The sequence below is a fragment of the Lynx canadensis genome, chromosome B2 (genome assembly GCF_007474595.2).
Source record: "Lynx canadensis isolate LIC74 chromosome B2, mLynCan4.pri.v2, whole genome shotgun sequence".
NCBI classification, from domain to species: Eukaryota; Metazoa; Chordata; class Mammalia; order Carnivora; family Felidae; genus Lynx; species Lynx canadensis.
In genome coordinates, this window is record NC_044307.1 from 95,254,019 (window position 1) to 95,366,971 (window position 112,953).

The 112,953-nt window shown below is 35.6% G+C and overlaps 1 protein-coding gene across 1 annotated transcript; it reads left to right on the forward strand.

Moving 5' to 3' along the window:
* Positions 1-1,063: 1,063 nt before the first annotated feature.
* LIN28B (lin-28 homolog B) lies at positions 1,064-110,197 on the forward strand. Its single transcript, XM_030314595.1, has 4 exons — positions 1,064-1,073; positions 1,896-2,083; positions 54,960-55,144; positions 109,828-110,197. Exons 1-4 carry the CDS (start codon positions 1,064-1,066, stop codon positions 110,195-110,197), a joined length of 753 nt encoding a protein of 250 aa, XP_030170455.1.
* Positions 110,198-112,953: the final 2,756 nt, after the last annotated feature.

Here is a 112,953-nt window from a genome sequence, read left to right on the forward strand (position 1 = left end):
CCCCCCCCCCCCCCCTTCTCTGGCTCTGCTGCTGCCTGTGCTGGCGCTCCCCTCCCCCTCCCTGCCCTACGTCGTCTTGCTCTTGGGGAACAATCGCCACTGATTGAGGTTCACTCTATGTTAGGCTGGAAAACTGGGCTGTTATTTAGGAAGTCATTAATCACATCTCCTCCCCCGGAAAGAGATGGCGGAGAAACCTGTGAAGTACAATTCCCCGTTCAAAATGTTCCGAAATGATGAACCAAAACATAAATTGAGTACATGAAAGTGCTAGCGATTTTTCCAGTAAGATCTAATTTTAAATCTAAAAAAATTTCGGGGCACGGTCAGGGAAATGTGTGCTTTGGTCTTATTGTAGGTGTATGTTACTATTATCTCAAGTTTCATGGAGATGTAATTAGGTTTAATTAGGTCCTTTGTAAATTACACATTTTCCTGTCAGAATTGAGTTAAATATGAATTTCTTTGCCCCAAGCAGGTTGACTGTTACGGAGCAGCTGACTTAGGGGAGAAAAAGCGTAACATTGGTTGCTTTATTTAGAGGGCTTTTTTCCCCCTAAATGAGATTATTTAGACAGGCTTGTGTGTAAGGCACGCGTGTGCACATATATGACCATGCCGTTTTTTCTAAATCGACGATTCACAAGGACCCTCCATTGTGTCTAAGTAAAAGCACGAAATCAGCATTCTGATTTATCGCAAAGAAGCGTCCCAAATTGTCTTTAAGATAACATGTTTGAGTTTTTCATGTTCATTCATAAATTATTTTGATGTCAGCATAGATGAAATGGCGATTGGTTATCTCTTCCTCTTGCCAGCCCCTTAAGGATCCGAGGTGAAATTAGTAGCAAGAAAGCATGTAATTGACAAAGTCACGTGGCTCAGGGGGCCAGAAACTGGAGAGAGAAGAGAAAAAAATCAAAAGAGGGAAAGCACATTAGACCATGCGAGCTAAATTTGTGATCGCACAAAATCAAGATGTTAGATTGATTCAGAAGATCACTCCGTTCCAAAGGGAAAGTTTTCATCTCACGAGTTTGGAGCAGAGGGCCCGTGGGGCAACATGGCCGAAGGTTAATTTTCTTTTCTATTGTTTTACTGTGATTTTCTCTCTTCCTTTCTCTCCCCGCCTCCCCCTTTCCCACCCTTCTTTGCCCGTCCTCCCTTCCCCTTTTACCCCAATACTGGGCATTACCCCCACTCCCCATCGCGCAATGGGGCTTTCTGCAACCTATTGTTATAGATCTCCAAAAATGTTTTGTACCGCCCACACTGATTCACAACTTGAAAAGCTTTCAGGGGGCTATTGTTTGAATTGTTTGAGTGTGATTAAGCGCAGTTTCAGTTAGTGAGCCCGAGAAAACTTTTATACACCTGCCCCCTCCCCCATTCCACCCCAACTTTAATTGAAAGTTATTGGGGGGAGGGGAATGCACATTGCAAATAACCCTGGATTCACTGCCGCTGCATGTGTATTAACTAGCTCTAACCATCTTCACGATTTCTCTTTTCTCCTCGTGCCCGCCGGAGAGAATAGTTACGCCGAAATTTTCTTTTTGTAAATGGGACGAGTGTTAAGTCAGCAATATGCAAGTATCGCATGCTGTAACCGTAATATGTGGCCGAAAAAAATGGAGTTAAATGAAAAAGTACACGTATGTACAGAAAAGTGGAAGTTGATGTGATCGATAGAGCAGTGTGGCTCCCTCCTCCCCCGCTTCCCCTTTTAACCCTTTCATTTTAAATATTTTCTGTAGAAGAAAAGAATCAACCTTTATTGGAGTTTCTTTCTGTTTCCTTCCCCCACCCCCCACCCCCAAGCAGTTTTTTTCTCTTTCAGCGAACAGTTTGGGAATACAGACTAACTGACTTTTTTTTTGTCCTGTTCTACTCAGGCGGGGCAGGCAAAGGTGGTGGTGAAGGGCCCGGGAAGCTGCCGGAGCAGGCAGAGGAGGAATCCCAGGTTTTGCACGGAACTGGCCACTGTAAGTGGTTCAATGTGCGAATGGGATTTGGATTCATCTCCATGATAAACCGAGAGGGAAGCCCCTTGGATATTCCAGTCGATGTGTTTGTGCACCAAGTAAGCCAAACTTTTTCCCCCTCTTCTCCTTTTACCATGTGCAGGATTTGGTCAGTAGTTTTGTCAGTGGTCATACGCTGAAAGACAAAATCTTCCTTGCAGTCAGGAGTTAATCCGGTATGTGTATGGTCCCCTTACTGGGTATCTTTTCCTAAACAGAAAATGAAATCTTTGAAATTTCACCGCTTGGCTGCTGGTTGACTTTATTAGCAAGTTCTCCTCTTCATTCGACAGCGAAATTGCTGTAGTGTAGCTTCCGGTGTTATCGGTTACAATATACTTCGTCGTCTGTGCCTAGTGAATGAATGGGGAAATGAATGAAGAAACAGGGATCACTTAAGTTTAAAAAAGCAAACAAACATACTTTTGCTATTGTAGGACACCTTTTAGACACCTTTAGTCACACCAGATTCCCCTGTTATATTTCTGCCTCCCTGGTAGTCATTTGTAGGTTTAAATAAAAATAATTTGATTTCACAGTAAAATAAGATAGAACACTATTGGTCTACCATGGATTTGATGAAATGCCCAAGGATAGGTTGGTTGGTAGTCAGACATTTAGAAATGTGCTCCCTTTTAGGGCATAGGTCCAAGGAGACTGTCTCTTTAAGAAACTGAACTCAAAAAAGCATGTGGCCAGCTGTGGCTCTAGCTTGTGTGTCTAAAATGTGCTAGTCTGCCACTTTGGGTAAATTTCCACCATTGCTTATATTGTGTTGTAATTTTTTTAAGATGCTTAAATACCAAACAGAATGTCATTGCTTATCATTTTCAAAAATTTACCCAGAAACAAGTAAATTAATACCTCTTCCATTTTTACTCCTCTCTATTGCTTAATCTCATCATAGTAAAAAAATATATATTTATAATTTGCAGGTTTGATTATTGCATTGAAAGAAGTTAATTCTCTGTAATGAATTCTTAGGAGTAAAGGGATTTAAGACCAAAGAGGTTTGTTTTGGCTTGACATTTAAGTATTAAAAATTGAATGAATGGCATTCAGTACCACAGGTTGCCTGACAGATACATGGAGAAAATAGTATACTTGCATGAAAATTATATATTTTATTTGATACTGTATTGCCCCTTCCTGGTAATGTTTACAGCCTCCTTTATCCCCAAGGAATATCATCTTAAAATTAAGTATATAAACAGTAGAAACATATGAAACCATTCTGTTTTGATCTGTTGTCCTGTGGTGGTTGGTAGCTTCCTGACCTTGCTGTGTGGTGTATGTTTTCCTTTCCTAAAGGCCTGGCCATCATTATTGGCTGTTTACATGTGGAAGGATCAGCATAATCTGTGAATTGAAACAGGGTTTAAATATGTAAATAGTAGTCCATAGACAAGCTACTGGATTTTATGCCTCCTACTTTGTATTGTAAAATGAACCTACATTTTCAGCTTTTTCCCTCCCTAGACTGAATGACTTGAAATCATTGACAAATTCATTTTCTCTCAGGCTCTGGCTTTCCCCACTTTGAACCTTCTTTAGGTTGTTAAATTGTTCTTTACGATCTCATACATTTGTTTTATAGATGAATGAAAAAAAATAGCCCTTTTCTTCTTTGATCACACCTTGTTATAATTTGGTTTTCTATGTTTTCCTTTTAATACTTTCAAATGCTAGACATTTTATTAACCAATATTAATGTTGAGAACCACAAGACATCTAAATTTAAGGTATTTAATGATTACATGTTGGTAAACATATGTATGTCCACTGAATTATGAAATACCCTATTGCGGGAAAAGTTTTATTTATAGATTGTAAACAGTTTCTAGAGTACAGCTATAGATTATTAACATTCAGTTGCTTTAATCCTCTGTTACAAGTCATGTATTTACTCAAAAACGTATTAAAATGGGGAGATAAAATGTATTTTTCAGAAGGATATATCTAGATACATTCTTGGGAAGAAGTATGTAAAAAAGTTGATAAAACTTAAGTATTAGCATTTTTGTGATGTAAAAAAAGAGCAGTGATATTCTTTAAATTTGAAATTAGAAAGTGATACTTTAGGGAGTTTTTTTGATGGCTACAGTATTCGTTTTTTGAAATATGTTTCACTTTTTTACTAGGGAAAATTATTGCTTTATTTTTTTCTTCTTGATTTTAGGCTTTGGGAGGAATTTCTGTCTTCTATTGGGACTTACACAAATTGCATATAAATCATATGAATAATTGTTCTGAAAAAGGCAGAATCCTACAGATTGTAGCCAGGCAATTTCAAGTAACAATTAGATGGTCATAAATGATCTGTGCAGGTATCTTGTCAGCATCACTTACACAATCAGGTTGCAATTCAGGACCATTTTACAACAGTTTTTAAAATACTTTTAAAATCATTCTTTTATTGCCATTTTTACTGTACGAGAATTTTTGAAAGCATACCATATTAATGTATCATTCAAATTAATTTTTTCCCTGTAATGTCTATGTGCTATTTTATTATGAAAGAATAAGCATTGTAGATAATTAGGAATTTTAAATGTTTAACTGTACAATATCATTATTTTAAATACATGCAATTTCTTTTTGAGTATTCAGAAGTACACGTGTCATTGGATTTTTTTAAGTATTATGAAACATTTTTAATAGTATATATTTGGGGAAATAAAAAAATAATTTTAGTTTAATATAATATTTAAAAATTTATGCCAAGGCTCCCAGGATTTTTTTCTCTTGAAAAGATATTAACTACAGATACTTCAATAATAAATAAATATATAAAAAACATACAATTAAATAGGACTAGCAAAAAAAATCCTGACTGCAAAGAACTGCACATCAAAAACAATTTAGTTGCTATGAAATGAAGAGAAGATATGCATATATATTGTTCAGTTGCTATGAAATGAAGATATGCATGTGTAGTTTTAAAATAGAGCTGTACATTCTTAGTTACATAATTCTACTTAAAGTATGTTTGCAAGAATACAGTCAAACTTTCTTCTAGTCTCTGTAATGTCACCAACTTCTCAAAAATAAACATATGACTTAGCTAATGTACCTTCCCTGTCCTTAATTGTTGATAAATGCAGTGAGGACTCTGCTGTTTGAGGATGGTGTGTGACCATTGGTGGTTTAAAATGTCAGTCTTATTTGACTTCCTAATATTGTGATTTAAATGGTCATATGATTATGGATTGGCAATAATTATATGTATTCTGACACATTAATATGGAAACCTGATAGTGTTTAATAATATTTGTAAAAACTTACAAGAATGTGTAAATATTTTGTGAATTTCCTTAGAGTTTATTGCTTTCGAGTTGTTCCTTAAAATATTTAATATTTAAAATTTGACAGTTTTCATGATGACTTATTTGTAACTAGGGTATATTTGTAGGAATTTCTTACTTTAGAATCCAGTGCAAAACACAGAGATTAGTCTTTCAATTGAAGTAAGAATATGCATACATGGTTAATACAGATTTGTAAGTCTAGGTTACTAGTAAGGTGATGTCATCAGTGTACAATTAGTGTGTAAGTGTTAATAATTAATAACCTCTATTAGTTTATTATTAACAGTTAAAAAAATTGCATCCACAGTTAGATTGTGGGATAACATGTTTAAATTACTTGGAAAGTTCTCTTGTAACTTTTTGAAATGTTATAATGTTTGATAGGACTTAAATACTTGATAATATTTTAGATAAGTTACATGGTAATTAAAATGAGATCCTTTTGGAGAGGGGCAGTGTTACCCAGTAACTACCTGTTGATGTTTATTATAATTTACGTTTTCTTTACATAAATTTTGATACTTATTTCCAAATAAATATTCTGTCTCTCAATGAGATAAACTTTATTTTGTTCAGGGGAGGGATAGAATCCGTTCTCCTTACTGCCCTCTCTTCAGCTCACTTGCATAATATTTTCTTTGTTTGTTAGTTATATATTTGGAATTCTTTGCCATCAATTATGGTATACAGAATTTTTAACATAAATGTATTTCATCTATTTCACTACTTATGTAAGAATTTCTTCTCAAAGGGAGTAATTTCAAAATGACTAATTCACCTACCATTACTTGATAGGCTTAAATACTTATTAATAATTTGGTTGGAATTCTTAATTTACCTTTCAAATATGTTGATATTTTCATCTTATGCTCTTTATTTCTGGTTTGTAGTTTGATCTTAATGGAAAACACAATTGTCTATATTACGGCGATTTTATATATTTTATGTTCCTTTTATTACTTTGTTCAGAAAACATCTCAAAGTAATGGAAACAGAAGAAATAAGAATAATTACTGTAACAGATAAATTTAAAGCATCTTTATTAATAGTATAGGTTATAAAAACATTTGGAGATTAACAGTTTTTAAATATATGAACATTTGAAATATATGCAGTTCAGTTGATGTAGAATAGAGTTCATGTCTCAGTGATTAATTAATTATACAATTTATGAAAACATTTACTCCAGTGTGTTCATGTTTAAGGATTTTTCGTAGTATTTCATCACCAACTTATTAGTCATCTTTGTTTTTATCGTAGTTTGGCATGAAAACATTTTTCACATGTAGGATAGATGTGATTATTATTATTCTTGGGACTCTTGAAAATGTCAGTTTCAAAAATTATTTAGACAAAGTAAAATCTTGGAAATTAAAAGAATATCATATAACAGAGCTCATTTGTTAGCGAGTTATGTATAATTTCATATTTGAAAATGGTTCCTAATGCTATCAGGTTTTCAAGATGATTTGCCCAGTTGACCAATTTGGAAGAATCCCAAATGAAATAAAGCTATTTAATCATAAAATCATATTTGAAGTCATTTAAATCCAAATTTTATGACTTTTATTGTCTTTACAGATATTGGATACTTCTGATTTTCAAATGCTGGTCCATTTTCAAGACCCTTTTTTGTTTACTTCTAAAAAGATACTTTTATTCTAATTCAGTTTAAACATGAAGTATGAATTGGGCACATTTAAGACAGTCTTCATGTTAAATAGTATTGGTGAATATCAACTATACTTCAATAAAAATGAATAAAGATCATTGTTGTAAGTCTTAGATATTTTCCTCATTTTTGATTCTTCTTTTTTAAAAGACTTCACAAAAAATGAAGGCAATAAATCAAAGGATTGTTTTTTAAACAAATACGTAAGAGAGAAACAACTTACAAGTATGTGGCATGACAACTTTAACCTAACTTTAACTGATCTTAGAATGCTTGGTTTTCATAAAAAGTGAACAACTTCTTTTTTGCCTGCATTCAACATGGTAGATAAAAAGTGAGTTTATTGTTGTAAATTTTGTTGTTTTGGGGCAGCAAGGAACCCTTATTATTTAAATTTGCCAGAATTCTTTCTGTTCAGAAATTACATAGATATTGCAGATGGTTTTTTTGTTTATCTTAACTGAGTAGTTCTTTTGGTATTGTGATTAACCTAAAAGTTTGGAGTTAAAAATATGGTGTGCTGTGTTTTTATTTCTAATCCAAGTATAACCTAAGCAAATAAAGTGAGGATATTTCTGATTAATTAAACTGGAAATGTATTACTTTAAGGTATGATATTCTTTGGGCTTGATTTGGAACTACATGTGAAATAAAATACTTTCTTATTATCAATTCTTTATATCTTGAGATATTTCTCGGGGCGCCTGGGTGGCGCAGTCGGTTAAGCGTCCGACTTCAGCCAGGTCACGATCTCGCGGTCCGTGAGTTCGAGCCCCGCGTCAGGCTCTGGGCCGATGGCTCAGAGCCTGGAGCCTGTTTCCGATTCTGTGTCTCCCTCTCTCTCTGCTCCTCCCCCGTTCATGCTCTGTCTCTCTCTGTCCCAAAAATAAATAAACTTTAAAAAAAAAAAAAAAAAAAAAACAAAAAAAAAACCAAAGAGATATTTCTCACTGAATTTTAAGTAACAAGAAATTCAGTATATAGTTCAGTATATAGTTATTATAGGTTATGGCATTGTAACATAAACAGTCCATAGAAACATAAATGGTTTACATTTTTCTCTAAAATAATTTGATTATAACATCTTCTGATACTGAAAAGTTCACAGTAATATATTTAAGAAAATACATTGCAGATCAGTAAGATACATTTAAAAATTGTCTTTTAATGAGTACTTCTATTAAAAGAGTAACAAAAATATTTGTTATATTGCATTTTGATACATCAAGATTAATCTTACTTTCCATCTAGCAACAAATTGGAAAATTATCTGAAGATTACAGCCTCCTGCCCAGTGTCTAAATATTTGACTGTTTGGAGATGCTGTCTAACATAAGACTCATAGATTTAGTCTTATCTTTCTTTCCACAATCAGTGGCAAATTGGAGTAATTAATACCTGACTTTTCAGGATGTTGTGAAGCATAGAGATACTGTCATATAATTTGCCTGGCAAGTGTGTTTAACAAACTAAAATGTAAACAAGTCCTTGTCACAACAAAATCACAGATAGGTTATTTTCAGTGGCATATATTCATAGTAGATAATTAAATTGGTACCTTCTTTTATGTGCTCTCTTTAAAATTGGGCAAAATGTGTTGTATAATGTTAATAGCTTAATCTCCGTTGCAGTGAACTACAAAGCATTTTATTATAATTTTATGGCCTAAAATATTGTGTAATATTGTTGAAAATACCAGGATATAAATTGAGATGTGGGAATGACTTGGTTACATAGATTGTTTTAATAGTTTTATCATGAGATTTTACCTGAGTATTTAGTTGTATATATCCAGTTGTGTATTCTTCAGTGTAAGCTGAGGGAAAAAATACTGTTTTAAGTAGACCTGCTGCAATAATTTAATACTTTTTGCTCTAATACTAATTATTTAGTCTTTGTGAGGTACTATACAGTGGCAGAGCTTCTAGTCAAAAAGATCACTGTTGAAATCCCAGTTTATTGTTTGTAGGGAAAGTGAGTAACCTTGTCAGTGTCTCAGAATCCTGTAAAGGGAGGGGACAAAACGGTGACCACTTTAGTATAGGGTTATTATGAGGATTAAATGTTATTACACATGTAGAGCATTTAACACTGAGCCTGGCAGAGAGTAAAGGCTCAGTGATGTTTGTTGTACATAGTTAGCATTACTAAGAAGAGGTAGTGTGGTAGAGTAAGGGATAAAGCATCAGAAATGAAGGTTTAGATCTGGCTCTGCCACTTGGTGGTTTTCTTACTTCTGACTAGTCACTTCCTCTGAGCTTCAGTGTTCCCATGGGTGAAATGTGTTCAATAATATTTTTTCTCCCTATTTTTGTGGGTTAGGGTAAGGGTTCATTGAGGTAGTACACATGAAAATAATTTAAGAATTGTAACAATACCGGGTTTTCGTTTTAATCTTTATTTTGAGCACTGCATTTTTATTTATACCCTCATCATAAAAATTATCAGAATTTTTGAAAGATAATAAGCTCATGTCATTTATTTTATTTTTTTGCCTTGTCTGCTTATTGAAGTATAATATATAGAATAAAATTCACCAAATTTAAGTATACAGTTAGATGAGTTTTGACAAATTATGTAACCACCACCACAGTCATTTCATCACCCCAAAAAGTTCCCTTGTGTCCATTTGTAGTCACCCTGGAAGACAAGAGGTTCAGTTATTCTATATGATTATTGATAGGTCATAGTAACTGGTTAACTCACCTGGCTCTTTTTGTTACCTTAGACCTAAGCTACAATTCAGTTATCAAATACAGTCTGAACTTATCTTAATTATGCAAATTACCTTTTTACTAGTAGTTTCTGTGTTTGTGAAAGTGAGATTAATTAGTATGCATTTCACTGATCTTCAGTCTTAATTTCATTTATCCTTATGGTACTTTTTTATGCAGCTTAAACTCATTGTTTACCTAAAGAGCATAATTAGGTTTATTGATACTCATATTTCTTTTCAGAAATTTAATGAATTTATATCTCAACTGAGTAAACATTCTTAGAGGCGTAAATTGACAAGATGGTTTATTGTATAAAAGTACGGACTTGTAAGAAAATGGTTACTCTAGAAAGTTCCTGGCTCGATATCTATTCAACTATTTTGTTATTGATCACATAGTAGGTGTAAAGCACTTTTGGATGATAGATTTGAGAGTTCTGCTCTCCAGGGACACCTGGGTGGCTCCGTCAGTTAAGCTTCCAACTCTTGATTTTGGTTCAGGTCATGACCTCACAGTTTCTAGAGTTGGAGCCCCACGCTGGGGCTCTGCACTGACAGTGTGGATCTTCCTTGGGACTCTGACTCTCCCTCTCTCTCTGCCCTCCCCATGCTCACACTGTCTCTGTCTCTTAAAATAAATAAATAAGCTTAAAAAAAAAAAGAGTTCTGCTCTCCAGTTTGCTATATATTCTTTTTATTTTCTTCTTCGCAAAATCTTTAATATGATCTTTCCAATTCTCATTCTTTTTATATGAGGTACAAAAGCAGTGGATCATTTTTTTCCATGGACTATTCACTTTCTTTTTATAAATCTAGTTACACAATGTCTGTCCATTTAATTTGGGGGAAAACTCTGATAAAACAATAAATGTTACTTTTCAGATTTTGAGCTAAATACAGCGATTTTCATCAGTCTTAAAATACATAGTTTTCAGATTTCATATGTAAAAACTCTTTATCAATGCTTAGAATCATTTTATTGTGCTTTTAATAATACACTTAACTTTTACCAGCTGCTTTACCCTTTTGTTATAACAGTCTACTTTTTTTTTTTTAAAAAGCCCACTTTCATTTATTACTTTGTTAATCTTAAAGTTGTCATTTATTTCAAAGTCTTTTAAGTGTAATTTGCTAATAACCTTAAGATTTTTATTAAGTTTTATTGTGCTATGTATGTAAAATTCAAATTAATTTTACTCTGGCCACGATTTCTTCATGACTGTTTATTTCCTTAAGCTTTGTAAACAGTTGCGTAGGCCATTAATGATAGTAGCTAGAATGTTCCCAGATACTATATGCTTAAATTCTGTTATCTTAACATTTTCTTCATTCAGTTGAATTCTTTATCCTTAGTTCAGTCTGTAACAGAAGTCTGACAACACAGGTTGTATCTATTGCTTTAAATACTTACTGAATCAGTGATATATTGTGGAGCTTGGAATGAATTCTATCAACTGTTTTTCCAAAGTAGGATTTTAATAATACATCGATTTGCTTATAGTATGGAAACGCTTATACTTGGAGACTAATTCCACCTTCAACAACATCCTTAAATAGATTAAATGATATTAGAAACACATACCTAACACAGTTCTATGTAAGCCATACATTTACAAAGATAAATGAATAAATTTTTTTCAACTTTAACAAGTGAAAAAAAAACCTTCTCTTTTTAGGACTGGTTGAACTATGAGTCAGAAATTTAATCAGAGTATTGAGTTCATTTATTTAACTCTCTAATTAAAATTTTTAGTTGAATACTAAATCTAAGGACAGTTGGACTTGCACGTTTGTCCCTTTCACTGCTTCCTCCCCCATGCCATTGAAGGATTTTGAATGGTGAGGAATTTGCGCCCTTTGGCTCAGGTTGCAGACCCACTTGATCAAGCCAGAGAAGCTGGGGTCAGAACTATTCATTGCTTATCTTTTCCTTGGGCCACTTGTAAATCCTGCCTTTCTGCTCTGTAAAAAATCTCTTTCTATCAGACTTATAATAAAGCCTGGAGTATAAAAATGGGCATAATAGTTGATGCTTGATTGTGACTCTACGTGGGTTGATTTCACTAATTTAGAAGTTTTTCACTGCATTGCAGCTTATTTGGTGTGTATAATGTTATTTAAATATATGTTCTTTCATAAGATATTGTAAAAGCACGCCGTCAGGAACGAGTGTGATGATATGATATTCCATCAGGTTGAGATTTTATGCCTTTGAAATGTAGTGATTGTCTTTAAGTAAATTGAATTAGTTAATTTCAATCAGATCTATAAAAAAAAATCCCAAAATATTTATTTTGTTTTCATGTGCCTAATTTCTAGCATTTATACTGACATTTAAAATTTGCTCAAATCAACTATAGTACAAGTTTGTTAACTTTATCAATAATGGTGTGAAGACTTTAAATATAGAGTCAGGTTTAAACAAACACAAAACACTTTGTTCTTATCTCAGCATCCCTTAAAAGTATACAGCTCTAGTTCAGGACCTCAGGACCACCCATCACCCTGGACATTGGATACTCCTATTTATTCAAGAAGCTTGGGAAGTATCTGTGTGCCAGTGGGGGGATGGTGTGTGTATCTGTGTAGGGAATCACAGTTAGGTGATTTTACCCCAACAAAAGCAGCAACATTGTTTATAAACGGAATTATGTCCCTGTAGAATTTTCTAGTTGTGGAAACTAAGTTACATTAAGTGCCTGTTATTTTCTGTAGGCTTTGGTTGCAATTTTCACATTTTTGATGCTTTCAGAAGGTTAAAGTGGGCCCCCATTAAGATTAACCTCAATCCATTACAGCTTTTTGGCTTGCAGGCCCCACCCATTGGCCTTGGATAGCTAATACCAAGCTTTTGTTTCTTCCTGTAGAAAGGAAAGGAAAGAAAACTGTTCTTTCTCTTTCATTGTGTAAGTCATGTGACTTCCCTTTTGGTTAGTTACAGATAGGATGGAAGTGAATCTCAAAATGAATAAGATATCAAAAGTTGTATGTTTGTATGAAATATTTGTTGAAATATTATTGAATTCATGTGTTTTATGCATTAAAATATTTGTTTTTGAACAGCTATACCTCATTTGACATTCATGCTGCTGGTTTTTTTAGGAAGCCAAAAGAAGATATTAAATAGATTTTTAAAATAATACTCATCTTTTTATCTACATTGTGGTAGTTTCTTAGTGTACTTATTTTTCTGTTATCTTTTGGCATCATTTGGGGTTTCTGAATTGTAGCTTATCCTCAGAACTCACAGTGTAAAGAAAACAGGGGTGGTGTTTGGGATGATTTATCAAGGAAAAATTGCTGGTAGGAAAAGAAGAAAGAAATGTGTTATAGGACTGCATGTAAATGTAAGAAGAAATGAATTGGATATATTTTCTCTTGTTCCTCTTCCATTTAATCTCTTGCTAATAATAAGCAGAATAGCTGGCTGTTTGGGAGAAAATGCTATCGAGCTCTTAGGCTATTAATATCAATAGACAAATGTTTTACTATGAAGTTAGATAATATGAGGATAAATGTTGATATTTAGTTCTAATTTGATGATTTAGTCATGATGTTATGATTTAGTATGAAACATTAAAGTTAATCTTTAAAGTTATTTTTGTTTGTCCTTAAACTTAAATATTTAAATTATCTTTTAGTAAATAGTATAGGTGCCACCAAATAATAAGTAAAATGTTGGAGACAATGGTAGTTTTAAAAGAGTATCATCTCAAAGATTTTTAAAATATAGTGTTATTTGGCACATATTTCTAAGCACGTTAATACTTTTAAAAGACTTTTGAGAAGAATACTATTTTAAAATCTAGGATGCGTTTTTTTTTTAAATATTTTATTTCAATAAAATGTTCCAGGCTGTCCTTCCATAAAAAAAGCATTGTTTCTTACATTTTTATAGTGTCATAGATCTTAAAGGACAATGATATTTAATCCAATGATTCTGTTATCAATCCAGGATGACTTGGTTAATTAGATTTGAAAATATGAAAAATTTGTAGAGATATAGAAAATCCTCTTAAGTTTCTATTAATAATGGTAGGTTATCAGCTTTTCAATAACAGGGATCTGGTATGAAGTCTGTAATTAATGTGTTGGTCCATGCTTTAGTGACATTAAAATTTATAGCAAGTGATTTATTTTGCATGTGCTTTGCAATTGAATATTTCAGTTTCTGTCTAATTAATTCATGTAAATATTTATTGACATTTTATTTAACGTTTCAACTGTCACTACAATTTTGCTTTGGGGAAAAGTTTAGGGTGCCTTTCTATCTGTGATCGTCCCTCATTTACATTCGGGTAGCAAGCTATTCATAAAACACCAAGGCTATTATTAAGTATTTAAATCTAGTAATGATATTTATTGTTGAAATAATCCATTTAGTGTCTTAGTGACACTGTAAGTTTAAAATAAAAAATAAACAAAACCCATGTTTAAAAAATTGCTACTGGGTTTTTTTGTGTGTGTGTACTACATGCTTCCCCCTCCCCAAACAAAATTTGGTATTAGAAGGCAAAAAGTTGAGCATTTTCCTTTTATAACTTTCTGGGTTTTTTTCTGCAATAATTTTTTTTTAACTTGTGCAGAGAAAAGTAACTTTTAAAATGATTTTATATGGCGTTAAGTGACTTCATGTTTGTTCAAAATAAAGCTCATTTGTGGGATTAATGCCATTTGGGGTATTGTTACTTGTTTTCATGTGGGTTACTGTGACTATATGATTCTGGATTTTCTTTCTCTGAAAATAAACTTCATAGGGCCAAGTAAATATGGGCATTTGTTTCAGTACATATTCTTTATCTTAGTGTTGGGTATTTATTTTTGGAAAGACATTTTGATTTTTTTCAATGTTAACAAATAATGTTTGGGAAATTGTCTTGTTAGGTATTGACCACTTTTCCATCCTTTCTGCCTTCACTTTTAAAAGTATCTGGTCACTATTAAACCATTAATCTGTATAAAAGTAATTCAGAATTTCTCGTGATATTTAGTGTTTGATATATATTCAATTACCCAAATTTACAGAATCCAAATGATTTTTGGAAAATCTCATAAAACATAGGAAAATGTTTTCAGAGTGAGATTTTAGTACAATAGAATTCATTATTTTGACTTATTTTTAAAAATTTTAGCTATAAATTGAGAAAAGAAATTACTGAAATTATTAAAGCACTGTGTTGTTCCCAAATTATTCTCTGCCCTAACACATCATTTAATCTGCCACTAGGAATTATGAAGGCCCTAAGTGGACTCTCTTTAGTCTCCTTCTTCCCTTGTTTTTCCCCCCTCCCCCTCCTCTCGCCTATTCGGGAAGGAAGCCTGAGGCCCTAGCTCTTAGAGATACCAGGAAAAAGCAATCACTCAGCACAAAGTGTCTGTCTTTAGCAGAAGTATCATCCCTTGGAGAGGAGAATGGTTGAGAAAAGGTTAATTATAGATAATAAGAGGTTTTTCAAATTTATTCCAAGTCAATTTAAAATTTGGTTTTGGTACAGATGGATATTACTGTAGTTACTCAAAAGGAAGTCTACTTTGTCTGTTTAAGGCATTAGCAAAGTGTAACCTAGTCCTTCACTTTTCTGTCTTTACTTAGCCTTGGTTAAATCCTTTATACTTTATCCAGTGGCTATTGCCAGTAATTTTCCTAACACTGAGGAGGATGAGTTATAAACAAACGCAATGGATGGTTAGGCAATATTAACATTTCTAAACAGTTAATGATATTTGTAGTATTTTCCTAAATTTCCAAAGAAAGTGTACATGAAATGTTTTACTCTACGTCACATGTCATCTGAAGATAATATTTTTTGTGTGTAACATACTTTTGCCTAGAGGAAGACTTTTGAATCCACAAACTGAATCATAAAATAGGCTAACAGTGAAAATAAATTGATACTGATAGATCTAGAAGTGTTGTAATTATTTATTTCCTTAGGTTGTTCACAAAACTCTTTTTTTCCCAAGAGGAGTAAAAAATGCAGTCAGTGGGGTAAACACTATAAACTGTAAGATTGCTGAAGGGCCCAAGTTTCTTCCATTGTACTATAGGTATTTCTGCTAGCACATCTCCATCTTACAGGGTAATCCCTTACTTAGCTCCACGTGCATTTAAGTCTCTTCTCCTTGTTGACCCTGGTTTGAAAAACTTAAGCAGAATGGTAATGGAATCTCACAATTAGCCTAATGAGGATTTTAGAAGTCATACTTTAGGGAGGCCTGGCTGACTCAATCAGAGGAGCCTGCAACTCTGAATTTCGGGGCCATGAGTTCGAGCCCCGCATTGGGTGTAGACATTGCTGAAATAAATAAGTACTTAAAAAAAAAAAACAACTCATAATTTGTATCAATAGACAATAAAAGTAAATATTACATAATACATAGTTTTTAAGGAATGAACCAAAGATAATTTGAAAATTTTAAATATTATGTACTTAAAGTGCAAATACAAAAATATAATAGCAAGTTATTTAAGGTAATATAAAAATGGTAACTTTAAGCAATCTTTTGGATAGAATAACTTTAAAAATACAGTTAGAATGTACTTACGTATTTCTTTCTATTGGTCCAACTCTTCTCCAGATAAACAGACATTTATGTTTGTTTTGTTTTGTTTTTTAGCTGCTTGATATTACTGATAAATTCCCACCACCATATGCCTGGGGATACACTACACCATTTGCCACCATTTGATCCTATGTCCCAGTCATCCAAAACCACTGGTCTGCACCAGTGCTCCCCTCAACCCAGGCTTCTGTTCTGTCAACACAAGAATACTGTAGCAATGCTGGTAATCATACCTCAGTAACAATGGCACAGAATGGTAACAGTAGTTATCATGTAACTTTTATAGAGTGCTTGCATGTGCCAAGTACTGTACTAAGCATTTTGTATCCATTAAATTTTGACTCTGAAAAAAGAGTTACTATTGTCTCATTTTTACAGATGAAGAAATGATCTTAGAATGGCAGATAGCCTAATTTCATGCAGTTGAACCAGCAGTATGATTCCTAGAGCAGTGCTCTTAAATCTCTGGGTTCCAACAACATTTTGTGTCTGCTTTTTATATTAGTGTGCTTTTTTTTTTTTTAAGTTTATTCATTTTTTGAAAGAGCTAGAGCAAGCAGGAGAGGGCAGAGAGAGAGAGAAAGAGAGAGAGAGAGAGAGAGAGAGACAGAAAATCCCAAGCAGGCTCCACGCCATCAGCACAGAGCCCAATGTGGAGCTCAAACTCATGAACTGTGAGATCATGACCTCAGCCAGTGTGTGATCAGGCAGTTGTCCTTCCCCAGTCAGAGTTGTTTGTGAATTTCTTTAAAGTCCTCATTCTCTGAAGCTTCATTGGCTGTTTGTTTTCCGAATAAACTTTAGACTTTTTAGCCAGGCCTCCAAGGTCTTCATGATCTGATTGATTCTACTTACAAATTTTTCTTATCATACTTCTTATTTAAATTGTCTGATTTGCCAGTTAGAATCTGTCACTGTAAACATACCCTGCATTTCTTTATCTTTTCCTCTTTGCACAGATAATACTGTCTTTTCCCTAAATTCCTCCTGCATTTGCTTTCGGAAAGCCTGACCATCTTTCAGATTCCAGCCCCAGATTCAGGTCCTTCTGTCCTGAGGCCTTTCCTTATTCTAGCTAGTGTTGCTGAGTTGCTTATAAACTCCAAAACTCTTTATAAATAATGGGGTCACTTGCACTGATGATCTTCTGTTATATATTCTCCTACTAAATTGTAAGTTCTAAGTGTTCTAAGTGGAATTGTTTTACCAAATTTTGTATTCCCTACAATACATAGGTGCATGCTTTTCATATAATTATTACTCAAAAAATTTTCTTGAGTAATGAAAACACATTACATTAGGGACATCTTCCTCCCGTCTTCCATTGTATAAGAAGATATGGTTTATTAAAAAAAAAAAAAGTGGTTCGGCTTATAGGGAGCTAGCTGAATTCATATTGTCCGAAAGAGATATGCAAGCTCACCTCATTTGAAAGAAAACCTAGTGTTCAATTTATTGTCAGTTTGCTTTTTATGTCACTTACATGTTGGTTCTACGCTGAGTTATATATGGTAAATGCAGAACACTTTTGGGTTTCTCCATTCCAGCCTTTAGCAGAAAAGATGGTGGCTTCTGTGCTATATTTATTACCATAGTTTATTGCTAAGTCTATAAAGTGTGTGCAGTTTATTGGAGGGGAAGGACTGGCCTAATTCTCTTCTTAAGTCCAGAGAACACTGACTTGGATATTCAATAAGTGTTTTAAGTGGCAATATCATTAGGGAGATGAAATGATGTGAAATGCGAATCGTGGAGACCTTGGAGTGACATAGACCTGGGTTTGAATCCCAGCTCCCGTTCTGGCCAGCTGTTTGAATTTTGTCACATTACCTTACCTCAGATTTCCTATCTATAAAAATCAGGTAGCAATACTAATTTTATAGCATTGCAAGGCTCTGAGTTAATGTATTCTGAGTGTCTAGTCTCATGCCTGAAAGGAGAATAATGGGTATCCTGACTGTTCTCTTTTTGTCTTTGTTTCTTACCTTTTTATTTGTTGGTGTGTTTTTTTAATTTATAAAATTGTGTGTATGTGTATATATGTGTGTATATGTATATACACACATATATATACATATATACGTGTGTATATGTATATACACACATATATATACATATATACATATATATCTATATACATATATATATACACACACGTATATGTATATATATATTCTGATATAATGCAGAAAAGGATATCTGGTATAAAGGGATGGCAGGGCCCAAACTTAGCAAATAAATGAGACTAACCACACACTATGAAACTTAATGGAGAAAAGTATAGTTATCTATATCTTAGTTAATAACAGAAGTAAAAAGTATAATGAATGCAAGTCAGTTCCTCAAGTGCAGGATGGGGCTAATCTCTCTTGCTATCTGCTTGTGTGAAAAAGATCTATGGTTTTTGTTGTGGAAACGGTTGGTTGCATAGCCAGCAGCAGTTCCTTCCTTTCTTCTGATCAGAACCCTGAATCTTTTGTTCACGTATTCACCTCTATCTTTCTGTGTCCCTGGGAAAGACGACTCCATTCTAAGGTAGCTCTTATCAGTCTAAGCACTTGGCATTCTCCTCTGAACTGTTTCAAGTCCAGGAGCAGAGATGAGACCTAACTTGGCTTCTTCAGTAAGGAGAGGAGCAGTTACTTACATTTTACAATTAAAAGACTTACTGTTCTTTTATTTCTATGACTCTACCTTCTCTCTGCCTCTGTTCTTTTCCCTTGTATGGAACTTGCACCGGTTACATTTCCTTTTATAGGTACTGAGTTCCGATGTGGAGGACATGCCTCTCACCCTTTCCCATCTCCCACTTTCCACCAAATTGGGTTACTCAGATATGAGAAGTTGGTGTCATTTCTAACTCATGATTCTTCTTTATCCTTCATGTCCAATCAGTAATTTTTAAAATAATCTTAAAATACCACACAACTTCCTGTCATCTATATTTGAGATCTCGATCAGAGTCTTGATAAGGCTGCTCCTGTGTTCCTACCTAGAAGAACATGGACCTGAACGTTAGGCAAATCAGATAAAGAAGCATTGGCATTAAAGGCAGGCATCTGAAATGACTTGATGTTAGGATCTTCCACTGGTGAGCTTCTGCAGGTAGATCAGCCCTCAAAGGGAATCTAGTGGTAGGCAGTCTAATCAAGACTTAGCTCCATCAGTTTATTCAACAAAATTGTTGAATACCTCATATGTGAGCTACAGCAGTGAGCAAACCAAAATGAAAATACCTGCCCTGACACCAGCTCCCACTCCCCCCTCTCTTTTCTATCTTCTATCTCACTGTAAAAAATAGGAACACAGACTAACCACATCAGGTACAAAATCCAGCATCTTCAACTTTTAAAAAATCTCACGGTAATATTTAGACTCTGGAAATCAATTTCAGGAAAACTGGAACATAAGGAAAAAAGTAAAAGAATGTGTTTTGTTTGGGGGGGGAAGAGAAAAGAAAATCCATGAGATAAGTCTAAGTCTGAATTCTAGAACATTCTAAAAATTATACTCTGGGGTACAAATAGTGGTATTTTTGAGGAGATACAGAGGTTAATGATCCATAGCAGGATTTCTGAACCTCGGCACATTGGGTCAGGTTGGACCTTTTGGGCCAGATAATTCTTTGCTGTGAGGGGCTACCCTATGCTCTGTAGGACAGGTAGCAATATCCTTGACTTCAACCCACTAGATCCCAGCAGCACACTTCCCCAGTAGCGACAACCAGAAATGTGTACAACACTGCTGCATGGCCCCTGGAGGGCAAAATTACCCCATTTAACGACCTCTAATTTAACAACTTTGTTAAGTGCTTTATCAAATATATAGTGCTTCATAATTAATATCTTACCATCTTTTCTTAAACAGAAATATAGTCCAAAATTATTTTAGAAAGCCTGGACGTTTGGGATGGAAATTACCACCAAGTTCATATTTAAGTAACATAATGGACTAAAAGCTAATTTTGAAACATTTTAACCTTTTAAGTTTTAGAATGTTAATGTATTGCATTGTTCTGATTATAGATGTAATACATATTGAGCATAGGAAATTTAGAAAAAGAAGAATATAAAGACAGTAATAAAAGTCACTTATTTCTGCTTGACTTTTAGTTTTTTAACTTTAATTCTTTTTTACTCTTTTTTCTCCTTTTTGTACCTTAAATTCTAGTTTTGAATCATTTACTTTTTTATGCTCTTTGTCTAAAAGTTTTTTTCAAAAAGGGAAAATAATTTTCAATTCCCTTTGTCAAATTATTGCCAGTTATAAATTAGAGGAGTTTAAAACTAATAATAGGAAAAATAGGGATTTACAAATTAATTTGGAAATTGAGAAAAGAAAGTATAAACCTATAACACTATGCATTTGAGTGACAGATTCTAAATAATATTTATTGATGAAGTGTAAATTTTTGGAAATAAGAGTAAACCTAACAACTTACATTATTTCTTACTTTAATCCACTCATAATTTCACAAATCTGAATATGTGATTTTAAAAATTTTTTTTTTTTTTTTTCAACGTTTATTTATTTTTGGGACAGAGAGAGACAGAGCATGAATGGGGGAGGGGCAGAGAGAGAGGGAGACACAGAATCGGAAACAGGCTCCAGGCTCTGAGCCATCAGCCCAGAGCCCGACGCGGGGCTCGAACTCACGGACCGCGAGATCGTGACCTGGCTGAAGTCGGACGCTTAACCGACTGCGCCACCCAGGCGCCCCTAAAAATTTTTTTAAATTTAAATCCTTTGGAAAGTTTTGTCATTTGGGAAAAGTTAGGGAAAACAATAACAATGACATTAATATGTTTTTCTTTTTTTTCTTCATTAAAAAAATATTTATTTATGAGCGAGCGAGCAAGAGAGGCAGAGCGCAAGCAGGGGACAGGCAGAGAGAGAGGGAGATACATAATCTGAAACAGGCTCCAAGCTCTGAGCTGTCAGCACAGAGCCCGACCTGGGGCTTGAACTCATGAACCATGAGATCATGACCTGAGCTGAAATTGGATGCTTAACTGACTGAGCCACCCAGGCACCCTTGTTTTTATTTTCTTGTGCAAAATATAGAAAGGATTGGTAGGTGTTTTTATTTTGTTTAACATTTTAGGTCATCATTAAATCTTCAGCTAGTTTTTCAGTTTTATAGGCAAATTAATATTTTTTTTTACCTGATATGGAATTTAGTTCTGCTAACTATATTTAGAGATGATCTTTACTTCTAAAATATATTACTTAAAATTACTTATAGTTGTATTAAATGTAATAAGATGCCATGAAATAATTGTTACTATAATTTATAGATTTATGCAAGTTTTGATCAATCTGTATGTATAAGCAGAGCATATCAACTGTCTTGTCTGTGCCATTTGCAGTTGAGAGAAGGTGAAGTTTTATTTCTTTCAAAAAGGAAGATGTTTGGCCACACAGCAAGGAGGAAAAGCATTCTGGGCAGGGAAAATGCAGGTGTTAAATGGGAGAAACAGCCCTTTGAGTTTAAAAATTTCATATGGCAGGAGTTCCCAGGAGTCCCCCTCAACCTTAAATTCCCAAATTGGTTTCAGAGATTCACAAATGTATATATTCCTTTTTATGCACAGGTCATATGCTGACCTAAATTTAAGTGGCAAGTATGCTTTAGGTGCTGTCTTTCATTATAGAAAATAAAAAACCTTTCTTAAAGGAAAAATTTTCATTTAATACGAAAGGAAACAGCCTTTATAACCCCTTTAAATGTTTTCTCAAGAGTGATTGACTCATTATCTGGTCATCCACGTACTTACCAGTTGTCACCCATGTGTGTTCTCTCTACACAGAAATTTCCCCTCTGTACTCAAGACTGCACTAACCTTTTGTATCATGTCCACTTAAACTGTTGACCATCCTACTCATTTTCTCAACACAACCACAACGAACAGACATCCCTAATCTGATATTCATTGTAGTCCTGCCATATATTAAAAGGTATACCTGTTGCTATCATTTTCTGTTACATATTCTATGTTACAGATTTTCTCTTGTCTCCTGGGTGCTTAGACCATTCTTAAGATAATACTAATTAGAATTGAGGTTGGACACCACAAGAGGTTCTGAAACATCTTATTTTAGCTAGCAAAAATACAGCATCACAAAGGATGCAGACATATCCTTCCACACTATAAACTCACCTCTGCCTGTTTCCTTTGTGTTATTTTTTATCTTTTCTAAAACACTGCTATTTTTAAGATCTTGCACTCATTTTGCTCCTCTTTCCACCGTATGTGTGTGTATTTTTTTTCTTCTCTTTTTCAACTTCCACCCCCACTCTCTCTTCCCAGTGTAAAGAGCTTCTGTAGGAAATTGACAATCAGTGTCTTTCTGCTTCAGAGTCTTTAACAAGTGGAGCTGGCTGTTAAGAGAAATTGACCAGGTTCCTGTGATCCTTTTCCGTTTCTCTGATTAATCCATTTTTTTTTTACCGGAGAAGCTGCTTTTAACAAAAGAAAAAGAGCTTGAAATTTCAATCGTTTGCCCATTGCTGCCTAGCTTACCTATGCTCTTCTTTCTCTGTCACTTTGTTTTTGTTATAAACTCTTAATTCTTGGCTTTCAGTTACCTCATTTGTAATGGACAATGAAGAGCTAATTTCACATAGTTCATATATCCTCAATAATCCCTACTAATTCCAATATGTGCACAATTTAATTTATAAAGCTGGTTCCTATTCAAAAGATAGTAACTACAAATCTTACGAGTGCATTTCTTTCCTAGCTCTTGTTGACTTTCCTACAAAAACCAATGCCAAGCAATTCCAAAATGCTTAAAAGGAAATCATGCTATCATGGAATGAAATACAGTGAAATCCAGAAAAAACAGGGAGAGTGACTATAATGCTCTTTTAATAGGGATATTTCTTTAAGCATGTCAAGTACTGTTATATTAAGAAACAGAATTAAAAGAATGTGTCTTCAAGTCATGGACAAGTTTGAGCAGCCAAGTTAGCCTGAAAATAAGGTTATAAGATCTAAAGAGAAAATTAACAAAGTGGACAAAATGTATTTGGAATATCCCCTTAGGTATTATGTGAAGGTGTTTGCACATAGTGATACTAGATAATAGGATTATCATAGGAAGGAGTTAATTTGAATGGCCTTAGGTTCAGTGGTGAGATTGAATGATGGCTAATGCCCCAAAGCATATTTTGCAAATAAGTTGTTCGATGGTGTATTAGTAAGTGTTCCTTGAACAGAAAAAAAAAAAGTCCTTCAGTAAGTTTGAAACATTCTTGGTTATACGAATACAGCCTGTTTCTTCATTTAAGATATGATTTTCAATGCCTTATTATACAGTAGTATGCCATCAGTCTCATGGGACGTGGTTCCATGGGGACAAGCGCTGAGAAACTCTTGGCTGATGGCCAGCAATCTGTGTATTGATCAATATTAACATCTTTACTCTTTAGCTCATAATTTATTATTATGTTAAAAGAGATTAAAGATCTTTTAAACATCTGCTAAACATTTTTAGTAATATATTTTTATTTTATAAAACCAAAGACAAATAATATTCAAGACATCTAGTAAAGCAGGAGGTGGGTGGTTGTGGTTCATCATCATATAAAAAATAACAGATGAGTTATATCAGGGAAGTATTTAGAAAACATCAACCACGCATCTGGGCAATTTAGAGGAAGCGGAAGATAGCTCAAAATTGGTAAAGGAATGGTGGTTGTGGTGGTATTGGGAAGCTGAAATTTGGCCAGGGTAGATTCTGTGTCAGATGGAAAAGAAAAAAATTAGTGATACACAGTAACCTTTTAGGGGGCAGCTTCTGGGAATAGCCTCTCGCCTCTGGTATGTGGCTGGGGTTTTTTTGTTGTTTGTTTTTGTTTTCTTGTTTTTTCTTGTTTTTTGTTTTTGTTGTTTTTGAGTAGCAGCCAAGTTTGCTTGAAGGTAGCTTATCCCAGTTACCCAGCAGGACAATGTCAAGTGTAATTTCCTGGCAAATGTTGGAGGCCTAGAGTGGTGGTTCCAAGCTTTTTTTTTTTATTTTTTATTTATTTATTTTTTTTATTTTTAAAATTTCTGATCTGCTGCAGATATTTTCCTCAGGTTACATACTTGTTGTGGTCCAGTAACGAATAGCTTACGGACAGTACTGCTCTTTTGACCACACCAACACCGTTATTAGATTATCACCACTTTTACCCTGCTCTCAACTTGAAAATGTCACACTGCTTACAACTACCTAAAATTCTTCCTACTGAGGATGTAGTCTTTTATTCTACAAGTAGAGAAAAAAATTATTTAAAAGTATAAATGCTGTTTCTGTATCAGTGATTGTAATTTTGGTAATTTGTGGACCAGCAAACATTTCAAAAAATGTGGATGATTTGGTAAATGTTTAGTGATTAGCTTTCTAAAAATCATCCTGTGTGTGTTATGCATTTTACTAACATAAAGGATTTAGATAACAATTTATGAATGATAACACATATACAATGTTCTTTATTATAAATTCCATGCAGTCACTTGTTTCTCATAGAATGCTTTTATTATTTTTCCAGAACTCTTATGTGTGTAGCCAAACTCTGATTGCAATTGATGAACAAGTGTAGTTTTTATATGAATGTTAAAGGAGTAACAACACACAAGTTAAACGACAAAGGTGTATGTCAGAACTATCATAAGCGACTTCTTTGCTGAATTGTATTACAGTTTTTGAACACCGTAAGAGATCGCCTCAGTTTTTATGATATTTACAATGAAACAGCTATAGACCTAATACACTGTTACATTTTATCTGCATTTATTAACAGTTGCTTCATCACTTTCCTAAGTATCTAGACAGTCAATGAAATAAAAAATAAATCTCTGGTTTGTAGCGTTTGCCGATTTCCGTGGTGTAACTACTTACACCGTGGCTAGTTTCAAGCTATCAGTGTGATGTCAGTGAGTGTGAAGTTAGGAAGAAATGTACACTGACGCACCATTATGGAGTAATTCCACTGTGCAGATTGAATAAATGTAAATAACCTCAGGGTAATATAAAATGTGGCAAAATATTTAGGAAGTAATGAGTTTTCAGTTTGTTATTATTTTCATATAATTGTATATTTTTACAATTTAAATTTTTTAATGTTTATTTTTGAGAGAGTGCAAGCAGGGAGGGGCAGAGAGAGAGGGGGAGGGAGGATCTCAAGTGGGCACTACACAGACAACAGCAAGCCCAACACCGGGCTTGAACTCACAGTGAGAGCACCACCTGAGCCAAAGTCAGATACTCAACCAACGGAGCCCCCCAGGTGCCCCTACAACTTAATATTTAATGGCTGTTTTTAACAGCTATCTCCTGGAATTCTTAACAAATTTAACAGTCTGTTCTCTTGGGCTGGTACAAGCCAGCCTCAGCACACTGCTGTCTTGCCCGTTTTGCCATGGAAGGACATTTGTTTGTAATTACTAATCATCTGTGTTATCTATTTAAAGAACAGACTCTTTTTTTAAGTTTATTTATTTTGTGAGAGAGAGAGAGAGAGAGGAGGAGGAGGGCGAGAGCACAAACAGGGGAGGGGTAGAGAGGGACATAGAGAGGGAATCCCAAGCAGGCTTCTTGCTGTCAGCGCAGAACCCAAAGTGAGGCTCCATCTTGTGAACCATGAGATCATGACCTGAGCTGAAATCAAGGGTCAGACACTTAACCAACTGACCCATTCAGGTGCCCCAATGGGATGTCATCTATCTCTGAATAAAAAAACCCCTAAGGAAGACAACTTACAAGCAATACCATTGTTCTTATTTTTTACATTTCTGTAATGTAGTGTTTTATAAAATGTCATTTGAGTTCCTACATATCGGTTTGGACACCACTATCCTCTGAGTAGTGTAGTAACATGCAAATGAAACTAATTTTCATTTAGTGAATAAGTACCAGTGATCACTAGGATACTTTTGTGTTTTGTAGAAATAGTAGGTTAGCGTTAGTCTTGAGGACTTTATTTTTATTTTTAAATTTTTTAACGTTCATTTATTTTTGAGAGAAAGAGACAGAGCATGAGGAGAAGAGGGACAGAGAGAGAGGGAGACACAGAATCAGAAGCAGGCTCCAGGCTCTGAGCTGTCAGCACCACGCCCAATGCAGGGTTTCAACCCACAAACTGCAAGATCATGACCTGAGCTGAAGTTGGTCACTCAACCGACTTCAGAGCCACCCAGGCGCCCCTGTATTTAATTCTTAAATCCAAGTAGTAATTAGTAAAATAAACTAAAGAGACAACTTATTTTGAACATTACCTAAATGTTGGTTAAGAAGATAAGTGCAAAGATACCTAAACATTACTAAAAATGAAATACCTAATACAAATGTACAAATGTAAAGCCTTGTGCCAGAGCAGTCCAACTAATGTTTACTCAAGAAGAGGGAGTTTCATCAAGGTAGAGGGAAAAGCTTGAAGCTCATAGTAAATAAAAATTCTTTATTGAAAAACCTGGCTTATGAAGGAAACAGTTAAACAAAAATTTATGGCAAAATTGACTGCGTCCTTGATAATGCAAATATGAACAAAAATGTATGAAAATCGGCCTATGGTTGAATTATGGTATGGCCATTCAATGGAACCACTCATCTGATACTTACTGGACATCTACTTTGTGCCAGACATTTTGCTTAGCGCTAAATAGAATAATAGCCATAAAAAGTCCTTTGAAGCATAACTAATGACATCATTATGGGATGTTAAGTGCTATAAAACTTAATTTATTAAATATGATACTAGTTTTGTTACTGATACGGTAAGTTTTAATTTTTTCTGTTTTTTTCTTAATCATGATTAGAAAAAAGCTGAACACCTTCCTTTCTTAGCTACTCCCAATATTTACACTGTTGATCTATAAAACATTGCTGAGTTAATTTCACAGTGTTACATGTATGTTATGACTTGACATGTATTTATAAATTATATTGACAATATTTTTAATATGTTAAACTGCTGTAGGTTATAATGGTGTAATCTATAGCATAGAATATTTTTCTGATGCTCAGGTTACATGATACTATGTTTTTTCTAAATTATTCAGAGAACAACTCTTTGAAAAAAAAATGAAAAGAGGAAAATGTCCTTTTATTCAGAAGTGAGAGCAAAATTACATAGTGTGGTTGTTTTGGAGAGAGTAAAGGCCTGTTATTTAGGTGGAAGAAGGGGAGGGCACAGGAAAGGCACGTCACACTTAGCAAGTGTCTAATAAGGGTCAGATACTGTATGACACAAGTTTGTTATTCTGTTTCACTTCATCTTTATGTTCATCTGGATTAGATATTATTTCATTTTAAAATGACAGGATTGGGGGCATCTGGGTGGCTCAGTCGTTGGGCATCCAACTTCGGCTCAGGTCATCATCTAACAGTTCATGAGTTTGAGCCCCACGTCAGGCTCTGTGCTGACAGCTCAGAGTCTGGAGCCTGCTTCGGATTGTGCGTCTCCCTCTCTCTCTGTGCCTCCCCCTCTCACACTGTCTCTCAAAAATAAATATTTTTAAAAAATTAAAATGAGAAGATTGAAGCTCAGAAGGTTAAATAAATTTGACCAAAGTCAGAACTAGTAATTGCCAGAGCTCATATTCTCATCTGTGATAGCAGAGCCTTTCCAATTGAATTTTTAGTGGGTGAAGGGAAGTTTAATTGTATGCTTTTAATAGTTGTATACTTTCAATGGTAGTACTTAAAAGGTCTTTTTTATAACCAAAGTACCTACCCACCCAACATCTGAGGTTGATATAATAGTGGGAGTAGAAAAGGAAAAGAACTTTACAAAATAACATAGACTTATAATCAAAGAAGATCAACAACTCATTAAGGTGCTAAAACTAGATGTTTTAGAGTATGCATTGTGTTGTTTCTACAAAGAAATATTTAGTACTATGCTGTCCAGTATGGTAACTACTCATAAAGTATAGCTCTTTAAATTAATTAAAATTGAAAATGTAGTTTCTCTGCTACAATAGACAGAGACACAGAATCTGAAGGAGGCTCCAGGCTCCAAGCTGTCAGCACAGAGCCCGACGTGGGGCTCTAACCCACGAACCCTGAGATAACGACCTGAGCTGAAGCCAGACGCTTAACCGACTGAGCCACCCAGGCACCCCTGAATATGCTGTATTCTATTATTAATTAATTTTTCTTTCTTTTTTTTTCAAATGTTTATTTTTGAGAGAGAGCATGAGCGGGGGAGGGGCAAAGAGAGAGGAAACAGGATCTGAAGTGCACTCTGGGCTGACAGCAAAGAGCCTGATGTGGGGCTCAAACTCATAAACCGAGAGATCATGACTGAGCCGAAGTTGGATGTTGAACGAACTGAGCCACCCAGGTGCCCCAGTCAAGTGATTTTTCAATGTGTTTGCTATTGTAAACAATGTTGCACTGACTTCTCTTACAAGACTTTAAAGTACACGTATGCAAGAGTTTTTCTAGAGGACATAAGCTAGAAATAGAATTTTTGAGTCAGAAGACATGTACTTTGAACTTTAAGAAATGCTAAGTTATTTTCTACACTGGTTATATCAGTTTGTATGTACTGTGAGATTATAAAGGCGTGTTTTTTTGTTTTGTTTTTAAAGCTTTAACATATTTTCTTCCAGTTTAAGTCCCTGATTTTATGTGTTTACATTAGCATTATGAAGACTACTTTTACTATTGAGTAAGTAGTCATTGTTTAAGTTGTTTATATCAGGATTTAAAAGGTAGGATCTTAAATCTTATGTCTTGTGAGCATTAGCATAAATAGCAATTCTGAAAGCAATAAACTGATCAGTTTGAAAAGTTACTCTTTCTTGTAGGATTTTACAAAGAAGTTTTTGTCATTAAAAACTATACCAGTGCTTAATAGAACACTTTTTGTTTTTAACCATACTTTTAGGTGAAGATTGGTGGCAAAATAAAATTTTTCTTTTGCTGTGAATTAGCAAATCAGTTATTTAACTTGTTTACTTAGTTCTGTTTTGTGCCAGGCATAGTGTTAGTTACTTTGGGTACAGAGTTGTATTAAGTCATGGGCTGTGTCTTCAAGGACCTTGCAGCTCAGAACAGGAGAAAAAAATTAAATACAGAAGTATATTAAAATGATGTAGATGCTGTTAGGAAAGCTTGTACATTGGCATCAGGAGAATATGCTTGACTTGTCAAAGTGTTAGAAATATTTTATATGAGGTGAATATTAAGCTGAGCCTAATGAGAGAAGAGTGTTTGTCAGACATCTAGAGGAAGTGATTCTCAACAGAGGGGGCATTATACCCAAAGCCTGGCTTTTTTTAAGACACTTCAGATCATTGAGTGTGACTGAAGGGTGAGGTGGGGGAGAGGCTGAAGGTTTGGCCTTGAACATAGTGATGATGGGGAGCCACTGAAGAATTTTAATGGATTTTAAGTCATTGAAGGATTTAAAGCAGGGAACTAACTTGAGCAGATTTTTACTCTAGATGGTTTCTGCTGCAGTGTTATATTGAGGATGGATTTGACACAGGTAAAAGAACAGCAGTTCTGGAGAGGTGAGGAGGGTCTTCGCTAAGATAATAATACTAGATATAAACTGGAAGATAAGAGATGTTAAGAAAAACATCAGAAATGTTCAAAACTTAGTAAACTGTTAGTTGTGGAAGGTGAGAGGAGGAAGTATGTGAATTGCTACTAGATTTCTAACCTGGGTGCTTGAGTGGTTGGGAGAGACACAAGGATGGAAGTTATAGCAAGAGAAGGACTGTTGAATTTTGGGGGGCAAGATACTGAGTTTTGTTTTAGAAAGGGGGAACGTGAGGGCCCTGTGACCATCCAGTTCGATATTCATGTGAGTTTTAGAAGAGAAGTCTGGATTATAGTTATAGACTTAGATAGAAGTCATCAGATGTACGTGGTTGTGAAAGTGAGGTTGGAGAGCATCATAAAGAAGGAAATAAGGGGGCACCTGGGTGGCTCAGTCAGTTAAGTGTCCTACTTCAGCTCAGGTCATGATCTCATGATTCATGGGTTCAAGCCCCACATCGGGCTCTGTGCTGACAGCTCAGAGCCTGGAGCCTGCTTCAGATTCTGTTTCCCTCTTTCTCTGCCCCTCCCCTGCTCGCACTCTGTCTTTCAAAATAAATAAACATTAAAAAAATATCAGGGTGCCTGGGTGGCTCAGTTGGTTAAGACTCTGACTTCGGCTCAGGTAATTATCTCACAGTTTGTGAGTTCGAGCCCCGCGTTGGGCTCTGTGCTGACAACTCAGAGCCTGGAGCCTGCTTCAGATTCTCTGTCTCTCTCACTCTCTGTCTCTGCCCCTCCCCTGCTCACACTCTTGTCTCACCCTCTCTCTCAAAAATAAAAATAAAACATTAAAAAAAATGTTAAAAAAAGAAGGAAATAAGTGTTGAAAAAGATCCAGGAACAGAATTTGGAAACTACTAGTAAATAAAAGGAATTAGTGACAATCTGCAGCCTTCTTTATAGTGATAAAAAGATATAAATATTTGGATCCACAAGGAACTTACCATTTTTTTATTATTGAAGTAGTTTTGACAAAAGTGTTTTATTAGTTTCAGTTGTACAATAAAATGATTCAAAAATGTTATACATTATTCAATGCTCATCACAATGACTGTACTCTTAAGGAACTTACCTTTTTTATGAAATTAAGGAGTAAATGTATATATACTTGTGATGGAAAAATTAACTTACTAACATTAAGTTATTAAGTTAATTAACAAGGTAAATGCATGAAATGTAATATTAACTGTAGGAGTATATGCTTAAGCTGAAAATAGCTTGGTGTTAGATCATAAAAAGAGACTTTTTAGATACGTGTTTTGAGGGGCGCCTGGGTAGCTCGGTCGGTTCAGCATCTAACTCTTGATCTCAGCTCAGGTCATGATCTCGAGGTTTGTTGGTTTGAGCCCCATGTTGGGCTCTGGGCTGGTAGCACAAAGCCTGCTTGGGATTTTGTCTCTCTCTCTCTTTCTCTAAATAAATTAATATACCTTTAAAAAAAGATATGTGTTTTGAATAAGATTGAAATAAAAATGAAACCACTGTAAGAGCTAATAGTATTATTAATAATAAACATATGTACAAAATGGCATCAGGAACATACCTGAACCAAACAAAATTGGGTTTATTAACTTTTGGCACTGGGGACATGGCACATGTGGAACCTTGAAGCATCTCAGTTAGGAAGGTGCTAACTGAGAAGGTGTTAGGACTTCCAGGACTTGGGTTTATGTTAAATGATTTGGGGAAGGTCACAAAAGCAGGGGTTTGCGCTATCAAAAAGCAGGAGTAATTCTGTGATTGGGTATCTTAATAATTCTTATCTACAAGGCAGGAAGAACATAGTGGGGCTAAAACTAGAATTGGTAAGGAAGTAGACGTATTAGCCAGAAAAGGGGAGTGTTTGACCATTTCTTGGTTTGGGCAGTGCTGTTTTTGTCTCTGTTCAGATAAAGTCAGAGTGGCCTTGTATGATGTTGGGTTCTCCGAAATTGTTTATGTTCCAAATGTGTTATGTTATGAACACCCTGGCATAGCTCTGAGTGCCAAGTCAACTCCCAGCAACACAATACCTGACTGATAGTGAGGGACCAACCCCTGGTTGTCAGGAGCTACTTTTTGCTTTTCGTAGTCTGTAACAGCAGTAAGAGAATTCAGCGAAGCCTTCGTGGCAGAGACAACTGTTGGGTGTTGTTAGGAAGTGACCTAGTAAGTTTGTAGTTGGGATACAATAAGGAAGGTAATTAAGGGAGCTTGGGAAGGGTGGAAACGTAAGGAGAGACAAACCTGGTGAATGGTCTCCACATGATCAACTTTGCATATAGTTTAGGTAGATTCCTGACCCAGATTATGGTATGATGAAATTAGTGTTTGTAGACAATACCATCTCCTTTTAAAATTATTAAATATCTAAAAATGATTTTTTTAATTCTTAAATTTTTTTTAAATTTTAATTAAGCTCAGCGCCTAACTTGGGTCTCAAACTCCTGACCATAAGATTAAAATTCATGTGTTCTGCCACCTGAACCATCCAGCCACCTCTCTAAAAATGATTTTATTGTATTTTATTTTTAATGATTATTTATTTATTTTGAGAGAGAGAAAGAGCTCGAGCAGGGGAGGGGAAGAGGGAGAGGGTGAGAGAGAATCCCAAGTAGGCTCTGCACTGTCAGCACAGAGCCTAATGCGGGGCTGGAACCCACACACCAGGAGATCATGACCTGAGCCGAAACCAAGAGTAGATGCTTGACTGACCGAGCCACTCAGGCACCCCGAAAAATAACTTTAATGAACATTTTAACTTGCCTATAACTCAGAATAACTATTTTCCTTAAAAGTACTTGTCCATATACTTTTTACATTGTTATAATTACCTTTTTTTATATTCTGAACTTAAAAAAATATTTTCTTAATATACCATCAGACACTTTAGTCTGTGTTTTTACCTTGTTTGAAGAGGATCATTTCAATGGTTGTCTTTGAGGCCATCCGTTTTCTCAGAAAGGGAAAAGCAGTAATACATATAGGAAATAACAGACATTTGGGAGAAAAAGTTAACAAGCATCTGTTACTGATGAAATGGAGTAAAGGAAGAGAAGAATAAAAAATTTTGAATCCCTGAAACTGACAAAATCAAACTATATCTATATGCATAGGTTCTCAGTTGGATGATGTATTATAATAAAATAACAAAAGTTTGTAACGCCCACCAACACTATTTCTACAAGATATCCTGAAAGTTGCAAAATATACCTGATTGTTGAAATGATAAGGTATTTTTAGGTTGAAAGTTTTGACATGTGTTGACAGTGCTAGAAAATGAGGCATGCCTGGCTGGCTCAGTCAGTAGAGCATGCAACTCTTGATCTTGGGGTTGTAATTTTGAGCCCCATGTTGGGTGTAGAGATTACTTAAAAAGAAAATCTTAGAAGAGTTAAAAAAAAAAAAAAAAGAAGAGAATGAGGGTAGAATTTGCTAGTGGTAAGATGTTCATGCTCATACGGAAATCAGAATTTATAATGTGGATACGGCTGGCTTCACATCCTCTAAAAATTAGTCTGAATTAGAGAAGGCTGATACTTCTGGGTTTAAGATGCCTGGCATCCCCATTAGTGCTGGTGTTGCATCAGAAGGACCACTAGCCTTTCATCCTTAATTTATTCCCTTGTGCCTATTTGATAAGGTTGTCTTCTTTAAATGCTTTTGAAAATACTGTCTTATTTATACACCATAATAAACTAAGAAGAGAAAGGTTCTATTATTGGAGAAGCCTGATGGTTGAAAGATTTTTTAAACCTTTTATACTGTAAAATTTAAGTATCTTTATTATCCACTGAATTTGTTTAACCACATATAGAATAGTTTTAGATATAATTTATAATATAAGTCAAATCATACTATAGCAGAATATTAAAATTAATATAACTAATTCATAGCCTGTGATTTTAAGAAATGTTTCATGTTATAAAACTCCATAAAAAAAAAAAAAACACCTAGAAATGCTTGAAGTTCATTGCAGTGGACTTTAAACTAGCATATAATTGAAATCCTAAGAGTACTTTTCAGTCTTAAAGCATAAAGTGCAGCTAAAAAAGAGATGTAAAATTCATCAACATTTTATCATTTTATTTAGATTTTTCGATGTTAAATTTTAACCGGGAACATAATTAATAATGAACATAAACCTAAATAATTTATCTTAAGATGCTTTACTTTTTCTAAATTTATTGTGAGCATAATAGCTTAATTAACTTAAAATATAGATAATAATAAAGTTATTATTTGTGACTTAAAAATTTTTGACCTTCACCATTTACATTTAACTGCTTTTCTCTCTCCAGACTTACACCAGCTGTGTCATGTATCAACTACATGTATAAAAAATTAATTTGTTCTTGCTTGTTCATTTCCTCTTAGAATCCAATATCATTAATCATTACTGATGTTGACACTTAAAGTCAATTTTATATATAGATTACCTATTACTTATAAAAGTAATGATGGTTATTTAATGAGTGAAATCTTTTATTCCAAATATATTTTAATTTTATGAAGTACAGTTTATTTACTACACATCAGAGTTTCAGATATTTAAGTAAAGTGAGTATAGTATGTATTAATTAAATATGTACAGATCTTTTCATATTAACTATTTGTATCATTAATCAGGCTTAAATCACTTATAAAAACTTGTTAGGAAATTGGAAGGCATAGTGCAAAGTAAGAAAATTATTTAAAATGCATAGACAAAAGGTTAATGTCCTTGCAGCATAAAGAAGTCTTGTGAATTAGTAAGAAAAACAAGCATCTTTGTTGAAAATGGGCAAAGGACAGGAACATAGAAATTCACAAAAGTATAAATACAGAAATTAAAGAAATAGAACTTTAAAGCAGTTTAAAGCAAATTATTATTAATATTATTTTAATAATAATACCTGATGTTGTGGAAGTTGCAGAGAAATAGTCTCCGCTGGCAGAGATATATACTGATACAAGTTTCTACAGTATAATTTGGCAATACACGTCAACAGTATAATTTGGCAATACACGTCAAAAGCCTGTAAATAGAGATGGATACACACAAAGAGTTTTATCATAGCACTTTTTGTAAAACCAAACAATTGGAAACAACTAAATGTTTATCATTAAGTGATTAGTTAAATTATAAACATCCATGTAGTGTTGCCAATTTTTTTTAAGTGATGTTTTTAAACTTAGATTGTTAAACTGTATTCAGAAGTACCCTTGATTTCCTTGGAATTTCTTTGAGGACCACTGGGAGAGGAGGAGGCTGAGCATAGCTCCATTCTGCTCAACCAGAGCAGCTTTGTATCATTTTTTTAATATAGAAGTTTCCAATGAGAGTTTGCCTGGAGAAAAGGGTAGGAGGTGGTACAGTTGGCTGCTAAAAACATAGCCTTAACGTGTTCGGTACAATGGCAAACAGTGCAATGGCAGTTATCTTGCCAAATGAAAAATAGTAGAGTATAAAATAAGGGGTATAGTTGGGTCCCAATGTTTAAGAAAAATTATATCTCCATCATCTATGCATATGAGAAAAATGGAAGTTTATGATAATAATTGCAACAAAATTGTAAAAAAAATAGCAACAGTGATAGTTTTCAGGTGATTTTTACCCTCGGTTTTGTTTTGTTTTTTCTTTATTTTTATTTTAGAACAAGATTATGAGGAGCAGGGGAAAGGGACAGAGGGAGAGAGAGAAAGAGAGAGAGAGAATCCTAAGCAGGTTCTCCTCCTAAGCAGGCCCCCCACTCAAGGTGGAGCCCAACTTGGGGCTCAATTCCACAACCCTGGGATCTTGACCTGAGCCAAAATCAAGAGTCGACCGCTCAAAGGATTGAGGCAGCCAGGCGCCTCTGCTTTGTTTTGTTTTTTAACTTCCTGTATTTCTTTTTTTTTTTTTATGTTTATTTTGAGAAAGAGAGAGTGTGTGCAAGTGTACGTGAGCAAGGGAGAGGCAAAGAGAGAGAGGGAGAAAGAGAGAATACCAAACAGGCTCTGCACTGTCAGCACAGAGCCTGACACAGGGCTCCGTCTCACAAACCATGAGATCATAACCTGAGCCCAAACCAAGAGTCAGACATTTAAGCAGCTGAACCACCCCAGTGCCCCTCATTTTCTTTTTAAAACATATTTGCAACAAGTAGTTGTTATTATAAGTTAAATTGTGATTCAGGATCCCAGGGTGGGGATCATCAGGTACCCTGGGAGAAGGGTGGAGGACAAGGAGAGGTGGGGTAGAGCCAGTTCACACCTTCCTAGCAAGTGTGCCTTCTGCTGAGAGGTCATCCTAGGCTGACACCTAGAATATGGGGCAGAGGGACTTGCATACATGGTGGTACCATTCACACGTGGAGACATCACCCCCTTTAGCAACCATTGTATTTTCACAGTGGTGGAAGTCCACAAAGTTCTGCCAGCAGTTCCTGGTCTGGTTCTGGTTGGGGAGGCACCTGTCTAAAAGGGTCAGTCCAGTACTTCTTGATGTCTTCTGCCATGGTGCTGACTCCTGGAGACACCACTGAAACAGCTCACAGCTCAATATCTACCCTCTGTTTTGCTTATTTGTATTTCATAAAATGTACAGGTGCTGTGTGTGATGAGGTAGGAGAAAAGCAATAGTCACTACTTATAAATATTTTTATTTTATTTTTTAAAGTTTATTTTGAGAGAGAAAAAGCATGAGTGAGAAAGGGATTGAGAGAGAGAGAGAGAGAGCAAGATAGGGAGAGAGAGAGAGAGAGAGAGAGAGAGAGAGAGAGAGAGAGAGAATCCCAAGCAGGCTCCATGCTACCAGCACAGAGCCCCATGTGGGGCTCAGACTCCAAACCGTGAGATCATGACCTGAGTTGAAGTCAGACGCTTAACCAACTGAGCCACCCAGGCGCCCCATAAATACTTTTAAAATGCTATCACATTTACATGCAAAGTCCCCTTTTAATGTTGGTGTGGTCTAAGATTTACTACATGCCAACTGCCGTTCTAAGCAGTTGACGTACATTAACTCATCTGATTATTATAACAACCCTATTTAGGTATTATTAATATATACGGAGAGCTTAGATAATGTGACCAAAGTCATGTTGCTGATTCAGTCTACCTTGATGTATGTATCACCTCTTGTTTTCAAAGAATTCCATCTTATTAAACCCCAGCTCATATTACTAATTCCCATAGATTTCAGAAATAGTTTATAAGTGGTAGATGTAACAACATACGTAGGTATATTGACATGTTTGTATATATTTTGCATTTTGTTAGTATTTCCAATTTTTTTTTTATCTCATCTTATTAGTAGCCTTTGACTTGCTGTTACTTCACTCATTGCCACCATCATATGCAGACAGGAAACAAGAGGATCTTGTAAGTTGATCAGATGCTCATCCTTATTAAAACATTTTAGAAACCTGTCTGTGGTAGCCCTGGTCCTGAGTTACTGTGTTTGTTTTTAAGCAAGCTGAGCCCCACGCACATATGATTATGTATAGTATCTACGTGCTCTGCCTCTGGAAAACATATAAGTCATTTGCCCTTGGAACATACACAAATCACAGGTTTTTATACTTGAGGATGGTGTTTCTTTTGGTATTATTTCCTGGTCCAGACTTCCCACTGTCAGCAAGATTTATGCTTGACTTATTTATGGTAGTAACTGATGTGTTGAGCTATCCACATATTCTCTTATCTGTGACCCTGTGGGCCTTCACAGAGGTAGGTGGAAAAGCTGGGAGGAAACTGAGTGCATTTAGAAACCAATAATCCCTATATATGTGCTTTTTTTCAACAGCAGATAGTTCATTTACAAAAAATATTGGTTAGGTTTGATCAGTGTCAGAAAAAAATTTTTCAGGATTCTAAGAGAAAAGGGACATGTGAAAGAGAAAGGAAGAATTATTAACAAGGGCAATGAAATATGCTGAACAAATGGATGGAGAATACAGGAGAAAATAAGTATAAGGAAGTATACTAATGAAAATATAGAAATTAAAACAGCATTACTGAAAGATGATGGCCTAATGACCTAATTAGGGAAATACTATAATATCCCTATGAATAAAATTATCCCCTTTCCACATTTTTGATATTAAAATAATCCATATCCCTAACTGGAAGACAGTTTTTTAGACAAGTATTTAAATATTAGAATATCTATATATAGCACATAAATCCATATGTTGTCATAAATTAATGAAACCCTTTCCTAAAACTACATGTGTTTCTTTTCTTTTTGGTTATTTGGTACAATTTGTAGTAATGTAAAAATTATTATTTTTTATAATAATAGGTGTAGGTGGGACTTTGCCTTACATGTATCCAGTGATTTATCCAGTGAAACAATTAGAGCTGAGTTGTGGAACTTGTTTCATGCCTGGAAAGATCCCCTGAGGCTTTGTGACCCCTCTGTGATCATTGGAGCAGGCTGGGCACTTGAAGAGATTCTCTGATTTTTTTTTTTAGAGGACAAGGGTTTGTTCATTCTTTGCCCAACCTTGCACTAGCCATGAAGGTTTTCTCCCCTGGCATATAATATCCTGCTCTCTGATACATAGATTGGAAGATGAAGGTGGTCATGGAGTTAAAAAAAACATTTCAAAATAATGTGATATGTCGGAGTCATTACTCTATGCTAGTTATTTTACATTAATATGACTGAACGGTAGAGAGATGTAATCTATTTCCACACCTTCTTTGCAAAGTACTTCTCAGATCTTTATGATATAACTCTAAGACTGTGTATCCAAGGTGGTAGTCACTAGCCTGTGTGGCTATTGAAATTTAAATTAATAAAAATTAAATAAAATATTTGGTTCCTCAGTTGCACTAACAGTAATGTAAGTGCTCATTATTTGCGTGTGGCTACTTAGTAGCTACCATTGTAGACAGTTCAAATGTAGAACATTTCTATCATTGCATAAAATTCTATTGTTCTGTACTCCTCTAGAGGAGATGTATATGTCTTTTGAGGAGGTCATTGATGTTTTATCCATGTCTTTTAAAGTGTAAGTTTATTGAAGAGAAAGAACTGTGTTTTTTTTCAAGTTGGTCAGAGGTTGTTCTTACAACTTTGACAATACGTTACAATGACAGTAGATGTGCAAGTTAGCTAACTTTACTATGAGGAAAGCTTCATTCAGGTTAATCAGTAATAGAGATTTACTGTCTTAATCTGTAAAATACTTTTAAGTTGGGCTTCTGGGAAATAGCATTATGTAGTGAAAAAGAACACTCACTTTCAATATAAGAAACATGATCTTGTGCCAGCTTTGCCACTAACTAGTTGTTAGACTATTTTCCCTCCCAGACTTATTTATTTTATAACTGGAAATATATTTTACAACTGCAGATTTTATAACTGGAAATTTATAACTGGAAATATTTTTTTTTTTTAATTAAGTGAGGTCTGTGCCCAGTGTGGGGCTTGAACTCATGACCCCCAAATCAAGAGTTGCGTGTTCTACCGACTGAGCCATCCAGATGCCCCTGGAAATACCTTTTGATCCCCTTCATTCATTTCACCCATCCCTACCCCTGCCTTTGGGAACTATTAGTCTGTTCTCTGTATCTGTGAGCTTAGAGTTTTGTTTGTTTTTTAAGATTCCATAGATAAGTGAGATTATATTTGTCTTTTATTATCTGACTTCTTTTACTTAGCATAATGCCCTCAGGGTCCATCCATGTTGTTGCAAATGGCAAAATTTCATTCTTTTTTTATAGTTCAGTAATACTCCATTGTGTGTGTACACATTTTCTTTAAACATGCATTTGTCAGTGAACTCTTAGTTTATTTCCATATCTTGGCTGTTGTAAATAATGTTGCAGTAAACATGAGGGTGCATATATATTTTCAGATTAGTGTTTTCATTTTTTTTCTGATAAATACCCAGAAGTAGAATTTCTGGATCATATGGTAGATGTATTTTAAAATTTTTGAGGTACCTCCATACTATTTTCCATAGTGGTTGTAACTATTTACATTCTCCCTAACAGTGTGTAAGGGTTCCCTTTTTTCCACATCCTCACCAAAACTTGTTATCTCTTATCTTTTTGATACAGCCATTCTGACAGATGTGAGGTGATACCTCATTGTTGTATTGATTTGCATTTCCCTGATGATAGGTGATGTTGAGCACCTTTTCATGTATCTGTTGGCCATCTGTATATCTTCTTGGAAAAATGTCTATTCAGGTCCTCTGTCCATTTTTTAATCAGATTGTTTTTTGCAGTTGAGTTGTGTGAATTCTTTGTATACTTTGGATATTAGCCCCTTACCAGATACATGATTTGTAAATGTTTCCTCCCATTCAGTAGATTGCCATTTCATTTTGTTGAAATGGCTTTTTGTTTGTTGTTTGTTTGCTTGTGTTTTTTTTTTTTTTTTTTTTTTTTTTTGCTTTGCAGAAGCTTTTTATTTTTTAAAACTTTTTTTTTTTTTTTTCAACGTTTATTTATTTTTGGGACAGAGAGAGACAGAGCATGAACGGGCGAGGGGCAGAGAGAGGGAGACACAGAATCGGAAACAGGCTCCAGGCTCCGAGCCATCAGCCCAGAGCCCGACGCGGGGCTCGAACTCACGGACCGCGAGATCGTGACCTGGCTGAAGTCGGACGCTTAACCGACTGCGCCACCCAGGTGCCCCCAGAAGCTTTTTAGTTTGATGTAGTCTCATTTGTTTATTTTTACTTTGGTGGTCTTAAGACTTTGGGCATTTAATTATCCAAAGTTTATTTGGGATTCAATTTCTTCATCTCTAAGTTGCAGATTTAAATAAAATATTTTTAAAAGTCTCTTGTTGTAATAGTTAATTATGAGTACTTTGTTTTCTCAGATACAACTTTTATAAAAGACCTATGGTTTTGAATGGAAGAGATAAAGAAAAGGAAAAAAAAAAGCGTGATGAAGCTGCTAAGAGAGTCCTGCCCTTATTCAGAATTATTTTAAGACAGAGCATTTAGCTGTAGATATCACTAAACCGCTACCCAGGAATATGAGAAAGATTCTGTTGGTCTTAAGTTGTAATAGCCTGTCATAAATATTGCTTTCATCATGTTCATTCCTTCTGCATAAAAACCATGATTAGCTTTGGAGTCACACAGATCTGAATTTAGATAACATTTCTCCGATCACTAGTTGGGTGGCATTGAGTGAGTTATGTAACCTGTCTGCCACAGTTTCCTATTGGATGGATGAAATGATGTGTTATCGTGATCTTTTAAGAGCTTGCAGCCAATTCAGAGGGATAAACACCTTATTACAGTCATGGTGGGAAAATTTATTATAGACATATACCACGTATCATAAAAACAGAAAAGGACATTATTTAACTGAGACCTGGCCATGGTAGAGAAGGTAGAGAAGAGAGTAGTAGAAGGGTGTTCTAGGGGGAGTAGTATGCTCAGAGACCACCTAGTATTTGAGGTCTACAGCTAAAGCACAGAGAAGGAGTAGAAGAGGATGGTAAGAATTAAGCTTGGGAATATAGGCAAGGCCAGCAAATGAAGGATTCAGAGTTTAAACTTCATGCTGAGCACTGTGGGATCACATTGAAACTTTGAAACCTGTATTTATGAGAAGGGTAATATGAACATATGGGGAGAGAAGGAGCAAATCTGCTTTCAGATGTTCACTCTAGTGGGAATGTGGAGAATTGATTAAAAGCAAAGAGACCCATAGGAAGCTATTTTTTTCCAGTTTAGGTGAGAAACGATGAAGAATTGTATTAGGAAAACGGAAGGAAGGGAACAGATTCTATACGTGTTAAGGAAGTAAAGTCAGTATTAATTGCTTACGGGTTGATGTGGGTTTGAGGAAGATGGAGGTTTCTGTCTTACGTAACAGAATGGATGATGGTGACTTTTCATTGGGTAAGGAATACATTAGGAAGAACTGACTAGTGAGATAATATACTGTATTTAAGGGGCTACACCCCTAACCCAAACTGCCTGGTTTTAAGTCCTGGCTTTCCCATTTACTAGCTTTGTGGCCATGGGTGTGTTACTTAGTCTCTTGTGTTTTCATTTCTTTTATTAGCTTCGTTAAAAAATTGCTATTGAAGTATAGCTGACATGCATTGTTGTATTTCAAGTGTACAACATAGTGATTCAACAGTTTTTTTAAAATTTTTTTTCATGTTTATTTATTTTTGACAGAGACAGAGCATGAGCAGGGGAGGGGCAGAGAGAGAGGGAGACACAGAATCTGAAGCGGGCTCCAGGCTCCGAGCTGTCAGCACAGAGCCTGACGCGGGGCTCAAACTCACAGACCAAGAGATCATGACCTGAGCCGAAGTTGGATGCTCAACCGACTGAGCCACCCAGGCGCCCCTCAACAATTTTTTTAATGTTTACTTATTTTGAGAGAGAGAGAGAGAGAGAGAGAAAAAGTACAAGTGGGGGAGGGGCAGAGAGAGAGGGAGAAAGAGAGAATCCCAAGCAGGCTGCACATTCTGCACAGAGCCCAGCACAACGCTCTATCTCACAACCCTGGGATCATAACCTGAGCCAAAATCAAGAGTCCGACGCTTAACCAAATAAGCCACCCAGGTGCCCTGTGTTTTGACAATTCCATACATAATTCAGTGCTCACCACGGTAAATATAGTCACCATACAACATTATTATAATATTATTGACTGTATTCTCTGTGCTGTACTTTTCATCTCTGTGACTTATTTATTGAATAACTAGAAGTTGGTATCTTTAACCCCCTTCACCTACTTCATTAGTTTCACTTACACATGAGTTAATGGGTGTAAAGTGCTTAGAATAACTTCTGGCATGTAAGCACTGTATGTGTTTACTGTTAGTAGTAGAAGATATGGCTTAGTTCGCTTTTAGACATAATGAAGAAGAGTTGTATATGAAAATATGTAGGATGCAGTTAGATATATGAGACTAGAGCCCAGTAGAGAAGTCTGGGCTGGAGATAACATAAGGGAAGTTATATAAGTAGTAGTTGAAACTAAGGGAATATAGAAAATATCCCAGGGAAAACAGGTGCAGTGAAAAGGCCAAAATGGGACATTACGGAACATCAATAATTTAAAAAATAAGGAAGACAAGCTTATGGATGTAACTGAGTGGGGAGTGAATAGAGGCATAAAGAAGAATATTAGGCTTAGGGTCCCAGATGCCAAGAGCAGTGTGGGAGTGTTTAATGTCAAGTGTTATAAAGCTGATAAATATGATAAGATTGAAGAGTCCACTGGATTTGCACCAAAGAAGGTCAAAGGGTGACCTTAGAACACTTCTTTAAAATTTGGTATGAAGGTCACTTTACCAAGGACTAAGGAATAAATGGATCAGGAGGCAATAGAAATAGTGAGTTTAGATCGCTCTCTCTCTCTCTCTTTCTTTGATTCTGTTTTTTAAGTTTAGTTTTATTAAAGTAATAGTATAAAAAAACCAAATAGTTCCATAAGGCTTAGAAGGAAAAAAAGAAAGGAAACCTGTGCCCCTTTCTTCCTATCTCTTTCTTTTTTATATTTGGAAGCCAAAATAAAATTGTCTAGCTTTTTTTTATAGTATTTACTGCTGCATTTCATAAACTACTAGGTATTTGCCCAAAGAATACAAAAATACTAATTCAAAGGCATACACGTACCCTGATGTTTATAGTAATATTATCTACAACAGCCAAACAATGGAAACAACCCAAGTGTCCATCGACTAATGAATGTGTAAAGAGGATATGGTTTATATATACAGTGTAATATTACTGAGCTGTAAAAAAGAATGAGATCTTGCCATTTGCAACAACATGGATGGAGCAAGAGTATTATGATAAGTGAAATAAGTCAGTCAGAAAGACAGATACTGTATGATTTCATTCATGTGTAGAATTTAAACAAAGCAAATGGGAAAAGGGAAAAAAGAGAGAAAGAGGCAAACCAAGAAACAGATTCTTAACTAATAGAGAACAAATGGATGATTATCAGGGGGGAGGTTGGTGGGGGGGGAGTTAAATAGGTGATGGGGATTAAGGAGTATATCTATTGTGATGAGCACAGGGTGATGTATGGAAGTCTTCAATTACTATAGTATTCCCCTGAAACCAATATAACACTGTATGGAATTAAAATAAAAAACTTTAAGGGCACCTGGGTGGCTCAGTCAGTTAGGTGTCTAACTCTTGATTTTGGCTCAGATCATGATCTCACAGTTCCTGGAATCAAGCCCCGAGTCGGGCTGCGTGGGTTTCTCTCTCTCCTTCCCTTTCTGCCCCTCCCTTACTCATTCCCGCTGTCTCTCTTGCTCTCTCTTTCAAAATAAAATTTAAAAAACTTTAAAAACTAAAAAAAAAAAGATAAAAATTTGTATCTTTTACATCACCTCTTTCCTTTTTTAAATTTAAATTTTAGTTGACATACAGTACAATATTGGTTTCAGGAGTAGAATTCAGTGATTCAATCACTTACATACAACACCCAGTGCTCACAAGTGCCCTCCTTAGTACCCATCACCCATCTAGCCCATCTCCCACCCACCTCCCTCCGTCAATCCATAGTTTGCTTTCTTTTTTTTATTATTACTTAATTTTTTTTAATGTTTGTTTATTTTTGAGAAGGACAGAGACAGGTTAGGGACAGACAAAGAGGGAGACACAGAATCTGAAGCAGGCTCCAGGCTCTGAGCTGTCAGCACAAAGCCCAACGTAGGGCTCAAACTTTTGAGCTGTGAGATGATGACCTGAGCTGACATCAGATGCTCAACCGACTGAGCCACCCAGGCACCTCTAGTTTGCTTTCTATCAAGAGTCTCTTGTGGTTTGTTTCCCCCTCTCTCTTCTCTTATTCTTAAAAAGAAAGTTCACAATTTTTGGTTAAATTAATATTTGATACTTTATTGTAGCTACATATATGTTTACAGAGGAATGACAGTATATTGTGATTTCTTTAATTTTTTTTTAAAACAGCTTTTATAGTTGATAATTGCCTTTTATTTCTTTATTTTTGCTTAATTTTCTATGTACATATTATTAACATGTCTCCAGAATTTCAGCAGAACTGGAAGGTTCCTCAGTAGCTTCAAACATCCCAGAACATCTGCCAAATTCTTTTTTTTTTTTCTTCTTCCCCTTGATGGATCTCTCCTAGAGCTTACCACGGTCTTGGTCTAGTGTAAACTTCTGTTGTTCTGTACAGGCCTGCTGGAGAACTATTGTACCCATGCATTCCTTTACTCTCATCTTGGGAATTTTCTTTCCTTCTTTACTATTTCTGGATCTCATATCTTCATCTTTCTTGGTTCTCCCTGTTTTGATGGAGTACTTTCTTAAATGCTTCTTATAAATGCTTCTTAAGAAAAGGGGTACTAAGGAGGTAAAGTTTTCAAGACTCTGGGATAGTTTGGCTAGATATAGAATTCATATAGAAATGCTTTTTCAGGGGCGCCTGGGTGGCTCAGTCAGTTAGGTGTCCGACTTCGGCTCAGGTCATGATCTCCAGTTCGTGGGTTTGAGCCCCGCGTTGGGCTCTGTGCTCACAGCTTGGAGCCTGGACCCTGCTTTGGGTTCTGTGTCTCCCTCTTTCTCTGTGCCTGCCCTGCTCACACTCTGTCTCTCTCTCAAAAATAAATATTAAAAAAAAAAAAACTGAAAGAAAAAAGAAATGCTTTTTCATCAGATTTGAAAATATTTTTTTCTATTATCTTCCAGTGTTCATTGTTCCTGTTGAAAAGTCAGATTCTGTCTTGATTCTTACTTCTTTTTATAAGAGTCCGCCTGTTTTTCTTTCTCCTCAGAAGCTTTTAGGTAGGTCCCTTTCCCCCACCAAACTTCAGTTGTTCTGAGGCTTTACAGTGATGTGTGATGGTTTTTAAAGTAATTTTTTAAATGAGTTGATCTTTTCAATGTGAAAATTTGTGTCCTCTTCTTGGAACTGTTCTCAATAAAGATAGTCTTCTCCTTTCTTAATTATTTCTTTCTTTAACTCCTACTAGTGGATGCTGTATTTTATTTTAAGCCTTCCACTTTTATTATTACCATTTTTGCCTTTGTGCTCTTTTTGGAATTTGCAATCAATTTTCTAACACTCCTATTGAATTTTTTCTAATACTGTATTCAATTTTGAAGAGCTCTTTCTTGTTTTCAGGAGAATCCAAGGTGGTTTTATGGATGCAGTATAATCTTTTATGTATTGGAGGATGTTAATTGCAGTTTCTAATGATTTCTTCTCTCTACATCATCTTATTTCCTCAAAGCTCTTTTTTGTTTGCTTGTTTTGGCTCTTTTCTTCAGTGTGTAAGTTTCTGGTGATTTTTGGCTGCCCATTTTTAAGAGAGACTGAGATGTTTTGTTATGTGACAGTTTTACTAAATAGGGTTTGCCATCCAACATAATTTTCCTTCCACATACCAACCTGTAAGAAAATGCCAGATATTTTAAGCGTTGGGTATGGCCACAACTCACTTCTAGATTCTTTTTGTCTGTTCCACCCAGGACATTTTAGGTTCTGTTTTGGCAAAAACAATCTGAAATTTTCAGCAGCATACACAGGGAAAGTTTTCTCTCTCTCAGACTACGTGTACAATGTGGTCCACAGTGCCTTCTGCTCATGATCCTCATATCGGGACTCAGACAAATGGAGGCTCCCTTATGAAACTTGCTTGAAGAATTGTTGAGGCAGGAAAAGAGAATAGGGCAGATTGTGTACTATCTCTAAAAGCTTCTACAAAAAAGTGTCCATGCCATTGATACTCACATTTTCATTTGCCAAAGCAAGTCACGTGGCAATGCCTAATTTAAAATGCAGAGTAAAGTGCAGGCCTACCATTTGCCTTGGAGGAGAGGGAAACCAGAATATTTGTAGCATCTGTAATGGTGACCACAGTGGCATTCCACTTATGCGTGTTCTATAATTCCTTTATCCTCTTGCTATTTTATAATATTTGTATCTTCCAAGAATGAGATGTCTAAGTGCCCTTACAGCTACAACACCTATGGCTGTATGACCTGAACACTGCCACTCACCCCTCACAAGTTGTTGAAAATTGCTATGTTCGATAAACATAGTGAAAATAAAAACAATATTCCATAAAAGATGGGAGCTGGTTTTATCCATACAAAAAGGCTCAATAGCTTGACAGAATTCTAAGACATTTTTGTTTCTGTGTTGAATCACTGGCAATATTTAAAAAGTACTTGCATACTTGAATTTATAAATGTCTAATTGGGAGGTTTTAGATGGCCAGATACCTCAGCTCTCTTAAATGGTATTCTTGGTTGAAAATGAACATGCATATTTTTAAATATATCTTAAAAGTTTTTTTAAGTTATTCTATGTTGTCATTAAAAAAATACTGCAAAAAGTGAGTACCCTTTTGTCAGATAAAATTTCAGTTACACTTACAGGTGCCTGGGTGGCTCAGTTGGTTAAGTGGTCAACTCTTGATTTGGGCTCAGGTCTTGATTTCACGGTTGTGAGATGGGGCCACATGTTGGGTTCCACACTTAGCATGGAGCCCGCTTGGGATTCTCTCTGTCTCTCTCTGTCTCTCTCTCTCTCTCTCTCTCTCTCTCTGTGTCTCTTTCTGTGTGTCTGTCTCTCTCTCCCTCTCCCGTTCATGTGCTCTCTCTCAAATAAAATAAAATAATTCAGTTTCATTTATTTTATTTTGTGCTTTATGTTCATTAGTTTTAGTTTTATTGTTGACATTAATTTTGTAAGCCTAATAACACTATAAAAACTGTGTTGCTAAATCTAAACTTTTTCTCTATCCATATCTCTTTTCTTTCATATTCAATTTAGTAGGTTAATTTAGTTTAACTTTTTAGAGTTTATTTATTTTGAGAGAACAAGCAAGTGGGGGAGTGGCAGGGAGAGAGGGAGAGAGAGAATCCCAAGCAGGCTCTGTGCTGTGAGCACAGAGCTGGATGCAGGGCTAGAATTGATGAACTACGAGATCCATGACCTTAGTCGAACTCAGACCTTCACTGACTGAGCCACCCAGGCAACCCTAGTAGGTTAATTTTAAATGATATAATTTTGGGGCGCCTGGGTGGCTCAGTCGGTTAAGTGTCCGACTTCGGCTCAGGTCACGATCTCATGGTCCGTGGGTTCGAGCCCCGCGTCGGACTCTGGGCTGATGATGGCCCAGAGCCTGGAGCCTGCTTCCGATTCTGTGTCTCCCTCTCTCTCTGACCCTCCCCCGTTCATGCTCTGCCTCTCTCTGTCTCAAAAATAAAAATAAAAATAAATATATAAATAAATAAATAAATAAATGATATAATTTTATATTCCTACCCACTAAGTAAATTTTTTTTTTAAATTTTTTTTTTCAACGTTTTTATTTATTTTTGGGACAGAGAGAGACAGAGCATGAACGGGGGAGGGGCAGAGAGAGAGGGAGACACAGAATCGGAAACAGGCTCCAGGCTCTGAGCCATCAGCCCAGAGCCCGACGCGGGGCTCGAACTCACGGACCGCGAGATCGTGACCTGGCTGAAGTCGGACGCTTAACCGACTGCGCCACCCAGGCGCCCCACTAAGTAAATTTTAATTCTTTGTATTTGAAAATGACATTGACTCATGTCAGCAATCATGCAGATACCTTGCTTAATTTCATTATTTGAAATACATGAATGTTTGAAACATTTTTTAAAAATTTATTTATTTGTTTTGCGGGGGGGGCAGAAAGAGAAGGAGAGAGAGAAAATCCCAAACAAGCTCCACGCTGTCAGTGCAGAACCCACTGGGGGGCTTGAACTCACAGAACTGTGGGACCATGACCTGAGCCAAAACCAGGAGTCAGGCGCTTAGCCGACCTAGCCACCCACGAGCCCCTGAAACATTTTTATTTTCAAAAAGAACCACAACAGGAAGTAATGCCATAGTATTTGCTTGCTCTTGTATGATGATTTTATGCAGAAGTTTTGGGCTACATAGTAGAAACAAGTGAAGAATTCATTATTGTTAGTATAATGGAACTTGTTTTACCCTGAATTTAATGACTCAGCACATTGTCTAAGCTGTCCTGCTTTTAGTCAAGAAATGGAAAAGTCTAGGGGCGCCTAGGTGGCTCAGTCAGTTAAGCGGCTGAGGTCATCATCTTGTGGTCTGTGAGTTCGAGCCCCATGTCGGGCTCTTTGCTGACAGCTCAGAGTCTGGAGCCTGCTTTGAATTCTGTATCTCCCTCTCTGTCTCTGCCCCTCACCTGCTCATGCTCTGTCTCTCTGTCTCTCTCTCAAAAATAAATAAACATTGAAAAAAATTTAAAAAAATAAAATAAGTGAATGGAAAACTCTAGCTTTAGAGGTAGTTGTTTTCATTTCATACATCTACTGATAATTCAGTGAATGATTCTCAAAGTATTATAACAAAGCATATTATGTGTTCACTTGTTATTAAAGAACTGATAATTATATTATGTGCCTGGGTCTTGCCACATTTGTGTATGTCACATGTGCCCTAGTAGTAATTGCCCTTGTTTGATTTTTTTTTTGTAAGTGGCCATGAGCAAGCCTGAATCTTTAATGAAAGAGCAATACAGAACTGTAGTATTGTACTGTAAATCGAAAGCACAGATTTTAATACACACACTGAAAGATACCTGTAGAAATTTCTGAAACCTGCACATCCACACGTAGGGTAACATGTTAGGGTTTCTGCTGACTTACTTTGCAGTATAATATACGTGTTTTATATTACAGATTTTAAGGTACTTTAAAAATATTCTTAAAATAGAAATTTGTATAAGTTACAGAATCCTTGAAGCATTCTCTCAACTCCAGAGTTCTTTAAATTTGTAAAAAAAAAAAAAAATCTAGTTTAAACGTCACTCTTTTGTAGGGCTTCAGATGGGGGCAAGCAGCTTTAGTTGTGGAAAGCTGAGTTTTTGGTGATTTTTTTTTTCATTGGATAAAATCAAAAAGATAAGCTTGGAATCTTTATTATATGTGCGGTATGAGAGGTTCCTAATGTTTTGCTCATTTCTAAAAGGGAAAGTGGGCACACTTCCCATTAGTTCATGTTCCCTGGACTTATCCCCATCACCAATCATTACAACAAAGGTGAATATCATTCTGTTCTCAAAGCTAAATCAGCCCCAAGCAGAAGGTAGAAATTGCCTGGGAGGAAAGGATCAAGTATAACTCTTCAGAAAATACTCTTAAAAGGAGAGCAGGATCTGAATATCAATTGTTGCTTTAGTTTCATGATCTCTGCTCCCATATGTTGTTCTCTAAATCACCTGCCTGCTGCCTAATTCAAGCATCGTCCCAGCAGTCCAGAGTATACAGTCTGAAATTAATTCTGCAGATTCTCTTTGTAGATGAATATAAGAACTTTATTCATTTTTCTTAATTCCATTAATGTTCATTTATTACTTCTTATTCAACTCTCTGTCTTTCTGTCTGCTCCTCCACCATTCACCTTTTCCCTCCTTTCCAATTATATAAGTAATATAAAATGTCTGATTGTAAGTCACTAGCACATTTAATTTTTTGAGATTTGTTGGTAATGTCCAATATAGTGCCATATACACATTGGTCTTTACTAGATAGATACTTTTATAAATAATGATAACTTCAATTTCAGTTTATTACTTTTTTAAAAAATGTAAGTATGCCAAGATATCTCTTACCCATAGTGTCTCTCTGCCAAAGATATATTTTTACAATATTTTTAAATGAAAAATTTGAAACATGCAAAGAAGTTGATAGAATTTTAACAGTGAACACCATTATATTCAATATCTAGATTGTATAATAATTTTCCTATGCTTGTTTTTTCACATTACTTTGCCCGGTTCTCTCTCTGTGGATCCATTAATCCAGTTTTTTTGATGCATTTCAAAAGAAGTTACAGATATCAATACACTCCCTCCTTAAATCCTTCAGCATGCATATCATTAACTAGAATTCAATATCTTTTTTTGAGGTAAAATTGATAGATGATGAAATGCACCAATTGTAAGTGCACCTTTCAGTAACTTTAACAACGTCTCCACTTTTGTAATCTGAAGCACTCTCAAGACCTTGAATATTATCATTCCAGTAAGATTCCTGCATGTCTCGCCTCAGTCTACACACCTACCCCCACGCAACAACTATTCTAATGTTTTCGGGCCATAGGTTAGATTGGTGTGTTCTAGAAATTCAAACAAATGGAATACACGGTCTGTACTCTTTTTGTATAAAGCTGCTTTCACTCAGTATTGTTGGAAGACAATTTTCCCTAATTCTCTCAGATTGCTGCATGTCTTGTGAGTGAGGCAATGGCTCTCCTTTGTTCTGGGCTACCTTTTCAAGGATGTTTGTATAGCAAACAACCCTGGAACACAGAGATAGTGTTTCCTTGCAGAGTAAAGGGCAAGCATACTTACTGCCCATTATGAAAAATTCAGCTTCCCTAAGGTCAGTGTTCCTCTCTTGTAATGCAACACACTGTGTGTAGGTTTCATTTGATCTTATTCCTATCACCCTGTGGGAATAAGGGCTTGTGGAACCAGCACAAAAAATGCTGATTACCTGTTTCTACTACTGCTCTGAATAATAAACATCCTTTGTCTCTGAGTTTGTAGTACTGTGCTTTCTACCAAAGTCCAGAGGATACTGACTCCAATGCAAATTTGTGGATTTTTTTCTCATACCACCAAACAATTCTCCGATACCAGCTAAGTATTCTACAATTCCACTCATTTCTGACACTATCTGCCTGGAATTATTATCAGATCCCACAGGTTAAGTACAGATCCCACAGGCTTAGTACAAGACTGCTCCCCATCACCCCGTTTCAGACATTACTTGTAAGTCCCACCTTGTCACATGTGCTTCTGACCTAATGGCTATAGATTCGAGGTTCCAACAACCTTCTCCATGGGTTTGAGTAATTTGCTAGAGCTACACACAGAACACAGAGAAACATTTTGTTTATTAGGTCACTGCTTTATTATAAAAGGATATAACCTAGGAACAGCCAGGTGGAAGAGATGCATAAGGCAAGATATGTGGGAAGGGCACAGAGCTCCCATGCCCTTCTAGGCACATGATTCTGCAGTATCTCCACATGTTTACCAACTTAGAAGCTCTCCAAACCTCACCTTTTTGGTTTTTATGGAAGTTTCATTACAAAACCTACATTGACTTACAAAACTTACATTGAAGATTGGCAATTAAACTCAATCTCTAGGGGTGCGTCAGTGGCTCAGTCGGTTAAGTGTCTGACTCTGGCTCAGGTTGTGATCTCGCGGTTCATGAGTTTGAGCCCCGCGTTGGCCTCTGTGCTGACAGCTCAGGGTCTGGAGCCTACTTTGGATTCTGTCTCCCTCCTCTTGGAGCTGGGGTTGGGGTGGGGGTTGAGACCCATTATCAACATCCTCTGGTAGAGTGGTATATTTGTTGCAATCGATGAACCGATAATCCATCATAATTACCCCAAAGTCCTTTGTTTATATTATGGTTCACTCTTGGTGTTCTGTGGGTTTGGTCAAATGTGTAATGACCTCTATCCATTGTTATGGTATCAGGTGGACTATTTTCACTGCCCTAAAATTCCTATGTGTTCTACCTATTTCTCTCTCTTCACCCTCTGCTCCACCCAATCCCTGGAAACCACTGATCTCTTTACTATCTCCATAGTTTTAACTTTTATACAAAGTCATATAATCGGAATCATACAATACATAGTATAACTAGAGGTAAGATTATGGATGGTCTCAGTCTACAGTCTGGGAGAGGTATTGTAGAATTTTGAGACAGGAGACTAGTAGGCTAAGATTTATTCTGAGAGAATATGTAGATATGGAAGATGTTATGGAGTAAGGAGGAGACTTGATGCTGAAATGCCAATGAAGAAACAATTACAATTACCCAGGTAGGAGATAGTCAATTATTTGTCTATTATTATGAGTCTAAATTGCCTTATATACTAATTTTGGGAAGGAGTAATGTAAGATAGAGTTAAAAAAGTTATTCTTTAAGAATAAGAATACCATGAAGAATAGCCAGAACTTAGTGGTCTACTAGAGTAGAATTTTACTGTAAATTTGGAGAAACAATTCACTTATAAATGGTACCTATCAAAAATTGTAATAATAGAAGGTGAAATACACCCACATACTAAAAACTGTGAGGAAATAAGCGATAGAATTTATATTACATCAACAAAACATGAGCATACAATAGCTCTAGTTAAAACTGCTGTCCCTTTATTCTCTTAATTGCTATAGTTGACCTGTGTATGCTCCACTTCATCTGATTTGATAATCTGGACTTTCTTGACTGGGGAGTGAAAAAGGAAATGAAATCAAAAGAACTATTTATAATTAGTGAGGAGAAAGCTGGGGGGGGGGAGGGAAGATTTGAAAATACTAAATAAAGCTTTAAAAACAGTAAATTTTTTTTTGTTACTTTAAGGAGTGTAGGCAGTTGTGAGTTTTCCCCCTTAACTTCTGCATGACATCAGACAGCAATAAAGGTGATGCCAAATTGCAGACTTCCACATGAAGGAATTTGAAGCATCAGATGACTGGTTAAAAACCGTGTTTTCATGTGTCCTATCACTTTCACCATGAATAGTCTCCCTTTGCCTTGAATTTTGAAGTGTTGTTTTTATTTGTTCCATGTAATTGTTTGGTTGTATGTAATTATTCAGCTGCCTTTAGAGTCATGGACTCAGGGGGGGTAAAGACTTTCTGGTCCGGTATTTCAGGGGGGGTAAAGACTTTCTGGTCTGGTATTTCCCTAAGTGTGCTTGTCAACTGTAGGCATAAAGAAACGGCTCTGAGATCAATTCAATCAGGAAATTGCTGGGTTAAATAAACACAGTCAAACAAAATTTTTATTTAGGGAGTGGAGAGGAGGGGTATGGAATCTCGGAAACTTTAATATATGCTAATGTGATTCATCTAAGGAGAAACAAGGTAGAGCATTTTACAAACTTATTTGACCACAAAATCCTTTTTTCATGGTGTCTTTTTTGGAACCATTCGTTGTTCCTTAGAATACACGTGGGGAAACTCAAATCCCTTAAATTTACGGATAAACAGAAAAGAGATGAAATGGCTCTTTCAAAGCAGTGTAGCTGTTTACTTAAAGAAATGGACTTGACCCAAGGGCTCCCATCATATTTAGTTTTGCTTCCTTTTGCCCCCAAATTCATAAAAGTCTTTGAAAACTACATGATATTCCAAATTAGACCCATAAAATACACACAAAAGCATTTGAAAACATAAAACTAATGATTTAATTATTTTTAGTTATTTTGAATTGGCACATTGACTTTGATGAAAAGAGATCGAAAAAGCCAATTAATATTTGTAACCAAGGTTACACTTTTGCAATCGGGAAACTTTTTCCCCTCCACAAAAATCCACTATATTTCAAACTGTAAAAATCTATTTCCTTTCAAATTATAAAAAACAAAAACGTACAATAATGTGTATACCAACAAGCTTTCCCACTTTCCGAAAAAAAGAACTGAAGAAAAGAACCTCTTCTCTATATAAACATGTATGTTTTAAAAACTTCTTTACGTAGGTGGTATTATGGTATTCTTTTGTAACTGGAAGCCTGTTCCTCCCACTGCCCTTCACCCATTTCCCCCCAGCCATCAGTTCTATGTATTTATGAATCTGTTTCTGCTTTATTTGTTTGGTTTTTTAGACTGCACATATAAGTGAAATTATACAGTTTTGTCTTTTCTGTCTGACTTACTTCACTTAGGATAATACCCTCTAGGTCCATCCATGTTGCAGATGGTGAGACATTTAGATCTTTTCATGGCTCAATAATATTATATAGCTACACTCTAATCTGTAAAATTGGTTTCCCATTGGTGGACATTAGGGTAGTTGTAATTTTTTTTTAACAGACAGTGCTGCAGTGAATTTTGATATAGGTCTTCTTCTTTTGTTTTTGAACCTTTGTGTGTGAGTATGTCTGTAGGAGAGTCCTTGAAGTGGAATTGCTGGGTCAAAGAATATGCACATTAAAATTTTTGTAAGTATCACCAAATTGCCTTAAAAAATGGTCTTAGTTTATCTCCCATTGCCAGCATTGCAACAGGAAACCTTAAAATGGTGTAACTTTTATTGAACTTAAAAAAAGATTTCATACTTTGTAATGGCTAATAGTGAATATCTTGCTCTGTGAATTTGAAAATCATAGAGAAAATTTATAAAACATTGATAATCATGATCTCTCTTTCTCTCTGTCTCCCTCCCCTGCTCTTTACAGAGCAAATTATTCATGGAAGGATTTAGAAGCCTAAAAGAAGGAGAACCAGTGGAATTCACATTTAAAAAATCTTCCAAAGGCCTTGAATCAATACGGGTAACTGGACCTGGTGGGAGCCCTTGTTTAGGAAGCGAAAGAAGACCCAAAGGGAAGACACTACAAAAAAGAAAACCAAAGGGAGATAGGTAATCATTTTACTTTGTTAGTTTATGAGTTTATTGTATTTGGAAAAAAATTCTGAAAATTTATTTGTGTTTTCTATGTTATTGGGCTTTATATATTCTAACCAAAGTAAATAAAATGCTATTATTGTGTAGTTGAATAAACTCTATCAGGAATATAGGCTACCTTGCAATTTGAACTCTCTGTGTGCACTATTTCCACCAGACTGTTCTGAGATCACAAAGGAGGAGTCAAGGTTCCCAACAGATAGTGTTGTCCCTTGGTACATCGTAACACCTCATCTGTTTTCTCAAAGGAAAATACATTTATTGTTTCATCTGTTTTTAAGAGATAACTCATACATAAAAAATATAAAAAAATTGTAAAGAAACAGGAAAAAAGTCATTTGAAATCCTAACCAGAGGTGGGAATCATAATATATATGCAGTATTTTTGAAACTTGCATTTTTTAAATCACTTAATAGTATATCATGTAGCATTTCCTATCAGTCATAAATACCTGCATAAATTCCCACTGTGTGAATGTACCAGAATTTATTTATTTATTATTATTTATGTATTTATTTTTAATGTTGGTTTGTTTTTGAGAGAGAGAGAGAGAGAGAGAGAGAGAGAGAGAGAGAGTGGGGGAGGGGCAAAGAGAAAGGGGGACACAGAATTCAAAGCAGGCTCCAGGCTCCTTGCTGTTAGCACAGAGCCTGACGCAGGGCTCGAACCCACAAACTGTGAGATCATGACCTTAGCCGAAGTCAGATGCTTAACCAAGTGAGCCACCCAGGCACCCCATAATTTATTTATTTTTTGAATGTACCAGAATTTATAAGCATCTGACTTCAGCTTAGGTCATGATCTCACAGCAGGTGAGTTCGAGCCCCACATTGGACTCTGTGCTGACAGATCAGAGCCTGGAGCCTGTTTCCAATTCCGTGTCTCCTCTGTCTGCCCCTCTCCTGCTTGCACTCTGTCTCTGTCTCTCAAAAATAAATATACATTAAAAAAATTAAAAGAAATGAATGTACCAGAGTTTAAACAAGGCTAATAAACTAATTTGTTAAATTTAAGCTGTTTTGAATGCTTTGACCTCATCAGTAGCATTACAGTGGGAATCCTTATATGTACATTTTTGAAAAATTGTCTGATTATATCCTTAGGATAAATACCTAATAGTGAAAAAATTGGATCAAAAACAGTGCATTTGAAAATTTTTGATATCTAGGGGTGCCTGGGTGGCTTAGTTGGTTGAGTGTCTCTTGATTTCGGCTCAGGTCATGACCTCATGGTTTGTGAGAATTTGTCCCAAGTTGGCTCTGTGCTGACAGCAGGGAGCCTGTTTGGGATTCTCTCTTTCCCTCTCTTGCTTGTACTCTCTCTCTTTCCCTCCCCCACTCGTGTGTGCTCTCTCTCTCAAAATAAATAAATAAACATTAAAGATTTTTTTTATTATCTATTTCCAGGTTGCTCTCTAGAAATGATTAGGGCCAACATACAACCCCTTCAAAAATGAGACTGCCCGGGGTGCCTGGGTGGCTCAGTCAGTTATGCGTCTGACTCTTGATATCAGCTCAGGTCATGGTCATGGTTCATGGGATGGAGCCCTGTGTCAGGCTCTGCACTGACAGTGTAGAGCCTGCTTGGGATTCTCTCTTTCACCCTTTCTCTACCACTTGCCCACACTTGTGCTCTCTCTCTCTCTCAAAATAAATAAATAAACATTTAAAAAAATGAGACTACTCATTGAATGATGTCATTTTATTTTATGTTAAGATTTTATTTTATTTTATTTTTTTTAATTTTTTTTTCTACGTTTATTTATTTTTGGGACAGAGAGAGACAGAGCATGAACGGGGGAGGGGCAGAGAGAGAGGGAGACACAGAATCGGAAACAGGCTCCAGGCTCCGAGCCATCATCCCAGAGCCTGACGCGGGGCTCGAACTCCCGGACCGCGAGATCGTGACCTGGCTGAAGTCGGACGCTTAACCGACTGCGCCACCCAGGCGCCCCAAGATTTTATTATTTTTGAAGTAAACTCTACACACAATGTGGGCTCAAACTCCCAACCCTGAGATAAAGAGTCACATGCCTTACCAATTGAGCCAGCCAGGTGCCCCTGAATGATGTCATTTAAAAAATATTTTCCAATGGTTTAGGTTAAGAGGTAACAGCTCATTTTTTTTCTTTGCATCCTTTGATTATATTAGAGGTTAAATATATTTTTATTTTTTCAGTTTTTACTTCTATGAATTATATGTTTCGTGTCCTTTTCTCATGTTCCTATTGAGGTGTTTATTTGCTCTTATTGATTTGTAAGTTCGCTTTTTAGGAAAGAACTCAATTTTCTTCTTTCCTACTATGATAAACCCAGTTCTTCCCTACTATGTTTTTCTCTTGTGTGTCTCCTTTACTTTCACACGGCATTCCATTTCTGACACCAAGTGTGTGGCGATTTTACCCCCACACCAAACAGTTCTCCACAACACCAGCTGGGTGTCCTACAGTTTAACTCAATTCTGACACATCTACCAGGAGATAGAGTCAGATCCCAGGTTAAGGGCTAAGTCCCACAAGAGTATATCCCTCCACACACTTCAGATGTCATTCCAAGAAGTGGGTCTGGAGGTTACCCACAACTTCTGTTTGGCTATGAATCAGAGGTTCTCACAACTCCCTCCTCAGGTTTGATTAATTTGCTAGAGTGGCTCACAGATCTGAGGGAAACACTTACATTTACCAGTTTATTAAAGGATATGATAAAGGATACAGAATAACAGCCAGATGAAGAAAACATAGATTGAGGTCTGGGAGGTCCCGAGTACAGGAGCTTCTGTCTAGGTGGAGTTGGGGTGCATCACCCTTCCGTTGTGAATGTGTTGGTCCATCTGGAAGCTCTCTGAACTCCTCACTACTGGGATTTTATGGAGAATTCCTCACATAGGCATGATTAATCATTAACTTCATTTTCAGCCTTTCTCCCTTCTTAAGAGAATGGAGAGCAGGGCTGAAAAATCCAAGCTTCCAAACATGGTTTGGTCTTTCTGGTGACCAGCTCTCATCCAGAAGCCACCCAGAGTTGCCTCATTAGAATAAAATACACCCCGGTCACCCAAGGAAATTATAAGAGTTTTAGGAGTCCCGTGTCAGGAACAGGGGTCAAAGACTCCTGTTAAAATAAGAGATGGTCCTATGTTAGAACAAGGAGATGTTAGAACAAGAGATGATTCTAGTGGTCTTCTCACTTAGGAAATGATAAACATTTTAAGAGATCCTGCTAGGAACCAGCGGCAGAGACCAATATGTATTTTCAATTTTCTCACATTCTCTTTGTATATTTGTGATGTTAACCGTTTTTGCAAACAGATAAATATCTTTTCAGCTTGTGAAATATAATTTAGATTTAATTATAGTAACTTTTAAAAACAGTTTTAAAGTTTTGGATTTGTATACAGACAAGTCTGTCACTGTGCCCTTGATGCTGTCCAACTTGATTGCTATTTGCCTTTACAAATTACAAAATTAATAATATACTATATCTATCTGTATTTTCTTTTTTCTATCTATATTATATAATTTTTATTAACTTATCTTTTACATTTAAGTATTTCTTCTTTTTGTGTGTAATTTGTTTTTGAAGCGGACTATTAGGATCTAGCTTTCCTTTTCTCTAAGTTCATAGCTAGTTATCTCAATAGCACTTATTATCGTGTGTCCATATTTTACCCTGGTTTGAAAAGCCATCAGTAAGAGAATAAATTCAGTTTTCATCTGCATTTTTAGGAGCTTATTTTTTATATATATAAAAAAAAGTCCATGAAAATGTGTATACTAGTACACTTACCTGTTAAAGTAGTTTTTCTGCCCCTGAAGAGAGAGATAGTATATATATACACACATACAAGTCAAGTAAAGAAAAATAAAACAAAGTCCTTTATTTTTCCATGTCTTCTTTGCATTTATTTTTTATTTTTTAAATGTTTATTTTTGAGAGTGAGAGAGAGAGAGAGAGAGAGAGAGAGAGAGGGAGACACAGAACCCCAAGCAGGCTCCATACCCTGAGCTGTCAGCACAGAGCCTGACACAGGGCTCGAACCCATGAACCGTGAGATGATGACCTAAGCCAAAGTCGGATGCTTAACCAACTGAGCCACCCAGGCACCCCTTATCATGTCTTTTACATAAAAAGTTTAACTATAGTTCTGGAATGTGCTAGATTGGACTCAGGAAGAGAGGGAGAGTAGTAGAGGTCAAGACTAGAGAAGGAAGATAGCAGGAGATTCCTGTAAGACTGTCAACCATTGTAAGGACTTTGATTTGAAGGAAAATGGGAAGTCATTGGAAAACTTCAAGTTGAAAAGTAACATGAGCTGATTTATCTCCTTAAAAGTGTCATTCTGGCAGTTGTGATGACAGCACAAATTGGAGGGGCAAGGATGGAAGCTGTGAGATCACTAAGGAGGCAGTTCCATTTATGCAGAAAAGACATAATGGTGGTTCAGATTGGGGTGGTAGTAGTAGAGGTGGGGACAAAAACCCTGACATTGTGAACGTACAGACAGACAACAGGATTCACTGTGGTTCAGAGGTGGACCGTGAGACAAAGTAAAACATTCGGGATGACTCCAAGATTTGTTTGGCCTAAGCAACCAGAAGGATGGAGGGACCATTTATTTACCAAGAGGGAGAAGACTAGGGAAGGAGCACGAAATCAGAAGTATGATCTCAGATATATTTAGTTAGAGATTTATTGTAGACATCCAAGTGGAAATCATACATTAAGCAGGTAGATGCATGAGTTTGGAGTTCCAGGGCTAGAGATAAAAACTTGGCAATATTCAGCAAATCGACAATATTTGCAGCCTTAAGACTGAATGAGATCACCATCAGAGTGAGCCCTAGGGCACTCCAGCATTTAGGGATCAGGAATTGTAGGAGGAATAGCAAAGGGCACTAAGTTAGAAGGAGGGAAATAGGAAGAAAACCAAGAGAGGGTTTTATCTCAGAAGTCAGGGAAAGAGGTATTTCAAAAAATCCAGTGTGTGAAATGGTGCTGACATGAAATGATTAAGATGTCCACCCAGACTTTTTCTTTTTGTGATTAATCAGCAATTTGTGGTGAGATACTTTTAGGCCATGTAAATATCCCATTCTTTATCAAACTTGCCATTTTTCATTTATTATTTCAATATGGATCATGAATTTCTGGGGTTTTTTTTCAATAAATTGTGTTATGTATTTTAATGCTCAAATTTCCCAGATTCTCTCACTAGGAGCCCCTTCCAGCTGGTTTCTGTGTCCTTTTGACACATCCTATCATTTTTTGAGTATTTCTTACTTATTGGCATAAAATACTTTCAACTCCTAGCCTACAGAGTATTTAAAATAATGGTATTAAATAATTGCTTTGGTTTCCTAAAGTACTAGAAAGCCAGAATTCCAGTTAATTTCTATTTTTTTTTAAGTATTTTGAGAGAGAAATCGTGAGTTCCGGAGGGACAGAGAGAGAGGGAGAGAGAGAGGGAGAGAGAGAGAATCCCAAGCAGTCACCACACTGTGAGTGCAGAGCCGGATGTGGGGCTCAAACTCATGAACCATGAGATCATGACCTGAGCTGAAGTCGGTCGCTTAACCGAAAGAGCCACCCAGGTGTCCCCAGTAAATTTCTATTTTAAAAAGTAAGCATTGGTATATTTCTGGGTTTTTTGTTTGGTTGAAGAGTTGTTTTTATTTTATTTTTAAGATTGTGATATAGTAAAATTAACTTTTTTCTTTTGATGTATACTTCTGTGAATTTTCACACGTGTTCATGTAGCTACCATCATAGTCTGGATTCACAACATTTCCTCATCCTCAGAATTTCCCTTTGTCTTTTTTAACTGTGTCTTTTGTAGTCACTCCTCCACCTAAAACTCTTGGCAACCACTGACCTATTCTCTGTCACTATAGTTTTGCCTTTTCATGAATAGAAGTGGAATTGTACCTCCCCTCCCCCAGTTTGAGATATAATTGACATACAACATTGTATTAGCTTAAGGTGTTCAATATAATGATTTCATATATGTAAATGATTACCACACTAAGTTTAAATTAATACCCATCACTTCACATAATTAGAATTTTTTTCTTGGTGATAAGATTTTCAACATTACTCTTAGCAACTTTCAAATACATGATACGTGTTATTAACTTTAGACCATGTGCTGTACATGAAACCTTAGAACTTATTTGTCTTACAACTAGAAGTCTGTACCTTTTGATCACTTTAACTTATTCCCCCCAGCTCCCAACCCCCACCTCTGGCAACCACCAATCTCTCTGTTTCTGTATGTTTGGTTTCTTTAGATTCTAAGATAAGTAAGATGATATGGTATTTATCTTTCTCTAGCTGACTTATTTCACCTAGCAAATGCTTTCAGGATCCATTCAAGTTGTCCCAAATGACTGGATTTCCATCTTTTTATGGCTGATTAATATTTGTGTGTGTGTATCTCACAGTTTCATTATCTATTCGTCAGTAGATTCTTAGGTTGTTTCTGTGTCTCTGCTATTTATTGTAAATAATGCTGCAGAGTACATGGTGGGGGGTAGATATCTCTTCAAGATAATGATTTAATTTCCTTTGGATATACACCCAGATGTGGAATTGCTGGATCATATGGTAATTCTATTTTTAAATTTTTGAGAAATCTCCATATTGTTTTCCATTTTACCTGAAATGATTTACATTCCCACCAACAGTGGGACAGTTGGGTGCAGAGAACCAGGAGGAAGAAGATAGCAATGTAAACTTCCCAAATACTTAAAAAGCTGTTCAAAAGGAACTGTGATAAATATAGGACAACACAATGCAAGTGAAAATAAGGAGCAGCAGTGATAAGGGTCTGCTGTAGATGTGGTCTCCCTTCCCTTCTGTCAACAGTGCACAAGCATTCCCTTTTCTCCACATCTTCACCAATGCGTGTTATTTCTTGTCTTTTTATTTTTTTTTATTTTTTTTTTTTAAATTTTTTTTTTTTTCAACGTTTATTTATTTTTGGGACAGAGAGAGACAGAGCATGAATGGGGGAGGGGCAGAGAGAGAGGGAGATACAGAATCGGAAACAGGCTCCAGGCTCCGAGCCATCAGCCCAGAGCCCGACGCGGGGCTCGAACTCACGGACCGCGAGATCGTGACCTGGCTGAAGTCGGACGCTTAACCGACTGCGCCACCCAGGCGCCCCTCTTGTCTTTTTATAATAGCCATTCTAACAGATGTGAAGTGATATCTTACTGTGCTTTTGATTTGAATTTCCCTGATGTTTAGTGATGTTGAGCACCTTTTCATGTACCTGTTGTCCATCATATAGTTTTCTTTGGAAAAATATCTATTCAGTTCCTCTGCCTATTTTTAATCAGACTATTTGTTTGCTAATGAGTTGTATGAGTTCTTTATATACTTTGAATATTAACCCTTCATCAGATACATGATTTGCAAATATTTTCTCCCATTCTATAGGTTGTCTTTTCATTTTGTTAATGGTTTCTTTTGCTGTGTAGAAGTGTTTAATTTTGATTTAGTTTCATTTGTTTGTTTTGCTCTTTTGGTCAAACCCAAAAAATCATTGCCAAGACTGATGTCAGGAAGCTCACACCTTATGTTTTCTTTGAAGAGTTTTGTGCTTTCAGGTCTCCCATTCAAGTGTTGAATCTATTTTGAGTTAGTTTTTACATATGGTGTAAGATAGTGGTCCAGTTTTGTTTTTTTTTTTTGCATGTAACTGCCCAGTTTTCCCAACACCATTTACTGAAGAGACTGTCCTTTCTCATTGTATATATTCTTGGCTCCTTTGTCATAATTTTCCATATACATGTGGGTTGATTTCTGATCTTTCTGTTCTGTTTCATTGACCTATGGGTCTGTTTTGATGCTAGTACCATATTGTTTGATTACTACTCTTTGTTAATACAGTTTGAAATCAGAGAGTGTGATGCCATCAGCTTTGTTATTCCTTCAGGTTGCTTTGGCTCTTCAGTGTCTTTTGTGGTTCCATTCAAATTTTAGGTTAGTATGTACTATGCCAGTGAAAAATGCCATTGGAATTTGATAGGGATTCCACTGAATCTGTAGATCACTTTGAGTGGTATGAACGTTTTAACAATATTAATTCTTCCGGTCCGTGAGCACAGAAAGCTTTTCATTTATTTGTGTTTCCTCACATTTTTCCATTAATTTCTTGTAGTTTCAGTGTATAGATCCTTCACCTTCCTGGTTAAGGTATTTCATTATCACCTCCTAAATATTTTATTCTTTTTGATGCAATGTAAATGAGACTGTTTTCTTAATTTCTCTTTCTGATAGTTTACTGTTAGTGTATAAGAACCCAACTGATATTTGTATATTGATTTTGTATTTTGCAACTCTACTGAATTCATTTATTAGTGGTAACTATGTTTTGGTAGGATCTTTTTAGGCTGAATTGTATGTGTGTGTGTGTGTGCATATCATGTCATCTACAAATGGAGATACTTCTTCCTTTCCAATTTGAAAGCCTTTTAGTTATTTTTTTCTTGTGTAACTGCTTTGGTTAGGGCTTCTATTACTATGTTGAATAAAAGTGGCAAGAGTGGGCATCCTTGTATTAGTTCTGATCTCAGAGGAAAAACTTCCACCTTTTCACCATTCTATAATTAATGCTAAGCTGTGGGTTTGTCATTTGTGGCCCTTATTATATTGGTGTGTTTCCTCTATACCCACTTTATTGAAAGTTCACATTATGAATGGATGTTGAATTGTGTCACATGTTTCTTCTGCATCTATTCAGATGGTCATATGATGTTTGTCCTCCATTTTGTTAATGTGATATATTTATTGATTTGTGGATTTGAACATCCTTGTAATTCTGGAATAAATCCCAGTTGAAGTGAATATGATCCTTTTAATGTATTGTTGAATTCAGTTTTTTAATATTTTGTTGAGGACTTTGCATTTATGTTCGTCAAGGATATTGACCTATAATTTTCTTACAGGATTCTTGTCTAGTTTCAGTATCAGGGTAATGCTGGCCTGATAAAATGAGTTTAGAAGTATTTCCTTCTCTTCTGTATTTTAAGTGTTTGAGATGGATTGGTATTAAGTCTTCTTTAATTGTTTGGTACAATTACCAGTGAAACTATGTAGTCCTCAACTTTTCTTTGTTAGGAGATTTTGTGTTACTCTTTAGTAGTAATTCGTGTACTCAGATTTTCTGTTTCTTCATAATTCAGTCTTGGTAGGCTGTGTGTTTCTAGGAATTCATCCATTTCTTCTAGGTTGTCCAATATGTTGATGTATAATTGTTCATAGTAGTCTTTTTTGAGCCTTTGTATTTCTGCAGTTATAACTGCAGTTATCAGTTATAATGTCTCCTCTTTAATTTGTAATTTCGTTTATTTGAGCCCTCTCTTTTTTCCATAGTAAGTCTAGCTAAAGGTTTTTCTGTTTTATCTTTCCAAAGAACTGGCTTTTGGTTTCACTGATCTTTCTGTTGTCTTTTTGGTTTCTATTTCATTTATTTACACTCTGATCTAAGAAACTGCCCAATTTTTTTTTTTTTTTCAGAGTGGTTGTACTCTTTGGAATTCCCACCAACGATAATATGAATAATAAAAGAGTTCCAACTACTCTACATCTTTGTCAGCATTTAGTATTGTCAGAATTAAAAAATTTAACCATTCTAAAAGATGCATAGCAACATCTTATCATGGTTTTAACTTTCATTTCCCTAAATACTACTGATACTGACATTTTTAAATATTTTTGTGTCTCTTTATATCTTCTTTGGTGAAGTGACTGTTCATACCTTTTGCCCATTTTTACTGGATTCTTTTCTTGTTGCATTTTGAGAGCTCTTTGTATAAATTGTGGATACTAGTCCTTTGTCAGATATATAACTCACAGATTTTTTTTTTCTGAGTTTTTGGCTTATTTTTCCAATGTCTTAAATATCTGTCACAGAGCTAAAGTTTTACATTTTGATAATAACAGTTATAATCTTTTATTTTATGTCATGTTTATTTGGTGTTATGTTTAAGAAATTATTGCATAATCCTAGGTCACAAAGATTTTTTTCTCCATGTTTTTTTCTTGTAGTTTTATATAGTTTAATGTTTTATATTTACATATCAATCTATGTAGAATTAATTTTTGTATGGGGTTGAGGTTTAGACCCAGGCTCATTTTTTGTGTATGAATAATATGAATTGTTCAAACACCATCTGTTCAGAAAAATATCTTTTTTCTCCTGGAATGTTTTTAAATTAAATTACAAAGTTTAATCTAATTTCTGTCCTTTCAGGTTGAAAAATTACAACTCTATAAAGTTTTTATTACATGGATTTAATATATTTAACAAATTCAAAATTGGGTTCCATCACTCAAAAGAAAGTATTTGTTCAATTTTAATATATATATATATATTGGGGCGCCTGGGTGGCGCAGTCGGTTAAGCGTCCGACTTCAGCCAGGTCACGATCTCGCGGTCCGGGAGTTCGAGCCCCGCATCAGGCTCTGGGCTGATGGCTCAGAGCCTGGAGCCTGTTTCCGATTCTGTGTCTCCCTCTCTCTCTGCCCCTCCCCCGTTCATGCTCTGTCTCTCTCTGTCCCAAAAATAAATAAACGTTGAAAAAAAAATTAAAAAAAAAAAAAAAATATATATATATATATATATATATATATATGATAGAACCATATTTGTGAGGATTTATGTCTTTGTGGCAAGAAATATAAAATAATTTTAAGGATTTTGTCTTAATTTTACATACTGTTTATAAAAGAAAGTGGGATTTTTTTTTCATTCTGTCTTAAAATTCTGCTGAATTTAGCATACAGTTACCAGTGTTCAGTTCAGTAGCAGTGTGTTATCTTGTCTTATTTTAAGTCCTCCACATTTAAATGTTTTTTAAAAAATTCACATGAAATAATTTCTGATTTATTTTTGCTGTTTATTTTTTAGTGTATATTATCAAAAGAGGAGAGATTTAATGACCCCTAAAAAGCTCTCTTTAGAATGAAATGAAGGTGGTTAATATAAAATTTTAAAACTCCATTTTTCTTCTCAAAATCTGGTAACTCTTTATTTTTTATAAGACCACAATTTACTTTGAAGTAAAAGAAGTAACTTCTAACAGAATGAAATTGTGGGGGAAGATAATAGAAGGATTATTTTATTTACCACTGTTTGTTTTTAGTATTTATATGGAATAATCAGCTCAAACTATAATATGCAATTAAATATTTCATGTGATAAAATTTTAGTTTATATTAACAAATGATTAGTGTATTAGTAAATTACAAATATTAGTAAAAATGATGTGGACTGAAACAGATAGTCTGGAAATCTTTTTATAAAGTTGAAATGATCTTAGTCACTTATATAATTAAGGAATAAAAATACATTTAAGTTTTAAAAACATTTGAAGTGCATATACATACATGGTAGATATATATATTGGATGTATACATATAGCTTCATTTTTTTATTGTTTATGGTTTCTGTTTTTACCTCCTTTTTCATTCTAAGTTTTTTCTAGGGTAGTGACTATTTTCTTTGTTCTCCTTAACCTTCCACATCTTTGACCCAGCCACACAGTCCAAGAAGTGCTGTTCATAATAATGCAGTTCTTTTCAACAATGTTGACCTGAAATTTTTAAAATAACAGAAAATAATGCCAATGTTCTATTGTTTTCATTCCACTTCAAGCAATATTTTATATGCATCACTGCATTGACACTTGATTAAGCTTTTTTATTTTCTACATGAGTTGAAGTTTTAATATATTTTGTTTAGAAAGAAGGTTAATTGTTATGATGTTCAGTATTACTGCTTTTGGCACGGAAGTGTGGGAAATTCCTTTCATTTGATCATATTAAAAAGACTTGTTAACTTATCATTTTTAAGATGCTCTTCATGTAGACTTAAAAACTGATTATGAAATTTGACATTCTTTATAGTCCAGTATTAGAATGGCACATTATGATGCATTTACCATTTATGGTCAGAAAGACCAAGTGAATATAAACAGAAACTCATTATATATGTCTAATTTATTCTCAGCTTGGAAGAGCTAACTTGCTTTAAAAAAATAATAAAAGTGAAAATGTATGATAGTAAAGTTATTTTTACAGGGCCAGAATTTTTTGGTTTTAAATTCCTTAAATTTGCGAAAAGGTTTTGGAAACCATAAGATTTTTTTTTTTACTCTACTGAGGCTTTTCTCATTGAAGGACTGTATATTTTCATTTGTTTATTAAAAAGAAAAAATATTTAATGCCCTCATTCACCTTTAGAGCAAGTCAGCTCAAAACTAACCCTCTTCTACCCTTCCCCCATCCACCTCAGCAGTATAATGTCTTCCTCTCATTATCTTTGTGGTATAACTTAAAGTTTTTCAGGTACTTTATAGTTAGGAATTATAGTGCTGTGTTTTTATTCATTTGGAAATCTACATACCTAGCATCCCTGAAAATAATAAATCTGCTTAAGTTTATGATGCCATTTTATTAAGGGTATCTGTTTTGCATTAAAAGTTCTTCAGTGATTTTTTTCATACTTATTATATCCCAGAATTTGCTCCCAAAAGAAAAAGGAAAATGCCCTTTAGATGGCTGGAGATGTTTGAAAACTATAAATCAACAAATTCCAATAAATAACTGTTTCACCCTGATACTTGTGTGATTAGATTTAGGAATTTGCTGTTTAGTAGGTTCCTATTGTGGAAGAGAAATCTCTCAGGCATGAATTGATAGTCCAGATCCTTTGAGGTCTGTCTATTCTGACCTATGACCCCTATTCTTACAAGGTCAACATCTGAGGGCAGGAGATTAAGGCAGTTTAAAGACTGGAATGGTAAATGGAATGGAAAAATTAGCCAGCACATTTTGGGTGCAAAACATCAAAGTCATCAAATAGTTTGCTTATTTTAAACCTGGCTTATGGGCGTAACAAGCTAATTTTACTGTTTTTTGTTGGAATCAGAAAATTTTAATAGCCATAATTGAAGATTCTATTTATACAATAAATTTAACTGTATAGTACAAATTAAGTTCACGCTTTACCTATCTCAAAATATCTGAAAATACAAAAATAATTTGTCAGTTTCAATACATTTTAGTCTTGTGTCTGTCCAGTTTGGATACTTAATTAAATTCAAATTGTAATAACGTTTACTTTAGTTTTTACTCTGAAATAATTTTAGTTTATCACCAATGTTGAATAAAATACATGTGCACCTATGTTGGCTAATAATTTCAAAGTGACTGAGGATTTAATTGTGATTTATACTATTGACTTTTAAGAAAAATCTATTTTTAAAAGGTAAAGGTAGAAAATAGAAGAAAGTAAATTGATTACACAGAAACAGTTTCTCCTTTGTCTTTCTTAGACTTTGCTCTTTTATATTTCACTTTTCCCTCTTAAATGTTTCTTTAATTGTATGTGTTTCACTGTAATTTCAAAATGTAGACTTTAAATTTTAGTTCCTATGTTTTGGTCCCTTGTAAGAAATTCTCCATCACCCTTTATTTCACGTTTTTTTTGTATCCTGGACAGCTGTGGATTTGTATCTTCTGCTTCCTACTAATGACTAGCAAGGGCTGGAGCTGAATAACTGAACTATTGCATCGAAGTTGCCATTGGTAAAACCAATGGAATACCTGAGTTTCCTTAATTCTTTAGCATTTTTTATTCTACCCCAAATTTTCTTATTGTAGACTTAATTTTAGGTTGGTTTCTCAAGTCCTTTCTTCTTGTGATCATTTTGCCAGAGATCTCTTAATGAGGCAATTATAGTTGTTTCCTTCATTCACATTATCTTAGCAGATGCTCTCCCTGCTGTGACCTCTGTTCAGACTGGGCAGACAATATGCCATTCTCATCACCCTGCACAAGACATTGTGTGGGGCTGAGCTTCATTTGGTGCTGCATAGGTCTCCCAAGATGTCTGATGAGAATGGTCAGAATCTAAGTGGCAGATAATCACAATTTTAGGTCGATTTTCTGATTGCTGTTTTATTTTCAGCAAAATGAACAGTAAATGATGCAGAAAAGGGTATTCATTCCAGAAGCAACTTAAACAATATTTCAAGTAGGAATTGTGGGTTTAACAAGTAACTTTATATAACTTTGCTCCTTTAGACTGTGGTCTTGGTGAAGTGAGATCAAATATTCATAGTATGGTTTCAATACAAAGAGTTACAAGAATTGCCTAATATTTCAAAATTTGGAGGTCCTTTCAAAAAAGGAAATTAATTTAGCCTTTACTACTAACTGTATATTTTTAATGAACATATGACATTGTTCAGAATAACACTTTTAAACTTAAAACATAAGTCCTCATGTTTATATCTGCTATGGTGTCCACTCTGTTTCTGTGTGAACCCGATAAGGACTAATTAAGATGAAGACTAATCAACAAAAAAATTTCCATCCTTTACACTTGCTAAATCCCTCTACTTGAAATACTAGTGTTAAGCCTCAAGCCTAAGTAACAATCCAGGTAATTACAAAATTGTTAGCAGCCTTGAGCTAGCTTTTCTTTATTCTCCATTAATAAGGAAGTATAAGTCAAATTTCGTTCTGCTAAGTTTGAAGAGCAAGGTTCTTTCAAATTTATACTGGAATTTTAATTGTTTGAAATTTGGTTGAGATAAACAGATCAAGAGTTATAACTTGAATTGTATTCATACTCCAATGAGATTTTCTTTTGTTGGTGTAAATAGGATTACCTTATTTATATAATAATTTATAATATGTACATTTTAATCTGCTTGCACTTATCAGTAAAAAGTAGTAATTTAGTAAGTCAGGTTCTAATTTAGAAAAATCAGATTCATAATTGGTTTTATATAGTATAGTAATACTTTTAATAGATACATTTTCACATGATGAAGGACCATTTTTAAAGTGTAAGGCCTTTGGATATAAGCAGAGAATAAATATTAAATTTAGAAAATGTTTTGTAAAGGTAAAAAGCTCTTGTGATCATCTTCTCTTAAAAGAAAATCTCAATTCAAATAACCCAGAATTTTGGCCTCTAAAATTTTTCTTTAAATTTAGTCTTGTCTATTGTATGATTATTTTACATGTGAATTAATAAGGAACAAAATCAAGTGTTTTCCTTCCTTTTGGGAAAGAAAGAGTTATTTGTTGACTCTTAGAGGCGATAGAAAATGTTCAGAATCCCTAGAAATGCTAAAAAGTTTATTTAGCCCTTCCATGAAGGCTACAGATATTATTTATAATTTTTATAATTATTTTTAAAACTCTCAGTTTTTCAAGGATCACATATTAAGGACAACTGTTTCCTAGCTCTACTCATGAATTGGGAAAGCAGGATATGGTCACAGAGGAGCCTAATTGCTGAATGCCAAATTTGAACCTGGTCTCTTTAAATTTGAACCTGGGCCTGCCTCCTCATTAGCCATTCTACATGGTCACAAATAAAAACTTATATGGATAGCAGTTTTTTAACAGGACCATTGTATGAAACTGCTATTAAGTCACTTCCTGCTTTTTCCTATTCGGCTGACTCAGGACTATATTCCCTGATTTGAGCATTTGCTTTTAGTCCCCTCAGTTTTAGTAGCCCGTTTAGAGTCCCCTCTTGGGTTTATTATTGAAAGTACTGGAGGTACTACCAATGCAATAAGAAAAGGAAACAAAACTGAAAATCTAAGGATTGAAAAAGAAGAAATGAAATGCTTTGTTATATATAACAGGGTTTTATATCCATAATTATCTACAGATAAGTTAGTGGAATAGTTGGAATAAATGAATAGTTGGAATAAACAAATTTGACAATATTGCTAGTTACAAGTTCAGTACAAGAAAACTGAACTAAGAACAACTGAATATCAAGAATGCAAAAACAATTCTGTACCCCAGAAATTTCCTATAATTCCAAAAAAGGTTTATTTTACAACTGGAACATTAACCATATTATACTATACTAAGGAATAAATCTAACACAATATGGCAGACTTCTATGAAGAAAATGATAAACTTATACTGAGAGATGTAAAAGCAGACCCAAATAAATGGACAAAGGTATTTTGTTAATGAATGGAAAGGCTCAACATTTTAAAGAAGGTAATTCACCATAAAGTAATCTACAAATTCAATGTAATTCCATTCAGAATTCCAATAAGCTTGATTCAAAAACTGATTTGGAAGTTGATAGGGCCAATATAACCACATAGTTTTGTAGATGAGAACCAAAGTGTGAGGGCTCTTTCTACCAGATATCAGTGTTTGTTATATAACAGCCAGGTTAAGTATATGGTAATTAAGTGAAGCAGTGGCCCAGTGAAAGACAAAGAGACCTTTGATATATGGCAGAGATGGCATTTCAGATCTTAGAAAATAATAAAAGTATTAGAAATGGTGCTGGGATTGTATCAGTCCATAGAGAAAAAGTAAAAATGGACCCCTACCTCATACCATGTTTAAAGACCTAAAAGTATAAAACAAAACTTTACAACTTTATTAGAAGGAAATGTAGGAGAATATCATTGTGACCTTGGGTTTGGAAAAAAAAAAATGTACAGAAAGCACAGACCATAAGAGAAGATTAAATTAACTATTTCAGAATTTAAAACTTATACCTGGCAAAGGTTTCATTCAGGAAGATAGAACTCTGAGTCTTATGGAAATTGGGGATTTAGATCTTAAACAAGTATGGGAGTTGCTAGGGAAGGGAAGAGTGAGTCCGTCGATGAGAGAAATAGTCATAGTCACTAACCACTCTTCACAAACCCTGGAGTAGACCGACAAATCAGACCTTGTAGATCTTACTGTATAAAATCTTCTATCTTTGTTAATTTGCTTCTATTTTCTAAAGTTGAGTTTTAGCCTATTTTCAGTCTTAGTTCTTATAAATAATGGTTTTAGACCTTTTCCTTTAAGAAAAACTTAACCGTGTTGTTGCACAGGTTTTGGTATAAATTTCTAATTATTTTCATTATTTTCTAGTTAATTTAAACTTCCAGTTTAAATTTTCACTTTGCTTCAAGGGTTATTGTTTTTCATCTGACTGGAGATAATAGTGGTTACTAATCTTTCAGGTGTAAGTAATATGAACCAACTCATAATGGCTTAAGGCAATTATTCTCCAGCGTGGTCCCTGGAGCAGTGTCAGCATCACAGGGAATCTTGTTCAGAATGCAAATTCTTAGGCCTCATCCAGACTTATCCCAGGACAGGGATCCCAGCAATTTTGTTTTTTTGTTTTGTTTTGTTTTGTTTTGTTTTGTACAAACCCACCAGATAATTTTGTTGGACTCTGAAGTTTGAGAACCACTGGCTTAAGGAGGAGAAAAGGAAATTTACTGACTCACTAATTTGTAATTCCAGGAATTAGAATAGTTACAGATATATCTAGATTTTAGTGCTCAATCCAAGTGCCAAGGGGGATAGAATTGCGAGCAATTCTAACAAAGGTTTAGGATTGATTTTATTGATCTAAACTAGAATGGAACTCTCTGATTTGCTAGGCTTGAGTCATTTGCCCACCCCTTGAGCTGAGGGGTGAGGTGAACCCTATCCAAATGACAAAGGTTAAAAATAGGTGAAAGAATACTTTTGAAAGAAAATCAAGGTGTTATTATGAAAAAGAGAGATTGGATGAGGTCAGGCAAAGACCATTTTTGTTCATAAAACAGTGCTACACCAAAAGAGCCAGTATGCAAACTCTGTTTTCCAGCAACATAAGGAACTTGTGACATAATGTAAATCAACTTGTTCCTTCGCTGAGAAAGTCTTGCTACAAAAACAATGTCACCTGTACTAAATAGTCATTTCGGTATCTTCCATTACTTGTTTACATGTTTCTTCTTTTTTTTTAAGTTTATTTATTTTCAGAGAATGAGAGAGAGCACGAATGGGGGAGGGACAGAGAGTGAGAATCCAAAACAGACTTTGTGCTGACAGCAGAGAGCCCAATATGGGGCTCAAATCCACAAACCGTGAGATCAGGACCAGAACCGAAGTCAGATGCTTAACTGACTGAGCCACCCTGGTGCCCCTGTGTGTTTCTTCTTTACTTGCCTCCTTTTCTCCTTCTGGAACTCCTGTTATTCAAGTGTGCTTCGAAATTGATCTTTGTTCCCTCTATCAGCAGCTCCCATCTCCCCCGTAAGATTGTTCTTCTTGAACTTTCAGAATATCGAGTTCTCAGGTGTGACTATCTCCCGTCACTGTTTTTTCTATTCAGGTTTAAAATTTGAAATCCTGTTTTTAGTTCTAGAGAGCTTTTTTGTTTCCTGTTCTAATCTAATTGGTTTATGTTAAAATTCTCTTCAGAGAATATCAGTGGGAGCCACATTTTCCAAAAGTGCATCTTTCTTCCTTAAGTTACATTGTCCTTATGAGTTACTGGTGTGTGTGTGTGTGTGTGTGTGTGTGTGTGTGTGTGTGTGTTTCTCTCCAATCATGGTTTTTCTTCACTTAGCAAGAATACAGACCTGGATTTTAGTGTTTCTTGGGCAGAGGCAAATCTCTGAACTGTGGAAGGTATAGTTTCTGCTCTTCTGAGCTGGCAGTAAACGAACTTATCAAACCATGACCCTTCTGCTAAGGGAGATAGGAGGATGGAGGGATGGATGGCCAAGGAAAGAATCTCTCTGTATCTTCCTCTGTTCCCTGAAGAATATATTTCATTTACCAAAGGAACAAAAAAATGAAAGGACTTAAGGATAAAGCTTAATAAGAGATATACACTACCGAAATGGAGAAAACGAAAACTATACATTGTTGATATAAAAGAAAAGTTAAGTAAATCTAAATACATGTATGAAGTCTGTTCTGAGGTATGTTATCTGTGTGTGTGTTTGAAAATGGGATTTCTGTTACTTTCATAATCTTATTTTAAATAGGATTGATTTTATATAGTTTTTTAAGTAGCCACCTTACTAACTTCTTTTGTTAATTTTAATTTTTAATGCATTTATGGTTTCCAAGGTGTAAAATATTTTCACCTACAAATAATTTTACTTCATGTATGATAATTTTAGGCATATCCAATTTTATTGTTATTTTCATTTAGTGAGTTCTTTCATTTTGTTTCTGCCTTTGTTTCTTACACTTCTGGTGATCTTACAAATATTGATCTATATGGGTTTTTTTCTGGCTTATTTCTTTTAACTCCTAAATCCGTCTGAAATTTAATTTATAACTTTTTATAACATGAAGCTTTATTCTGAATTTTCTCATATGCTGTCTCTTATTTGAGCTCTTTCCAATGATTTGTGAAGGCTCTTTTCTTATATAGTGATTTCTTCTATATAATAATTCTAGTATGTATGTTTCAGGACTCCCTAATTTTGCATAGTTTGTCCTGCCTCTTCTTCCACCAGTTGTTTTAATTTTTATATGTTTGTAATACATTTTTGTACCTAGAAAGCAAATCTCCCTTTACTACCATTTTAAAATATTCTTGTAGCTACTCTCACTTATTTTTCTGGATGAATTTAAAAATCACTTTGTCAGGTCTTCTCATCAATATCAAAAGAATTTCATTGGTATTTTGATAGAAATTCAAGTTATTTTATTCATGGAATTCCTATGGTACAGTAATCCCAGTTTTATAGTTGATAAATCTGAGTACAGTACTATAGGTAGAAATTTATGAAGCCATAAATCTAATCATATTTGTAAGCTATTACTTCATATAGCGTGATCTATTTTTTCATGCTCTTAAGAGTTGAATTAATGTAGTCATTGCAAATTATTTTAACAACAACAGTTTTTAGTTTCTATCCTTATTTATTAAAGAATTTATCTCTGGTATTTAATATCTTATAAGTAGGTAATAAGCAAAATTTAGATCTGTGATATATTAGAAAAGTATTGTCAAGGAAAGGAAAAATAATGCTACAGGTATATGTATTTTGAATAGTCTAAAAGTTAGACTCGTAAGAGTAGTAATAGAAAAAGCAAATAAATAATCTCATCACAGACTGAGAATTACAGGAATACCTGAAGGAACTGTTTGTTTATTCTGTGTATATTTTATATCAGTGGGCCTATTTAATTCTCAAAAACTCTAAATGTGCTTTTTAAAAATTGTATTTTCTTTAAAAATTAAAAAAACTGTTATGTCTGCATGCACTTGGACAAGGCTAAAAAACTACCCATTTTTGGGCTCAGGAAGGAAGTGTCTGATGTTCTGTAGTGCATGGCCAGGCTGCTTTTGAAAGTCCAGTTGGTGGAGTGCTGAGCAAAAGCTGGCCAGAACTCAGAACTATAAACCTGATCATGTCTTTTTTGTCAAATGAGCAATATATGATGTACAATCTAATGCCACTTTTAAAATATATATGTGTATGTGTGTGTATACATGTATATTTTTCTGTTTTCTGAAATGGCGTTTTTATAGTTAGTAATTTTAATTGATATTAACTGAAGTGTTTTAAAATTACTTTGTATTTCATATTGTCAGGCCAGTTATAGACTTCATTAATTTTCTTAATTTTTTTCTTGTTTAAGTCACATCACCAAAATACCTAAGAAATGTTGATTTTGGCACTTTATTTTATTAGGAAATTAAAGGCATGCTATAAAATATTTAAGACTATTTTACAAATGATGCTGTAAAAGGTATATGAGGCTCACTGAGGCTAAGTAAATATACCTAAGAGAAAATCAAGCATAGTTGTATTGGGAAGTTGCTGAGAGAGTAAATCTTAAAAGTTCTTAGCACAAGAAAAAAGCTCTGTAACTATGTATGGTGACAAATGTTAACTAGACTTGTAGTGATCATTTTGCAATATATACACAAATATTGAATCATTATTTTGTATGCTTGAAGCTAATATTATGTATGTCAATTATACCTCAATTAAAAAAAAAGGAAAAGTGCATTTATTAACAAAAGAAATAGGTATCCAGAGGACACCAAGTGGTAATTGAATTGTTAAGGAATGTTGTGTTCTAGCTCTGTTCTGTTCTCCCAAAGGAGTTTTTTAAAGTTTCAAAGAAGTATTTGTATTAAAAAACAAAACAAAACAAAACAGTAGGCCATGAGACCTATGATCTGAGGTTTTTCTTGACATGTGAAATCCATGAGGACAGGATCTGGTCTTCCTTATTTATCATTGTATATCTAGCTCCAAACACCTAGTGTGGTACGTAATAAGTCCTCAGTAAATTTTTCTCGAATGAAGTAGCTGTGACCTTGGGCAATTATCTTTCCCTGTGCCTCAGTTTTCTCATCTGTACAATCATTAATTCCACCAACTTTTGTTGCTTACCCATTGTGTGCCAAACACTGTCCAGGCAATGAGCATATAGCAGAAAATGAGACCTATAAGGATTTTGCCATTCTGGAGCAAACATTTTATTTTTATTTTTATTTTTTTTAATTTTTTTTTCAACGTTTATTTATTTTTGGGACAGAGAGAGACAGAGCATGAACGAGGGAGGGGCAGAGAGAGAGGGAGACACAGAATCGGAAACAGGCTCCAGGCTCTGAGCCATCATCCCAGAGCCTGACGCGGGGCTCGAACTCACGGACCGCGAGATCGTGACCTGGCTGAAGTTGGACGCTTAACCAACTGTGCCACCCAGGCGCCCCGCGGAGCAAACATTTTAGAGCGTGAGGCAGAAAGACAATAAATGCAGAATGCAAAGTCAGGTAGTAGTAACTGCTGTGAAGAAAAATATAGCAGGGTGAGGTGCCAGAGGTTAACTATAGGACCACTTAGGTCAAGTGGTCAGGAAATGCCTGTGGAGTTGCCATCTGACCAGAGACCTGAATAAAGAGATAGAGCAAGCCTTGTATGGTTCTGGAGAAAGTGATTTCTATTCAAAAGGATGGACCTATGTATGCAAAGACTGTAAGGCGGTAATGAATTTAGCTTGTTTGGAGGGGCTGTAGGCTGGTAGGTATGGAATTAAGCAACTAATGGGAGAAGTGCAAGATGAGGGTTGACAAATTGTCAGGGGCTGGATTATATGTAGCCATAGAGGCCATGTTCTTTATGAACAGAAAGACCAGTTCGGAGGCTGTTACAATAATGCAGACAGGTGAGAGGTGATAATGGCTGGGACAGGGAGGTGGACTTGGGAAGAAGTTGTTGATTCCAGACATAATTTGAATGGGCCAACAAGAACTTCTGTTTGACTGGCTTTCTAGCCTGAGGGAAAGAAAAGGATTAGGGTGACTCCCAATTTCTGGTGTGAGCAGTTGGGTACAGTTTACTGAGGTGAGGTTGCGGGTAGGCAAAGTTGGAGAGTCAGGAGCACAGTTTTGGACATACTACTTTTGAGCTGTCTCTAGAGCAGAGATGTCAAATGCGTATTTGTTTCTGGGTACCCAAATGGGTATTTGAAGTTCAAAGTAATGGTAGGGACTAGAAATCTAAATTTGGGAGCTATCAATGTATTGACAATATTAAAAGCCATGGGGATAGATGAGAGCACTTTGAGGACAGAAAAATTTAGAAGATTAAAAGGTACAGCAAGGAAAGAGTGGGTAGAAGGGAGGAAAATGAGGAGAGTGATTCCTTGAAAGCCTTGTCTGAAAGATAGAGTGATTAACTGTGTTGACTACACTGCTGAGAAGACCAGATAAAAAAAAGCAGCCATTTGGTTTGGCAGGATGGAGTGGTGACTTTAATAAAGGGGTGTTTCTAGTGCTTATAGGCGAGAGAGTAAGATTAGATGACTACTGGGGCGCCTGGGTGGCTCAGTCAGTTAAGCATCTGACTTCGGCTCAGGTTGTGATCTCGCGGTCCTTGAGTTCGGGCCCCACGTCGGGCTCTGTGCTGACAGCTTGGAGCCTGGAGCCTGCTTCTGACTCTGTGTCTCCCTCTCTCTGACCCTCCCCCATTCATGCTCTGTCTCTCTCTGTCTCAAAAATAAATAAACATTAAAAAAAAATTAAAAAAAAAGATGACTACTTCCTTATTTAGCAAGAAAAGTCACTTTAATATTCATTTTTATTTATATTCTATGCAGTCTTTTATTCTTAATTGGAGGGGAAAAGGAGAGATTGAAATCAAAACAAAGTATTATCATTTAAAGGGTCACTGGATTAGATGACTTTTCCAAATCCTTCATCTTTCAGATTTTTGGTGTTAATATTTAAATTTTCTCAAATCATGTATGTAGTATACATAATACTTCATTTAAAAAATAGTAGCTCAGGGCATCTGGATGGTTCAGTCAGTTGGGCTTCTGACTTCAGCTGAGGTCATGATCTCACGGTTCGTGAGTTCAAGTCCTGTATTAGGCTCTTTGTTGACATCTCAGAGCCTGAAGCCTGCTTTGGATTCTATGTCTCCCTCTCTCTCTGCCTCTCCTCCCCCCCTCAAAAATAAACATTAAAAAATTTAAAAAAATAAAAAATAGTAGCTCTGTTTTATATGCTCACAATACCCAGCCATCTTAAATTAGCATATATTCCTATTTAGCGTGTATTCCTATTTATAAACACATTCCTTTCTCTAACCCCCAGTTTGTATGCAGCTAGCTGATTACAAATGTATATTCTTTTTACATGAAGGATGGCATTCTATAACATACTCTTTTGCCCTTGCTTCTTTTTCAGTTTGTTTTTTAAACAAACTTTTCCAGGCAATACATAAACATTATATAAAACCTAGAGATATACACAAGGTGAAAAAGGGAAAAGATCATACTCTTATCAGAGTACCAACATGAAAACTTGCATATGTAGTTTTCTATCTGTGTGTGTGTTTGCATAAGTATGTGTTTGCCAAAATGTACAGTTCTTTTATAAAAAAAAAACTTTTTTTATTTGGTGTAATAACTTAAATATTTTTAGTATTACTTCTGCCTTTGATTCTTTTCCATCAAACCATAATACATAGAATACTGGAAGACCTAGGAACCTCATGCAAATGTGTAGGCTATGCTTCAAAAAGTTTGTGCTTCTTAACTTTATAAATTAGTAGTAGTAGTATCCATCATTGTTGCTTACATGCTTACCAGACTGTATATTCACTACTCTTCCATCTCTGATCTTCATTCTGCAATCATTTTCTTTTTCCCCAATATATATATCTTCTCAAATTTTCTGTAAAAACATGTGTTTGTGGCAAATTCTATTGTCTTTATCTGAATAACTCTTGACTCTACTCTTGTTCCAAAAAGCTATTTCACAGGATATGCATTTCTAGTTAACAGATATTTTCTCTTAAGTATTTCAAGATATTATTATGATCCTTGGCTTCCAGTTTAAGATCCTTGTTTGCAATTTAATATGTCTGCCATCAGTTTAATTCTTTTTTTCTTTTCAAGTGATTTTTTCTATCTAGCTCCTTGTAAAATCTTTTTGTCCATTTTTATTTATCTTTCTTGGTATATATAATAACCCCTCTCTATATGTATGTTCAAGTTTTTTTATCCCTTCTGGAAAATTTTCAGCTATCATCTCTTCAAATAATGTCTCTCTTTTTATTTTCTCTAGTCTCTTTCTCTCTGTTTCTCTCTTTCTCTATCTCTCTTTGGTTCTCTCTCTCTCTCTCTCTCTTTCTCTCTCTCTCTCTCTCACAGCCACACATACATATATGTATATGATGTATGTTGGACATTCTTGTTGTATAGTAATACAGCAACCTTTTTAACCTTTCATGTTTTTAATCTTATCAGTCTATTCTATTTCATGTAATTTCTTTAGATTTATTTTCCAGTTTACTAATCCTACCTTTAGCTGTATCTAAGTTGCTATTTAGTAATTCCACTGAGTTTTAAATCCCAACAATATCATTTTAATATCTAATGGTTATATGGAATTTCATATTTTCAAATGTGCCTCAGTATTTTGCTGGTCTCTTGTTGGTTATTCATTTTTTTTTCTTCATCTTTTATTTCTGTAAAACCTTTGTCTCTGTTTTATGGTTTGTTTTTGAATATCAAATAAAGGTTTTGGAAGTCTGAATCCATAGTTTGTTGTTTCTGCTGATCCTTACCTCATGGTAGTTTATTTCTTAATGTCTTGTGATCTTTGATTATGAGCTTATACATATTTGATTATAAGCTATGGAAATAGTGCTGTTCTAAATTGAGAAAACTTTCCTTTTGAAGGAATTGCCTGGAACTGGGGGTTTCCATAGCACTAATATCAAGGATCCCTGTAACTAATATGAAGGATCTCTGACTTGATGTGGAAGTGAGTTTAGATGCTGCTGCCACCATGACGCAGTCTAGTCACTTGTTACAGTACTAATATTGTCATTCACCATTGGGACACCCCTGTTTCTTCTTGTTCACTGCTCCTTCCTCTAATTTTGCCTCTAGGTTTATTTGAGGGGCTAATGCCCTTATTTTTTGCAACCCAGCAATGCGTGAAAATGTATGTTTAAGGTACCTGGTGTTCTTTAGGTGCCTGATTGGTCATACTGTTGTAAGCAGAAGTTCTACCTAATGTTCTCTTCAGCTACCTCTGGCCTGCTTTTTAAGTTATTGAGTTTTTAGTTTCAATTACTTATTTCTTCTAATTCTAGGTATTTTATTAATTTTTAAAAAAAAATCTGCTTGGTGATGTCTTAGAGTCTTTGTCTCCTGACCATAGTTTCAAGCCCTTGTTGCTATTTCTTTAAATCAATGTTTCTCAACCAGCATGGTACCATCACAAAGAAGGTGTTTGGAAATTTGTGGGGGAGATTTTGGTCATCTCCCCTACAAATGATGATCAGTGTTAGGAAAGGATAGTTACTGTTGTGTAGGAATGCTAGATAATTTCAGTGTATGACACAGTATCACAAAACTCACACATTGTCCTGTCTACATTTTAACTTTTGAATATTCATGGCAGCACTCATATTGGTGAGAAACTTGTTTAGAAATATCTGAGCATCAAACTACATTCTATTTTACATTTAAGTACAAATACTTTTTGGTCTGTTCTAATATACATACTAAATTTTTTCCCCAAAATTGTTTACCATTCAGAAAATCATGTCACTAATAGCTATGCCACTGTTAGTATTTAAGTGAGCAATATAGCACATCAGTAGCAGTGTGCATTTGTAGTTGGCATATGTAAATATGTTGCAGAGCAGATTTGAGACTTCTTTTAACAGATTTACATGCAAATATTGTCAAGTTAGCGTATACCATGAGCAAAACCTGTTTTAAAATACTTCATATTATTGCCATTTCACATGTTTTTATTTTATAATTGAAGTAATTTTTACATAATGAAATGCACATCAGAAATGTATAATTTTATGAGTTTTGATAAAATATACATCCATATAACAAATACAACCATCAATATATAGAATATTTTTATCATTCCATGAAGTACTGTGTTCCTCTTTCCAGTAAGTCTATGCTTTCTATATGTAACTACTCTTGATTTCTGTCCCCATTGATTACTTTTGCCTGAACCTAACCTACATTGAATTAATAATGCAATATAGTTTTATGTCTTGTTTTATAAAACATTTGATTATGAGATTAACGTAGTGTATATCATTAAGTCATATTAATTTTAGTTAGAATGTAGTTGTTATATGAATTTACCACAATTTATATATTCCTTTACTTGTTGATAGACATTTGGCTCGTTAACTGTGTATTGTTATGAGTTAAGGGGCCATTAACATTCTTATAAAAGTCTTTATGGACATGTATTTTTATTTCTCTTGAGTAATTACATAAGAATGGAATTGCTGAATGTTAGAGTAGTTTTTGAAATTTTGTAAGAAACAACCAGTTAAAACAAATGTTTATGAGTACAGTTTGTTCCACATCCTTTTCAGTATTTAAAATTTCAGTGTTTTTAGTCTTCCTACTTATTTTTATAGCAAGTAGTATCTCGTTTTGGTTTTAATTTTCATTCCCATAATGAATGAACATTTTTCATGCACTTTAAGCCATTTGTATTTCTTCTTTTGCCTGTTTGTTTTTTAAATTGAGTAGCTGTTTTATTTTTTATTTTATTTAATTTTAATTTAATTTAATTTTATTTATTTATTTTTGGCAACTTTCAAATTAGGGCTTTAGTAGAGAGAAATAATACAGACAGAAATAAAGAGGCTGGGTAGAATCAGTTCAAACAATATGTATTTATGCATGTACTTTTTTTTTCAGTTTTTATCTGTGACTATCTTAATTTCTACTTCATCTTTTTTTTCCATTGAGTAGCTGTTTTATAACTGAATTATGAGAATTCTTTATTCTAGATACAATTTCATTGACAGATAACATACTGAGAATATTTTCTCTGAGCTTTATCTTTTTCCTCTTTATACCAGTCTTTTGATGAGCAAAAGCTTTTTAATTTTAGTATAGTCTAATTTATCAATTTTTTGATGGTGCTTAGTATATTCTAAGAAATGTTTGCCTACTTCAAGGTTATGAAGATTCTCGTATCATTTTTTAAAAGTTCTGTAGTTTTACTTTTTATGTTTACAACTGTGCTTATAAATTAATTTATTTTGGTATGTGGTATTAAGTAGAGGATGAGGTTTATTTTTCCTCCATAAGTTTATCTAATTTTTCCAATGCCTTTTTGATGAAGTCTTTCTTTGTTTCATTCATTTGCCTTGGCATCTTTGTTGAAAGTCAGTTGGCCATATAAGGTGGCATGTTTATGGATTCTTTCTCTTATATTTAAATACCTTGTCTCTCATAACACCAGTACCACACTGTCTTATTTATTGTGTCTCAGCTGGGGGTGATATTGCACTATAGGGGTATTTGGCAATGTCTGAAGACATCTTTGGTTGTTACAACTGACGGAGGGGTATTGCTACCAGCATCTAGCAAGTAGAGACTGGAGATACTGCTAAAAATCTTATAATGCACGTGGCAGCCTCTACAAGAATTATCCAGCCTAAAATGTCATAGTGCAGAGATTGAAAAACCCTACTGTAGCTTTACATTAAGTCTTGAAATCGTGTAATATCAGTCCTCCAACTGATTCAAAATTGCCTTGGATATTCAAGTTCCTTTGCATTTTTATATAAGTTATAAATGAACTTGTCAACTGGGAATTTGATTGGGGTTGCATTTAACCTATAGAATAATTTGGTGAGAATTTCCTTCTTAACGATTTTGAGTCTTCATATTTGTTAACCTGATATGTAACTATTTATTTAGGTTTTTTCTTTTTCTCGGCAATATTTTGTCATTTTTAGTATAAAAAGTCTTCCGTACCTTTTAAAAACGTATTCTTGAGTATTTATTTGGATGCTATAATACATAATCTTTTTTTTTTCTTAATCTTGAGAGAGAGTATGCACCGAGGATGTGAGAGTGGGAGAGGGGCCAAGGGAAGGGGGCAGAAGGAGAGGGGCAGATGGAGAGGGAGAGAGAGAATCTTAAGCAGGCTCACATGAAGCCCATCTCAGGGCTGCAGGGCTCGATCTCACGACTGGGAGATCATGACCTGAACTGAAATCAAGAGTTGGATGCTTAACCCACTGAGCCACCCAGGTGCCCCTGTATATAATCTTTTAAAATTTTGTTGATTGTTTGCTGCTAGTATATAAAATATAGTTGATTTCTTGACTACTATATTTACCTGTTAATTCTATTATCTTCTGTAGATCCTTTATGACTTTACATGCTAACAATCATGTTTGAAAATATAGTTTTCCTTCTCTTTTTCCATCTTTATGCCTTTTATTTCTTTCTTTTCTTTATTGTTTTGGCCTGCTGCACTGGCTAGGGACCTCAGTAACATATTATTTAGAAATGGTAAGAGTGGATATCCTTGCCTCCACAGTCTTTAGGGGAGGGTAATCAGTATTTCACTATTTTCATGATGGTAGTCCTTTGTCAGGTTAAGGAAGTTTTCTTCTATTTCTAATTTCTGAGAGTTTATAATCATGAATGACTGTTGGATTTTGTCAAATGCTTTTCTCTGGAGATACTGAAAGGACCAGATGATTTTATCTCCTTTTATTCTATTAATATGGTGAATTAATTGACTTTTCTGGTGGTAATACCAACCATTATGTATTTCTGGGATAAACACCAGTTGGCAATAATACACAATTCTTTTTTTATATTGCTGGAATCTTTTTGCAAATATTTTACTAATGATTTGCATGTTCGTGTTCATGCAGGATACTGGTGCATAGTTTTATTTTCTTATATTTGTCAAGTTTTGGTATTAGATTATTTAGATCTTATTAATAATTTCTGTCTTCATACTGACAAAGGTTTTGTAAGATTGTATCATTTGTTTAACTTTTTTTTTCTTTAAATGTTGGATAGAATTTACCAGTGAAAGCACTGGGCTTGAAGCTTTCTTTGTGATTTTTTTTTTTTTTTTTTTTACAAATTCAGTTTCTTTAATAGATGAAAGGTATTATAGACATCTCCAGGGAAACAGAACCAGTGTAATCTATATTAAAATTTAAGGGTGCATGGGTGGCTTCATCAGTTACGTTTTTTATTTTGGCTCAGGTCATGATGTCATGGTTTGTGAGATTGAGCCCCGAGTCTGGCTCTGCACAGACATCAAGGAACATGCTTAGAATTCTTTCTCTCTTTGTGCCCCTCCCCTACTCACCCTAGCACATATTGTATACAGTATAGTATATTATGTTATAGTGTATACACTACATATGTGCTATATATATTATTATGTAATTGGCTTGTGCTATTGTGGAGATGGCAAGTTCAGATTTGCAGGACAGGCCAGGAGGCTGGAGACTTGGGGAAGAGTTGATGTTGTAGCTTAAATCCAAAGGCAGTCTGCAGGCAGAATTCTTTTCCTCAGGAACCTCAGTCTTTTTCCCTTAAGACCTTCAACTGATTGGATCTGCTTTACACAAAGTCTCTTGAACTAAATGTTAGTCACATCTAAAAATGGCCTTCACAGAAACATCTAGACTGCTGTTTGACTAAGAACTGGATACCATGTCCTAGCCAGGTTGACACATAACATTAACCATCTTAGAAGGCAATTCAAGGGTGCTTAGGTAGCTCACTCGGTTAAGCATCCCACTCTTGATTTTGGCTTAGGTCATGATCTAACAGTTTGTGGGTTCAAGCCCTGCATGAGGCTCTGTGCTGACAGTGAGGAGCCTGCTTGGGATTCTCTCTCTTCCTTTCTCTCTCTCTCTCTGCCCCTCCCTCACTTGCTCTCTATCTCTCGCTCTCAAAATAAATAAACATTTAAAAAAATAAAAAGGCAATTCAGGTTTTGTTTTCTTATGTTGTGTTTTTTCAAAGAATCGTCCTTTTTTATCTAAGTTGTGAAATGTTTTTTGCATAAAATTATTTATTTATAATATTAGTTTATATCCTTTTAATATCTGTAAGACACGTAGTAATTTTTCTTCTTTCATCCCTGATATTGATCATTTGTTTCTTGATCAGTCTTATTAGGAGTTCATTAATTTATCTTTTTAAATTAACTTTTGGCTTTGTTGTTTCTGTATTGTTTGTTTTCTATGTCATTGATATCTACTCAGTTATTTAATTCATATGACTTACTTTAGGTTTATTTTGCTCTTTTTCTAGAAAGCTTCTTAAGGTAAAAATTTAGGTTATTGACTTTTTAAACTTTTCTAATTTAAACATTTAAAGCCTTAAACTTCCCTCTGGGTGCTGCTTTAACTGCATTGCAGAAATTTCAACATATTTTGTTTTCAATTTCATTCCTGTTATGATTTCTTCTTTGATCTGTGTTATTTAAAAATGTGTCATATAATATCTAAAATATTTTGGATTTTCTGTATGTCTTATTTATTTCTAAATTTAATTACATTGAAACCAGAAAACATATTTTATAGAATTTCAGTATTTGAAATTCATGGAGACTTCTTTTATGTCCATTATGCTATTGTGGACAGCGTTCACTGTGCACTTGAAAACAATGCATATTCTGTATGTATTGAGTGCACTCATCTATAATGTCTTTTAGTAATAGTGTTGCTGAAATCTTCTATAGGTTTACTGATATGTGTGTCTACATGTTGTATCAATTACGGAGAAAGGGATGTTAAAATCCAACTGTAATTGTGAGTTTCTCTCTTTCCTTTGAGTTCTGACAGTATTTGCTTCCTGTTCTGAAACTCTGTTGGTTAGCAGATAAGTTGCATTCACAGTGGGAATATTATGCTTCCTGATGGATTGACCCTCTATGTTTACAAAATTTCCCACTTCTTCTATATATATTTCATCTTGAAGTATCTTTTGTCTGATACTAATATAGCAGCACCAACTTTCTTATGATTATCATGTGCAGGGAGTACTTTATGTTTCCTTGTAATTCCAGCATATTTATGACTCTATATATAGTGTGTCTCCTATAGTCAGGATATAATTAGATCTTTTTTTTTTTTTTTAATCAAACCTGACAATGTCTACTTTTTAATTGGAGAACTGAGTCTATTTGTATTTAATTATTGATACATTTAGATACAGAGCCTACCACTTTGCTATTTGTTTTCTGTTTTTCTCATTTCCCCCCCTCTATTCTTTGTTTTCTGCCTTCTTATTGGTTAATGATGTTTCATGTGCTATAAAATGTAAGAACCTAACAAAAGTATAATTTCATTTACCCCAGGGTCATCTTTTGTCACCATTGCATTGTACATTTACTTCAACATAACTTACAGATCCCACGAGTTAGTGTTATTAATTTTGCTTCACCTTGATATGTATCTTACAAGTATTTAAGAGTGGAAAATAGCATTTCATGTTGACGTACATATCACCCATCTCTAGTCCTCTTTACTTCTTTTTGTAGATGGAAGTTTCTGTGTGGTAACATTTTCCTTGAGCCTGAAGAAATTTTGTTTTTATAGCATTTCTTCTTGTGGAAGGCTGCTGGCCACGGGTTCTCTCAGATATCTTTATTTCACCCTCATTTTTGGAAGACGGCTGTGAGATCACTGTACCACCAGTGTGCTATCTTACCCACGTTTTTGATGGATATTTTTGATAGGTTCAGAATTTTCAATTGAAAGCGTTTTTTTTTTTTGTTTAGTTTTTGTTTGTTTGTTTGTTTTTACTACTTTGAAGATGTTGTTCATTTATCACCTGGCCTCCATTATTTCTGAGAAGACATTAAATGTCATTAATTTCTTTGTTCCATGTTGTATATTTTTACCCCATCGTCTCTTCTCCTTCTGAGACTCTAATTCATTTTTAACACACCATTTCCTATCACCCCACCGTCACAGAGGCTCTGTTCATATTTTTTCCTTTATTTTGTCTGTAATCAGTTTGAATTATGTTTTTTGTAATCTGTCTTTAAATTTATGGACTCTTGTTCTGCAGTTTCCATGATGCTGTTATCTAATCAGTGCAATTTTCATTTTAGATATAGCTTTCTGTTCTAGAATTTTCAGTTGGCTTATTTTTATAGTGTTTAGTTTTTCCTGCCAAGATTCCCCATTTTTCATTCATCATGTCTTTCTCTTTTATGTAGTTGAACATATTTATCATAGCTGTTTTGAACTCTTCTATTTCTAACATTTGGATCTTTTCAGGGTTTTTTCTGTTGAAGACTACTTTTTTCCTTGAACGTGGGTTGTGTTTTCCTGTTTTTTTACATGTGTAATAAGTTTTTGTACTTATTTCTAACATTTGGATCTTTTCAGGGTTTTTTCTGTTGAAGACTACTTTTTTCCTTGAACGTGGGTTGTGTTTTCCTGTTTTTTTACATGTGTAATAAGTTTTTGTACTGTATGCAGAGTATTGGGGCTGATAAGTTGTAGGGAGTCTGGGTTATTATCTACTTTACAATGCGTTGAGTGTTATCTGGCAGGCAGTTGAATTACTGGTAGATTTTTATTCTTCCAGCCTTGTTTTTATTCTAGGTTAGTGTAAATCCATTTTGATTTAAGGTTCAGCCCTTCCTCTAGGGCATGGTCCTTAATTTCTAGGGCATGAGCTTATTGGGTTCTCAACTGAATGCCCAAGGTGCTGGGTTTAGAGTCCAGCATGGGCTCTCCACTCTAGTGGGTAGAACTCTATAACTGTCAGTACCATGAGACCTTGGGTAGACAACAAACAACAGCCTCTGTCTGCTATGCTTTGTGGTCTCACTCTGTGTATGGCAGTAGGAGGTGCTTTTTTACATAGCCCTCTTCTGCCTTGAAGTCTGTGCCATGAATTCCAACTGCTTCATAAACCATGAGCTCAGATCTATATCTCTTGGGCTCACCGACACCACCATGCTGTGCTTAGGTTCCATCTCCTTGACCCTTTGTCCTGAAAGCCTACACAGGCCGAAAGTGGGTCAGACATGGCACTTACTTTAAATGTTTTCCTTCTGTAAAACATCACAGTTTTCCACTGACTGTTGTCCCATCCACTGCCTATTGCCTCATATATCTTTTCCGGTTTAATAGTTGCTTACTGAAGAGCAAGTCTAGTAACGATAAGTCTGTCATGGTCAGAAGCATACTAAACCTATGTATTCTTAATTTTTTTATATAATATGGAGGTGAAATATCTACATTGAAAAATCACAGGGGCACCTGGGTAGCTCAGTCAGTTAAGCATCTGACTCTTGATTTTGGCTGAGGTCATGTTCTCACAGTCATGAGATTGAGCCCCATGTGAGGCTCCGTGCTGAGCATGGAGCCTGCTTAGGATTCCCCCCCCTCCCGCCCCTACCTCACTCATGCTCTCTCTGAAAATAAATGAATAAATATTATTAAAAAAACAAAAATTGCAGGTAGAAATTATTTATTTGTGGGTTACAAGTTGTTTTTTCAGCCTTACTGTTTCCAGAAACGATTGCTTCATAATGTCTTTTTTATATTTTGTTTTCCAATCTCATCAGCTATTTTTCTCATCACCTATTAAAAGATATGGTCTCCAAAGTTTTTTTGTATGTATGTATGTATGTATGTATGTATGTATGTATTTTGAGAGAGAGTATGAGCAACTGAGGGACAGAGAGAGAATCCCAAGCAGGTTCCATGCTGTCAGTGCATACAGGGGCTCAATCTCATGAGCTGTGAAATCATGACCTGAGCTGAAACCAAGAGTTGATGCTCAACTGACTGAGCCACCCAGGTGCCCCTCCATGGTCTTTTTTTATATGCTTGATAATTCCATTTGTATCTCAGCCTGTGGTAAAAATAAAAGGTACATGGTATGTTTTCTACCGTACTTCATCACTACGATCTACTATGTTACAACATGGGGAATTAATAAGACACTACATTTATAAGTGAGGTCTGGATCATTTGAAGAATGTTGTATTTTCTCATTTTTAGATGGTCAGTGTTTATGTTTTGACGTGTTATGCTACTTTAATTAAGGTGCCTTTCCTTTTTCTTAGTGTATATTGGTATACTCACACTAATTTTTATTCTAGTATTTCCTTGTACCTCTTCTTTTTTATTTTTATGTATTTGTATGGAATGGCTTTTCTTACATCCAAATTTATTTACTATAGACAATTGCAAGCAGTGTCTTCCAGTGTGGTTTGGTTTCTGCATTTTTTGTTAAAATATGTTATTTTAATAGATATAAAATATTAATAAATTATTAATATTTATTATGTTATGTATTATATACATTATAATATGTATTATATTATTACAAGTAGACGGTAGTGATAAATATTATAATAAATATTTATTAATATGATAAAATATTATTTTACTATAAATTACTTTTTTATATATTATAAAGAATATATATTATATATGCATTCATGTGTGTATATGTAGATTATATTATTTTAAATTTCTTTCAGCATACAAGTAAGACATTAAAATATTTATTATAAAATGTAGACGTGGCCTGAATGTTAAGAACCATTGCTTTAAACATATCAAAACTTATTTATTTTACAGTCTGAATCTGATCAACCCAATTTCTGAAGTCTTTGGGTCTGACTCTACTGTCTGTAGTTCATGGTGCCCTATTTTCTTTTGTCTTTTTTTTTTTTAAATTTTTTTCTTTAACGTTTACTTATTTTTGAGAGACAGAGCGCAAGCAGGAGAGGGGCAGAGAGCGAGGGAGACACAGATTCTGAAGCAGGCTCCAGAGTCCAAGCTGTCAGCACAGAGCCTGACACTGGGTTCAAAGACACAAACTGCAAGATCATGTGACCTGTGCCAAAGCTGGATGCTCAACTGACTGAGCCACCCAGGCGCCCCTCTTTTGTCTTTTACAATTTTTTTAACCAGTCATATTTCATGGACTTTTTTTTTAATTTTTTTAATGTTTATTTATTATGGAGAGAGAGAGAGAGAGAGAGACAGACAGACAGACAGAGCATGAGCAGGGGAGGGGCAGAGAGAGGGGGAGACACAGAATCCGAAGCAGGCTCCAGGCTCCGAGATGTCAGCACAGAGCCCGATGTGGGGCTCGAACTCACAAACTGAAATCATGACCTGAGCCGAAGTCGGTCGTTCAACTAACTGAGCCACCCAGGCGCCCCTCATGGACTTTTATATGTAAGAATTCTTTTGCTCCTGGCTTAAAAGTTGCATTTTTTCTAGAGATTTTTTTGTTTGCTTTTTCATGTTCCTGGAGGCACTGTTACAACTGGGAACCATTTTATAATAAATTCTCAGTGTATGCTATATGCCCACTTGAACTGTGACACTATATACAGTCTGAGTTATAGTTATCAGTTCTCAAGGGAGATTTGTTTTCTCTTCCTCTCAGCACCATGTTGGGGGTAGAAAAGTTTCCATGCCATCCCCGTCTTCTGGGCAAGTTTATTTTCATTTATCTTTACACTGTGAGTGCAATTTGAGGGGTTACCAGCTCTGTGGGACAAGATCCTCCAATAAGACTCCCAGTGTCCAGACAGGTCCTGGACTTTGTTTCCTGACCCCTGTGCTCCCTCTGACCACCTCCTTACAGGGTCAAAGCTTAAGGTTGACAGTGTTCTCTGGTGCCTCCAGGGTGAGAGTCTGTTTCAGTGCTCCACTTACTGCCCTAGTTTCCTGCTTTCACTTCATTTTTTATTTCTAAGCATTCCTTACTTTGTTGCCTGATCAGTAATGCATTTCAAAAGATGTTTTAAAAATACTTTATCTAGTATTTTTAGTTGTTTTCAATGGTATGGTCAGAGTATTTTTATATGCTACTTTGAAAGGCATATAACTCATTGATTTTTTTCTTTTGTATGATTGAATTTTTATTTTTTGTTTTTGCTAATTTTGAGTATTGGAAAATGTTTGTCAGTTTTCTTTCTATATTTGTGAATTTCCTGTTTGTGTCTTTTGAGTGCTTTTCTATTGGACTCTGGTGATTTTCAAAAGAATATGACATGTACAGCTTTGGAAAGGGCTTTCTGAGGAAGTGAAACTCCTCAGAAGACCTATTTCCTGAGATATGCATGTTGGACTTTGAGGAAGTTAAGTTTGATACTGACACTGCAGTTCAGTTACATTCCTTAATTCTTTTGTATGCAATGTATGTTTTACCTGAGGCTTCTTAATACCTCCGGCTTGCTAAATCCATCAACCTATTTTAATACATCTTATTTAATCACTGTCAGACACTTTCTCCAATACCAAACTGTAAAATGCATCATCTTTTTTTTTTTTAAGTTTTTTAAAAAAATGTATTCTTGAGAGAGAGAGAGAGAGAGAGAGAGCGAGCGAGCACATGAGCATGGGAGGGGCAGAGAAAGGGAGAGAAAATCCCAAGCAGGCTCCACACTGTCAGTACAGAGCCAACACAGGGCTCAAAGTCACAACTGTGAGATCATGATCTGAGACAAAATCAAGAGCTGGAAGCTCAACCAACTGAGCCACCCAGGTGCCCCGCATCTTCTTTTTTAACTAGGGCAATGCCTCTTTTCTTGCTTTCCTACTACCTCTCTGACCATTCCTTCTTAGATGCCTGTTTCTTCCACCTGAACGTTATTAAATAGAAGTATTTCTGAAAACTTTGTCTGCATTCCTCTCTCACTCTTCACAGTGTGTTGGCTGACCTTCACCCCCTGGCTTTAACAACTGTCCTTTCAGTCATGCCTTTCAGATCTGTGCCTTCCAAGTTCCAGACTAGTGTCTCCAAAGATGCGCATCAGAGAATAGTTAACTTTTAGTTTTCTCCATTAACTACTTCTTTGAAAACTCCCTAAATAGTGATGACTCACACTTAGCCAGAAAGTAAAAAAGACCTTTCAGAAGATGACTAGATAAAGGGAAATTGAGTTGATTTTGGTGATTTTTGCCCAGTAGATGTGGCTTCTGCCATAGGGTTATGTGATAGCTCAGTGAGTGCCTGTTACTCTGTAATATTGCCTAGAGTCCATGACAATAATATTCAGTACAAAAAATATGTTATGTGAGAATTCATGCTTTTATTTCTTACATTAATCACAAAACACCTCTCTCACTTTAATGATACTGGCCTTTTGGTACTCTACTTTTCACCCTTGGGCTCCAACAGCCTATAATAGTTTCCCTTTTCACTGCTTTTATTCTTCTATTACACATTAAAAAAAATAATAATACAGCGTGGGGCACCTGGGTGGCTCAGTCAGTTGAGCATCTGACTCTTGATTTCGGCTTGGGTCACGATCACAGAGCCGTGGGTTTGAGCCCTGTGTCGGTCTCTGCCCTGAACGTGGAGTCTGCTTAAGATTCTTTCTCCCTCTCTCTCTCTGCCCCTTTCCCCTGCTGGCACACCCTCTCTCTAAAAATAATAATTAAAAAAATTATACAGGGTGACTGATTTTATAAATTTTTTTTTCATTTATATTAATTGAGGTAACACTAATATGGTTATCACTGGTTGGTGATTGAGTAGGCCAAGTGCACTGATGGATATACCTGAGGTATCAGCATGACCAATGTTTGTTGTGGCATAAAGACGGAGACCTGGGGCCTATCTCCATATGGATAAGAAGCTGAGGAAACTGTTCATAGGGTTTAAGAGAGTAAGCTTTATGTTTCCATTTTACTTTTTTTTTTTTTTTTTTTTTTTTTTTCAACGTTTATTTATTTTTGGGACAGAGAGAGACAGAGCATGAACAGGGGAGGGGCAGAGAGAGGGAGACACAGAATCGGAAGCAGGCTCCAGGCTCTGAGCCATCAGCCCAGAGCCCGACGCGGGGCTCGAACTCACGGACCGCGAGATCGTGACCTGGCTGAAGTCGGATGCTTAACCGACTGCGCCACCCAGGCGCCCCTCCATTTTACTTTTAAAGGACAAAAAGACAGTGAAGATTTTATTTATTTTTATTTGTTTATTTATTTATTTTGAGAGAGTATGCACGAGCGCGTGTGAGCAGGGAAGGGGCTGAGCGAGAGGGAGAGAAAGGATCCCAAACAGGCTCCGTGCTGTCGGGGCAGAGCCTGATGTGGGCGCTCCATCCCATCAACCGTGAGAACATGACCTGAGCTGAAATCAAGAGTTGACCACTAAAATGACTGAGCCACCCAGGCACTCCAAGACATTGAAGATTTTAATAATTTCCCTTAAAAAATGTTTGTTTATTTATTTATTTTTGAGAAAGAGCATTCGTGCACACACCCGGTGAGGGGCAGAGAGGGGGCGACAGAGAATCCTAAGCAGGCTTCAGGCAGTCAGCACAGAGCCTGATGTGGGGCTCGAACCCACAAACCATGAGATCATGACCTGAGCCGAAGTCTGATGCTTAACTGACTGAGCCGACTGAGCTACCTTTTCCCTTTTTTGAACCAGTGAAATAATGTAATAGTAATCACTATAAATGCAGTGATGAATGATCGAACTTATAGGAAAATCCATCAATATTGGAAGAGACCAGAAAGTAGGGTCGAAATGGCCTTGAGGAGATGAGTTGAGTTTTAGATTACAGGAAGACAACAAGTGGGAATAATCTGTGAGTGATCAGCATTCAGAAAATAATTTGTTAAGGGAAATGGATCAGATTTTCAAAGGGGAGAGGGTAGACAAGCTTGGTGAATCCAGGAAGTTACTGAGAATAAGATAGGAAAATAATGTCAAAAAACTAGGGGGTAAAACAACAAAATAGAGTATCCTGAAAGCCAGATGAAAGAATAGTTTATAGAATATAGGAATAGTGAGCAAATTCCCCATACATGAAACTGTATGATACACAGATTAACATATTTATATAATTTTCTTTTTTTATAAAGTTTTCTGATAAAAGATTATTAAAACAAAGTTATTCTGAGATATGATTTTTAAGGGCTCCAAAATATAATGCAGAAAAATACTGAACATTTTTAAATGACCTACGTACAGGAAAACATGTGTGGCATCTGCAACAAAGTAAATGAATTTACGAGTATTTCATCAAAATGCAAGAGTAGGAGATGGTAAAGAAAATCCCAGTGAAACAAGGAGTGTTAAATATAACTTAATTATAGAGCAGGTATAAATATGCAAAATACCATTACTAGGCTGTTTACTTTATTCTCTTTACCGTTTTGGAAAGCAGAAAGTACTTTAAGTTTTTCCTGTTACTTATTTTTGCTCTTCCTCCTCCGCCCCCTAATTCATGAGAACTTCAGCTCTTTTACCATTAATTATCTTACCATGAGTGGGGTGGAAGTGCTTTGGATATAGAATATCCAAGATTAGGGAAAGAGATTGTGCCTACTATTTATATAGAGCTTTGTAGTTTGCAGAGTATCTTAAAATATTTATCTCATTCAAGACCAGAGGCAATCACATGAAGTAAGTGGGAATTATTATCATCCTTAAAAAGGATTCCTGGATGATGAAACTTATTTACGGATGAGGAAACTCAGAGAGATTAAGTGATTTATCATGGATCACTGCAGTGTAGGCTGAAATCTTGGGCTCTCCATTATTAGGTTTGTGGTCATGAGCAATGTATGTATCAACTTCAAAACTCAATTTTTTCACCTATAAGATGACAGGGTTTTAAAATAGTAAATTATAAAATATATTTAATATTCTCAATAATCTTGGTTTCCATTTTATTTTCCAAGTTACCCAACTTGCTTTCCTAAACGTATCTTCTAGTTATCCACTTCTGTCTTCTTACTCATGCCACATATATATATTCTGGCATGTTTTTCTTTCATCTGTATAAACCTTACTCATTTTCAATAAATTTTACCTAGCTTGTTTAGCCAGGCCAACTTCTTTATAAAACCATTCCTATTCTCAAAGACTGTGATTATATCTTCTCTTGAAAAGATATAACACTTTCTCTTACACCATTTATCAAATTCTACATGTTATTAGACATCAGCACACCAGGAAGAATAGTCATTACCATTTACCATCTGAGTCCAAGAAGCCCTTTTAAAAACACATTTTGAAGTCATTTTACAAATAATTTACAGATACAAAAGTAAAGGGATGTTGTGAAAAACAGCAGTATTAAAAATTACAGGAAAACCCTTTATTTCATATTTTTTTTGGTGTGAAAATATACATATCCAAAATAGGCAATTTCCTTTTAATACAACTAATTGCTAATGGATAAGCCTGGAACACACTCATCTTATAAATATTGATCCAGACTTCAAATGTATTTCTAAGAGATTCCAGCTTTATATTACCTCTGGTTCTTGCACTTATATCCTCAAAATGCAATGCTTTGAAAACTTTCCTGGCTCCTAGTTTTGTTGAAGAGAGGATGGTCGTTTTCTTCAGACTGTAATAGCAAAACATCTTCATTTTAGATATTGATTAGAATGATCAATCTTTTTTCATTTCTATGCTATTTATCTCCTTTCAGTCAGTGCCTTCAGCATTTGCCCACTTATGAACTATAGCAAGTAAATTTCCTAGTACAGACTTGATAAGAGGTGAAAGAATACTCTTAACAGAAATTTCTGGTCAAAAAAATTTTGCAGGATGATGCCCTCCTCCCTGTAGAAAGACTAACTGAACAACAAATTTTATTGTTGTCCATGGAAATATACTGTTCACTCATCTCTTCTTCAATTTGAGAAAATATACGTAGGGTATTAGCTTGTATAATAGCTCATAATCTGAGGTTTAGTTTATATAGTTAATTTCACCTTCATTATTCGTCTGGAGTACTGCTGTCTGGTTTTTGGTGTGTGTTTTGTTTTTTTTGTTTTTTTTTGTATTTGTGTTCTTACTCATCTAACAGTTGTAAAACATCTTTTGTCATTTTCTTCTCTTTGCTATTATGGACAGAAGATGAAAAATTCTGAATTCTCAACGGTGTTCAGTGAAAGGTTAAAAAGAAAAAGACTACAAAAATTCTGTCTTCTGAATTTGGACAGTGCAGTAAGAAAGCTGAAAGATGATGAAATACTGATGATTTATTTCAATATTTTATCATCCTTCTGGATGTATTATATACATTATTTAAAGAATTTTTTCAGTGAAAGCCTTACATTCAAAATGGTTATTTCCCAGTTATCAGATAATTGTTAAGTTGCATAATTAATAGAATATTATGGAGGCAGTGCAGAATCAGTTAAACTGATTAAGTTCTGTGCAAACAGTTTTGAGGCAGTGAAGTGATGATATATATAATCTTGATTCCAGATGAACATGTTGCTTAATTGATACTAGGTTTATGAAATTAGAGAAGATTGGGGCTATTGAGTCTGGATTTCAGAAGTCCTCTGTCCCCCCCTTTTTTCCCCCCCATTATCTGAGTTCCTTCTGGTCTCAGTTACCTCTCCTCCCAGCTTGGACCAGCTCATTTCAATGATGCTTTTACGAGCAAAGTAAGTTACCCCATCCTCCTCCTATCTTTTACCAGCATCCACCTTACCAGTAGCAACTCTAGATAAATTTGGGTCTCTTCAGACTCCCATTGCCTGCTCACTACCGGGCTGGTGAATATTCCTTGGTGAAAGTTATAAAACCAGGCTGAGTTGCTCATTATAGGGTAGAGAGATTCCAAGATCTTTGTTCAAATTGGGAGAGAATCAAGAGAATTCAAATACTAACACCATCTTGCAAGGGAGATAGAAAGTTAGTTAGTATTAGAGCTAAGAAGAAGAGCCAAAGATTCCTGACCTTTGTTTCAGTGTTTTCCACCATAGTGAGTTGAAAAGTCAGCAAGCTGAGGGGGAAATTATATAAAATATGAGATAAGAGAAAAAGCATTAAGGTGGCACGAAGGCCTGTATGGGAAATATTTTTCTCTCCACCTGCCAGCTTTACTGTGGTCTAATTAACAGATAAAATTATAAAATATTTACAGTACATCATGATGATTTGATATACGTATGCATTGTGGAAGGGTTCTACCTGTTCAGTTAACTACCACATTCATCACCTCACATATTTATCTTGCTTTTTCTTTTTTTGGCAAGGACATTTAAGTTCTACTCTCTTAGGAAATTTCAGTTATACAATACAGTGTTATCAACTATAGTCACCATATTATCCATGAGGTCCTCGGACCCTATTCATCTTATAGCTGAAAGTTTGTACAGTTTTACCACATTTTCCCCACTTCTCCCTGCCCCCAGCCTCAGCAACCACTTTCCTATTCTCTGTTTCTAGGAGTTTGACTTTTTTTTTTAATTCCACATAAGTGAGATGATACAATATTTGTCTTTGTGTGTGTGTGTGTGTGTGTGTGTGTATACACACACACCACATTTTGTTTATCCATCCACCAGTGAACGTTTAGTTCATTCCTGTGTCTTGGCTATTGTGAATAATCTTCAGTGAACATGGGGGTGCAGATGTCTCTTTGAGATAGTGATTTCATTTCCATTGAGTATATACCCAGAAGTGGAATTACTGGATCATACGGTAGTTCTGTTTTTTATTTTTTTGAGGACTCTCCATGCCGTGTTCCACAGTGGCTGCACCAGTTTACATCCCCCCCGCCCCCCGCCCCACAGCAGTGCACAAGGATTTCCTTTCCTCCACATTCTTGCTAATACTTGCTTTATCCTTTATCTTTTTGGTACAGCCATTCTAACAGGTGTGAGGTGATAACTCATTGTTGTTTTGATTTGGATTTCCCTGATAATTAGCAATGTGGAGCACCTTTTCAGGTACCTGTTTCCCATTTATATGTATTCTTTGGGAAAATTTAAATTTTTGTATTACTTTAAGCTTCTTTTTAGCGAAGTTGAAATTCCCGGAATTATGAAAGAGCAAAATGTTTCAAGGTATAGGAAAAATAAGATCACTGAAAATAAACACAACAACTAATATTGGACTCAGTAACCCTGAGGACTAAAGTTAGTTGTGCATTTATTTTCTCTCTTTTCTAGGTCTTAGGTGCTTAATGAGTAAAGTCAAAATGATGTCGTAATGATCTTTGCATCTCAACCAGTGGCTTCTGTGGTTGTGTGTTTACTGTATAAGAATTAAAGGATAATTTTCAAAAATGGTAATATCACGACTCTGATACAGATATAAAATGAACAAGGGTTAAAGATTTTGTTTAATTCAATTAAATGAGGAAAGCAGGCAATTGTAATAACCTCTTCAAAGGAGAATCTAAAGAACAGAACAGTGATGTGAGGCTCGAGCTCACCCTTTGCGCGGGGCTCGAGATCATGACCTGAGAGATCATGACCTGAGCCAAAGTCAGATGCTTAACCCAGTGAGCCACCCAGGCACCCCGACAGCCATTTCTTTTATAACCGTGGCTATGTGTTCACAGGGTCACAGACTTTAAATGTTCCATAGGGAAACAAGATTCCTTAAGGGATCAGTGACCAGAGAAGAGATCTTATAGATGCCCTAACAGCTTGACCATCAAGCTTTAGTCATGTAAACAGCTGGGTAACATGAAGAATGCTGCAACCAGTAAGGAGGAAAAAAGAAGTCGCCATGAGGCCAAGGATACCTTACATGGCTTTACGTTAAGTTTTAATTTTCAGGATGAGACTTCTACAGAGACGATGTAATATCACCGTTTTTGGAGGTTATCTAAACAGTAGCAATTTTCCTTATTCAGTTTTCACCTACCTACCTACATGGTGAACACTTGAAGAACTGCTGGTTCTTTGCAAAAGGCAATAAAAGGTAGATAGTCACAGGAAAACCAATTGGGCTGGAGGGGAAGTGGACAGAGAGCATCCACTTCGCATCTGTACCTCATCATTTTCCTCAGCAGTAGCTGGTGCTGGAACAGGAGATCAAACTTATTGATCATTAGAAGCCTTCCATTGGTGATTTCAGCAGAATAGTTTTAACTCTTGATTCCCAAGTAGTTATAGAGATGGACATGGTTTAGCACAGTCTACTTTTGCCTCCTGCACATGAATTAATCTTGAGGATACATTTCGGTCAGATCACACCAAGCAACGTGCTCTAGAACAACAGGCCCTCTATAAGTACGTTTAATGCTACCCATATAAACATTGTCAAAATGGGAAGTTTACATGTAGTTCTTACTAATTCAGTAATATAGCAGTAACTCATTGTTAATGTTAATTTATTACTACAACAATTGGAAAGTGTTTAAACTCTCTTATCTTCCTAGAAACTCAAATACATAGATACTTGCACCAAAACAAACAAACAAATAAACATCGATACTTGCACCAAAGGTAACTCAGTCTCAGAAACTTCAAAGCTTTCAATAACCCATTTGGCTACATAATAAAAACTCACTTGACTAAAACTAAGCATTTTCTAATCTAGCCCTCTTATTGCCTCCAGCTTGCAAACACCCAGCATAAATCTGAAACTGTTATCTAACCTTCTCCTGTGTAGTTCATCACTCATGTCACTGAAATTGATTCTTGACCTCTGTACATCTCTCTTTCCTTTGAAATTTCTCATGCTGTCTCTTCCTTCTACATTTTAACAGAGAGAACTTTGACAAAACATGAGCTAGTCACTTTTATTTTGTAGTCTTTGTTTATATACCTTAAGGTATTTTTATTGTGTATTTGAATTCTTTTGTGTATTGTTTTGACGTTTACATCCATTTCTCTAGATAACAAATTACTGCTTCCCATATCAAGTAATCATGATGAAACTACTCTTAGAATTGCTTGTGCTTCTGGCAACATGTTTAATAGTAAAAAAAAAAAAAAAAAAAACTTCAACATACACATAAAGAGAAAGGTATCACTTCAGAATGACTTGTAAAATAACATCAGCATAAAAATAAGACTGGTTTACAGAGCCAAAGAAAGAAATCATGCTATGTGCAAGAAAAAAACATTTATAAAAGTTGACACAAAAACAGTAGTGGAATTGTATTCGTCCAGGCTGAACCCATGCTTATTTACAGCAGCTGTCACACCTCTGATGCTAGTGATGTGAAATGGTCTAGTGAAAAGCAAGCATCCCTGGGGTTTTAACTTTTCAGGAAGACTGCTGTAATAGATAAATGAACCAGCATTTTCAGATTGCATATTATAACCTGATTCTCCCATCTAAGCGGACACCCAATTTTGACCATTTCTGGTTAAATATTGAATGTCTTTCTTTTCCTTTATATATGATACCAGCAGTAACCTAAACATACTCCATACTTAAAGGTTACTGTGACCAAATATGGTAGATAAACTGACCTTGGTTCTAACAAGGATGAATTTAATCTGCCATTTGGAGAGTTAGCAACGCTGCCACTATAGAACTGCTTGTGGCATGTGCACGTGTGTGAGTGTGTGTGTGAGAGAGCGAGAGAGAGAAAGATTGTGAGAGACAGAGAGATAGAGGTCCTGAGCAGGACACTCTCCTTACTTGGGTTGGATCATAAAAGCAGTGTTGGCAGAATGTCCACTGCATGTGAGGATTGGGTCCTATTTCATAACAGACTGCTTTTACTCCCAAGAAATTGGAAAGCATTAAGTTATCTGTGTTTAAGTACATCTTTCTCCTTGTTTTTTCAACTTTTCCATTAGCCAGAACAGATTACCTGTCTGGAATGTTGTTTGTTACCCACAAGAGAGATAGCATTTGTATTTCAAATACAGATTTAACATATGACCTGGAATTCATTATTATGCTCCTTCTCAAGCTATGGTACAAAGTAGCAGACTCTGAACAAATGATTATTGTTCTGTGGGATTGCCACAAAATCTACCAAGTACTTCTGCACATAATGGAATGAAATACCAAAATGTCTGGCTTATAATTATACCTGATTGAAGTGCCCTTACATGAAAAAGGCTTCCTTTGTGCCTATTTCTCCTATGATTTCCTTCCCCTTCCATGTCCTTCTCTCTCTTAAAACTGCTACGTGTTCTGTCCCTACTTTGCTTGAAACCCATTCATCACATACCTGCCCCCCACATTTTCCATCTTCTTGTTTTCATAAGATGATGAAAGGTTGGCAAATAGAGCTATTACTATATTTTAGCTGGTTTTCAAGGTACTTTGGTGCATTTTTGGCTGGCATTATGATATAGACAACAGACCATGGCATTAATCAGAGTGAGTGTCCCAAAACTAACAAACATGGCAGCCAGTCTGAAAAGCAGTTGGAAGACATCAAACAGCATAAAATATGTAAATATATAAATGTTACCATTCAGCTATTTACATACACTTCACTAATATCTAGTACAGAGTTGTGCTGCTTTTTTTCTATGTTGGAAGTGATTTCCTCCCAAATGATGAAGGTATGTTTTTATTTTCTTCTTGTTTCCAGTGTTAGTCTTGAGACTAAAGATCATCCAATTTTCATTACTGTTGGTGAAATTTTCTTTAATAAAACATTGTTATAATCTTATCCCTAGTTCTCTGAGATATAATTGAAAATTTTTTTTTAATTTGTTGCCCTGGGAAATTTGTCTCCTTTTCATTCTGGAAACTTATATTCTTTAGTCTGGATTTCCTTTTTAATATTATTTTTCTGATATTTTTCTCCTGCACATAACAGATAGTCTTAAGTGCTTTCTTTGTTTTTCATTTCAATTTATGAAAATGATTACATAGGTATCACAAACAGTTGAACTCACTAAATAGGCAAGGTATCTAGATAATTTCCCATCATAGAACCAGGTGATAAAAGAGGATAGAACAGTAGTTGGTAAGTAAAAACTACCTTCTGAACTCAGTGCAAACCCCCAGATCAGTTTAGTTAAATGTTCTGGAAACTGAGGTTCCGAGGATGCCTAGAGTATTTATTTCTACCGCCAGCAGTTTTTTTATTTTAGTTTATTTTTTGTAGTAATCTGTACACCCAACGTGGGCTCAAACTCAACCCTGAGATCAGGAGACCTGCTCTTCCAACTGAGCCAGCCTGGCACCCCTCCACTGGCAGAAGTTTTAGAGTTTTGAATTCCCATTAGTTCTGTGCCACAGCAGACGCACTCTTACTCTCACTAGAAGCAGGCAACATAGAGCCATCCAGACACCTGCCATTTACTGTGCACCCGAAAGAACTGAATGGCAATTACACTGACTAAATTTTGCTTTTTAAAAATAATACTGAAAACCGACCCTTAGGGTGGTGTAACTAGCCAGTTTTCTTTCAGCCGTCTATCACCTGAGAGGATTTCAAAAAATACCAAGGCCAGGGCCTCCACCCTCAGATATTATAATTTAATTGGTCTGGAGTAGTGCCTGGGCATAAATAATTTTTAAAAGCTTCTGAGATGGTTCTAGGACTGCTGGTATACAAGTTCACTGTTGGATGATGAGCATTAATAATGAAGGTCAAATTACAAAATGGAGATGGAAGTTTATAATTGCTCTTTTTCTAATTACACAAATAATATATAAATTCTTTATTATTGTTTAAAAAAGAAACTGTATGGAGCGCCTGGGTGGCTTGGTCGGTTAAGCGTCCGACTTCGGCTCAGGTCATGATCTCACGGTCCGTGAGTTCTAGCCCCGCGTTGGGCTCTGTGCTGACCGCTCAGAGCCTGGAGCCTGTTTCAGATTCTGTGTCTCCCTCTCTCTCTGCCCCTCCCCTGTTCATGCTCTGTCTCTCTCTGTCTCAAAAATAAATAAACGTTTAAAAAAAATAAAAAAAAAAGAAACTGTATGAAAATTAATATAAAAATGAAAGTCCCCCTTCACATTACCTCTCTTCTCCTCAGATGTAACCCCTGTTAATTTATGGTTTATCCTTCTAGTAGTTTTTCCATGCATTTAAAAAAATGCATACAATTACTTATAACCATGTACAGTGTTTTTGAAGCATAAGTAGGATTATACTATATTTGTGTGTTATCTTGCGGTGCTATTTGTACTTAATTTATCTTGAGATATTTCCATGTGAATACATACAGATCTACTTCAGTTAAAAATAATGTTTTACTTCATTTCTTTTAATAACTGTGGTGTTTCTCAGTGTATGTGGGTTCTAATTTCTTTTTATTTTCACATATTTACAGCTCAGTGGTAGAGAGCATTGACTATAGCAGACTACCTGGTTTTGACTATAAGCATTTATTATTATTGTTAGTATTCTTATCATTTAATTTTTCTATTTTTTACCTATATGGGCAGCACTATATTAGAATACATTTCTTTTTCTGTAATGTTTATTTATTTTTGAGACAGCACAAGTGGGGGAGGGGCCAAGAAAGGAGGACAGAGGATCCAAAGCAGGCTGTGCATTGGCAGGCTGACAGCAGCAAACCCAATGTGGGACTCGAACTCACGAGCTGCAAGATCATGACCTGAGCCGAAGTTGGACACTCAACAGACTGAGCCCCCCAGATGACCCTACAATATATTTCCAATACAGTAAAATATTTCTGTAAGCAAATTTTTAAAGAGTTAGCACTGTTGGGTGAGAGGATATGTGCATTAACATTTGAAATGTACTGTCAGTCAAATTGCTCTCCAAAAGAAGCCCTCTCAATTTACATTCACTGCAACCAATAGAATCTCATTCCAGTATTTATTTCAAAGCCTAAACAAATCATTCACGTTGTAATATGACTTCATGGGATAACTAAAATGTCAGGGTCTTTATTTTGACTGGAATTTTATTGAGTTGGTTTGATAGCTCTGATTATAACAGGTCATCCTGAAGTTCTGACTTCACAGCCTTAAACCTATGGTTAAAGAAAATGGAAAAATTATTTATTAATTTGTTAGATAAAGCTTTTCAACCTATGCAGTACAAGAGGCATAGAAATAAAACTGGGCATTGGCATTGAAGAGTCTGGACTGGATTAGCTCCAACCTTCATTGTATAGGTGGGACCATTCAAAGAAGGATGTTCATACCCCCCCCCCCATCATAGAGATACAGCAGTAACCTAAATCTCAAGAAATAATCTACTTCAAATTGTGTGTGTGTGTGTGTGTGTGTGTGCGCGCGCGCACACACATCTATACAATGTAGATGTTGTAGTACCTCATAGGGTTTGGGGGAGGATTAAATTATATAATACATTTGAAACCTGTTGCACAGTGTCTCTGGAACATAGTAAGATTTTAGTGAATTGAACCTCATTATTATTTCTGTTGTTATTTTAATTCTGTTAACAGTATGTTCAATCCTACTCTGTATAGATCATTTTATTTTTAGCATGAGTTAGAGGTACCTGGGTGGCTCAGTCGGTTAAGTGCCAGACTTCGGCTCAGATCATGATCTCACAGTTTGTGAGTTCGGGCTCCGCATCCGGCTCTGTGCTGACAGCTCGGAGCCTGAAGCCTGCTTCGGATTCTGTGTGTGTGTCTCTCTCTCTGCCCCTCCCTTACTTGCACTCTGTCTCTCTTTCTCAAAAATAAATAAACATTTAAAAAATTTTAAAAAAACAAATGCTTATTTTTAGCATGAATTAAGGTAATTTAGGGGGATACTGGCTTCTGTATTTCATAAGATACAAATAATTTTTTTTCTGGTGTTAAATATGTATTTGTTCCAGAAGAATCTTTTTAAAAATCACAAATCACCACTAACCACTACTTTTTATAATCTCAATGTTTTTACCCACTGTACTTAAGAAAAATATATAAAAATTAACATTACTAAAATGTTTTATTGCTTAATTGGCTTATAGTCTTAACAGTCTAGATATAAGAATGAAATACAAAGAAACAGATTCATGTAAAGAACAGATGCTTTAATAGAGGTCAGAAAATGTGTGCTCTATAGAAAGGCCTTTCTGACTCTGTGATTCATCAAAGTTTTCTAACTCTCCTCTTGGTATGTTGGGGCAGATCCTGTGAAGTGAATAAACTATACCCAGTGTAAGTTAAGAATGTGTGGACGCCTGTATCGAAACAAATTGGGCCTTCTGGAAGAAATCTGTGTCTCTTACCCTCAGGAGACACAGGGTGGGCAGATTGCTTCCAACAAAAGCTACATGCCTTTTCTTTAGCTCTCTTGAGTTCTTTGATGGCATTTCTCCTATCCACCTCCCTCCTACTGTCAGACTGGTATTGAGCAATCCCAGGTGTTTGGGTTGGTCAGCACACAGTTGGATTAGCTATCAAGTATTCAGTCGTATTAATAGAGAAAACTGTAGACTTGAATGTCATTGGTATCATTTTCGGATTTTAGTTGGACTGTATCAGGATAAACAGTGACAAGCAATCTCTTCAAAGAGTCAGTTATCCTTTCTGCAAGTTAGTTTCTGGAATTCTTTCTAATCTGTGACTTCTCTGGTCTCCCATTTGGAAATTGTATTGATCGTTTTCCACATAATTCTTTTCCAGGGATTTGTATGTCCTCTTTTCTGCGTTCACCCCTTCTTCCTGCCCTATACCTTGCACTTTTTTTTCCACTCTATTCTCTCTCCTTGATACCACTGTACTTACTGTTGTTCAGTATTTGTTACTGAGAAGCTTACAGATCACTGTATCCTTATCTTTAATGCCCCTTCCAACCCCTCAAAATGTAGATTTATTTTTCCATATAAATTCTGTTAGTTAGTTAGTTAGTTAGTTAGTTAGTTAGTTTATTTAGGAGGAGAGAGCAGGGAAGGGGCAGAGAGAGAGGGAGAGCAAGAATCCCAAGCAGGCTTTGCACTGTCAGCACAGAGCCTGATGGGTCTTGATCTCAAACCATGAGATCATGACCTGTGCCAAAATCAAGAGTCAGACACTTAACCGACTGAACCACCCAGGCACCCCTCCATATAAAGTCTTATTAAATTAGCACTTTGGAATACTTAGAAGTGCCTAAGTTATATTTTTCAAATTACACTTTTAGGCAAAGCTGGCTCTCTGTGTGTGGTGTCACCCCTCTGCCCAACTTTTTATCACTTTTGGGATCCAGGGGGAACATACGATTGGTGAATTATTTCATCTAAGTTATTGAGGTATCATTTAAAAATTAATGTCTATATTCTTTTTTTAAAATTTTTTTTTTAATGTTTATTTTTGAGACAGAGAGAGACAGAGCATGAATGGGGGAGGGGCAGAGAGAGAGGGAGACACAGAATCTGAAACGGGCTCTGGGCTCTGAGCTGTCAGCACAGAGCCCAACGCGGGGCTTGAACTCATGGAACGCGAGATCATGACCTGAGCCAAAGTCAGTCGCTCAACTGACTGAGCCACCCAGGCGCCCCTTAATGTCTATATTCTAATCTACTAGTTTTCAGTCGGATTCTGTTCTATAACCATTGTTACCATTATCATTTGAAAATATAATTAACTTATTCTGTGGTTAGATCCCAAAAATGAGAATTTTTCTAAGGGTCATAGCAGATCTAAATTCTGATTTCAGGGGCGCCTGGGTGGATCAGTTGGTTAAATGTCTGACTTCGGCTCAGGTCATGATCATGCGGTTCACGAGTTCAAGCCCCACATCGGGCTCTGTGCTGACGGCTCAGAGCCTGGAGCCTGCTTCGGATTCTGTGTCTTCCTCTCTCTCTGCCCCTCCCCCGCTTATACTCTCTCAAAAATAAGCAAAACATTTAAAAAAAAATAAATAAATTCTGATTTCAGAATCAGAGTTCTAATTTTTATTTTGAAATCCTCACTACTTTGCATATGTTTTGATTAACTTATTAACTAATGTAGTTTTTTGAGCTTAATTTATTAAGATCCACCTAATTACTTATTTCATAATGTAATAAAATGTTTGTAAAGCCCTAAAGGATTTCCTTTTATTTATTTTGCCATTGTAGGTGCTTCTATCCTACTATATCTATTGTTGGCATTCTCATTTCATTTAAAAATTTTAATCTTATTTTGATAGTCTTTTAAAAAATTGGCTTCAATTTGATTGTTATTTTCCATCTTAAAAAGCATCTTAAGTAAGAGGTAATATTTGTAGAATGTGCTAGCTCAGTAGAATTAAAGTATTTATAATTTTATAAGAACTTGATAAAGTTTTAAGACTAATCTGAACATTTTTATTTTACTTTATGTTTAATATGTGAGAAAATGCCCAATGTGCCATTGGTTCATAGTTTTATAAAATACTTAACCATGAATGATTTTACTTTTTATGGTTGGCTATCAGAAAGTATAATGAAGTGTGATTATAGTTTTCTTCATATATAGTCTTTTGCTTGTGGATCTAGGTCTTTATATTAAGCATGTAGCCATACAAGGGCACACATGCCATTTTCATTCTCACATCAAATGTAAAATTCATTCAAACTAACAAAAGCAAGCTGATTTGGAGAGGTGTGGACAGTGAACAAAGGAGACAAGTACCATGTAGAGCTTGTATGGAGAGTGTGGTGTGGTATCATTTGTGTGCTAAAAGGTAGCTGAACATTTCCATTTTGGTGTCAGTCCCTTGGGAAGGACGGGGTTTCATAATGGGGTGTGATCTGCCCTCTTAGTAAGAGTGATTGACATTGAATGATTAAATAGAAGAGGAGAATAAATACCACTCCTCCCCTTTTAAGACTAAGCACATATACACTGAATGCAAATCTTTTCAGTGTAGAAGACAGTCTGGCCTAATGATAGCACATACTGAAAAGCTAGGAGAGTGAATTAACTGGGCAGGTCAAAATGCAAGGAAACCCAAATTATATAGTATCTTTAAAAATAACTTTTAAAACCTGAAGGTAATGGTAAATGCACATACAGAATATGATGGAAGACCCCATTTGTAAAAGTGGAATCCTGACATTAGCTCTTGGTAAATGCATGGGCAGAATGGTTCCCTGAATTGGATAACACAGTGCATACCACAGTGACTGATGAAATTGATGTGTCCACAGGAAAGCATGTTCTATTACTGAAGGCTTTAACCTATTTTCTCCTTTTCCACAATGAGTTCCTGAGTGGATGTTATTCTCAAGGAAGTGCATTTAATTCAAAAGAAGATATTTAATAGAAGGGCAGATTTAATTTAATTTAAGAATTCACTTATCCGTAGAAAAGAGAACTCTGTGGGAAAACGTTATTATAAGTGATATGGTTATATATTTCAAAGATACCATTTTTAGTGTGTTATTTGGGGGACCTGAACTTCAGTCATTCCATTGGTAATATTATTATTATTCTTTGATTTTTCCATGATCTCTTAGAACACATGGCTAAAACAATTTGCATCTGGATCATAATATTTGTTTTATTAATTTATTATATTAAGGTGTATAATTGCACAAGAAATAATCAGAAAAAGTGGTTTCTTGGTTCTTCCCTTAAATTTTTGAAAATATGATGCACTCCTTTTCCCTGGGATAAATACTTGTTAATTATTGCAAAGAATAAAAGCCCATCTTGTGAATCCATTATTCTAAAATCTGAAAGGTAATATTGGTAACTGAAGAAACAGTCCATAGTTATCCTAGTATTTGCCAGGTAAAAAACTAACCAAACAAAAAACACCCTCTGTGACTTGTCTCAGAAAATAGAATACTAGTGCTCAGTAGGTTAGTAGTAGCTTAGTTTGTCTTTGAAATATATGGTAGTATAAGTTGTTAAGCTTGCTCTCCTTTTGTCCCCCCCCCCACAATGTAATCAATTATAATTATTTTATTGTCAGTATAGTCTTAAGTTGATGCTCACAGTTACCACTTATTTGCTCTTTTTAAAAAATTTTGTGACCTATTGTTTGTGCTTCATATTAAGAATTATGGGGTCATAAATGTGTTTAAAAATAAATTTAAAATAGAAAGCTCTTAAAACATTTCATTTGGAGACAAAACAAGCAAATTCTATACTCAACAAGTGGATTAAAAACCTTTTTAAATGTACAATATTATGTTCTTTATATTTTTTGAATGTAAAATATTCAAAGAAAATCTGACGAAAGCTGAGCAAATATATATCTCTCAAATAATTGACTTGTTCAGCTTTTAATTTTTTTTAATGTTTATTTATTTTTGAGAGAGAGACAATCTGTGTTTAGAAGCTTTCTTCTGTAGCTTCTTCTGATTCAGATACTTACTATATTGCTCTAATATCACTTCATAATTTGCTAGATATCACTCACCATAGACATCTGACTTCTTATATATCAGATTTCACCACATTACTTAATATGTACAAAGGAAAAAATTCTTCCAGTTCAGCTGGTTTCCACAGTCAACATAATTAACACCCAAAGAAATGTTAAACTAACAAAATTTAATTTGGTCTATAATTTTCTCAATTGCTGAGTGCATTGCAGTGCATATTATTATGTTAACAGCTTTATTTTTTAATGGACTTCTTTTTAAAGCTAGCTGGTCATTTTTTGTTGACCATTGGCTGCCCTCTAGTGGACTACAACTGTTCTTTTAAAATGACCTCTCAAACCTAAAAAAAAAAAAAAAGTCATTTCTGTATGGAAGTGTGACTAGTCTTTCATGTTTTAGTACTCTTGTTTTTCATTGACTATTATGCTTAGCACAATTAGCTTTATAACTTTGTTAGAGCATTTTGCCAAAGACAGTCTCGAAAGCAACTGGCATTAAAAATAGCCATTCCATACTCATTAATAAGGACATGTTAAAAGAGGCTGATCTCATTGATAGTGTATTTTGGCATTTTTAAAAACTGTACAATGTGTTTTATGACCCGTGCTCCCTGGTTCTAAGACGTTTTCCTTGTTCTTGTTGCAGATGCTACAACTGTGGCGGCCTTGATCATCATGCTAAGGAATGTAGTCTACCTCCTCAGCCAAAGAAGTGCCATTACTGTCAGAGCATCGCGCACATGGTGGCCAACTGCCCACATAAAACTGTTGCGCAGCCGCCTGCCAGTTCTCAGGGAAGACAGGAAGCAGAATCACAGCCATGCACTTCGACTTTTCCTCGAGAGCTGGGGGGAGGGCATGGCTGCACGTCACCGCCGTTTCCTCAGGAGGCGAGGTTCGAGATAGCAGAATGGCCAGGCAGGTCATCTCAAGAAACTTCCCTGGCGAAGTCCTCTGCAGTGCCGGAAGAACCAAGCAAAAAGGGGCCTTCCGTTCAAAAAAGAAAAAAGACATAACCCTCCTTCTGAAATGTTACTGATTTCTTTCCCCAGTTGGGAAGTCTACCTCATGCAAGTACAGGGGAACAGTATTTCACAGCAGCAGCTGATATGGGATTTTTAACTACTGTTGAGGAACTGTGAATTTTTTTAAACAGACAAATCACTCTAAGCAAATTACATTTGAGCAGGGTGTCATGTTTTATGTGACTCAGAGAATGAAATACTATGTATATCTATATGTGCATGTGTGAGAGGGAGAGAGCCTGAGTCCGTATGTGTGTGTGTGTAGGAGGATTTTCTGTAGGAATGTAGACATATATATAAAGCGGGTTCGTCTTTATATATGTGTGTATAGAGATACAAGCACACACCCTCCCTCACAGAATTGGACATCCCCAAGAATTGCAAACCCATATGAAGCATTTTAGATGGTTTCAGAGATAATCCCTGGAGATTTTTCTTCAAATACCACTCCCTTTATATTACATGAAAATAAACACATGACTGTTACCTTTTGTGTGAACCAAAGGCTACTTCAGATCTCAGAGCTGCCAATCATATGGTACTAAAGGTTTTAAGTCATCAGTTCTCCCAAGTATGGGATTGCCTCTCTTTCCTGATGTCTATAGAGGGTCTCCCCTACCCCAACGCCCTTTGAAGGCAGTACCTTAACTCCATATGCCTCCGACTGCCATAAGCTCTTTTGAATCTGGGATCCATAACTCCAGAAAAGACAATGAATGTGTAATTACTGTGCCGATATTTCGATGTTTTTAATTCACGTGTTTTGACTGTAAATTAGATGCCTACTAAGAAAAATGAAGGGGGAGGGCAATGTACAAATGTAGTGACTTGATTGTTTTCCATGATGTTTTGATACCAGCTCATTATCATCTTTTACATGTTGTGAAGTTTTTAAGGGATTGTGGCAACAGCAGCTTCCCTTGACGGAGTCAGTCCGAACCATCGCGTCGAACAGGGGGGCCTCCTCGTTTACTACTGAAGACCTTGGAGGAAAACTCCAGTCGTGCGGTGTTGGTGTGTTTTTTTTGTTTTTTGTGTTTTTTTTGGTGGCTTTTTTTATTCCCCCTAGAGAGTTATCTAACTTGTCTCTAAAACCAGACAGCACAGGTAAGAATATAATCCTGGGGTTGAGAACGAAAAGTAAGTGGATGTTCACAATTGCCCACTACGGTTGCCCTACAGCAGCGTGGGGTGGCAGGCAACTAGAGTGGCGTTCCTGGGGCGGAGTGCGGAGCCTCTCCTAGGGAGAGCTGCAAGGATTTTCACACGGTGGCATTGATTTTACGGAGGTTCCCTCCATTGCTCATGCTGGAGTCACCTGCACGGCGGGTTCAGGGCGGACGTTCAGGAATGGGGATAGAGACGCTTCTCAGGTTGGTCCCCAGTTAGGTTATTAACAAACTGGCTGGGGACCAGTCCTAGTATCAGTCTCTTTAGGTTTCAGTCACTAAAAAAAAAATGTTGGTGTCCTCCTGGTTCTATATGTTATGGCTAACTTTCTGAAACATCTAGAAGAAGGTACCAATTCATTATAATGCTTTAACATGGGCAATAAACAACGTTTTGTGTGAGCCTGTTGGTGTAAGCTCAGATAATCAAAAAAAGAGAATAGCATGAGTCCATTGAGACCTGTTCTGCTGAGCAGCTCTGCCCCCTCCCCAACCTATCCTGGCCTGGGGGATGTAGGCATTTCCTGCTGCTTCAGCAAGCCAGCATCAGGAGAAAATGCCACAGGCTGGGTTGACGGTCCTTTATAGCTCAGCTTGAATTCCGTGACAGTGTTTGTGAGATTCTCCGTGGTTTATATGTCCGTGTGCTGTGATGCAAAGCTTACCTTTGACGATATTGAATGTGGTATATAGCTGTAGAGAAGTACTTCCTTGCCTTATGTGAGGATTGTAAGCTTATTTAAATTATGTAGACAAATCAAAGTGGCATTGCTTAATTTTTAGCAGGCATAATAAGCAGGTTAACAGGAAGAATGCAAAACATGATAAGTCACTTTGAAAATTCAAACCAAAGTTCCTTGACCTTATAGAAATAGGAAATTATGGACTTGAGAATTGGACATTCCCTGTTTACATATAAAAAGTTCAGAGCTGAGATCAAGATTTAAAAAAAAAAGCATTTTATAACTGGACCTTGGGTGCAATTTAAAGTCATTTTAAGCATCTTACCAGACTGAACTAAGAGCACATACCAAACCTATCTTATGGTTAAAAGCTGGGGTTTATTTTTTATATAAAAATATTATCACTATTACATAACATACTCAGGACAAAGAACTTTGCTCAGGGAACATACCATATAATGTTGTTGTTTCTTTACAGAATGGTCTACAGTCCTGCTTACTCAAAACAAACCAAATAACTTAGACCTTTATATAAGTATTATGTACTGATGCTAGTAATAACTACCTCTGAGTTTGACATAGATCAGAATTTTCAAATATCAGATATCAGCTTTCCTGTTTTTATTTCCCATGCTCTAAAGCAGAATTCCAAACTCCTTGCATATGTGAATATCACTGATGTGAGCACAGTGTCCATTCACATGGGTGAAATACTCTGTTTACAGCAAAAGGCTACCTCATAGTTGATGCATAGCACACCTTTATGCTGCTCCAGCCTTACAGTGGCTGATAATTCTCTGGTACAGAACCTTTTAATCTGTGTTATAGATAGAATTCACAACTACATGTTTCTGACAAACACTTGTGAATAATGAAGCATCTCATTTAGTTATTA

What these genes read in the sequence shown, in the direction of transcription:
- LIN28B (XM_030314595.1), top strand. An exon ending in TCGATGTGTTTGTGCACCAA is followed by an intron (nt 2,084 to 54,959) that starts GTAAGCCAAACT and finishes TGCTCTTTACAG; the next exon opens with AGCAAATTATTCATGGAAGG. An exon ending in AGAAAACCAAAGGGAGATAG is followed by an intron (nt 55,145 to 109,827) that starts GTAATCATTTTA and finishes TTCTTGTTGCAG; the next exon opens with ATGCTACAACTGTGGCGGCC.